Source organism: Elephas maximus, chromosome X, assembly GCF_024166365.1.
Source record: "Elephas maximus indicus isolate mEleMax1 chromosome X, mEleMax1 primary haplotype, whole genome shotgun sequence".
Classification (NCBI taxonomy): domain Eukaryota; kingdom Metazoa; phylum Chordata; class Mammalia; order Proboscidea; family Elephantidae; genus Elephas; species Elephas maximus.
In genome coordinates this window covers 36,918,641-37,044,934 of record NC_064846.1, presented here as the reverse complement: position 1 = coordinate 37,044,934, position 126,294 = coordinate 36,918,641, and the positions used below count along the sequence as shown (strand labels likewise).

General features: G+C 41.1%; 4 protein-coding genes and 1 long non-coding RNA gene across 12 annotated transcripts; 2 read left to right on the top strand and 3 right to left on the bottom strand.

Moving 5' to 3' along the window:
- Positions 1–21,751: 21,751 nt before the first annotated feature.
- Positions 21,752–25,658, bottom strand: RNF113A (ring finger protein 113A). Its single transcript, XM_049872511.1, has one exon. The coding sequence runs from the start codon at positions 25,520–25,522 to the stop codon at positions 24,494–24,496; it is 1,029 nt and encodes a 342-aa protein (XP_049728468.1). The 5' UTR covers positions 25,523–25,658; the 3' UTR covers positions 21,752–24,493.
- A 61-nt stretch (positions 25,659–25,719) lies between these two features.
- Positions 25,720–32,624, top strand: NDUFA1 (NADH:ubiquinone oxidoreductase subunit A1). Its single transcript, XM_049872532.1, has 3 exons — positions 25,720–25,912; positions 26,780–26,869; positions 32,476–32,624. The coding sequence occupies exons 1-3, from the start codon at positions 25,811–25,813 to the stop codon at positions 32,494–32,496; spliced, it is 213 nt and encodes a 70-aa protein (XP_049728489.1). The 5' UTR covers positions 25,720–25,810; the 3' UTR covers positions 32,497–32,624.
- Positions 32,625–39,955: 7,331 nt separating this feature from the next.
- Positions 39,956–41,968, bottom strand: LOC126069309 (uncharacterized). The gene is made up of 4 exons (XR_007515907.1): positions 41,857–41,968; positions 41,198–41,325; positions 40,415–40,516; positions 39,956–40,018 (listed from the first exon to the last, which is right to left on the bottom strand). It is a non-coding gene; the product is annotated as an uncharacterized LOC126069309 (long non-coding RNA).
- A 1,321-nt stretch (positions 41,969–43,289) lies between these two features.
- AKAP14 (A-kinase anchoring protein 14) lies at positions 43,290–79,764 on the top strand. 7 transcript variants are annotated; one of them, XM_049872528.1, is made up of 7 exons: positions 43,290–43,503; positions 47,976–48,061; positions 61,127–61,290; positions 61,380–61,471; positions 68,039–68,218; positions 79,087–79,139; positions 79,672–79,764. In XM_049872528.1, exons 3-7 carry the CDS (start codon positions 61,137–61,139, stop codon positions 79,754–79,756), a joined length of 564 nt encoding a protein of 187 aa, XP_049728485.1. In that variant the 5' UTR covers positions 43,290–43,503; positions 47,976–48,061; positions 61,127–61,136; the 3' UTR covers positions 79,757–79,764. The 7 variants fall into 7 exon arrangements, with proteins under 7 accessions (XP_049728485.1, XP_049728486.1, XP_049728484.1 ...); XM_049872527.1 differs by lacking the exon at positions 43,290–43,503 and adding an exon at positions 43,530–44,369; XM_049872525.1 differs by lacking the exon at positions 43,290–43,503 and adding an exon at positions 45,767–45,957.
- Positions 79,765–79,836: 72 nt separating this feature from the next.
- NKAP (NFKB activating protein) lies at positions 79,837–121,374 on the bottom strand. Of its 2 annotated transcripts, none has more exons than XM_049872506.1 (9): positions 120,813–121,374; positions 118,209–118,337; positions 117,012–117,082; positions 116,690–116,830; positions 91,200–91,263; positions 89,250–89,359; positions 89,077–89,152; positions 87,582–87,731; positions 79,837–84,561 (listed from the first exon to the last, which is right to left on the bottom strand). In XM_049872506.1, exons 1-9 carry the CDS (start codon positions 121,175–121,177, stop codon positions 84,387–84,389), a joined length of 1,281 nt encoding a protein of 426 aa, XP_049728463.1. In that variant the 5' UTR covers positions 121,178–121,374; the 3' UTR covers positions 79,837–84,386. The 2 variants fall into 2 exon arrangements, with proteins under 2 accessions (XP_049728463.1, XP_049728464.1); XM_049872507.1 differs by having other exon boundaries at positions 118,209–118,289.
- Positions 121,375–126,294: the final 4,920 nt, after the last annotated feature.

Genomic DNA, 126,294 nt, shown 5'->3' with positions numbered 1-126,294 from the left:
CTTATTACCTGAATAATCATCTTGAAGGCATGTTTCCAAGTAAGATTAAATTTGACTGTGCTTTGTTCTTATTATAAACTATGGGGGTCCTCTTTATTGTGCTTCCCTGACATTCAATATAAGGATATGAGCACTCTTGTCATAATGTTTTACTTGAGTCTGCTTTACCTAGCCTGTGTTATGCATTGCATTAACTCCAATAGATTCTAAAACGTGTTTTGGAAAATTCCATGAAGTCATAAACGATTGTAGAAAGTAATGCTAGCTCACAAGTTGTACCTGTTATTAATCACTGAAGTCATGGTAGACTGTCAAGACACGAGTAAATAAAAGTAGTGCTAATACGATTTATTCACAATGCAAAGTCTTGTACTTCTGTATACTTTTCCTTACCCCATCCTTATTATTTAATTATATTTTTCATTAAATCATAATTCAGTGTTAACATTATTATGACTATGTAAATGTTCATAGCTGAGACATGTAACATATGATTATTATACTTCCTTTTTTGTACGACATTTTGTTTTTCCTGGAGTCCCCTGGTGGCGCAAATGGAAAAGTGCTAGGCTACTAACCAAAAAGTTGGCAGTTCAAATCCACCTGGAGGTGCCTTGGAAGAAAGGCCTGGCAATCTACTTCCAAAAGATCACAGCCATTGAAAACCCTATGGAGCACAGTTCTACTCTGATACACATGGGGTCACCTTGAGTCAGAATTGACTTGACAACAACAGGTTTTTAATAAATACCTTGGTTATTTAGTTTGATTGATTGATTTCCTTGTACCAGTACTATTTTTCCTCCAAACTCCTCCAGAGATATAAAACCTGCCTTCATATGGTCAAATGTGAGGCAGTGTATTAGTTTTATTTATTTTTGGAGACATTTCTCCTCATGTCCTCTACTTTCATCCTCCTGTAAGGATTGGTTGATGTTTAGGTCTGCTACAAGAGCTATGGCATGCTATGGCAGCTAACCAAAAAGGTCAGCAGTTCGAATCCACCAGCTGCTCCTTGGAAACCCTAGGGAGCAGTTCTACTCTGTCCTATAGGGTTGCTATGAGTCGGAATTGACTCGACGGCAATGGGTACACAGATGTTCTCCTGGGTCTTCTCTTTGCCTTTCTTCTATGTTGGATTGTTCTGTTTACTTGATGTTATTCTACAGTTTTTGATCAGTTAGGTTGTTTCCAATTTTTGGCCGTTACAATTAATGCTGCTACATACATTCTGGGAAACCCTGATGGCATAGTGGTTAAGAGGTACGGCTGCTAAACAAAAGGTCAGCAGTTTGAAATCCACCAGGTGCTCCTTGGAAGCCTATGGGGCAGTTCTCCTGTGTCCTATAGGGCCACTATGAGTCAGAATCGACTTCACAGCAACAGGTTTGGTTTTTATGTACATTCTTCTACACGATTCTTCATGTATTCATTTCTGTTAAGTATATATCTAAGAGTGGAATTGCTGGGTCATAGGCTGTGCATACTTGTCAACTTGAATGGAAAAAAAATTACATCTGTATTTTCAGTAACCGCTAACTGAAATTCAGCATTTCCTTCAATTATGAATGTAGGCAACAGCAATACTTGTGATTATAGCTGATAGAAATGCGAGACCATTTCCTACTACATTATAGTTATTGCAGATAATGTAAAATGTTTCTGCTGATGTGTTCAGTTTCTGAACTTTCCTAGGCTTCTGCGGGGCAAATTGTCTTGCTCATTGGCTTCCTCCTGAGCGTGTACTTAGGTTTCACATTTCTTCTGTTCAGCTAAACAAGCGTTGTGTCCTTGTGGGTCCTGATCTTTTCTAATTCTCTATTATCATCTTAGTGAAATTTCAGAGTGGTGTGGAGATGGAACATGTTCATTCTAGCATGTTCCCAAAGTCCTCTATGTGGCTTTAAATTTCTATTGAATCTGTAGTTATGTCTCTCTCTCTCTTTTTTTTGTCTTGATATTATTTACATGTACCTTCACTCTTTTTGAAGAAGCCCTGGTGGCACAGTGGTTAAGCACGTGGCTGTTAACCGAAAGGCCATCGTTTCAAACCCACCAGTCACTCCATCTCACATGGTTTTATATGTATTTTATTGTTGTTCAATTTTAATTTTTCCATAGTTTCCGTTATTATTTTCTCCAACTCTTTAGCTATTTAAGATTGTGTTTTTAGTTTTTAGAGGTATTTTTAAAACTATCTTTTTACTATTGATTTAAAATTTCAACATACATATTTGATTTTTAATGAGCTTAGAGTTAATAAGTAACTGCAGCATTCTCCCAAATAATACATGAAGTTTTCAATACTTTAGTTCCAGTCTTTCCCATCATACCATCTACTTTTCCATGTTACAGTCATAAGGTATTTGGGTTTCTTTTTTCTTTTTTTTAACCTTCCCTTTATATTAATATAAAAAAAAATTATTTATTTATTTATTTATATTAACAGTACCCGTGTAGGTTTTCCAATGTGATTAGCAGGGTCTTTGCTGACCATTGCTTTTTGCTTTCTCCTCCTTCCTTCTGGGTTCAGTTTACTTCTTGTTGAAATCTTTGTTTTAATAGTCATGTCTGTGAGGGTCTGTGAATAGTAAATACCCACAATCTTTGTATGTCTAAAAATGTTCTTTCTCACTGTTAAATGAAAAGTTAGCTGTGTACATTTAGCCAAATCCTTGGCTCCTTCAAATCTTTGCTCCAATTTAACCTTCTTAATGAGGTGATCCTGACAAGCCTTTAAAAACTTTCCCTCCACTTCCTGTCCCAGGCAATCTCAATCTTTTTCCCCCATAGCACCTACTATATAATTCACCTATTTTATTATGTTTATTGTTTATTTCCTGCCTCTCCCCCACTAGAATGTCAATTCCATGAGGACATGTATTTCTATTTCATTTATCTGTGTATCCCAAGGAATTAGAAAAATGCCTCACATACAGTGGGTACCGAGTTTTTTTTTTTTTAAGAATTTGTCATATTTGCTATATTTGTGGAATGAGTATAGAATTCTAGAGCGGTTTTTTAAAAAAAAATTATTTTATTGTTGTTATTGAGAATATACACAGCAGAGCATACACCAATTCAACAATTTCTATTCTTACAATTCAGTGACATGGATTACATTCTTCAAGTTGTAGACAACCATTCTCCCCCTCCATTTCCAAATTATTCCTCCCTTATTAGCATAAGCTCACAGCCCCCTAAGTTTCCTGTCTAATCTTTTGAGTTGCTGTTGTCAATTTGATCCCATATATATAGTTCTTAAAAGAGCACAACACTCAAGGCAGACTTTTTTTTTATTAGTTAAGCTAAATTATTGTTTGATTTTAAGAAAACTTCAAGGGATATTTCTGGTTTAAGGTTTAAAGATTATCTCAGGGCAGTAGTTTCAGGGGTTCATCCAACCCCCATGGTTCCAGAAAGTCTGGATTCCATAAGAATTTGACATTCTGTTCTGAATTTTCCCCCTTTTCAAGGAAGTTTTCTGCCAACAAATCTTAAACAATTCTCTGTGTATTTTCTGCTATCCCCCCTATTCTGGTACTTCAATTGCTAGTAGGTTATTTATCTTGATACAGTCTCACATAATTCTTAAGGTTTCTTCATTTTTTAAAATTCTTTCATCTGATTTTTCCTCAAGTGAATCGTTGTCAAGTGCTGTATCTTCAGTCTCACTAATTCTGACTTTCATTTCCTCAATTCTGCTCCTGGGGCTTTCTGTTGAGTTGTCTAATTCTGAAATTTTATTGTTAATCTTTTGGATTTCTATTTGCTATCTCTGTATGGATTCTTGTAGCCTGTTAAATTTGTCATTATGCCCTTGTATAACCTTCTTAAGTTCCTCTATTGCTTTGTCTGTGTGTTTCTTGGCTTGGTCCGCATTTTGCCTGATCTCCTTCCTGATCTCTTGAAGAGCTCTGTATATTAATCTTTTGAATTCTGTCTCTGTTAATTCCAAGACCTTCTCTTCCTTTGGGAGGTTTTTTGGTTCCTTGTTTTGGTCGCTTGCTGAAGTCATCATGGCCTGCCTCTTTATGTGATTTGATATTGACTGTTGTCTCTGAGCCATTGATAAGTTATTGTATTTATTTATTTTATGTTTGTTTACTGTGTCCTAGCTTCTTGGTTTGTTTTGTTTTGATATGCCCAAATAGGCTGGTCATGTGAGCTACTTTGATTATTGGAATCTTTGAAGCTCTCACGTCCTGTCACCACGTGGTTAGAGCTGCTACTAGGTATGTGAGCCCAGGAGTCCATTTACTTTTCTTGTATAGATTCAGCTCAGGTGTCCAGGTCATTGGTCACTGAGTGTATGGTGCAGGCTCTCACCTACAGTCCTAGATGGACGGGGCTACATAGGGGTGATTGGAGCAGGCAGAGGTATGTATCTGGCTGCAGGTGGGGGGTCATGTGCCGAGCAAGGTAGGGGGCTAACAGCTGCCACTGTGTGCCTGGGTGGAAGGCATGTCCCTGTTCCCTAGAGTGCATAGGAGGTGGGTTTTGCAACTGGATTTTGGGCACCCAATGCTGTTGGCTGTAATGACTGAGAGGCATCATTTATTCTCGGACCACTGTCTTAGGTGGCTAGGTGGAGTGAGTGGAGCCACCAGTCATGAGGCACCTGATGTGGGTAGGTGACGACCCAGCTTAATAGGTAGGGTGGTGTCAAATGTCACAAATCTGCCACTTCCTCTTAGCTGTTGCATTTGAAAATAGGCTTCAGATATATACCCTGTTGTACTATGCTAATGAGGGCCTACACTGTTGAAATGGGCCAACACAGGACTAGGCAGGGGTTAAAGGCATTCAAAGTCCATGGTCCCCTCATGCCTGTGCCTAGGCAAAGGGGCTGCACCTGCCCTGAGGTCCCAGCTTAGGGGAGCTGGCAGATTACTTTTTCCTGTTTGTTAATTTGTTCCCTCTCTAAAGCCGGGAAAATGGCTTGGGGCACATTACTGGTCCCACATCCAGCCCAGGGGGTGCAGCAATCACTGAAGCTGAACCAGACAAGAGCAGAGTGAGGAATGGGTTAGTGAATGGGAGAGAGGTGCTTTCCAGAGGGGGACGGGTTTTTTCGATCCTGTGCTCAGTTAGATGCTTGCACTTAACCTTAACAGATCCAGCACCGCTTTCCCCCGATTCCACAGGATTGTTCAGACTGTCTGCTGCTGGAATTCTCCCAGTGTGGAAAATGCATCCTGAACACTACTGCTTGCCTCAGCGGGCATGCACTGGCCAATCCAGCCTGCAGGGTGCTGCCCAGGTCAGGTCTGGCAAATCCTGGCTGCTTCTGAACTGTCTCTCCCTCCCCCGGCCCCTCAGTTCAACTCCTCAACTTTGTGTTTGATGTTCAGGGCTCCTAGATTGTCATATATAATTGATTCACTTGTTTTTTTGGTCTTTGTTGAAAGAGGGACTACAGGAAGCATCTGACTGCTCCACCATCTTGGCCTCACCTGCACTTACAAGCTTTTAAGACCCCAGACACTATGCAACAAAATAGGAGATAGAACAGATGCAATAAACATGATATTAGGCCAATTAACTGGGATGTCCCCTGAAGCTATGGCTTTAAACCTTCAAACCAAAGAACCAAATCCCATGAAGTGTTTGGTTGTACATAAGCAGCTACAGCAGCTACTCTTTTGTTGTTGTTGTAAATATATCTATCACACAACTTTTGCCAATTAAACTTTTTACAGGCATACAACGTACTGACAGCAATTACGTTAATTGGCTGTGGAACCCCTACCCATAATCATTGAGATTTTTTCCATCACCGTAAACCAAAACTGAGTGCTCTATAAGCAATAACTCCCCCTTCCCCTCCCTCCCACCCCTGATAGCCACTAAGAAACTGGTCTCTATGCATTTGCCCATTCCTGTCTTTTTACAGAAGTGAGCTCATACAATATTTGTCCTTTTGTGATTGACTTATTTCACTCAGCATAATGTCATCAAGCTCCATCCATGTTGTATCATATACCAAGACTTGATTTCTCTGTCTGGCTGAGTAGTATTCCATTGTATGTATGTGCCACATTTTTTTATTCATTCATCCATTGATGGGGATTTAGGTTGTTTCCATCTTTTGGCTATTGTGAATAGTGCTGCAGTGAAAATTGGTTTACATATGTCTGTTCATGTCACTGCTTTCAAGCCCATTAGGTATGTTCTTAACCATGGAATTGCTGGATCATATGGCAGTTCTATTTTTAGTTTTTTGAGTAACTGCTACCCTGTTTTCCACAATGGCTGTACCATTTTGCGTTCCCACCAGCAATAAATAAGGTCCCAGTTTCCCCACATCCTTGCCAACTTTTGTTATTTTCTTCTTTTTTTTTTTTTTAATCTCAGCCATCCTGGTAGAATCTTGATCGACTTATTTTTCTTTTGCATTTTGAAGGTATTATTCTATCTTCTTCTGGTATCTCTTGGGTTTTTTTTTTTTTAATTAGAAGTCCGCAGTCATTCTGTTGTTATTTCATAGATAATCTATCTTTTCTCTTTTAAGTATTTTCTCTGTTTTTGATGCTCTGCAGATTTACTTCAGTGTATCTAGGTATGGTTTTGGTTTTATTTATCCTGGTGAATACCTGGAGCTATTCCTTTAATTGTAACACTTTCTTCTAAAAAATTTTCAGTCATTATCTCTTCAATATTGTCTGTCACCCATTCTCTGTATTCTTTCTCGAATCCCTATTAGATGTGTGTTGGAACTTCTGTTCTCTCTTCCATATATTCAGGTTTTCTTTTGCTTTTTCTGTTTAATTAATGTACTGTGTTGGATGATTTCCTCAGGTATATCTTTCAATTCACTAATTCTCTCCTTGACTGTGTCTAGAGTACTGTTCATTCTGTCAATTGATTTTTCATTAAAAAAATTATATTTTTTAATTTCTAGAATTTCTATTCGGATTTCTTTAAATTCAACTTTTTTTGGTGCCTTTACATGCTTGTTTTATGGTTTTTATTCTTTGTTTTTTTACAAAAGCTCTCTTGGATTGCTCCATTATTTCTAGTTCCTCACATGTAAATTATCCCATTTTTTGCTTCTTCTGACTCTTCCTCAAGGTAGTTCATTTCCTGGCATGGTCTGTAATCTTTAACTGTGAGCTCATCTTCAGTGGGACTTCCTCTTCATAGGAGTCCCCCATGCCTGGGTATGAAAATGTTCTTACAGAACAATTTTGTGTTTCTCTCTACTGGGTCCCATGATTCCTATCCATTCAATTTTTTTTGAACATGTTATTATGCTTTGTGTGAAATTTTACAGCAAATTGCTTTCCCATTCAATAATTCATACACAAATTTTTCTGTGGCATTGGTTGCAATCCCTGCAATATGTCAGCACTCTCCGTTTCCACCTTTGGTTCCCTGTTCCCATTTGTCCAATTTCCCTACCCCTTCCTACCTTCTCATCTTTGCTTTTGAGCATGTGTTGCCCTTTTGGTCTCCTATAGTTGATAGTTCTAAGGGGAATGTTCCTCATGGGTGTTATTGTTTATTTTATAGGCCAGCCTGTTATTTGGCTAAAAGGTGATCTCCAGGAGTGGCTTCAGTTCCAGGTTAGAAGGATGTCTTAGGGCAGTAGTCCTGAGAATTCCTCCAGTCTGTATCGGACCAGTAAGTCTGGTCTTTTTTATGAATTTGAATTTTGTTCTACATTTTTCTCCCACTCTAACGGGGACCTTCTATTGTGTTCTGGTCAAAGCAGTCGGTGGTGGTGGCTAGGCACTGTCTAGTTCTTATGGTCTCAGGCTAGTGGAGGCTGTGGTTCATGTAGGCCATTAGTCCTTTGGACTAATTACTTCCTTGAGTCTTTGGTTTTCTTCATTCTTCCTTTGCTCCAGATGGAAAGAGACCAATAGTTATATCTTAGATGGCTGCTGGGAAGCTTTTAAGACACCAGACGCTACTCACCAAAGTAGGATGTAGAACATTATCTTTATGAACTATGTTGTGCCAGTTGACCTAGATGGCCACCGAGACTATGGTCCTTAGCCTTCTAGCCCAGTAACTCGGTTCCTTGAGATGCTCTATTATATCTAAGAAGTTACCATAACTGTGCCCCCATATGGCTTATTGCAAATATGAATATACATGCAGCACATACAAATATGTATAAATATCCACAGCCATACTTATATATATGACCTCTCACATCTATTTAGTGCACACATATACCTCTATATCCACTTGTATATTACTGTTTGTTATTACTATTGTTGCAGGGTTTTATATTTATATTTACTGAAATTGCTCTTTATTCTTGCATAGCACTCACTGTCTTCTTTTGCCTTGGTTATGTTGTGCTGACTTCCCCCATACTGCGTATTGCCTTTCGATTCACCAAAATTAACACATGTCTATTATCTAGTCAGTGATTCTCCCCACCTCCCCTTACCATCCCTGGTAACCATCAAGAGTGTTTTTTTCTGTGTGTAAACATTTCTTGACTTTTTGTAATAGTGGTATCATACAGTTTTTGTCCTTTCGTGATTGACTTATTTGACTCAGCATAGAGTCCTCAAGATTTATTGATGTTGTAAGATATTTCATGGATTCATTGTTATTTATCATTGTATAGTATTCCATTGCGTGTATGTACCAGTTTGTTTATCCATTAATCCACTGATGGGCACCTAGGTTGTTTCCATCTTTTTGCTATTGTGAACATTCCTGCAATGAACATGCATGTGCATATATCTATTTGTGTGATGGCACTTATTCCTCTAGGATATATTCCAAGGAGTGGGATTACTGGATCCTATGGTACTTCTATTTCTAGCTTTTTAAGGAAGTGCCAAATTGATTTCCAAAGTGGCTGTACCATTTTACATTTCCACCAGCAGTGTATAAGTGTTCCAGGCCCTCCACAACCTCTCCAGCATTTATTATTTTGTGTTTTTTGGATTAATGCCAGCCTTGTTGGGGTGAGAGGGTATCTCATTGTAGTTTTGATTTGCATTTCTCTAATGGCTAATGATCTTGAACCTTTCCTCATGTATCTGTTAGCCACCTGAATGTCTTCTTTGGTGAAGTGCCTGTTCATATCCTTTGCCTATTTTTTAGTGGGGTTATTTGTGGTTTTGTCGTTGAGTTTTTGCAGTCTCATGTAGATTTTAGAGATCAGATGCCAGTCAGATTTGCTGTAGCCAAAAACTTTTTCCCAGCCTGTAGGTTGTCTTTTTACTCGTTTGGTGACGTCTTTGGATGAGGATAAGTGTTTGATTTTTAGGAGCTCCCAGTTATCTAGTTTTTCTTCCAATGTTTCTGCATTGTTAGTAATGTTTTGTATTCGGTTTATGCCATGTATTAGGGCTCCTAGCATTGTCCCTATTTTTTCTTGCATGATCTATATTGTTTTAGATTTTATATTTAGGTCTTTGATCCATTTTGAGTTAGTTTTTGTGCATGGTGTGAGGTATGGGTCTTGTTTCACTTTTTTGTTGATGGATATCCAGTTATGCCAGCACCATTTGTTAAAGAGACTGTCTTTTCCCCAATTAATGGACTTTGGTCTATGTATCTGTTGTTGTACCAGTACATAGACTTTGGTCTATGTATCTGTTGTTGTACCAGTATCAGGCTGTTTTGACTACTGCAGCAGTATAATAGGTTCCAAAATCTGGTAGTGTGAGGCCTCCCACTTTGTTCTTTTTCTTCAGTAATGCTTTATTTATCCGGGGCCTCTTGCCCTTCCATATGAAGTTGGTGATTTTTCTCCATCTCATTAACAAATGTCGTTGGAATTTGGATCGGAATTGCATTGTATCTGTAGATCGCTTTGGGTAGAATAGACATTTTCACAATGTTGAGTGTTCCTATCCATGAGCAAGGTATGTTTTTCCACTTATGTAGGTCTCTTTTGGTTTCTTGCAGTAGTGTCTTGTTGTTTTCTTTGTATAGGTCTCTGGTTAGATTTATTCCTAAGTATTTTATCTTCTTGGGGTCTATCATAAATGGTATTGATTTGGTGATTTCCTTTTCGAAGTTCTGTTTGTTGGTGTAGAGGAATCCAACTGATTTCTGTATGTTTTTGTATCCTGATACTTTGCCGAAATCTTCTATTAGTTCCAGTAGTTTTCTTGTGGATTCTTTGATGTTTTCTGTGTATAAGATCATATCATCTGCGAATAGAGATACTTTTACTTCTTCCTTACCAATCTGGATGCCCTTTATTTCTTTATCTAGCCTAATTGCTCTGGCTAGGACCTCCAGCACAATGTTGACTAAGAATGGTGATAAAGGTCATCCTTGTCTGGTTCCCGATCTCAGTGGGAATGCTTTCAGGCTCTCTCCATTTAGGGTGATGTTGGCTGTTGGCTTGTATAAATGCCCTTTATTATATTGAGGAATTTTCCTTCTATTCCTATTTTGCTGAGAGTTTTTATCATGAATGGTTGTTGAAGTTTGTCAAATGCCTTTTCTGCATTAATTGATTAGAGCATGCGGTTCTTGTTTTTTGTTTCATTTATATTGTGGATTACATTAATTGTTTTTCTAATGTTGAACCATCCCTGCATACTTGATGTGAATCCCACTTGGTCATGGTGAATTATTTTTTTAATATGTTGTTGATCTGGGTGTTGAATTCTATTGGCTAGAATTTTGTTGAGGATTTTTTTCAGTGGTTTGGATTCTGTTAAGGGTTGCTTTATGGCCTAATATGTGGTCTCTTCTAGAGAATGTTCCATGTGTGTTGGAAAAGAAAGTATACCTGGCTACTGTTGGGTGGAGTGTTCTGTATATGTCTATGAGGTCAACTTGGTTGATTGTGGTATTTAGATTTTCCGTGTCTATATTGAGCTTCTTTCTGGATGTTCTGTCCTTCACTGCAAGTGGTGTGTTGAAGTCTCTTACTATTATTGTGGAGCTGTCTATCTCTCTTTTCAGTGCTGTTAGAGTTTGTTTTATGTATTTTGGATCCCTATCATTGGGTGCGTAAATAGTTTATTATGGTTATGTCCTCCTGGTGTATTGACACTTTATTTATTATATAGTGTTCTTCCTTATCCTTTGTGGTGGATTTTACATTAAAGTGTATTTTGTCAGAAATTAATATTGCCACCTCGGCTCTTTTTTGATTGTTGTTTGCGTGGTATTTTTTTTTTCCATCCTTTGAGTTTTTGTTCGTGACTTTAAGTCTAAGGTGTGTCTCTTGTAGGCAGCATATAGAAAGCTCGTATTTTTTTTATCAGCTCTGCCACCATCTGTCTCTTAAGAGGTGCATTTAGTCCATTTACATTCTACGTAAATATTGATAGGTATGAGTTTAGTGCTGTCATTTTGATGTCTTTTTTTTTGTGTGTAATGTTGACAGTTTCTTTGTTCCACTTAATTTTCTGTGCTGAGTTGTTCTGTATGTATTTTCTTTTCATCTTTTCATTGTTGTTGATTTTGGGTTTGCTGAGTCTTTGTTTTTCTTGTTTTTTATTTTGATGTGTTGGATTTTTAGTTTCCTTTGTGTTTACCTTAATATTTACCCGTTTTTCTAAGTTTAAACCCATCTTTTATGTCTTTATATCATCTTGACTTCCTCTCCATGTGAAAGATTTATGACTACATTTTTTTTAGTCCCTCTTTATTTTAATGTTGTCATCTTTTACATATTGACGGCAGACATGAGAAATTTTTACCATAATCCCAAGAACCTCTGGGCACAGTGCATCCTTGGTATTGCACCCAGCTTTTGCATTAGTTTACGCTTCTACAAACTACTTCATGAATTCTGGGCATCTGTTTTGCTATTCAGTCCAATCTCGTCTGCCTTCAGTCTTCTCAACTCAATCATTTAGGATTAAGTTTAACAGTGAGTGTTTTAAACAAGATAAAGTTCATGTTTTTCTCCTGTAAATGAAGCCAGAAGGCCTGAAGTACTTTTGATGGCCTCATGCTCATCAGGCACACAGTCTTGTTCTTTTTTCCTTTTTTAAATTTAATTTTGTTGTTGTTGTTGTTGAGAATATACATGGCAAAACATACAGCAATTCAGTTGTTTCTACGTGTACAATTCAGTGACACTGATTACAGTCTTTGAGTTGTGCAACCATTCTCACCCTCCTTTTCTAAGTTGTTCCTCCCTCCATTAACATAAACTCATTGCCCCCTATCTAAGCTTTCTAGTTGCTATTGTCACTTTGATCCTCTATAGGTAGGTCTTAAAAGAGCATAATGCTCAAAGCAGACTTTTTTTTACTAGTTAGACTAAACTATTGTTTGGTTTTGAGAAGGCTTCAGGGGATATATCTATTTATTTACTTTAGATGAAGCTTGTCTTACTCATTTAGTGCTGCTGTAACAGAAGTACCACAAGTGGATGGCTTTAACAAAGAGAAATTTATTTTCTCAGTTTAGTAGGCTACAAGTCCAAATTTAGGGCATCAGCTCCAGGGGAAGTCTTTCTCTTTCTGTTGGCTCTTGAGAAAGGTCCTTGTCATCAATCTTCCTCTGGACTAGGAGCTTCTCAGTGCAGGAATCTCCAGTCCAAAGGATGCACTCTGTTCCTGGCACTGCTTTCTTGGTGGTATGAGGTCCACTGTCTCTCTGTTCACTTCTCTTTTTTATATCCCAAAAGAAATTGTCTCAAGACACAATCCAGTCTTGTAGATTGAGTCCTGCCTCATTAACATAACTGCTGCCTATCCCCCCCCATTAATATCATAGAGGCAGGATTTACAACACATAGGAAAATTACATCAGATGACAAAATGGTGAACAATCACACAATAATGGGAATCATGGCCTAGCTAAATCGATACATGTATTTTTGGGGGACACAATTCAACCCATGACAAAGTTTTACAGAGCAAACTAGTTTCTCATTATATAATTAATATGCATATTGTTTTGTGGCATTGGTTGCCAACTCCATGACATGTCAACACTCTCACCTTCTCTACCTCTGGTTCTTCAGGAGATATAGATATATATATATACATATATATACATATATAGTACTTTGGATGAAGGTTTACAGAACAAACTAGTTTCTCATCAAACAGTACACACATTGTTGTATGACAGTGGTTAACAACCCCACGACACGTCAACACTCTCTTCTCAGCCCTGGGTTCCCTATTACCAGCTTTCCTGTTCCCTCCTGCCTTCCAGTCCCTGCCCCAGGGCTGGTGCGTCCCTTTAGCCTTGTTTTGTTCCATGGGCCTGTTGTATCTTTGGCTGAAGGGTGAACCTCAGGAGTGACCTCATTACTGAGCTGCAGGGGTGTTCGAGAGCCATACTCTCAGGGTTTCTCCAGTCTCTGTCAAGCCAGCAAGTCTGGTCTGTCTTTTTGAGTTAGAATTTTGTTCTACATTTTTCTCCAGTTCTGTCTGGGACCCTCTATTGTGATCCCTGTCAGAGCAGTCAGCCGTGGTAGCCGGGCACCATCTAGTTGTACTGGACTCTGTCTGGTGGAGGCCATGGTAGATGTGGTCCCTTAGTCCTTTGGACTAATCTTGCCCTTGTATCTTTAGTTTTCTTCATTCTTCCTTGCTCCTGAAGGGTTGAGACCAGTGTAGTATCCTAGATGGCTGATTACAGGCTTTTAAGATCCTTCAGGTGATCTTTTTGAATTAAGGTTTAAAGTTTATCTCAGGGCATAGTTTCAGGGGTTCATCCAATCACCATGGCTCCAGAAAGTCTGGAATCCATGAGAATTTGAAATTCTGTTCTGCATTTTCCTGCTTTTGATCAGTATTCTTCTTTGGAATCTTTGATCAAAATATTCAGTAATGGTAACCGGATACCATCCAGTTCTTCTGGTCTCATGGCAAAGGAGACAGTTGTTCATGGAAGCAATTAGCCACACATTCCAATCCTCATCCTATTCCCAACTCTCCTTCTTCCTCCATTGATCCAGGTGAATAGAGACCAATTGGTGTGCCTTGGATGGCTGCCTGGAAGCTTTTAAGACCCCAGGCACTACACAAAGAACTAGGAGGTAGAACAGAACCACTCAACATGTTATTAGGCCAATTAACTGGGATGTCCAATGAAACCATGACCCTAAACCTCCAAACTAAGGAACTAAATCCCATGAAGTTTTAGATTATACATAAGCACCCTCAGCAGCTACTCTTTTGTTGTTATATCTGTCACACAACTTTTGCCGGTTGAACTTTTTACAGGTGTTGAACTTATTGACAGCATTGCAATAATCAACTGTTCAGTCCTACCCTTAACCAATGTGATTCTTCCATCACTGGTGACCTGCCTTTTCCCCTTCACTCCCACCTCTGGTAACCACTAATAAACTTTGGTCTGTATATATTTGCCTTTTCTTGTCTTTTATGTAAGTGAGGTCATACAATATTTGTCCTTTAGTGATTGACTTATTTCACTCAGCATAATGCCTTCAAGCTCCAGCCATACTGCAGCATGCCTCAAGACTTCATTTCATCTATTGGCTGAGTAGGATTCCATTGTATGTATGTACCACGTTTTGTCTGACCATTCATCTGCTGCTGGGTGTTTAGGTTTTCCCACCTTTTGGCTATTGTGAATAGTGCTACAGTGAACTTTGGTGTACAAGTCTGTGTTTGCGTCTCTGCTTTCAAGTGTTTCGGGTATATACCTAGGAGTGGAATTGCTTGGTCATATGGTAGTTATATTTTCGGTTTTTTGAGGAACCACCACACTGTTTTCTACAATGGCTATACCATTTTGCATTCCCACCAGCAGTGGATAAGGGTTCCAGTTTCCCCACAACCTTGGCAATATTTGCTATCTTCTGATTTTTTTTAATCTTAGCCATCCTAAAAAAAAAAAAATTAGTGGGAGCAAAATTGTATCGCATTGTAGTTTTGATTTGCGTCTCTCCAATAGCTGATAACATTGAATACCTTTTTATGTGTTTGGTGGCCATTTGAATGTTCTTTTCGGTGAAATGTGTATTCAAATTTTTGCCCATTTAATGATTGGGTTATTTGTCTTTTTGTTAAATTTTTGAAGTTTTATATGTATTTTGGTTATTAGATTCTTATTGGATATATGGTTTCCAAAGATATCCTCCCAGATAGTCTCATCTTTTCACCTTTTTTGATAAAGCCTTTTTTTTTTTTAATTTAAAAACAGCTTTATTGAGATAGAATTGACATACCATGAAAAGCACATATATAAAATGTGCAATTTGGTAAGTCTGACATATGTATACACCTGTGAAACCATCACACGTTTTAGCTGAACTATAACAATAACAAGCCAGGTGGTGAGAACAGTTAAGCACCTGGCTATTAACCAAAAGATTGGCAGTTCAAACTCATCTAGTGGCTCTACAGAAGAAAGACCTGGCGATCTGCCTAGAAAACCCTATGGGGCAGTTCCACTCTGTCATATGGGGTCTCTATGAGGAGGAATCAATGTGATTGCACCCAACAACAACATGATATAATAATAAACCAAAAAAAAAAACCATTGCCGTTGATCGATTCCGACTCATTGTGACACTGTAGGACAGAGTAGAACTGCCCCATAGGGTTTCCAAGGCTGTAATCCTTATGGAAGCAGATTGCCCCATCTTCTTCCCATGGAGCAGCTGGTGGATTCGAACTGCCCCACCCTTCAGTCAGCAGCTGAGCACTTAACCACTGTGCCACCAGAGTTCCTCCAATATAACAATAGCCAAACTTATTTATTTAAAGCTTACTATATGTGGAACAGAGCCCTGTGGCACAGTGGTTAAGAACTATGTCTGCTAACTAAAATGTTGGCAGTTTGAACCCACCAGCTGCTCCTTCCCCTATGGGGCAGTTCTACTCTGTCCCACAGGGTTGCCATGAGTCGGAATCCGCTCGACAGTAACAGGTCTGGTTTTGGTTTATAGGCTGAACAGAGGTCCTTGGGTGGTGCAAAAGGTTTGCAGTCAGCTACTAACCTAAAGGTTGGTGGTTTGAATTCACCCAGAAGCAGTGCAGAAGAAAGGCCTGGCGATCTGCTTCTGTAAAGACTGTTGTTGTTAGGTGCCGTCAAGTCGGTTCCAAGTTTCATAAAGCCTTTTGATGAACAAATGTTTTTAATTTTTATGAGGTCCCATTTATTTATCTTTTACTGTTTGTGCTTTTGTTATTATATTAGATAATCTATTTTTTTTAAGTTTGTATTGTGATTTTGGAGAAAATCTAGTTAACAAATTGAGTTCTCCTATAACATTTTTCATATATATTATTTAGTAATATTGGTTACACTTTTCACAATGTGTCAGCATTCTCATTATTTCCATTCTGGAAATTCTGTTCCCATTAATGTAGCTTCCTTGTCCCCCCTTACCTTCTCATCTTTGGTTGTTACTTTGATCTCATATAGATAGTTCTTAAAAGAGCATAATGTTCAAGGCATTATGACTGTTGGGTCTCATTTAGATGATTCTTTAGAGGAATTCAGTATTCACGGGTGACATTACTTACTTTATGAGTCACTCTCTCTTTTGGTTGATAGGTGACCACCAGGAGTGGTTTGAGTTCCAAGTTTAAAGGGTATCCCAGGGCAATAGTCCCAGGGGTTCCTGTGGTCTCTACTGGTCCAGTAAGTCTGGCCTTTTTTTGGAATTTGGGTTGCATTCTATCCAGGACCATCTATTGTGTCCCTGGTTAGAACAATCAGTAGTGGTAGCTGGACACCATCTAGTTTTTCTGGTCTCAAGATAAGCGAGGCCATGGTTTATGTAGACTGTTAGTCCTGTAGACTAGTTTCTTCTCTGAGCCTAGATAATCCATTGTTGAAAGCTAGGCCTGACAGCATTGCCCTGCATTTTCTTCTAAGAATTTTATGGGTTTAGTTTGCACATTTAGGTCCTTAATCCGTTTTGAATTTGTTTTTGTATATGGTGTGAGGCATAAATTGTTTCAGTTTTCTGCGTGTGGAAATCCAGTTTTCCCAACACCATTTATTGAAGAGACTCTTCTTTCCCCATCTAATGAACTTAGCTCCCTTGTCAAAAATCGGTAGACCATATTTCTGGACTCTCAATTCTATTCCATTGGTCTTTGTGTGTATTGTTAACCAGTACCACGCTGTTTGTTTCCTGTAGCTGTATAATATCGTTTAAAATCAGGAAGTGTGAGTCCTCCTACTTTGTTCTTCCATTTCAACATTGCTTTAGCTATTAGGGGCCTCTTGCTATTCCACATAAAGTTGAGAACTGGTTTTTCTCTTTCTGTAAAGAAGGCTCTTGGAATTTTGATCAGGATTACATTGAGTCTATAGATCACTTTGGGTGGTATCGACATCTTAACAATCTTAAGTCTTCCAACCCAAGAACAAGGAACATCTTTCCATTTATTTAAGTCGTCTTTAATCTCTGGTTGGGTTTATTCCTAGGTATATTATTCTCTTAGATGCTTCTGTAAATGGGATTAACTCCTTAATTTCCCTTTCACATTTCTCATTGCCGATGTTTAGAAACCCAGCTGTTTTTTTTGTTGTTGTTGACCTCGTACCCTGCAACTTTGCTAAATTCCTCTGTTAGCTTTAGAAGTTTGTTCTTGTTATTTATTATTGTTCTGCCATCCTCAGCATGAGGCTTCAACCTCATAGTCTAAAATAGCTGCTTGGGCTCTAGCCATCCCATCTCATTCCAGTGAAAGAAAGGAAAAATGCAAGAAGAGCATGCCTCTTCTCTTTAAGGAAACTCACCACTTCCACTTACATTACTTGTCTAGATCTCAGTCTGTAAGACAAAAAAGAGAATTAGCAGTCTCTATCACACTCACAGGAACCCTGGTGGTGTAGTGGTTAAGAGCTATGGCTGCTAACCAAAAGGTCGGCAGTTTGAATCCACCAGCTGCTCCTTGGAAATCCCATGGGGCAGTTCTACTCTGTCCTACAAGGTTGCTATGAGTGGGAATCAACTTGATGGCAATGGGTTTGGGTTTTTTTTTTTTTGTGGGTGGGGGAGGGAATCACACCCACTAAATTGTAAACCTCCCTAGAGTAGGATCCTACTTTATACCCTTTATAAAGCACAGTGCTCACAAGGAGCTCAATTAAAAGTTGCAGGGTATGAGGTCAACAACAACAACAACAAAAACCAGCTGGGTTTCTAAACATCGGCAATGAGAAATGTGAAAGGGAAATTAAGGAGTTAATCCCATTTACAGAAGCATCTAAGAGAATAATATACCTAGGAATAAACCCAACCAGAGATTAAAGACGACTTAAATAAATGGAAAGATGTTCCTTGTTCTTGGGTTGGAAGACTTAAGATTGTTAAGATGTCGATACCACCCAAAGTGATCTATAGACTCAATGTAATCCTGATCAAAATTCCAAGAGCCTTCTTTACAGAAGAGAAAAACCAGTTCTCAACTTTATGTGGAATAGCAAGAGGCCCCTAATAGCTAAAGCAATGTTGAAATGGAAGAACAAAGTAGGAGGACTCACACTTCCTGATTTTAAACGATATTATACAGCTACAGGAAACAAACAGCGTGGTACTGGTTAACAATACACACAAAGACCAATGGAATAGAATTGAGAGTCCAGAAATATGGTCTACCGATTTTTGACAAGGGAGCTAAGTTCATTAGATGGGGAAAGAAGAGTCTCTTCAATAAATGGTGTTGGGAAAACTGGATTTCCACACGCAGAAAACTGAAACAATCTATGCCTCACACCATATACAAAAACAAATTCAAAACGGATTAAGGACCTAAATGTGCAAACTAAACCCATAAAATTCTTAGAAGAAAATGCAGGGCAATGCTGTCAGGCCTAGCTTTCAACAATGGATTATCTAGGCTCAGAGAAGAAACTAGTCTACAGGACTAACAGTCTACATAAACCATGGCCTCGCTTATCTTGAGACCAGAAAAACTAGATGGTGTCCAGCTACCACTACTGATTGTTCTAACCAGGGACACAATAGATGGTCCTGGATAGAATGCAACCCAAATTCCAAAAAAAGGCCAGACTTACTGGACCAGTAGAGACCACAGGAACCCCTGGGACTATTGCCCTGGGATACCCTTTAAACTTGGAACTCAAACCACTCCTGGTGGTCACCTATCAACCAAAAGAGAGAGTGACTCATAAAGTAAGTAATGTCACCCGTGAATACTGCAAGCATTTATTTAGCACCTATTTTATGCTAGGGACTGTGTTGCTAGACAAACACAGGAAACGGAGTCTTCACCCACAAAATGTTGCTTTATGCAGGTATTTAACCATTAACAAAAGCTGCAGGCAGAGGAGGGAGGGGTAGACATTCCAGGAAGAGAAACATTTCTGCAAATTATCAGAGGCATAAAATAGCATGACGTGTTAGGGTCTGTGGGGTGTCCAGGATACCTTGAACAGTGGTTCTCAACTGGGGATGGGGGAAATTCTGCTTTTGGTGTCATGTCTAAGAAATCACTGCTTAATCCAAGGTCATGAAGATTTACCCCTATGTTTCTTCTAAGAGTTTTTAATCATTTTAGCTTTTTACATTTAGTTCTTTTATCTGTATTGAGTTAATCTCTGTGTATGGTATTAGGTTAGGGTACAAATTCATTGTTTTGCTTTTAAGTATCTACTTGTCTCAGCAGCGCTTTAAATAAAAAACTATGCTTTTTTTATTGGGGTAACTATATATGTAACAAAACATTTGCCATTTCAACAATTTTCACATGCACAGTTCAGTGACATTATATTCATCGTGTTGCTTACCCATCACCCTTATCCATTCTCAAAGTATATCATTGCCTTTAACAGAAAGTCAGTGTCCCCTAAGCATTGCAACAGCACTTTTTGAAAAGACTATTCTTTCCCCCCATTGAACTGGGAAATAATTCTTTTATATATATACTTATCACACTGAAAAATTGTGTTTTATGCACTTTTCTTAGGGTGTGTTATGTGGCTGGAGTGGGGCCACTGTGGTCTGCGGGACAGGGGGGTGTCCTGAGCTGGTAGGGAAGGGCCTGGGGTTCAGGCTGGGGCCCCTCGGGGCTGCAGTGGGCAGCGAGGCGGGTTTAGAGCTTGCAGGAAGGGGCCTGGGGTTTGGGCTGGGTCCCCTGGGTGCCATGGCAGGCTGTGGGAAGGGTCCAGAGCTGACAGGAAGGGGCCTGAGGTACGGGCAGGGTCCCTTCAAGGTCACAGTGGGCGGCCGGAGGGGTTCCGGAGCCAGCAGGAAGGAGTCTGGGGTCTGGGTCCCCTTGGGGCCATGGCATGCAGCAGGAGGGGTCTGGAGCTGGCGGCAAGGGGCCTGGCCAAGTCCTTACAATGGCTTATAAGGCTGTACACAGCCCGCCCCCCTGCCTCCGTTTCTTCTCTTCTCTAATCTCATATTTCTTTCCGCTTCCTTCATTTCACTCCAATTACGGTCTTCTTCACAGTTCCTAGGACATATCAGGCACTCTGCTGCCTCAGAGCCTTCACACTTGGTGTTCTGTCTAGAATGTTCTTCGCCCACATAACTGCTTCATTTAGGTCTCTGCTCAAAGGTTACATCATCAGAGGTGCTCTCTGACCACCCTATATAGAACAGCATTCCCCCGTACCACTGTACACTTATCTCCTTCCCTTTATTGTTCTTCATAGCACTTATCACAGCCTGATATTTTAGTAAACATTACTATGTTTAGAATATATATATTATGTGAGTATATTAAATATATATTATATATAAATTTGTTACTGTCTCTCATGTAAGTTCCATGAGAACATGGACTTGTGTTTTTGTCATGGCTGTACCTCCAGTGGTGGCGTACTGGTTAAGAGCTACAGCACCTAACCGAAAGGTTGGTAGTTCAATTTCACCAGGTGCTCCTTGGAAACTCTATGGGGCAGTTCTCCTCTGTCCTGTAGGGTCGCTATGAGTCGAAATCGACTTGATGGCAGTGGGTTTGGTTTTTGTTACCTTCAGTGCTTACAGCAATGCCTGGGGAATACTGAGTGCTCCAAAATATTTATTAAATGAGTGAATTTCCACATTCACCAGTCTAGTCCAGTATTCCATGATCTGTCACCTGGACTAGTGCAACAGCCTCCTTCCTCACCTCCCTGCCTCAAGCCTGGTTCCCTTTCAATCCATTTCCACACTGCAGAATTATCTTTTTAAAAATCAAATCTGATCATCTCACTTCCCTTCTTCAAACCCTTTGATATTGTCCCTTTGCCCTTCAAATAAAGTCTAAAGTCTTTAACATGACTTGCAAGGTGTCTGCTCTTTGGCCCTGACTACCTCGTCTCTTTCCTCCAGCCATCTTAGATCGCTTTCTTAGCAGAAGCCAATCTCTCACATTAGGTCCTTAGTATGTTTGTCCATTTGCCTGGGATCTTGTTCTCCTATTTACCTTTCAGGTCTTAGTTTGAGAGTTATTTTCCTAGGGGAGCCTCCCCTGACCTCTGAGACTAGGTTGGTTCCTTCAGCATACAGCTCCAAGCTCATCTGTGCTGTGATGCTTTTCTTTTTTGCTCATCATTTCACACCAGTACCTAGCACAATACCTGACATGTAGAAGTTCGACAAATTTTTGTAAAATGAAGGAAGCTGTTGTTAGTTGCCATCAAGTTGGCCCCCAACTCATGCACACCTGAACAAAATGCTGCCTGGTCCAGTGTCATCCCCATGATCAGTAGTGGATTGGACCATTGCAAGCCGGAGGGTTTTTTGGTGTTTTTTTTAGTGATAGATTGAGTGAGCTTAAAGCAAGGATAATGTGAGCTTGCAGATACCAGAGGACACAGCATACTGTCCTGGAATAAAGCCAACACTGGAAAAAGAGCTGAATGATGGAGAAAAGTCTTTTTTTTTTTTTTTGCTTTTCCTTATTTTTTTATTTAGTTGTTGTTGTTGAAAATATACACAGCAAAACATACACCAATTCAGCAGTTTCTACATGTACAATTCAGTGACATTGATTATATTCTTTGAGTTGTGCAACCATTCTCACCCTCCTTTTCTAAGTTGTTCCTCCACCATTAACATAAACTCACTGCCCCCTAAGGTCCCTATCTGATCTTTCGAGTTGCTTGTTATCCATTGATCCCGTATAGATCTTAAAAGAACATAATGCTCAAAGCTGACATTCCTTACTAGTTAAGCTAAACTACTGTTTGGTTTTAAGAAGACTTCAGGGGATATTTTTGGCTTTAGGTTTAAAGATCATCTCAGGGCAATAGTTTCAGGGGTTCATCCAGGCTCCATGGCTCCAGAAAGCCGGGAGTCCATGAGAAATCGAAATTCTATTCTGCATTTCCCCCTCTCTTTGATCAGAATTCTTCTGTAGAATCTTTGATCAAAGTGTTCAGTAGTGGTAGCCAAGCACCATCCAGTTCTGCTCTCATGGCAAAGGAGGCAGTTGTTCATGGAGGCGGTTAACCTCACATTCCATATCCTCCTCCTATTTCTGACTCTCCTTCCTCTGTTGCTGCAGGTGAATAGAGACCAATTGTTGTGCCTTGGATGGCTGCTTGCAAGCTTTTAAGACCGCAGGCACTATACAATGAACTAGGAGGTAGAACAGAAGCACTAATCATGTTATTAGGCCAATTAACTGGGATGTCCCATGAAACCATGACCCTACACCAAGGAACCAAATCCCATGAAGTTTTTGGTTGTACATGAACAGTCTCACAGCTACTCTTTTTTTGTCATTGTAAATATGACACAGCTTTTCACAATTCAACTTTTTACAGGTATACAGCTTATTGACAGCAATTACAATAATCAGCTCTGGATCCATAGGGTTTTCATTGGCTGGTTTTCAGTAGATTGCCAGGCCTTTCTTCCTAGTCTCTCTTAAGTCTAGAAGCTCCGCTGACACCTGTTCAGCATCATAGCAACACACAAGCCTTCACTGACAGACAGGTGGTAGCCGTACATGAGGTGCATTGGCTGGGAATCGAACACAGGTCTCCCACGTGGAAGGCAAGAATTCTGCCATTGAACTACCACTGCCGCCTATGAGGCTTTCTTAAACACTTTTCCCAGTAGGCAATTTCTCAGGTATTCCCATCTTACTTTGTATATTCTTATAGAATGTGTCACACTGTCTCAAGTGAGTTTGTTTCTGAAGTCCTCTAAAATAGGGATTGGGTTAATCCTGGGACATCAGCCCAGTGCACTCTTTTGTGATACTCATCACACTTGTCATTGTTTAATGTCCAGCTTCATGAGGGCAGAAGCTGCTAATATCCCCTATGCCAAGCACAGTTCTTGGCACAGCAGCTGCTCAAAGAATATCTTTAAATGGATTAATGAATGTGAATAAAAGACACTCTACCCCACAACGTATTCTTGCATGTTTCCTGGGATACCCAAGTTCTAGTTAGATCGATAACCATGTGCTAATGATTTGGCCTAACTGGCCTTCTTGCTTGTCTTCCATCTTCCTGCAATCCATCCTATAGCTTGCAGCCACCCATACTCATTGCCATCAAGTCGATTTCGACTCATAGCTACCCAATAGGACAGAGTAGAACTGCTCCATAGGGTTTTCAAGGAGCAGCTGGTAGATTCGAACTGCTGACCTTTTTGGTTAGCATCTGAGCTTTTAACCACTGCACCACCAGGGCTCTGCTTGCAACCACAATAAATATTTTTAAAAAGTCTGTATTCCCGTCCCCAATCCTCTGTTTCCCCATTATCTACAGAAATACAGTCGAAGCTCTTTACCTTGGCATTCAAGGCTTTGTTCCCAGTCTCCCTTTTCAAACCTCTCTGAGCTTATTTTAATAAGCACTGGGCTAGTCACTGAAGGAGTTCACAAAGTAGTTGTGAAGAGTACATAGACTAACTATATTGGGACGTGACCAGCTCTGTTATAGTCTCTGAGAACATGGATAATTTCAGATAATGAGTTATAAAATATTAGGTTTTTGCCTTCTGCAGGTTCACAAGTTCAATCTAGAACTGTGATATCCAGTACTTGGCCATGAGCCACATTTCAAGTGCTCAAGAGCCACATGTGGCTAGTGGCTATCATATTGGACAGCACAGCATAGACTATTTCTATCATCTGTGAAAGAGTGGGGGAGTTACCTATAGATGCTTCAGAAAGAACAAGGACCACTTACCATACATGCACCCTGTGGTGCTAGCTACCAGTCCCCCAACCCCATTCTTCCTGCCACCCCCCAATCACATATGTTGGCTCTGGTGCATTTTGAAGTCAGTATGAGTACAGGCCCTCAGGGCTCCCAACAAAGGTATGTGAACATACTTAGCAAACTATTAAGTGATACAGAAATATGATACAATAAATAGGTCCAGTTCTTGCTCCCATCACAGCCTTGGTTACTTCAAACAAGTTCTAGCTCTTTTCTCAAACTTCAAAATCCCATCCCCATAATTTATGCCAAAGAGTTCTGAAAAGTATATGCTACACACAAGTAAAGTGTTTATCCCAGGACTAAAAATCCAGGTTGTACCTACCTTGACGCTTTAAGTCATTTAGGACCCTACTTCACTACCTGCCTTTTCCTCTCAGTCACCTTCCCTAGAAAGTCAGGACACAAGATTTCCAAAACAACAAAACATTTATTCTGAGATCTGAGAATTATGAGACACTTAAATAATGGGAATTGGATCCTCATTGGGGTCTTCTGGGAAATCGGAAGCACCACCCTCTCCAGCAGCTCGATTCCTCTCCAGTTTGGCAATCACTTCTTTCGCTGGATTGAAGACGCCATTGGTCTGCTGGTCACAGACATAGCAACGTGGGGTGGTGCGGAAGTGCTGCAGTGCACAGCTCTCGCAGAAATAATGCCTGCACTTGGTGACGACTGGGTTTTGGAAGGTCTGGCGACAGATGAAACACTTGAATGGTATTTCCTCGTCATCGCTTCCCACTTCATAGTTTTCATCCTCATAGACACCATAGCGACCCTCATCGAGCTCACGTTCGATCTGCCACCCATGCTTGTAATCTGAACGATCATGGAGGAACTTGCAGCTATCTCCGAAGCCGCAGAAGCCAGTCTCTTTGTAGTCCTTACAAATGTCGGGCTGGTAATCCCAGCGCACCGTGGCACGTAGATGCTCGGGAGCTCGGATGGGGCCCTTCCTGACCATCCCCGAGGAGGCATTGCCCATAGACGTATCCTTGGGCTTCATGTATTTCTGATAATTGTTGATTCCCCGATAGATCTTGTCATCTTCCTTGCCCCTCAGCTCCTCCTGGATCTTCTGGCTGCGCTCAAAGATGGCTTGTGCGTCACGCTCTTTCTCTGTGTCTAGCTCATAGACAGCGGTTGCACCCATATCCTCTGGCCCCACGGGTTTCGCTGAGCGGGTGGACTTGTAGACCACGCCAACACTCTCGGGCTCATTCTCCTCCTCGCTACTCAAGTCGCCGTAAGCCACCTTTTGTTTACCGCTGCTACGCGTCTTCTGTACCATCGGATTGTGGATCGTTCTCTTCTTTTCCGGGCGAACCACAGTGCTGCCTTCTTCACTGCTGCTGCTGCTGCTTTCTCCGGGATCTCGGTTGCAGACAGGGCGCTTTCTGCGGCCTGTAGCACCTTTTCGTCCCGGCTTTTTGAAGAGGAAGGTGCACACCTGGTCTCCCGTCTTTCCTGGAGAAAGTTGCTCTGCCATTTTGGAGTACTGAGCTCCCAAACGGCTCCGGCGTGTGGGAAAGCGCGGGCCCCGTCAAGTCACCGCACGACCTGCGCTCTCCTGTGGGCCGGAGGAAGACGCCACAGAAAACACTGCTAAAACCCTTGAGCGCGAGGGCGTGATCGCGCACTCTTGAGCCCTACCGGACCCCGTCGCTTCCTCCGGAGAAGGCGTGACGCACCGCACTCGTGGAGCGCCGCGGAGCTTACCGGGAAGGAAGCCGAAGCCGGGTCACCTTTAAGTGATCTAGAAGGAGGTTCTGCCAAGATGTGGTTCGAGATTCTCCCTGGCATCGCTGTCATGGCGGCGTGTTTGTTAATCCCCGGAGTGACCACTGCGTACATCCACAGGTTCAGTGCCAGGAAAAAGGTAAGACAGCTCCCCCAGTCTTGGGGTCGACACTGCACTGGCGGGTCAGGGAGGCCCTTAGGCTCCGGTGCTTCTCTCTCAGGTGGGGGATACCAAGGTCCGCCCACCTCTTTTTTTAGTGATGACTGAAAATGGATGCTTGCGGAATGAAGTCCGACGGAAACCGCATCCTATTCTAGCAAGAAACAGCTAGTTGCTGTTCTGAGGAGAGTGGGCAAAAAGGCAGAGTAGGGATTAGGAGATGAGAAGAGGTGGGTCCAAAGCAAGAGAAAGATTAGTCTTGTCTCTACTCCCCTCGACCTCTAATCAGTATTTTTTCTTGCTCGGGTTTGATTTTAATTTCTCGTATCCACGTTTCTCTGCTCTTAATTAGGTTATTCCGTTGACATTTTCTTAATTCCCTATTTTCTCTTGCAAGCCTTTAGGAATTTACCCCAAGACCCTATTTTTCTCATCAGGTTTTAATTTTTCCCTCTTCCTAGCCGTTCACATCATCCCTAGAATACAGTAATGGTATAAAATTATGTTCTGGGTTTTGATTGCCCTTCACGTGTTACCCACCACTATTGTTTTTGTTCTCTGGTGTCCTAAAAGATAACAAGTAAACTATCCTCCAAAAAAAGGGGGACAGAAATAAAGAAAGTGAGGCTGGTTAAAATAGAAAGGTGTAAGAAGTCATGTTGACCATTTTAATTGTAAAGTTTAGTGGTCTGATTTTTATTTAGGAGATTCTGGTCTTGTTAATTTGGTTTCTATTTCAGTGATTGTTCCTTTTTTTCTACAATGATGCTTTTTTAAAGTTCTGATATTCAGCAATTGGGTCATCCATCTTTATACAGTGCAATAATAATTGTTTTTTATTTGTAGGAGAAAAGGGTTGCCCATTTTCCATATCAGTGGCATTTGATGCAAAGAGATAGGCGGGTCTCTGGGGTGGATTCTTCCTACGTATCAAAGGTAAGATGACCATGATGCCAACCACATGTCAGGGTTGAGGTGGGTTCTGGTAATACCTCCCCCTGGGTCATAAGCTGGTAAGGAAATGGTGGGAGCTGAGATTTGAGCCACAGCCCATGTCCTTAGTCCCTACACTGTACTACTTGTCCAGTTTGTAGTTAGTTTTTTCATTGCCTCATTTGTCAGAATAAAAAACTGGTAATGCTGTTGTCAGTTCCCAAATTGTTTTTGAGATTTTACTGGCTTATGTAATCCAGGAGACGGGGAGCAATTGACCAACAGAGTGGTTAGTCAATATTTTTAAAAAAAGATTTGTGGGTGAGTTTTTGATGACTGTTCTTTTGTATAAATCTGTACATTTTTAAACATTGTAAATTTGATTTTAAAAATATAATTCAAGTGACCGTGGTATATATTAGTGAAAGAAAAGAGGATCAATTAAGAGGACTAGTTTGTGTATCCAAGTGGGAAATACTCCAGCTTTAGAGTTGGACAAACTTGGATTTGAATTTCTGCCCTACTTAGGTCTTTTTGGTCTCTCTAACCCTCTGTTGCCTCAGTTGTATGACAAAACTGTTAAACACTACCTGATAGAGTTTTTGTGGTATGACAGTATTTGTTCCCTGTGTGAGGAACTCAGCATTATAAGCTTAATAAATGTTTCCTTCTCTTCTGGTTAACTTCTGAGTTGTCTTTTTTTTTTTTTTAAGGTTTATTTGGCTTAGGGGCATTGGAAATTATGGACTCGAATTCATTGATACTTAGATAATGTAATGTAGGTCTTAAAATCTGTAAATACTGTACTCTGAAATTCCTTGAAACAGTACGTTTACCGTCATTTTACTGTTACAAGTTGACAGCAGTTTCTTTCCATTTGAATATCTAGAGTACAAAACTGTTGGCACCCCCAAAATCCAACCATAGTATCTTTTATGGAAATATAAAAGTCTGATTAGAAGCCATAATCTGGGGGAAATGCAGATTGATATCTGGGCAAATGTGTTTTACACTAGATCAAAGGGTATGTGTATAAAAACCAAGCCAAAACACAAAGTTGCAATAGGCTTAAGATGGAAGTGAAGGAAATAAGCCCTAAGATACTGTGGGGAATAAAAGTGAAGATGTAGTGCTGATAGAGAGGGGAGAAGATGGAATTTGGTGAGTTGTTTCAGTCTGGAGTTTTGGACTTGATGGTCAAGTCACTTTAATTTTACATTAGCTGAGCCTCGCGTTGCTTCTTGAGATTTTTGAATAGAAATAAAGACTAATTGATAAAAAAATTGATAGTACTTTCTAAATTACAGTGGAAGAAGTACCTTATCCTAAAGAATCACCTAACATTGTATTTAACATAGAAAATTATTTATTTTTTTGTAGTTGATCGTAAGGAGAAATGATAGTGTTGCTTTAATCCCTAACAGAATTCATGCATCATAGGTGCTTGTCTGTGGATGAAATCATGAGCCAAGTACAATCAAGCACCTGTCTAAATCTCTTTAGTCAACTGATATGAGAGCTTAGATTTGTTTAGTGCCCTACTGTCTACAGAGTACTTGTCCGAGTTCATTTAACTTCTTTTTGTAAAATTACGTAAGTAATTTATGAATGCATTGTATAAAAATTTTGAGAATACAAACAGTAAAAAACAAAGGCCCCTTTTCTCCCCCACCCCAACATGCATAGCTACCCATGCAATCCTTCTCCTTTCTCCTGAGGTAGCATTATTTTCATTTTGTTGTGTATTATTCTAGGCTTTTTTTCCCTGTGTATTCCTGTACCTATGCATGTTATCTATACATACAGTTTTTTAAAAATGGGATCATCCTGTGCATATTATTCTTTTAGTATTATCTAATAGGACATCTTGGAGATGAGATCTTCCCTCATTGGTACATATAGGTCTATATCAGTGGTTCTCAACCAGCGGCGATTTTGCCTGCAAGGTGACATTTGGCAATGTCTGGAGATGTTTTTCATACAACTTGGGGGGGGTGCTACTGGCATCTAATGGGTGGAGACCAGAGATGCTGTGAAACATCCCTATAATGCGTAGGCTAGGCACCCACAACAGAGAACCATTTGGTCTAAAATGTCAGTAGTGCCAAGGTTGAGAAATGGCTAGTCTATGTTCTTTTTACTGTGGTGTAAAACACCGTATCCTAAAGAATCATCTCAAATGATATTTAACATCGACTGTAGCTGATCACGAAGAGAAATGATGGTGCCTTTTTGTCCCTGACAGAAGTTGTGCCTCCTAGGTATCTGATGCAGAAGTCCCACAGGTAATCAGCTTATTCTTCCACTGGTGGAAGAATACTCGGGGTAGTTCCTTTTTTATTTTATTTTTTGATCAAATAATGTTGCAGCAAAAATTCTAGCACATGCCTTCTTTAGGCACATTCTTTTTTTTTTTAATGACAGTGAGTTAATTGGGAAAAGAGCAGCTTGGAATACAACTGCACTTGTCAATTCATAGATGGATTGCAATCATGAGTTAGCAACAGATAGAAAAGTTTGGCAAAAACCAAGGAAAGCATTCTGTGAAAATCAGTTAGCTACATGGGACTTAAAATGGAGAATATTATCTCTTAGTATTTGTATGCTGTATCCTATACATCCTTTATTTCAGTAACATTTATAACAAATACACACACGTAGGCACATTTTTTTTCCCCGGGAGAGCCAGTTGTTAAGCGTTTACCCACCATCACTGCCTTCCTCACTTGTTTGGTCCTCCGTGGAACTGAAGAACATCTGCAGCCATGCTGCTCTGGAGTTCTTCCTTAGCCTTCTCTTCTCTAGGCGGAATAATCTGTGATTCATTGATATTTGCCTATAGGTTTTATTTTCTGATTTTCCTCTGAGCAGTCTGGTATCAGGCAGGAACCTTTCTTTACCTGAGGAGTACAGAGCTGGGCATGTGACAGTATCCAGAAAGGAGACGACCCTTGCGGAGTGGGAGGCCTGCCTGACTGGGGACCCAGGGCAGTGCGTGGAATAAGTGTATGGGTATTTTTGTAGGACTGATTCCTAGGAGTGGAATGGTTGGACAAAATGAAGTGCCTTTTGAATGCTGATGATACTGCCAACTTGCCGTTCAGAAGGATTGTATCAAATTCTACTTCCAGCAACCAAATATGAGAATACCTGCTTCCTCACATCCTCACCAACATTAGATATTATCCATCTTAATTTTTGCGTAATTAAGTGAAGAAAACCTAAAACAAAAACACTGGTTGCTGTGGAGTTGATTCTGACTCGTAGCGACCCCACGTGTGTCAGAGTAGAGCTGCATTCCATAGCGTTTTCACTGGCTGATTTTTTACAAGCAGATCACCAGGCCGTTCTTCTGAGGCACCTCCGGGTGGACTCAAAGCTCCGGCCTTTCAGTTAGCGGCCCAGCTCAATACCAGCGTGCACCGCTCGCTGAGAGACTGCGATCAAACGCTAGTGCTGATTCAGTTTGCGTTTTGTCTACTAGTGAAGCCGGGCAGTTTTTCGTGTATTTAATGATCGTGTTTCTTAAATTTGCAGATTGCTTGCCTATATCCTTTCCCTGTTCATTTTGATTTGTCTTTTTCTTTTTGATTCATAGGAGTTCTTTATATATTCTGGATATTAATCTTTTGTATGTTTTATATATGGCAAATATTTTTCCCAATCTGCTGCTTGTTTTTTTCACTTCATGATGTCTTTCATTGTATAACCAAACCAAAAACCAAACCTGTTGCCGTTGAGTCGATTCCAACTCATAGCAACCCTACAGGACAGAGTAGAACTACCCCCTAGGGTTTCCAAGGAGTGCCTGGTGGATTTGAACTGCCAACCTATTGGCTTAGCAGCTGAGCTCTTAACCACTGTGCCACCAGGGCTCCGATGGTAGTGTTTAATTTCAACATTCCATTTATCAAGTTTTGTCATTCTGGATTCTGGGTTTCTACCCAAGATTATAAAAGTATATTCCTGTAATTTCTCCAACTACTGATACAGTTTTTTTTCCCCCATTTAGTTCTTTGATCCATCTACAATTTATTTTGGGGTATAATATATAATGTAAAGTGAGGATTTAACTTTTTTCCCCAAGAGGTAGCCAGTTGTCACAATCATCTATTTATAGAATAGTCCATTTTCTATTTGACGTACCATCCTAGTAAATAAAATGTTCACACATTCATGGGCATGTTTCACAGATGTGCTCTTCTATGCTCTGTTGGTCGACGGATTCCTGCACCAATACCACATGTAAAAAAAAAAAATTTTTTTTACATGTAAAGAATCACTATAATTTTATATTCGATCGGATCATATGAAATTGCTGTTTTTGTAGGTCAGAAATGGTCAAGAAGCACCATTTTCATGTGGTTTTACCTAATAGTATGTTCTTACATCTTGTAAGGGTAATTCCGCCTCATTGTTCTTTTAAAAATTTTTATCTCCTTTTTTAATATCTTCTTCTTGCTCATTCATTCTTCAGATACAACCTGAGGTAAATGTTATTTTCATCTTATAGTTGAGAAAACAGGATTAGAGTGATTAAATGATATTATAAGGACTCACCCTAGGTCATCTGCATCTCAATATAGTGCTGATATTCGAGACAGGCTGGTCTAATAAACGTGATCGTAAATATCCGCTCATCTAGAGCAGTGTTTCTCATAGGGTGCTCCAAGAACCACCTGCATCAGAATCACCTGGCCTGTGAGATAAAATACAGATTCCTAGGCTCCTGGCCAGACCACATGAGCTAGGATTTCTCATAGGTAGGTTCTAGGACTATGCGATTCTAACTTGTCTCTAGGTGATTCTTCCAGCAATAATAAACAAGATACCTAGACTCTGTTACTTTAGCACCTGATGGAAATGTCAGCATTGATTAATCTTTTATAGCTTTTGAAGCGCCTGGTTATAACTGACTGAGAGATAATGGACTATTGGTTGTGGGTATTTAAATAGTGTAGTGATAATGAGTTAAGGGTTCTGGAGTTGGGGTACCTGGGCTTGAATTCTGACTTTGCTACTTCCTTGCTGACTTGAACAAGTGACTTTTACCTCTCTAAGCTTCCATTTCTTCATCTGTATAAAAGCAGAATGCAGATAATAGTTATCTACCTCATTTAACTGTTATTTTATAAAATGGATTTTACCTTGTTTTTCTCTGACTCGCTGAGGGTGCTTTATATAAGGGTCCAGATGTTGAGTTGTTGCTTGACTGTAATTTCGATGGGGGAGGAGGGGAGGCTTTTCAGATAAAGTGATGTTTGCTGCTATCAGAAACGAAAACTGGAATTAATGGTAGGTTATTCTTTTTACTTTTAGTCAATATAAAATTGAATCCAATTTATTGTTGCACTTAGAGAAATCTGGGATATGAAAGAACTGTCTTCTCTTTTAGATTGATTTGGCTTTTTATACTTAAATGTCTTGCATTTTTCCCTGTGTGAACTTGTAAATCCTCAAGCCCACCTTCAAGTCCTTTATTGACATACAAATCTTAACTATCATAGCAGATAGAGAATGCTCTTGGGTGAGTGCAAATAAGAGATCTTGTTGTACATCTTTGGAGAGAACAGAATTCTCACAATGTCTTTTTAAAAACTGTTTTTCAGGGCTTGGAGAACATTGACTAAGGAAGCATTGTTCTGATTGGCGAAAAAACAACTCAGTCACGCTCACCTACCCCTGCTATAGAAGCTTATGCAATGTATTCTGTAGTGGGTTATGTAGTGCTCAATAAAAATAAAATGACAAAGGAAAATCAGAAATTTTCTTTACTTTTTCTTAATAGAACTACACAAGATCAAGCAATCTACTCAATAGCCTTTATCACTTTAAAAAACTAGAAGGCAACTGAGGCTTGTAAAATTATAGACATAAGGAAACCGAGCACCTAAATCTTCACAGATGGTAGTTGCTACTCTTATTACAGATATCAGTATGTTAAACATTGTTTCACTAAAAGAATACAGGAAAAGTAGTAGTTTTTTTTTTTTTGTAGGTCCTTTTCTGGGTGAAAACAGTGTTTAAAATTTTCAGACACTTTTAAAACAGATCGCACCTTCAACTTTCATGCATTCTGTATGGTATCCAAGACATAGCCTGTGCTTAAACATTGATTTTTCTTTCAGTGTAGAGCAAACACAGCTACCATTTGGAGGGGGGAAGAGGAGGTCATCTACTAAGTGTATGTCCTTAGATGAATTTCAGGTCTGTATGGTGAGGGGTTATAAAATGACAGGTAAGAATCAGTTGGTCTGGTTCAGCATTCAGGTTCAAATTCTACACCTCCCTTTCTGTGGCATTTGCTATGGAAAATACTACATGACTTATAAATTGACCTTAATTTTTAAAAAATTTTATTTTGTTGTTCAGGATGTACACAGCAAAACATACACCAGTTCAACAGTTTCTACAATTCAGTGACATTGATTACATTTTGCAAGTTGTGCAACCATTCTCACTCTCCTTTTCTGAGCTGTTCCTCCTCCATTAATGTAAACACACTGCCCCTAAGGTTTCTATCTAATCTTTCAGGTTGCTGTTGTCAGTGTGATCCCGTATAGACATTTCTTAAAAGAGCATAAAGCTCAAGGTAAACTTTTTTTTTTTTAACTAGTTAAGCTAAACAATTGTTTGGTTTTAAGAAGATTTCAGGGAGTATTTTTAGTTTAAGGTTTAAAGATTATCTCAGGGCAATAGTTGCAGGGGTTCTTCCAGCCTTCATGGTTCCAGAAAGTCTAGAGTCTGTGAGAATCTGACATTCTGCCCTGTATTCCCCACCCCCTCTTTGATCAGCACTTTTGATCAGAGTGTTCAGTAATGGAAGCCAGCCTTACTTTGTGCTGTCAGGGAGTGAACCAGATTATAACACTTTGAAGCTAGAATATAGTGGTGCTACATGGCCTGGATCTCAGTTTTTGGCAAGAAGATGACCCCACCTTTTGTTTGGAAACACATTTTTAATTGAATATTTACCAGAAAAAAAAACTTTAGAATTACAGCAATTCAAACTTAGAAGGGCCCTTAGACCAAACCCTTGGGCCCTTAGTCCAAACTCTGATTTCTCAGACAAGGAAGCAGTTTCAGAGATGGGAAGCGATCACTTAGTAGCAAAACTAGGAGAACCCAGGTGTTTTGAGTCCCAATCTAATGTACTTTACCTGAACTTTTTGGTTGACTTCAGTAAACACCGGCTGAGTAAATGCTACCTGCCAGGCACTGTGCTACAGGTTGGACTAAGACACACCCCTGCCCTCCAGGAGCTCAGTCCACTGGAAGTGACAGATAATAGCTGGATGAGATATCAGAGTGCTATGACAGAAGTTTGCAGGAGGTGCTGTGGGAGCCCAGGGGAAAGGGCAGGGGGGGTTCACCCAGCCTTACAGGTTGGGGTAAAAAGGAAGACATGCCAAGCTGAGGGAAAAGCATGAGTGTAGGCATGAAACTGGCTGTGTGGGAAAGATCTACAAGCAGTTCTGCGCTTGGCCAACCGGTTGGAAGAGATCCATATTTGTGCCCATTCCCCAAAAAGGTGATCCAACCAAATGTGGAAATTATAGAATAATATCAATATCACATGCAAGCAAAATTCTGCTGAAGACCATTCAAAAACGGCTGCAGCAGTATATTGACAGGGAACTGCCAGAAATTCAGGCTGGTTTCAGAAGAGGATGGGGAACCAGGGATATCATTGCTGATGTCAGATGGATCCTGGCTGAAAGCAGAGAATACCAGAAAGATGTTTACCTGTGTTTTATTGACTATGCAGGAGCCCTGGTGGCACAGTGGTTAAGAGCTCGGCTGGTAACTAAAAGATCAGCAGTTCAAATCCACTAGCTGCTCCTTGGAAATGCTATGGGGCAGTTCTACTCCTATATCCTATAGGGTTGCTGTGAGTCGGAATCAACTCGATGGCAATGAGTTATTGACTATACAAAGGCATTTGATTGTGTGGATCATAACAAATTACGGATTACATTGCAAAGAATGAGAATTCCAGAACACTTAATTGTGCTCATGAGGAACCTTTACATAGATCAAGAGGCAGTTGTCTGGACAGAACAAGGGGATACTGATTGGTTTAGTCAGGAAAGGTGTGTGTCAGGGTTGTATCCTTTCACCATACCTATTCAATCTGTATGCTGAGCAAATAATATGAGAAGCTGGATTATATGAAGAAGAACGGGGCATCAGGATTGGAGGAAGGCTCATTAACAACCTGCGTTATGCAGATGACACCACGTTGCTTGCTGAAGAGGACCTGAAGTGCTTACTGATGGAAGATCAAAGACCAAAGCCTTCAGTATGAACTACACCTCAACATAAAGAACACAAAAATTCTCAGAACTGGACCAATAAGCATCATCATGATAAACAGAGAAAATAATGAAGTTGTCAAAGATTTCATTTTACTTTGATCCACAATCAATGCTTATGGAAGCAGCAGTCAAGAAATTAAACTACATATTGCATTGGGCAAATCTGCTGCAAAAGACCTTTTTAAAGTGTTAAAAAGCAAAGATGTCACCTTGGGGACTAAGGTGCACCCGACCCAAGCCATTGTGTTTCCAATCTCCTCATATACATGTGAAAGCTGGACAAGGAATAAGGAAGACCAAAGAAGAACTGATACCTTTGAATTATGGTGTTGGTGAAGAATATTGAATATACCATGGACTGCCAAAAGAACGAACAAATCTGTCTTGGAAGAAATACAGCCAGAATGCTCCTTGGAAGTGAGGATGGCAAGACTTTGTCTCACATACTTTGGACATGTTATCAGGAGGGACCAGTCCCTGGAGAAGGATGTCATACTTGGTAAAGCAGAGGGTCATCGACAAAGAGGAAGACCCTCAAGGAGATGGATGAACACAGTAGCTGTAACAATGGGCCCAAACATAGCAACGATTGTGAGGATGGTGCAGGACTGGACAGTGTTTTGTTCTGTTATATACAAGGTCACTATGAGGCAGAAGTGTAAAAATGACTTGGGGGTAGAATCTGACCTCCCCCAACCTCACCAGGGGGAAGGAGAACCAAGATCAACAGTGCAAGGCTGACTCCCATGAGGCGGAGGCCAGACAAGCCTCTTCTCTCGGCCATCCTGACCAGCTCTGACACTAACCATCCCTCACGCAGCACTCTCTACTTTGCTGAGTTCGATGATTCATTGCAAGGGCCACACAGAACGTAAAGACCATACTCATGATTATGGGGTTTATTATAAGGGAAGTTTAACTGTTACAATTCAGGCTCAGGAACACTCATGATACAGGTTTTTTCATCAGGACAGCCTCTCCCTGGCCCTAGGCCTCTGCCTAAAGGCACTGAGCTTTCTCTCTCTGTGGGCCAGGAAGCCCACCACACAGCCTCCTGCTGCCAGTGCTCTGCTGTTGGATCTCTCCCACCAGTCTCTCCTTCCTTAGTGGTGGTGGGCTCTTCCTCTCTGCTCTGGAATTGGCTCTCTTTTAAGGCAAAACTGACCAATCCCCTTGGTAGGTCACAATTACCCTATCACAATCACCTGGGTGGGAGTTACAAGCCCATAACTAGAAAGGCCACACACAAAGTAATTAATCACAGCGCAAGAACCAACTCAAAGGCACCTAACAACAACAAGAAAGAGAGCAAAAAGTGTGGGGCAAGAAATGAAGAAAGGACTAGAGAGATTGGCAGGGCCCAGAACATGTCTCACTCAGGAGCTGGGGATGCCTTGTGAGAGTAATCGGGAGCTAATGCGGGCAGGAAGCAGAAGAGTGGTCTGGTGATTTGGGTATATCTCCCTGGCTGCTCTGCATAAAAACCAAAAAACCCAGTGCCGTGGAGTCGATTCTGACTCATAGGATGTGCTTAAAGCAGAGGTTCTCAGCGACAGTAAGTTTGTCCTGCAGGACACAGTTGCCAATGTGTTACTGACATCTAGTGGGCAGAGGCCAGCGATGCTTCTAAACATCTTAACAACCCAGATGGCAGGCCTCCACGATAAAGATTTAGCCAACCCAAGATGTCAATAGTGCCGAGGTGGGGAGTCCCTGATTTAAAGTGTATTGTGGGAGTGTTCCAGGAAGAAACTAGAAATAGGACAGCCAGCTAGGAGGCTATTGCATTAGTCTAGGCTCAAGATAATGATGGCCTAAGCTGTGGCAGTGATAGTAAGGAATAGGAGGATAGGAAGAATTTGGTACACATTTGGAGGTAAAATGTGCAGATGCCATGGTGTTTAGTTGGCCAGGAGGGAGAAGAAAAAAAGGCTAGGGTGACTACCAGCTTTCTGAGTAGGGTTGTGATGAGCACACTGGTAACCTTAAAAAACAAACAAAAAAACGGTTGCTGCCGAGTGGATTCCAACTCATAGCGATCCTATAGGACAGGGTAGAACTGCCCCATACGGTTTCCAAGGAGTGGCTGGTGGATTCCAGCTGCCAGCCTTTTGGTTAGCAGCCAAGCTCTTAACCACTGCGTCACCAGGGCTCCTTGGTAACCTTAGCAGAAGAATTTTAGTGGAACGGCGAGGGCATATGCCAGACAGCAATGGGTTGAAAAATAAATGGGAGGTGGGAAAGTGGAGGTTGGAAATACAAAAAATCTTAAGAAGTCTTACAATACTAACATAGAACAGTAGCCAAGAATATCCAGAATAGTGTTTATTATGCTACCACCTACATAATAAAACAGGAAAGAGGAATAGAAATGTTTGTACGGTCATTGTATATTCATAGAATATCTCTGGAAGAATACAGAAGAAAGTAATAGCAACGATTGCCTCTGGGCAGGGGAAACTGGATGGCTGGGAGACAAAGGTGGGAGGGAGACTTTTTCTTTAATCAAGTTTTTTGAGGTATAACTCATAAAACTTTATATACTCTTAAAAATTTATACTCTTTTGTACTCTCTGAGTTGAGCCACATGACTAGATTACTGATGTAACAAAAGAGGACCAAAACACAACAAAAACCCTTAAGACATCCTCCTTCAGTTCTGAGCATTACCTAGCTTCAGCCACATTTGCAATAACAAGCATTTCTTTTGGATTTGAGAGTAATTACTGATATTTGCATAAAGCGGACATTACTTGTTTCTCTGCCACCTGTCCCTTGTCTGGGGACAAAGACACCACACTCCTTTCTTATTCCTCTGCACATCCCACTGGCAAAACAAAATAAAACCCCTTAAGAACAGACATACCTTTCGGAAGAGGGTTACCTGTCCATTGGCCCTGTCCAGCAAAAAGGTCCTTAATTAGTGCAGTGCTCTATTTGACCCAGGGAGCAGGGTTCCTAGCCTGACATTCCTCATCCCTCACCCGACAGAGACTGCTCACATAGCAAGCATCATTACACACATCATTTTTCTTTCTTTCTGGGAGGATCGATCCGAGTTTACTGATGTGACATTGTGACATGGTTACAACCTTTTCATAATGGAGGGAAGAAGAAGGTAACATCAACAACAGCTTCTTCATGTGACAATCAAGCCAGAGGACCAATGAAGCCAGTTGTTCAAAGGGGAAACTTACAATTTTCCCTCTAGTGTCTGAAATTATTAAAAAGCACAAAGGAAAACAGTATCAGGGTCTCCATCAAGGAACATACCAGAAAGTGTTTTTTAAGAATTCCTACCTCCTCCAGGAGAATCCTAGAGCAATTCCCCTTCCTCCTCCTCAGATGTCAGTTTCTCGCTTGGCTCAGCTGTAAACCTAAGCCTTATCACTTTCTGGGGGCATTTGCTTTTCCCAAGGGTGTATCCCAACTCACTCATGTGATAAACCTCAGGCGAGGATCCAACATCTGGAGATGCCGAAGCCTGTCGGGTATGGGACCTTGGGCAAGTCACTTCATTGCTCTGAGCTTCGGTTCACTCAAGTTTCAAATGAGGATAGTACAGGCTCTGTGTACATGCCCAGATGCTGAGGCTATGAGCACATGAAATGATGTACCTCCAGGAGATTGGAAGTGTGCAGCCCTGTGCATGTAGAAGGGCTAACTGAAGCCCCTTTGTGTTAGGAGTGCTCCTTTAACAGCTCTCAGGCTGCCCAGTGCATAACCAAGTGTCACTGGCGGTGGCAGTTTTTGGCTCCCTGTTAAAATGAGTGACTGCAGTCTAGGGATTCCCAGAGCACTGAAAATAAATACAATCAACAGTACTAAGTTCATTGAAGACATTAATTGTTCCAAAAGCAGAGAGAAAAGTGTAGTTTAATGCCACTGTGAGAACCCAGTGCCTGGTTACCCCTGTCAGTTCTTGCTGCTTGCTCTATTCTATAGGAGAGTGGCAAGTGGCTGGAGCTGAAACCCACCATCCTTATCAGGAAACTTCTGGTTGAGGGCAGAGGGTAAGGGGAGCACATTTAAAAATCCTGGGTTTTCAAGATTCCACATCACCCTGATAATTTCGTGACCTGAGAACTCCAGTTCTTCTACTGCACTTTGGTGATAAACAGGACACATGGAACAACTGTAGTGTTTTGTCTTTCCCAAGTATGTAGATGCTGATTCTAGATATCTAAAGAAATTGACATTTAGTTTATTGGTTCAAGTCTGGGTGTGCTTGTATAATGGCCTCTGCTACCCACCCCTACACACACACACACACACACACACACACACACACACACACACACACACACACACACACACACACACACACACACACACACCCCTCATCCCTTCCCCCAACCAACAACTTAATCTCTGAAGTGTGCAAACACTGCTGCATGTACTTCCTTTCAGAGGAGACAGGAACAGAAGTTTGTGGCCTACAGCACCCTGAGCCCAGGGTTGAGAATTTTCTTGATGCATTTTTGGAAAAAGACAAAGAGAAGGAAATAAACAGAATAAACCCAAAGCTGTGTGTGCATAACCCTTATTTTGAAAGGGGTTCTCTGGCATATTTGTGTGCTTTCTGTGTCTTTTGCTGGTTCCCCACCCCCCAAAAGGCTCTTTTGCAGTGAAACACCAAAAATAATTGCTTCTGGGATTTCCACAAGTCTTGATTCAGGATTATAGATCTAATTGTTCTTTTAAGAACATCCCTGAGAAAATGGCTAGTCAGATCTTACTTGTGAATTCAGCGGTGGAAACCCAAACTACCTGTTATTACATTAGCTGGAACATATTTTGTGTGTCATCCGTTGTTTTGCTTGTCGGCAGGTTCCTGAAAACATAGATCATTTATTACATTTGGGCTAGAGAGTACTCAGATAATAAAACTTAAATACAAATACGCAATTTTGATTATGACCCCAAAGAGCTGTAATCTTAAAGGCAGTAGAAAGAAGGTAGGGAAGATAATGGGAACACTGAACATTACTGCCCCAAGAGAACAACATGATTTTCCAGGTGTTGAAGAATATCTTTGGTATACCACTGCAAGTTCCCTTGTGTACTACCTACCACCTGTCTGACTGGGAGTGTCTGTTTCACTCACCAGATAACAGTGTCCTTCTAGGACTCCTAACCCAACATCCAGTGCCGTCGAGTCAATTGCGACTAATATATATATTTCTAGAAGCCAGAAAACAGCCCCCAGAAACCTACTCTCCTCTCTTACCTCTAAGAACTTGACGTTTGGGCCAGGTCTCTAGAGCAATGCTGGAGTATTCAGCCAGTGGCTGTAAGAGGAGCCCACTGTAGTTTTGACCATGGACCTGAACTGGAAGAAGAAAACACCACGGCATCATTGTCAAGAATTTGGCCATCACCCATGAAACAAAACTAGATTAAAGGGGCACACCAGCCCTGGGGCAGGGACTGGAAGGTAGGAGAGAACAGGAAAGCTGGTAATAGCGATCCCAAGGTTGAGAAGGGAGAGTGTTGACATGTCGTGGGATTGTTCATCAATGTCATAAAACAATGTGTGTACTAACTGTTTAGAAACTAGTTTGTTCTGTAAACCTTCATCTAAAGTACAATAAAAAGAGATTAAAAAAGAATTTGGCCATCAGAGGAACAGCTTTACACAGTATTTTTTTTCTTCTGTGCAAAGCACTATTCAATGAAGCACTCAACTCTGTGGCAGACCCCGCCTGCTCAAGGATGACTGAAATTGTCTGAGGGGGCTTTGTGACACCACGACTCAAGGACCCACCCACCTGCGGCTGACCAGCACAGTACTCAGGGTCTATGGCCTTTAGTGTTGGAGGATGGACCTCAGCTTGGGAAAGGCCCTGGGCTTCAAACACCTCCTACCCCTTCCCAGGGCAGTCTAGCTGTCTTTTAACCTTGAAGTGACCTTACTCGGCCACATTTGATTAGATCCTGCCCGAATCTAGCTTTGCCCCAAGTTTTGAGTCAGGGAGTGTTTTGCTGTCACCTGCTTTGACTTGCTTCTTACCTTCTCAACTATACTGTAAGTTCATTGAGGGTGGGTCTCTAGTCTTCTTCAGATTTTCTTCTCTACAATGCCAGGACCTGGGCACTTCACTGGTACTCAAAAGGTATGTGTTGGCTGACTGGGCTCACCTGACAAGAAGAGAATGTCAGCATTTAGCCTGGGCTCTATCACTGAGAGCCATCAGCCTTGCTAGGCAGAGGCAGGGAGGAGGAAAGAGAAGACTGGGAAGAAGGGAAGGGGTGATAGGGTGAGCATGAGGTTATCAGGGAAGGAGAAGAGATGGGTGGGAAAGAATCTAATTTAAGGCCCAGGGTGTGGAGACCAGAAGAGATGGCACCCAACTTTAGCTCCATCCTCTCTCTTATGCCCTGAGGTGGACCACCCCTGCCTAGGGTCTTCACCAATTTTCCTCAGTTCAGGAAGAAGCTAACAGAGTGGAGACCTGCCAGAGCACTTCTCTCTAGTAAGTACTATATTCTTGACACAAAGTCACCCCTCCCCCCACTTCTCACAGGCCGGGTGAGTGGGGCGCCTGCCCTCTCTTCCCTGGAGTCTGTCCAGCTTGCATCAGCCTCGGGAAGAACAGGGAGCTGGGCAAGGCCTGCCCTCCAGCTGGTCCCTAGCAGCGATTGGGGCACACTCCCGGTGGCAGGGCACACCATTTGGAAGGCGGCCTATGGATCCGGGACGATGCTTTGCCACGTGCTCTGTGCTCTCATCCAAGTGAAGCCAGGGGAATTGCTTGCTGGCCCTGGGCGGCAGCGAGTTCAGGCGCCAGGGCACCCAAAAGCCAGGAAAGGCCCATGTGGGTGCGGGCTTGGGCTGGAGGCTTCCCGCCAGCCAGCTCATCTTCCTATTGCGAAGGAGGGGCTGGGCTTGGCCAGCCTTCTGCCCGCCTCATACTCCCCGCCCTACCTGCTCCTGCTCCCTGCCCAGCCTGCTCCCCTCCCCACCTGCTCCACTCACTGCTCCACCTCCTCCCTCACCCCGTCTCCTCCTTTTGCTGCCCCTCCTCCTCTCCGCCCCGCCTCCCCCTCCCCGCCCCGCCTGCTCCCCTCGCTGGTCCGCCTTCTACCCCGCCCTACCACTTCCCCTCGCTGCCCCGAATCCACACCCCCACCCCGCCTGCTTCCCTTGCTGCCCCGCCTCCCACCCCGCCTCCTCCTCCCCGCCCCAACTACTCCCCTCGCTGCTCCGCCTTCCACCTCCCCGCCCTGCCCTCTCCCCTTGCTGTCCCACCTCCTCCTCCCCCAGCCCGCCTCCTCCTCCCCGCCCCGCCTGGTCCTCTCGCTGCCCCGCCTCCTCCTCCCCGCCCCGCCTGGTCCTCTCGCTGCCCCGGCTCCTCCTCCCTGCCCCGCCTGCTCCCCTCGCTACCCCGCCTGCTCCCCTCGCTGCCCCGCCTGCTCCCCTCGCTGCCCCGCGTCTTCCTCCCCGCCCCGCCTGCTCCCCTCGCTATTCCACCTCCTCCTCCCCCAGCCCGCTTCCTCCTCCCCGCCCCGCCTGCTCGCCTCGCTGCCCCGGTTCCTCCTCCCCGCCCCGCCTCCTCCTCCCCGCCCCACCTGCTCCCTCGCTGCCCCTCCTCCTCCTCCCCGCCCCACCTGCTCTCTCGCTGCCCCGCTTCCTCCTCCCCGCCCCACCTGCTCCCTCGCTGCCCCGCCTCCTCCTCCCCTCCCCGCCTGCTCCCCTCCCCGCCCCGCCTGCTCCCCTCCCCACCCCGCCTCCTCCTCCCCGCCCCGCCTGCTCCCCTCGCTGCCCCGCCTCCTCCTCCCCGCCCCGCCTGCTCCCCTCGCTATTCCACCTCCTCCTCCCCCAGCCCGCTTCCTCCTCCCCGCCCCGCCTGCTCCCCTCGCTATCCCCCCTCCTCCTCCCCCAGCCCACTTCCTCCTCCCCCACCCGCCTGCTGCCCTTGCTGCCTCGCCTCCTCCTCCCCGCCCCACCTGCTCCCTCGCTGCCCCGCCTCCTCCTCCCCGCCCCGCCTGCTCCCTCACTGCCCCGCCTCCTCCCCGCCCCACCTCCTTCCCTTGCTGCCCCGCCTTCCACCCCGCCTCCTCCTCCCCGCCCCGCCTGCTCTCTCTCTGCCCCGCCTGCTCCTCCCCGCCCCGCCTGCTCTCTTGCTGGTCGCAGCGCCCGGCCTTCAGCCCTCTCCACATCCGTAGTCTCGGAGCGCTGAGTGGAACGACTTGTCCTCAGCGGCTGCCTGGGAGTTCAAAGGGCCACTCAGCTTTGAGAGCCCGGGAGACCTACATTTGTCCGCTTGAGTGAGGGGTTTGGCTTGGTCAGGAGGCGAAGTTCCGGCCCGCAGAGTTGTAAGTTCCAGCTTCAAAGAAGCAGCCTTTCTAATCTGCTGGGAAATCTCTGCCCGCCGTCACCGCAAGTATTTTGTCTGCAAAGAGTTTTTCATCGCTGGCTTGTCTGTCTGGCCAGTTACGAATCCCATCGCCCCTCCCTTCGAGGTTCCCCGGGTGCCTCTCGCCAGTGGCCCCAGGGCTTCCTAGGAGAGGCCCTGTTGCCCTCCACGCCAAAAGCTTGACAAAGAATTCCGAGCGCTGTCCCTCTGGAATGCAGCGACCCCTGGACCTGGTATTACCCAGCTCTCATCCCAGGAAAAACACAGCCCCCCAGACGCACTCACAGGGACACCACAAAGGAGGGCAGGGTGGTGGTTCAGGGCTGGCTGTGGAACTACGAGGTGCTGAGCAGTGTGGTCTGATGGGTTTTATGGGAGCCAGGCCAGGGGACAGCATGAGGCGAATCATCATGGATAGTATACACCAACGTGGGTGTCCACACCAGTCCTCCTACCTTGGCTACTGACTAATGGGCCTAACTAGTGAGAACTCAAGACACACCTGCCTCTGGAGTGCCAGGCTATTTCTCCCAGCCTCAGGGAGGTGGAGAGCTCTTTCTGATTTCCCTACTTTTGATATTGTCCATTGTGGTTAGTCTCAGTCATCATCACGGTGGTCACTAATGTTCATTGAGCACTTACAGCCTGCCAGGCCATCCTCTGAGTGCACCACATGAATCACCTTTTACCTTCTTGTCAGCCCTATGAAGTGACTACTGTTAAGAACCTGAATGTACAGATGAGGTGAAACAACCTACCTAAAGTCACAAAGCCAGTAAGCGGTAAAGCTGGGATTTGAACGCCTCTGTCCTTCAAGGAGCCCAGGTAGTGCAGTGGTTAAGTGTTCGGCTGCTCCATATACAAAGCATAGTGGTTAAGAGCAGGGATTCCGACTTGGGGATTTCATGGACCAATACAATTAATAAAACTGGGGACTGATATAAGGAACCCTGGCAGTGCAGCAGAAACCCCGGTGCCATAGTGGCTAAGTGTTACAGCTGCTAACCAAAGGGTTGGCAGTTCGAATCTGCCAGCAGCTCCTTGAAAACTCTATGGGGGCAGTTCTACTGTGTCCTGTAGGGTCACTCTGAGTCGGAATCGACTTGACAGCAACAGGTTTGGGTTTATTTTGGTGGTGCAGTGGTTTAAGTGATGAACTGCTAAACAAAAGTTCAGTGGTTTGAAACCACCAGCCACTTTGTGGGAGAGAGATGGGGCAGTCAGCTTCCATAGAGATTTACAGCCTTGGAAACCCTATGGGGTCACTATGAGTTGGAATTGACTCAACGGCAGTGAGTGTTTTTTTTTTTTTTGAGGGGGGTTTGGGGGCTGACATAAGATTGACAGCTTTTTATTTCACCAGTTAAGTCCATTTAAAAGAACACCATTTATGACAACAACATAAGAATAGGAATAAGAGCTAATCCTTAAAGGGAGAGTTTATGATGTACCAGGTACTGTTCTCAGTGTTTACATGAATTATCTGATTTAATCCTCATAAAACCCCCATTCAGCAATCATTATTAAATTATTATAGACAAGGAAACGGAGAAACCAAAGTGCTAATTGCTCCTGCGCTTGTGCTTATAACCACTGTACTATCCTCTCTCGCTCTTGTTTCATAAAAGACATCTTTGAAAACAATTAAGCACACAAGGGGGGCCCTAACTTCAGAATTTGGGAAGAACCAATTAAAAAGCTCAGTCAATGAAGTCAGACAGCTCTGGATTTGAGTTTGGGGCAAATTAACATTTCTTTACCTTGGCTTGTTCAACTGTAATATGAAACTACTAATACCTACTGCTTCGGGTTGTTAGGAGGAATAAATGACTTAACATAAACAAACCAAAACCAAACTTATTGCCATCGAGTTGATTCCAACTCATAGAGACCCTATAGGACAGAGTAGAACTGCCCCATAGGGTTTCCAAGGAGCTGCTGGTGGATTCAAACAGCTGACCTTTTGGTTAGCAGCCGAGCTCTTAACCACCGTGCTACCAGGGCCCCTAACAAACAGAATATTTAATAAAATGACTGGTACATAATAAGGGGGACCAATACATTCCAGCTGTGAGTCTTATCATTACTGTTCCTCCTGGCACAGCCTTACAAGCTCATGCCCTGCTTGGAAGAAACAGTGTGGACACTACGGGCTGGTCCTGCTACTGAGGTCAGGTAGACACTGTGACTATCCCCCTCTTTCCCTCTCTCCCTCCCATTTTGCCTCCTTGACTGAACAGAAGCAGCCAGAAAGAGTTGGAATTTGCCTCCCATTGGTTGAAACTGGTGTTGCCCTGGTAGCACTCATAAACATTCCTTCTGAGAACTCTGGAGGAAAAACTTCTGAGAGATTCTTTCTGAGGCCATTCCATCTGCTGCTGCTACTGCTTCAAACAAGGATTTGACCACTCAGGTATCAGGGTTTGTTGCGGGGGGAGGGCTCCACCAAAAGCAGTAGATGTCCCCATTCATCACTCAGATCCCAAACTTGACCACATCCTTGTCTCTTCCTGCCTGTTTGGCCCGTCTGGCCTCTTATTAGGAAGGGAAGGGGAGAAAAAGAACCAGGAGAGGCCAGCAGGAGGGAGGCTCAAGAGTGATGTGTGAGGATAAAATTTGAACCTTGTCCTGGGCCCTGCTTCCCCAAGCCCCCTTCCCTTTCCTGTTGGAACACAGGGTTCATGGGGAAGGTCTTAAGGGGGTCCTTTTCTGGATAAAGTCCTCACCTCATTTACAAGGTGTTGGAGGTCATAGAAGGAGCCCTGGTGGCACACAGTGGTTAAGCACTTGGGTGCTAACCAAAAGGTCGGCGGTTTGAACCTACCAGCAGCTCCATGGGAGAAAGATGCAGTAGTCTGCTTCCATAAAGATTACAGCCTTGAAAACCCTCTGGGGCAGTTCTACTCGGACCTGTAGGGTCGCTATGAATCGGAACCGACTTGATGTAAACGGGTTTGTTTTTTTTTGGAGGTCATAGATTTGGCTCCCAGTCTATTCAGCAGTTTGAAAGCCAAGCCACTGAATGAGCAAATTCCCCAACTGAGCCATTTTCTGAAGGATCAAGTTGCTGTATGGCTAATTCACCAAAGGCTATTAAATTTATTAATTTGCCAAAAAATGTTGTTATTGTATAATAACAGACTTTACAGCAATCGTCTTTGGCCAAATTAGCATTTTTTTTTAAGGGCTGGGGAGAAGCACTTCTCTAGAGTTGAGGCTACTTCAGACATCCCCTCCCTACCGCCACCTTCAGTCTGTCTCTACTCTGGGGATTGGCAGCTCAGGCAGACTCAGTTTCCTCCTAGCAGGTGACCCTGTCCACTTCCTCCCCAGCTGCCAGCTGCAGCAAAAAGAACCTGAGGCAGAGGCAAACTGCAGTTAAAATAATAATATGAAGACTCAAATTAACACTGGTCAACATAATTACAGGAATGTTCAAAGGCTACTCAAACCATACTTGGACTGATGGCCATGGGAACCAGTTTGCCAGGTGTAGCATCTGCCATACCCTGGGAACAACAATAATGTTGAGAAAGGGAACAAAGGGCTGCCCTTCTTGAAAAGAGGCTCAGAGAGACAGGAGCCACATTCTGGACTCCAGATGAAAAATTAACAACAGTGCCCTACCCTCTGTGAATTTCAGAGGAAAAAAAGCATTGTAGTTAGGAGGACAGGTTGTGGAGCTAGATACTCGGGGTGTGTGGCTTTGTTTCCTCATTCTAACATGGTAATAATAGTCTCTATGTACCAGTCAGGGTGCCAACAGGAAATAGTTGGCATACTAAAATCAAGATAGTTAGAGAATACTTAAGTAAAAGGAATGTTTACATAGGTGTGGGCACCGGTAAAACCAGTTGCTGGTCCAACTCATGAAGACCCTGTGTATCTCATAGTAGAACTATACTCCATAGTGTTTTCAATGGCTGATTTTTCAAAAGCCAGGTCTTTCTTCTGAGGCACCTTTTAAAAAATTTTTTCATGCTTTAGGTGAAAGTTTACAGAGCAAATTCATTTCTCATTAAGCAGTTAACGTACAAATTGTTTTGTGACATTGGTTACCAAACCCATGATGTGTCAACACTCTTCCCTTCTCCACCCCAGGTTTCCTCTTTCCATTTGTACAGTTTTCCTGTCCCTTCCTGCCTTCTCGTCTTTGCTTTTGGGCTGGTGTGCGTGCCCATTAGTCTTGTATACATGACTGAACTACGAAGCACGTTCCTTACGTGTGTTATTGTTGGCCGTATAAAGCGAAAAACCAAACCTGTTGCCGTCGAGTTGATTCTGACACATAGCAACCCTATAGGACAGAATAGAATTGCCCCCATAGGTTTTCCAAGGAGCAGGCTGGTGGATTCAAATTGCCGACCTTTTGGTTGGCAGCCGAGCTCTTAACCACTGCACCATATAGACCTGTTTAATCTTTGGCTGAAGGGTAAACCTCAGGAGTGACTTCAGGACTGAGTTCAAAGGGCGTCCGGGGACCGTATCTCAGGGTTTCTCCAGTCTCTGTCAGACAGGTAAGTCTGGTCTTTTTTTTTTTATATATATACTTTTTATTGTGCTTTAAGTGAAAGTTTACAAATCAAGTCAGTCTCTCACACAAAAACTTACATACACCTTGCTACATACTCCCAATTACTCTCCCCCTAATGAGACAGCCCACTCTCTCCCTCCACTCTCTCTTTTCGTGTCTACCTCGCCAGCTTCTAACCCCCTCTACCCTCTCATCTCCCTTCCAGGCAGGAGATGCCAACATAGTCTCAAGTGTCCACCTAATCCAAGAAGCTCACTCCTCACCAGCATCCCTCTCCAGCCCATTGTCCAGTCCAATCCATGTCTGAAGAGTTGGCTTTGGAAATGGTTCCTGTCCTGGGCCAACAGAAGGTCTGGGGGCCATGACCACCGGGGTCCTTCCAGTCTCAGTCAGACCATTAAGTCTGGCCTTATGAGGATTTGGGGTCTGCATCTCACTGCTCTCCTGCTCCCTCAGGGGCTCTCTGTTGTGTTCCCTGTCAGGGCAGTCATCGGTTGTAGCCGGGCACTATCTAGTTCTTCTGGTCTCAGGCTGATGTAGTCTCTGGTTCATGTGGCCCTTTCTGTCTCTTGGGCTCGTAATTGCCTCGTGTCCTTGGTGTTCTTCATTCTCCTTTGATCCAGGTGGGTTGAGACCAATTGATGCATCTTAGATGGCTGCTTGCTAGCATTTAAGACCCCAGACGCCACTCTTCAAAGTGGGAAGCAGAATGTTTTCTTAATAGATTTTATAATGCCAATTGACTTAGATGTCCCCTGAAACCATGGTCCCCAAACCTCTGCCCCTGCTACGCTGGCCTTTGAAGAGTTTGATTTATTCAGGGAACTTCTTTGCTTTTGGTTTAGTCCAGTTGTGCTGACCTCCCCTGTATTGTGTGTTGTATTTCCCTTCACCTAAAGTAGTTCTTATCTACCAACTAATTAGCGAATACCCCTCTCCCACCCTCCCAACCTCCCTCCTCTCGTAACCACAAAAGAATGTTTTCTTCTCAGTTTAAAGTATTTCTCAAATTCTTATAATAGTGGTCTTATACACTATTTGTCCTTTTGCAACTGACTAATTTCACTCAGCATAATGCCTTCCAGGTTCCTCCATGTTATGAAAATTTTCACAGATTCCTCACTGTTCTTTATGGATGAGTAGTATTCCATTGTGTGAATATACCATAATTTATTTATCCATTCATCCGTTGATGGGCACCTTGGTTGCTTCCAACTTTTTGCTATTGTAAACAGTGCTGCAGTGAACATGGGTGTGCATATATCTGTTCATGTAAAGGCTCTTATTTCTTTAGGATGTATTCCGAGGAGTGGGATTGCTGGATCATATGGTAGTTCTATTTATAGCTTTTTAAGGAAGTGCCAAATCGATTTCCAAAGTGGTTGTACCATTTGACATTCCCACCAGCAGTGTAGAAGTGTTCCAGTCTCTCTAACATTTATTATTTTGTGTTTTTTGTATTAATGCCAGCCTTGTTGGAGATGGAATCTCATTGTAGTTGTGATCTGCATTTCTCTAGTGGCTAATGATCGTGAACATTTCCTCTTGTATCTGTTAGCTACCTGAATGTCTTCTTTAGTGAAGTGTCTATTCATATCTTTTGCCCATTTTTTAATTGGGTTGTCTTTTCACAGTTGAGTTTTTGCAGTATCATGTAGATTTTAGAGATCAGATGCTGATCGGAAATGTCATAGCTAAAAACTTTTTCACAGTCTGTAGGTAGTCTTTTTACTCTTCTGGTGAAGTCTGTGGATGAGCATAGGTGTTTGATTTTTAGGAGCTCCCAGTTATCTAGTGTTTCTTCTGCATTCTTAATAGTGTTTTGTATACAGTTTATGCCATGTATTAGGGCTCCTAACATTCTCCCTATTTTTTCTTCCATGATCTTTATCATTTTAGATTTTATATTTAGGTCTTTGATCTATTTTGAGCACATTTTTGTGCATGGAGTGAGGTATGGGTCTTGTTCCATTTTTTTTTGCAGATGGATATCCAGTTATGCCAGCACCATTTGTTAAAAAGACTGTCTTTTCCCCATTTAACTGTTTTGGGGCCTTTGTCAAATATCAACTGCTCATATGTGGATAGATTTATGTCTGGATTCTCAATTCTGTTGTATCAGTACCAGGCTGTTTTGACTACTGTGGCGGTATAATAGGTTCTAATGTCAGGTAACGTAAGGCCTCCCACTGTGTTCTTCTTTTTCAGTAATGCCTCATTTTTCTGGGGCCTCTTTCCCTTCCATATGAAGTTGGTGATTTGTTTCTCCATCTCATTAAAGAATGTCGTTGGGATTTGGATCGGAACTGCATTAAATGTATAGATCACTTTTGGTAGAGTAGACATTTTTATAATGTTAAGTCTTCCTATCCACGAGCAAAGTACGTTTTTCCATTTGGGTTAAGTCTCTTTTGGTTTCTTGCAGAAGTGTACTGTAGTTTTCTTTGTATAAGTCTTTTACATCTCTGGTAAGATTTATTCCTAAGTATTTTATCTTCTTGGGGGCTACTGTAAATGGCATTGATTTGGTGATTTCCTCTTCGGCGTTCTTTTTGTTGGCGTAAAGGAATCCAACTGATTTTTGTATGTTTATCTTGTATCCCGATACTCTGCAGAACTCTTCTATTAGTTTCAGTAGTTTTCTGGAGGATTCCTTAGGGTTTTCTGTGTATAAGATCATGTCGTCTGCAAATAGAGACACTTTTACTTCTTCCGTGCCAATCTGGATGCCCTTTATTTCTTTATCTAGCCTAATTGCTCTGTCTAGGAACTCCAACACAATGTTGAATAAGAGCAGTGATAAAGGGCATCCTTGTCTGGTTCCCGATCTCAGTGGGAATGCTTTCAGGCTCTCTCCATTTAGGGTGATGGTGGCTGTTGGCTTTGTATAAAAGCCCTTTATTATGTTGAGGAATTTTCCTTCTATTCCTATTTTGCTGAGACTTTTTATCATGAATGAGTGTTGAACTTTGTCAAATGCCTTTTCTGCATCAATTGATAAAATCATGTGATTCTTACCTTTGTTTTATTTATGTGATGGATTACATTAATTGTTTTTCTAACGTTGAACCATCCCTGCATACCTGGTATGAATCCCACTTGGTCATGGTGAATTATTTTTTTGATATGTTGTTGAATTCTATTGGCTAGAATTTTGTTGAGGATTTTTGCATCTACATTCATGAGGGATATAGGTCTATAATTTTCTTTTCTTGTTAAGTCTTTACCTGGTTTTGGTATCAGGGATATGGTGGCTTCATAGAATGAGTTTGGGAGTATTTCATCCTTTTCTACCCTCTGAAATTCCTTTAATAGTAGTGGTGTTAACTCTTCTCTGAAAGTTTGGTAGAACTCTACAGCAAAGCCGTCCGGACCAGGGCTTTTATTTTGTTGGGAGTTTTTTGATTACCTTTTCAATCCCTTCTTTTGTTATGGGTCTATTTAGTTGTTCTGCCTCTGTTTGTGTTAATTTAGGTAGGTAGTGAGTTTCTAGGAATTCATCCATTTCTTCTAGGTTTTCAAATTTGTTAGAGTACAATTTTTCATAGTAATCTGATATGATTCTTTTAATTTCAGTTGGGCCTGTTGTAATATTGCCCATCTCATTTCTTATTCTGGTTATTTGCTTCCTCTCCTGTTTTTCTTTTGTCACTTTGGCCAGTGGTTTATTAATTTTGTTGATTTTTTCAAAAAACTAGCTTTTGGTCTTGTTAATTCTTTCAACTGTTTTTCTGTTTTCTATTTCATTTAGTTCAGCTCTAATTTTTATTATTTGTTTTCTTCTTTTTTTTTCTGGTGCCTGTGGGTTTCTTTTGTTGCTCTCTTTCTATTTGTTCAAGTTGTAGGGATAGTTCTTTGATTTGGGCCCTTTCTTCTTTTTGGATGTATGCATTTATTGTTATAAATTTGCCTCTGAGCACCGCTTTTGCTGTGTCCCAAAGGTTCTGATAGAAAGTTTTCATTCTCATTGGATTCTATGAATTTCTTTATTCCATCCTTAATGTCTTCTATAATCCAGTCTTTTTTGAGCAGGGTATTGTTCAGTTTCCAAGTGTTTGATTTCTTTTCCCTGTTTTTCCTGTTATTGATTTCTACTTTTATGGCCTTATGGTCAGAGAAGATGCTATGTAATATTGCAGTGTTTTGGATTCTGCTAAGGCTTGCTTTATGACCTAACATGTGGTCTATTCTGGAGAATGTTCCATGTGCACTAGAAAAGAAAGTATACTTGGTTGCTGTTGGGTGGAGTGTTCTGTATATGTCTATGAGGTCAAGCTGGTTGATTGTGGCATTTAGATCTTCCGTGTCTTTATTGAGCTCCTTTCTGGATGTCCTGTCCTTCACCAAAAGTGGTGTGTTGAAGTCTCCTGCTATAATTGTGGAGCTGTCTGTCTCACTTTTCAATGCTGATAGAGTTTGTTTTATGTATCTTGCAGCCCTGTCATTGGGTGCATAAATATTTAATATGGTTGTATCTTCTTGGTGTATTGTCCCTTTAATCATTATATAGTGTCCTTCCTTATCCTTTCTAATGGATTTAACTTTAAAGTCTATTTTGTCAGAAATTAATATTGCCACTCCTGCTCTTTTTTGATTGTTGTTTGCTTGATATATTTTTTTCCATCCTTTGAGTTTTAGTTTGTTTGTGTCTCTAAGTGTAAGGTGTGACTCTTGTAGGCAGCATACAGACGGATCTTGTTTTTTAATCCATTGTGCCACTCTCTGTCTCTTTATTGGTGCATTTAGTCCATTTACATTCAGGGTAATTATGGATAGGTATGAATTTAGTGCTATTGTTTTGATGTCTTTTTTTGTGTGTGTTGTTGACAGCTTCTTTTTCCAACTTAATTTTATGTGCTGAATAGATTATATATTGTCCTTTCCTCATATTTGTTGTTGTTGATTTTATTTCTGCTGAGTCTCTATTTTTTTCTTGTATTTTATTTCGATGAGTAGGATAGTTTGTTTCCTTTGTGGTTACCTTATTATTTACTCCTATTTTTCTAAATTTAAACCTAAGTTTTATTTCTTTGTATTGCTGTATCTTCCTCTCCATATGGAAGGTGTATGATTACATTTCTTAGTCCCTCTTTATTATTCTAATATTGTCTTTTATATAATAACATCGCTCTTACCCTGTTTTGAGCTTTTTTTTTTTTATATAATCCTGCGTTGTTTTTTTGGATTTCCCTGTCTGGGTTGACTTCTGGTTGCTCTGCCCAGTATTCTAGTCTTGGGTTGATACCCGATATTATTGATTTTCTAACCAAAGAACTCCCTTTAGTATTTCTTGTAGTTTTGGTTTGGTTTTTACGAATTCCCTAAACTTGTGTTTATCTCGAAATGTCTTAATTTCACCTTCATATTTAAGAGATAGATTTGCTGGATATATGATTCTTGGCAGGCAATTTTTAAAATATGTCATCTTATTGCCTTCTTGCCTGTGTGGTTTCTACCGAGTACTCCGAGCTTATTCTTATTGGCTCTCCTTTGTAGGTGACTTTTCATTTATCCCTCACTACTCTTATAATTCCCTTTATTTTTGGTTTTGGCAAGTTTGATTATAATATGTCGTGGTGACTTTCTTTTCAGATCTACCTTATGTAGAGTTCAATGAGCATCTTGGATAGATATCTTCTCATGTTTCACGATATCAGGGAAGTATTCTGCCAACAAATTTTCAACATTTCTCTCTGTATTTTCTGTTATCCCTCCCTGTTCTGGTACTCCAGTCCCTCGTAGGTTATTTTTCTTGATAGAGTCCCACATGATTCTTAAGGTTTCTTCTTCTTTTTTAATTCTTTTATCTGATTTTTCTTCAAATATATTAGTGCCAAGTGATTTATCTTCGAGTTTAGAAATTTTGGCTTCTACTTGCTCAATTCTGCTCCTCTGACTTTCTGTGGAGTTGTCTACTTCTGTAATTTTATTGTTAATCTTCTGAATTTCTGATTGCTGCCTGTGTATGGATTTTTCCAGTTTATTAAACTTTTCATTATGTTCCTGAATAATCTTTCTAATTTCTTCAATTGCTTTATCTGTGTGTTCCTTGGCTTGTCTGTGTATTGTCTCATTTCCTTCCTGATGTCTTGAAGAGTTCTGTATATTAAACTTTTGTATTCTGCATCTGGTAATTCCAGGAATGCACTTTCATCTAGAAGATTCCTGGATTCTTTCTTTTGAGAGCCTGTCGAGGTGATCATGGTCTGTTTCTTTATGTGACTTGATATTGACTGTTGTCTCCAAGCCATCTATAAGTTATTGTATTAGTTTATGCTTGCTTACTGTGTTGTAGCTGCTTGCTTTGTTTTGTTTTGGTATACCCCTATGGGTTGCTTGAATGAGCTAGCTTGATTATTTTCACCTTTGGAGCTGTGACGTCCGGTCCCCAGATGGCTAGAGCTATTATCAGGTATATCAGTCTAAGAGTCCATTCAGTTTTCTTGTATGAGTTCAGCTCAGGTTTCCAGGTAGCTGATCATCAAGTGTGTGGTACAGGCTCTGTCCTACGGTCTTAGAGGGGCAGGGGTGATTGGCGTATATACTGGTATCTGATTGCAGCAGGGGGTCACGCTCTGAACAAGGCAGGGGGCTGAGAACTGACCCCCAGGTGACTCTGAGGAAAGCACATCCCTGTTCCCTAGAGCGTGCAGGTGGGTGGGTTCTGCAGATGGACCATGGGCACCCAAGGTTTTTGGTTGTAAGGACTGGGAGGTACCAGTTATCTTTGGGTCCCTGTCACAGGTGGCTGGGTGACCTGAGTGGAGCTACCAGTCCTTAGGTCCCTGATGTGGGCAGGTGGGGACCTTGTTTAACAGGCAAAGCAATGTCAAACATCAAACACCCACCTCTCTACCGCACAGCTGCAATGGTTGGAGTCTGCCAACAAGGGCCTATTCTCCCAATATAGGCCCACACAGGTCCGTGCAGAAGGGAAAGTTCCTCAAAGTCCACGGACAGTTTATGCCTGGACAGGGGGTGCTTCTTTCCTGAGCTCCCCCGGTTAGTGGAGCTAGCAAATTATCTTTTCCCCCAAATGCAATTTTTTTTCCTTCCCCAAGGCCGGGAGGATGGCTCTAGGTGCTCAACAGGGCCTATCTCAGGCCCAGGGAATTCAGCCGCTGAAGCCAGTTTGTGGGTTGGGGGGGGATGTGTTAAAATATACGGAAGTACTTAGCTTTTGCAGAGAGTGCCGTTCTCCTCAGGTTCCAGAGGTGTGAGTGGGCTGTGTGGCTGGCTGCTTCTTCCTGAGGAAACTGTGGCCAAATGCTAGTACCAGCCTGCCGCCACCGCCGCCACTGCTCCGGGAATGATGCCTGAGGGCTCCCCGCGATTCAGGTCCTGTAAATCCTCTCCAGTTCTGAAGGGCCTCTTCCTTCCCCTGCCCCTCAGTTAGTTGTCTAAGCTTGCTTTTGAAGCTCAGGGCTCCCAGCTTGTCACAAATATACTTGTTTTACTTGTTTTTTTGGGTCTTTGTTGTAAAGAGGGCTCACTGGAAGCATCTGTCTATTCTACCATCTTGGCTCTGCCCTCAGGTCTTTTTTTGTGAGTTTGAATTCTGTTCTACATTTTTCTCCAGCTCTGTCCAAGACCCTCTAATTTTGATCCCTGTCAGAGTGGGCGGTGGTGATAGCTCGGCATTATCTAGTTGTGCTGGACTCAGCCTGGTGTAGGGTGTGGTAGCTGTGGCCCATCAGTCTGTTGGACTTATCTTTCCGTTGTGTCTTTGGTCTTTTTAATCCTTCTCTCCTCCAGCCGGGATGGGATCAGTAGATGTATCTTAGATGACTGCTCACAGGCTTTAAGACCCCAGATGCTACTCACCACAGTCAGATGTAGAACATTTTCTTTAATGTTGTTGTTAGGTGCCATCAAATCAGTTCCGACTCATAGTGACCCTGTGTTCAACAGAACGAAACACTGCCCACTCCTGTGCCATCCTCACAATCGTTGTTAGGCTTGAGCCCATTGGCCTTCCTCTTTTTCACTGACCCTCTACCAACCAAGCATGATGTCCTTTTCCAGGGACTGATACCTCCAGATAACATGTCCAAAGTACGTGAGACATTCTCTTGCCATCTTTGCTTTTGAGGAGCATTCTGGCTTAATTTCTTCCAACACAGATTTGTTTGTTCTTCTGGCAATCCATGGAATATTCAATATTCTTTGCCAACACGACGATTCAAAGGCGTCAGTTCTTCTTTGGTCTTCCTTATTCATTGTCCAGCTTTTACATTTATATGAGGCGATTGAAAACACCATGGCTTGGGTCAGGTGCACCTTAGTCCTTAAAGGGACATCTTCACTTTTTAACACTTTAAAGAGGTCTTTTGCAGCAGATTTGCCCATTGTAATATGTCTACTCATTTCTTGACTGCTGCTTCCGTGGGGCTTGATTGTGGATTCAAGTAAAATGAAATCCTTGACAACTTCAATCTTTTCTCTGTTCATCATGATGTTGCTTATTGGTCCGGTTGTGAGGATTTTTGTTTTCTTTATGTTGAGGTGTAATCCATACTGAAGGCTGTGGTCTTTGATCTTCATTAGTAAGTGCTTCAAGTTCTTTTCACTTTCAGCAAGCAAGGTTGTGTCATCTGCATAACACAGGTTGTTAATGAATCTTCCTCCAATCCTGATGCCTCATTCTTCTTCATATAATCCAGCTTCTCAGATTATTTGCTCAGCATGTAGACTGAATAAGCATAGTGAAAGAGTATAACCCCATCCTTGCCTCTAAGGAGCATTCTGGCCGCACTTCTTCCAAGAAAGATTTGTTCCTTCTTTTGGCAGTCCATGGTGTATTCAATATTCTTTGCCAACACCACAATTCAAAGGCGTCAACTCTTCTTTGGTCTTCCTTATTCATTGTCCAGCTTTCACATGCATATGATGTGATTGAAAATACCATGGCTTGGGTCAGGCGCACCTTAGTCTTCAGGGTAACATATTTTGCTCTTCAACACTTTGAAGAGGTCCTTTGCAGCAGATTTACCCAATGCAATGCGTCTTTTGATTTCTTGATTGCTGCTTCCATGGCTGTTGATTGTGGATCCGAGTAAAATGAAATCTTTGACAACTTCAATCTTTTCTCCATTTATCATGATGTTGCTCATAGGTCCAGTTGTGAGGATTTTTGTTTTCTTTATGTTGAGGTGTAATCCATACTGAAGGCTGTGGTCTTTGATCTTCATTCGTAAGTGCTTCAAGTCCTCTTCACTTTTAGCAAGCAAGGTTGTGTCATCTGCATAACACAGGTTGTTAATGAGTCTTCCTCCAATCCTGATGCCCCGTTCTTCTTCATATAGTCCAGCTTCTCGGATTATTTGTTCAGCATATAGATTGAATAGGTATGGTGAAAGAATACAAGCCTGACGCACACCTTTCCTGACTTTAAACCAATCAGTATCCCCTTGTTCTGTCCAGACAGCTGCCTCTTGATCTATGTAAAGGTTCCTCAGGAGCACAATTAAGTGTTCTGGAATTCCCGTTCTTCGCAGTGTTATCCATAGTTTGTTATGATCCACACAGTCGAATGCCTTTGCATAGTCAATAAAACACAGGTAGACATCCTTCTGATATTCTCTGCTTTCAGCCAGGATCCATCTGACATCAGAAATGATATCCCTGGTTCCAAGTCATCTTATGAATCCAGCCTGAATTTCTGGCAGTTCCCTGTCGATATACTGCTGCAGCTGTTTTTGAATGATCTTCAGCAAAATTTTGCTTGCATGTGATATTAATGATATTGTTCTATAATTTCCACATTCATTTGGATCACCTTTCTTGGGAATAGGCATAAATATGGATCTCTCCCAGTCAGTTGGCCAGGAAGCTCTCTTCCATATTTCTTGGCATAGACGAGTGAGCACCTCCAGCACTGCATCTGTTTGTTGAAACATCTCAATTGATATTCCATCAATTCCTGGAGCCTTGTTTTTCACCAGTGCCTTCAGAGCAGCTTGGACTTCTTCCTTCTGTACCATCGGTTCCTGATCATATGCCACCTCTTGAAATGGTTGAATATCGACTAATTCTTTTTGGTATAATGACTCTGTGCATTCTTTCTATCTTCTTTTGATGCTTCCTGCGTCATTTAATATTTTCCTCATGGAATCTTTCACTATTGCAACTCGAGGCTTGAATTTTTTCTTCAGTTCTTTCAGCTTGAGGAACACCGAGTGTGTTCTTCCCTTTTGGTTTTCCATCTCCAGCTCGTTGCACATGTCATTATAATACTTTACTTTGTCTTCTTGAGAAGCCCTTTGAAATCTTCTGTTCAGTTCTTTTACTTCATCAATTCTTCCTTTTGCTTTAGCTGCTCGACGCTCAAGAGCACATTTCAGAGTCTCCTCTGACATCCATCTTGGTCTTTTCTTTCTTTCCTGTCTTTTCAGTGACCTCTTGCTTTCTTCATGGATGATGTCCTTGATGTCATTCCACACCTCATCTGGTCTTCGGTCACTAGTGTTCAATGCGTCAAATCTATTCTTGAGATGGTCTCTAAATTCAGGTGGGATATACTCAAGGTCATATTTTGGCTGTCATGGACTTGCTCTGATTTTCTTCAGTTTCAGCTTGAACTTGCATATGAGGAATTGATGGTCTGTTCCACAGTTGGCCCCTGGCCTTGTTCTGACTGATGATATTGAGCTTTTCCATCGTCTCTTTCCATAGGTGTAGTCAGTTTGATTTCTGTGTGTTCCATCTGGCGAGGTCCATGTATATAGTCACTGTTTATGTTGGTGAAAGAAGGTATTTGCAATGAAGAAGTCGTTGGTCTTGCAAAATTCTATAATTCGATCTCCAGCATTTTTTCTATCACCAAGGCCATATTTTCCAACTACTGGTCCTTCTTCTTTGTTTCCAACTTTTGCATTCCAATCGCCAGTAATTATCAATGCATCTTGATTGCATGTTCCATCAATTTCAGACTGTAGCAGCTGATAAAAATCTTCTATTTCTTCATCTTTGGCCCTAGTGGTTGGTGCATAAATTTGAATAATAGTTGTATTAACTGGTCTTCCTTGTAGGCGTATGGATATTATCCTATCACTGACAGCGTTGTACTTCAGGATAGATCTTGAAATGTTCTTTTTGACGATGAATACCACACCATTCCTCTTCGAGTTGTCATTCCCAGCATAGTAGACTATATGATTGTCCAATTCAAAATGGCCAATACCAGTCCACTTCAGCTCACTAATGCCTCGGATATCGATGTTTATGTCTTCCATTTCCTTTTTGACGATTTCCAATTTTCCTGGATTCATACTTCGTACATTCCAGGTTCCGATTATTAATGGATATTTGCAGCTGTTTCTTCTCAATTTGAGTCGTGCCACGTCAGCAAATGAAGGTCCCGAAAGCTTGACTCCATCCATGTCATTAAGGTCTACTCTACTTTGAGGAGGCAGCTCTTCCCCAGTCATCTTTTGAGTGCCTTCCAACCTGGGGGGCTCATCTTCCAGCACTATATCAGACAGTGTTCCGCAGCTATTCATAAGGTTTTCACTGGCTAATGCTTTTCAGAAGTAGACTGCCAGGTCCTTCTTCCTAGTCTGTCTTAGTCTGGAAGCTCAGCTGAAACCTGTCCTCCATGGGTGACCCTGCTGGTATCTGAATACCAGTGGTATAGCTTCCAGCATCACAGCAACACACAAGCCCCCACAGTACGACAAACTGACAGACACGTGGGGGCTGGAAATGTTAGCTAATGCCAATATTTACTATATATATATATATTTTTTTTTTTCAGGAAGAAAGATGGTAAAAATGATAGTTTCCAGGACATGATATAATTATATACCTGTGTCTTAGTCATCTAGTGCTGCTGTAACAGAAATACCCACAAGTGGATGGCTTTAACAAAGAGAAATTTATTCTCTCACAGTCTACTAGGCTACAAGTCCAAACTCAGGGCATCAGCTCCAGAGGAAGGCTTTCTCTTTCTGTCTGCTCTGGAGGAAGGTCCTTGTCTCCAGTCTTCCATTGGTCTGGGAGCATCTCAGCACAGAAACCTCAGGTCCAAGGGATACACTCTGCTCCCGGTGCTGCTTTCTTGGTGGTATGAGTTCCCCATTCTCTGCTTGCTTCCCTTTCCTTTTATCCCTTGAGAGATAAAAGGTGGTGCAGGCCACACCCCAGGGAAACTCCCTTTACATTGGATCAGGGATGTGACCTGAGTAAGGGTGGCTTTATATATATATATATAAATTTTATTTATTTTGTTGTTGAGAATAGACACAGCAAAAATCCAAAAAAACAAACCCACTGCTGTCGACTCACAGCAAAACATACATCAATTGAACAGTTTTTACATGTACAATTCAATGACATTGACTTGTGCAGCCATTCTCACCTTCCTTTTCCAAGTTGTTCTTCCCCCATTAACATCAACTCATAAACTAAAGTTCCTATCTAATCTTTCAAGTAGCTGTTATCAATTTGATCCCATATAGATAGTCCTTAAAAGAGCACAATGCTCAAGGCAGACATTTTTTACTAATTAAGATAAACTATTATTTTGTTTTAAGAAGACTTCAGGGGATATTTTTGGCTTAAGGTTTAAAGATTGTCTCAGGGCAATAGTTTCAGGGGTTCATCCAGCCTCCATAGCTCCAGAAACTCTGGATTCTTTGAAAATTTGAAATTCTTTTCTTCATTTTGTCCTTTTGATCAGGATTCCTTTATAGAATACTTGATCATAATGTTCAGTAACAGTAGCCAGGCACCATCCAGCTCTTCTGGTCTCATAGCAAAGTGGCTGTTGTTCCTGTAGGCAACATTCTATTACACCATGATTTATGGTATTATGGTTTTGAGAACCTGAAAAGTAGATCTCAGCAGCCAGGCACAAAGGGTAGACAGTGAAGTCTCACTCCTACCCTTAACCCCCATTTCTCTTCCTGGAGGCAACCACTGTTACCTATTAATTGCGATTCTTCAAGAAATAGTCTGTACTTCTGTGTGTTTGTGTGTGTGTGTGTGTCTATGCACACCACATGCGTGCGCAAGCACAGAGTAACTTCTCAAATTTATTTTTTTTCAGACAAAAGAAAATGGAGGTGGACAAACCTGTAAAAACTAAGAAGAGAGTGAGGCTGTTGTCCAAACCTGAGGTGATAATAGAAAGAGATGACATTATCAGGATGACTGAAATGGCTCAATCTGTATCTGAAGAGGTCATCTTGGCTGCTGTTCAGACTGTGGAAGGTAATAATCCTGATTGGGTACCTAAGGAATTGTATCATTGTGTAACTCCATACTACCATCCAACTAACCAATTTGCACCTTGTTTGCAGACATTGAACATCCCGTCAAAAACATCAGGTGGATCACACATGGTGAATTCACAGTGGAAGGGGGACGACTGCACATTGAGAAGTTCATTTCAGTAAGTTAGTTGACCACTCCAGCTTGGTACAGAAAGGCAAAGAACAACAAAATGGCTCTTGTTTGATCAAAAGTTGGAAGTCCAGAAGACCTAGGAGATGATATCAAAGGTGACTAGTACACATTGTCCTCATTTGGTGTGATAGTCTTTGAAGATGAAAAGCACACTGGTATTTCCCAGTGTTTATATCATCGTAACCTTTTTTCTAGGGAAGCATGATATTCCCAGTTAAGCAATTCTCCCATGCTGGTGCATTCAATAGGGGCCTAGTGGCCTAAGGAAGGAGATGTTCCTCCAAAAAGGGAGTTCTCTACAACCAATTTTAGAATGCTCATAGCAACAGAGAGGATGTGAATGGACATAGAATCATTTTGATTTAGCTTTGCAATATACTCACCTCACAGTCAGATGTACATGCTCATGATTCCTTTTTTTCTCCTGAGCCTGGCTCTGACCCATGACTGTGGCTTCTCCTGGCAGTTTTGGGAAAAAGGCCCTACATTACTTTATATAACTGGTGGGGTGGATAAAGAAGAATGGCTTGAAATTTCTTTTTACTGTACTTTCTCAGAACAGAAATCTTCCCAACCTCTGGGAGAAGTTTCCAGCTGTCTCTGTTCTTCTGGACAGCCCATCAAAGCCTATATCCCTCAGGGCAGTTTCCTAGGCCCTAGGAAGGCCTGGTCAAGCCAGGGTTTTCTGGCTTCACACCCTCTATTCGTGCTCCAGAAGGCACAACTCATCCTTCCTATTAGAAGTAGTCTGTAAAGCAGAGAGAAGATAAATGGTGCAAAGTCTTAGTTACTCTTGAGCTTTCCTGCTGTAGAGTACATCTTCATGTTAGAGTTGGGCAAAGATCCCTGCCTGTTGCACCCAGGGTTCCTGAATCTGACAGGACTAGGACAGAAAGCAAGCAGGAAATTTTGGCCCTGGAGAGCTCGCTCATCACTCCGAGTAAAAGCCAAAAGTAAGTTCTGACAATGGCCTACGAGGCCCAATGTGATTTGAAGCCCATCCTCCACCACTTACTTCTCTGACCCGGTCACCTTTTCACCTTTCAGCCACACTTGCCTCCTTGCAGTTCCTCAACTTTCAGCCATGTTCCAACCTCAGAGCCTTTGCATTTGCTGTTTCCTCTGCCTGGAAGATGATCCTGAGATATTCTCATGGGTCACCTTTTTTTTTTTTTAATCTCCATCCAGATATAGTTGCTAAAATGCCACCTGCACATTGAGGCTTGTTCTGGTCACCTCATCTAAAACTGTAATCCTCTCACCTTCCCTGCTTTATTTTTCCCCTTAGCACTTATTACTACCTAAGATACTAGATTTTACTTCATCCTATTGCCTTTCTCCCACCACCAGGATATATGGTTCATGAAGGCAGAGACTTTTGTTCACTGCTTTGTCCCAGACCCTAGAAATGGCAGGTACGCCGTATATGTACCATAAATACTTGTTGAATACATGAATGGATTTATTCTCTCCATACCATTATCTCTTCACTGATGAAAAGACAGGTCAAAGTATTTATTTGTCTTACCTACACCACATCATGCTGTTGTGAGAAGAGAGGCGATTAGAAAGTAGAAGATGACTGAAAAGCTAAAAGCTCTATACAGCTCATGACAGAAAATCACCATGTTCCCAGCACCCCTCATATAGTGACCCACAGAAGTTAGGTCTACCATCTAAGCAACAGGCATTTCTGATGGAAAGCCTTCTTGAGCATTGTGCAGATTTCCTAGAGGCTATTGTGTGTTTTGTTCTGTTATACATGGGGTCGCTATGAGTAGGAACCAACTCGACGGCACCTAACAACAACAGTTGTGTAGCAAGGGATGGTAAATTAGGAGTTGCCATTTACTGAACTCTTGCTATGTGCCAAGCACTGCTGAGAACTTTCCGTGAATTATTTCATTTAATCCTCCCAACAAACCTACATAATAGGCATATCATTGTACCCATTTTACAGATGAGGATACTGAGGCTCAGAGAGATTAGACAATTTGTCCAAAGTGTCTCCAATTAAGAAGCACAGTGAATTTTTTTTTAATATGCTCTTTCTACCATAGTAGGAAATGTACTTGGATGATAAAAATAAAACATCATTATGGACAAGGAAGTGATGCAATAAGATTACTACCCAGAATCCCCTTACTAATTCATTTTTTAAAATGAGTGAATAATGTATGCAAGAGGAAACAATGCACAGTCTTATTATCAATAAAAAATGCAAATTTAAACCATTTTAAGGTATTGCAATGTGCCTAGGTAAGAAATTGGCAAAAAAAAAAAAATAAGAATGATTAAACCTGGTGTCAGAAGGCTTGTGTATTGTGGGGGAGGGTAGGTACATTTTTACATTGCTAGTGGGCACAATAATTGGTGCTTTCTCTTTAGGAGTGCAATCTGGCAACAAGAATACACAAATGAGTTCTTTATAAAAGTTGGAAACCCCTACGATGGTTAAGGTTGTGTGTCTACTTGTCTGGGCCATGGTTCTCAGTGGTTTGGCAGTTATGATATAGTTTGGCAGTTATGTGATGATGTAATCATCTCCATGATGAGATCTGGTATAATGTAATCACCTCCATGATAAGATCTGCTTTGAGTAGGCAGTCAGTTGAAAGGGAATTTCCCTGGGGGCATGGCCTGCATCCAATATATATGGACTTTCTGGCAAAGCTGGCTGGCTTTTGCTCACTCTGGATCCTGCATGTGGCTCATCATCATCTGACCTCCAGTTTTTGGGACTTGAGCCAGCAGCTTGCCATATTGCCTGCCGATCCTGGGATTCATCAGCCTCCACAGCCTGTGAGCAAGCATCCTGCCATCTGACCTGCGAGTATTGGGTTCGTCAGCCCCTGCAGCTACCTGAGTCAGGAGAAGCCTCCAGCCTGGTGCCTGACCCATGGACTTGGGACTTGCCAGCCTCTACAACCGCGTGAGCCATTTCCTTGATATAAATCTTTCTCTCTCTCTCTCTATATATATGTACATACATGCTTCACTGGTTTTACTTCTCTAGAGAACCCAGCCTAAGACATGCCCCAATGCCTAACATACAGTTAAAATTATTTTTATGAAAAAAATAAAATATATCAGTATAAAAAAATCTAATGAGCAGAAAGACACAAAGTACAAAATGAAAGTTCTCCCTCCACGCCTACAAAAGTCACTTACCGTTGAGAACAGTTTTGTGCATATCCTTCTCGGTGCTTGTTGATTTTGAGGGTCCGATAATATGTAATTAGCTAAGCCATCCCAGGTATAGTAGCACAGTGAGATACTATTTCTTGGAAGTGAGTATATGAAGTAAAACAGTGTTATGTAAAAATTACAAAGCACGAGGAGAGAACCCACTAACTGGAGCTCCATAAAGTTCGTTGCCTGTACATTGATAAAAATGGGAAGCTTAGTCTTATGGAAATAGTTGAATTCAATGTTGTATCTAATCAAAAGGGAGTAAAAAAAACATTAAGAACCAAATTGAGAGGAAGACAATCTCAGAATTCAGGCATCTGGTGGAGTGGAGAGAGCACTGAGCTGGTTGCTCAGCAGCTCTGGGTTCCAGTCTCTCTGCCTTTTTTGTTGACTGTCCCTACCCATTTCTAGGCCCCAGTATCCTCAGCAGCAAGGTGAGGGGCTTTGATGATCCCTAGGAAACATTTCAGCTCTACGAAGTCTGTGATTGTGTGATAGAAGAAAACATTAGAACTGAATAAGTATATTGAGTAATGTCAAAAGGTTAAAAGAAAACAGACATGCTCTAACAGGCCTCAAGGAGTTGACTGTTGAGTTCCTTCATTAATAGGAATAATGATGATCAAGTAAGAAAACACACTCCCTGATCTCAAGAAATTTAGAGTCTAGGGCTCCTCTCTGGCTACCTGAAACAGCCAACTGGGCACAAATTCAAAATAAAAGGAACTGAGGCAAAAGGCCAGCCTGCCTTCTTCTTTTTTTTTTTTTTTAAAGGAGAGGACCTTTCTGTCATCTCCTCCCACACTCCTACCTTATGACCCTGGGATTGTTAGACTACCTCACTTCCTTCCTTCTGTGAACTTTCATCTTAATTCAGGCTCTTCTTTAATTCTGAAGCTTCCTATGCCCCAATAGCCAGCCCAATGGGATTGAATTCAATGGAATTTATCGAACACCTATTACATTCAAGGCCTTGTGATAGCAATCAGGACAGCATTATGATTTCTGGAGGCTCTAGGCACTTTTGCTTTGTCAGCCCCCATTCCTCAAAAATATTAAAAGTTTTATTTTAAGGCTGCATTGGCATAAAGATGAATATAATCTTTGATCCTAAAAGTTCATTTTTTTCTTCTAATTTTAAAAGAAACAAAAACATTTTCATGGTCCCTTCAATGTATTATGGGCCCTAGGCACTGTGCCTACTATGCGTTATGGGTAAGTCAGCCCTGCTCAGAATGTATTAATATGGAGAATAAGATGAAGACAGCTCCATAAGGCTGTAACACAGGGTGGTGTGGCACTTGTGCCAAGTGCCATAAGAGAGGCAGAAAACAAGCACCACAAGTGTTCAAAGAGGGACGATGAGAAATCCCATCTGGTTGGAAGAGAGATCAAGGAAGAATTCTTGGAAGTGATGGCTTTAGGAAAAAGGATTTTACCATGCAGGGATGAGAGGGAAGACTTCCCAAGAAGTGACAACAGCCTGATCAAAAGCATGGTGCAAATATGGGGAATAGTGACTGGTTCTAGTTTGAAAGGAGTATGAGCTTTTTTGTGGGGGTGGGTGGGGGAAACATGACATAAGAGTAGGAAGATGTATTACTAGATCCAGACTGTGGAAGTTCTTAAGTGACACAGTGAAAAATTTTCACGTGGTTTGGCAGGCAGTGGGGAGTTACTGAAGGTTTTTGACCTAGGCTGGTATGATTGAAGCTGTGCTTAAGGAAAATAACTCTGGCTTCAGTGTGGGTGATAGTTTGGAGAAGTGAGGCTGAGGACAATGGAGTCTAGATAGATAAAAGGTTATTGCCTGAGTCCAGGTAAGAAACAATAAGACCTAAAGTACAGTAGTGGCAGCGGGAATGGAGAAGGCTGGATAGATGTGAGACATATTTGGGGTAGAATAGGCATGACCGAAGGTTAATAAATATATATTGAATTAATGAAGGAAGGAATAAATGCTGATACTTTTAATAATGCCTCTTAGTTGTGTATTCCCATCTCAACTCCAAGAATTGTTGTTGTGTGCCATTGAGTCAATTCTGACCCATAGCGACCCTATAGGACAGAGTAGAATTGCCTCACAGGGTTTCCAAGAGGTGAAATCTTTACAGGAATAGATGGCTCAGCCTTTTTCCCGCAGAGCTGCTGGTGGGTTTGAACCACCAACCTTTAGGTTAGCAGCTGAGCACTTAATCATTGCACCACTAGGGCTCCTTACTCCAAGAATAGGCCCAGACAAAGGAGATAGTCCAACGAAGGTTTTCTATCTCTAGACTCTCTTCATTAGCAAGATTTGTGCTATGGAAAGGATACAAGGATACAAACAGGAAAGTTTCTTTCTGAGGAATCTGGGTATCCTACTGCCTGACTCATTCCTCTCCTTACCTTATTCTATGTACCATCTATGGCCACAATGAAGCGAGTCTAATTTTCACAACAGGCTCATGAAATCAGCCTCATTACTTTCTAGTCACACCTTTCGGTCTCCCAAAGAGCAGTGAGAAAAACACATGTTCTAATCACTTTCTAATTAACCAAATTTGGCTCCCAAGTAAGGATCTGGCACAAGGTTTGTGTCCATGTGTGCATGGTGTGTATGTGTGCCCCTCCATTCCAAAGCCAAATCTCAAGTGATGTTTGCATTATTCACTTGTTTCATTTCAGCTCCACTTTTTCTCCTCTCCATCGATGGAGAAAATTGGGAGTTGACTCTAGTTTGTATCCCAATCAAAAATGTTAGGAACGCACAACTAGATGGTGCCCAGCTACCACCACTGGCTGTTCTGACAGGGATCACAATAGAGGGTCCTGGACAGAGCGAGAGAAAAATGTAGAACAAAATACAAACTCACAAAAGACCAGACTTACTGGTCTGACAGAGACTGGAGAGACCCCGAGAGTATGGCCCCTGGACACCCTTTTAACTCAGTACTGAATTCACTCCTGAGGTTTACCCTTCTGCCAAAGATTAGACGGGCCTATAAAACAATAACACAAGCAGTCCAGCCGTGTATACGAGACTAAATGGGCACACCAGCCCAGGGGCAAGGACGGTAAGGCAGGAGGGGACAAGAAAGCTGGATAAATGGAAATGGGGAACCCAAGGTTGAGAAGGGGAGAGTGTTTACACATTGCAGGGTTGGCAACCAATGTCACGAAGCAATAGGTTTATTGTTTAAAGAGAAACTAATTTGCTCTGTAAAATTTCACCTAAAGCACAATAAACAACAACAAAAAAGTTAAGAAGAGACTCCAGAAGCAGGACTGTAACCCCTACTGTTATGCGCTACCTTTATCTAGGGGACTTGAGCAGAAGACTGCTTTTCTTTGTGTGCTTTTTCTTTTTTCTATGAAACAGACGTGGGAGTTTGAGGACCAGTGGGTGCACTACACAGAGTTTATAGAGAGAAAAGACTTACATCACACCTTCCTCTACAACTATTGTGTACGCTGGAGTGTTCCAACGGCTCGGAGGCCCATCCCACACATCTTTGCTGGGGTCGACTTCACCATCAAGTTCAGTAAAGGCAAACCTCCGGTAAGCTCTTGCTTTTCTTCCCTGTACCCTTAGTGAGGCTTTAATGAGAATGGAAGCTTCTCTTGTCAAGGTCATCAATGACTCCCTCTGCTAAACTAACATGGTCATATTTCTGACCTCATCTTACTTGGCCCATCTGCAGCACTTGCCATAGCTGATCACTTCCTCCTCCATGAAAATTTTTCCTTTTGGCTTCTAGAACAAAACTCTCCTGGTTTTCCTCCTGCCTCACTGACCACTCCTTCTCAGTCTCTTCTGGTTTCTCCTCCTCTCAACAACCTCTTCATGTTGGAATGCCCCAAGACTCAGGACTTGGACCTCTTCTCTATAGTCACTTCCTTGGTGAGCTTATATCCAATCTCATGGCTTTAAATATCACCTATAGCTTATGATTCCCAAATTTATATCTCCAGCCCAGACCTCTACAACTTGGATGTTTAATAAACATCTCAAACTTCTTATTTCCAAAACTGTTTTTTTTAATTTATTGTGCATTAAGTGATAGTTTACAAATCAAGTCAGTCTCTCATACAAAAACTTAAACACACCTTGCTATGTTCTCCTAGGTGCTCTCCCCCTAATAAGACAGCACACTCCTTCTCTCCACCCTGTATTCTCCATGTCCATTCAACCAGCTCTGTCCCGCTCTGCCTTCTCATCTTCCCTCCAGACAGGAGATGCCCACATAGTCTCATGTGTCTACTTGATCCAAGAAGCTCACTCCTCTCCAGTATCATTTTCTATCCCATAGTCCAGTCCAATCCCTGTCTGAAGAGTTGGCTTTGGGAATAGTTCCTGTCTTGGGCTAACAGAAGGTCTGGGGGCCATGACCTCCGGGGTCCTTCTAGTCTCAGTCAGACCATTAAGTCTGGTCTTTTTATGAGAATTTGGGGTCTGCATCCCACTGCTCACCTGCTCCTTCAGGGGTTCTCTGTTGTGTTCCCTGTCAGGGCAGTCATTGGTGGTAGCCGGGCACCATCTAGTTCTTCTGGTCTCAGGCCGATGTAGTCTCTGGTTTACACGGCCCTTTCTGTCTCTTGGGCTCATATTTTCCTTGTGTCCTTGGTGTTCTTCATTCTCCTTTGCTCCAGGTGGGTTGAGACTAATTGATGCATCTTAGATGGTCACTTGCTAGTATTGAAGACCCCAGATGCCACTCACCAAAGTGGGATGCAGAACATTTCCTTATGCCAGTTGACCTAGATGTCCCTTGAAACCATGGTCCCCAGACCTCCATCCCTACTACTCTGCCCTTTGAAGCGTTCTGTTATATTCAGGAAACTTCTTTGCTTTTGGTTTAGTTCAGTTATGCTAACCTCTCCTATATTGTGTGTTGTCTTTCCCTTCAGCTAAAATAGTTCTTATCTACTAATTACTGAATACCCCTCTCCTTCCCTCACCACCGTTGTAACCATCAAAGAATATTTTCTTCTGTGCCAAAACTGAACTTTTGATTTTCCCTTTCAAGCCTGACCTACCTGCAGTCTTCCTCATCTCAGTTGATGGCCAAAATCCTTGGTGTCATCCTTGACTCTTCTTTTTCTCTCATATCCTTCATCCAATCCATTAGGAAATACTGTTGGGCCTACCTTCAAAATATATCCAGAATTCAACCATATCTTACCACTCCACTTCTATCACCCTCATCCAAGACACCATCATCTCTCACCAAGGTTATTTTTTTTATTAACTTTTATTAAGCTTCAAGTGAACGTTTACAAATCCAATCAGTCTGTCACATATAAGTTTACATACATCCTACCCCGTACTCCCACTTGCTCTCCCCCTATTGAATCAGCCCTTTCAGTCTCTCCTTTCGTGACAATTTTGCCAGCTTCCCTCTCTCTCTATCCTCCCATCCCCCCTCCAGACAAGAGTTGCCAATACAATCTCAAGTGTCCACCTGATATAATTAGCTCACTCTTCATCAGCATCTCTCCCCCACCCGCTGACTAGTCCCTTTCATGTCTGATGAGTTGTCTTCGGGGATGGCTCCCGTCCTGTGCCAACAGAAGGTCTGGGGACCATGGCCGCCGGGATTCCTCTAGTCTCAGTCAGACCATTAAGTATGGTCTTTTTATGAGAATTTGGGGTCTGCATCCCACTGATCTCCTGTTCCCTCAGGAGTTCTCTGTTGTGCTCCCTGTCGGGGCAGTCATCGATTGTGGCCGGGCACGAGCTAGTTCTTCTGGTCTCAGGATGATGTAGGTCTCTGGTTCATGTGGCCCTTTCTGTCTCTTGGGCTCTTAGTTGTCGTGTGACCTTGGTGTTCTTCATTTTCCTTTGATCCAGGTGGGTTGAGACCAATTGATGCATCTTAGATGGCCGCTTGTTAGCATTTAAGACCCCAGACGCCACATTTCAAAGTGGGATGCAGAATGTTTTCATAATAGAATTATTTTGCCAATTGACTTAGAGGTCCCCTCAAACCATGTTCCCCAGACCCCCGTCCTTGCTCCGCTGACCTTTGAAGCATTCATTTTATCCCGGAAACTTTGCTTTTGGTCCAGTCCAATTGAGCTGACCTTCCATGTATTGAGTGTTGTCTTTCCCTTCACCTAAAGCAGTTCTTATCTACTGATTAATCAATAAAGAACCCTCTCCCTCCCTCCCACCCTCCCCGCTTCGTAACCACAAAAGTATGTGTTCTTCTCAGTTTTTATTATTTCTCAAGATCTTATAATAGTGGTTTTATACAATATTTGTCCTTTTGCCTCTGACTAATTTCGCTCAGCATAATGCCTTCCAGGTTCCTCCATGTTATGAAATGTTTCACAGATTCGTCACTGTTCTTTATCGATGCGTAGTATTCCATTGTGTGAATATACCACAATTTATTTACCCATTCATCCGTTGATGGACACCTTGGTTGCTTCCAGCTTTTTGCTATTGTAAACAGAGCTGCAATAAACATGGGTGTGCATATATCTGTTTGTGTGAAGGCTCTTGTATCTCTAGGGTATATTCCTAGGAGTGGGATTTCTGGGTTGTATGGTAGTTCTATTTCTAACTGTTTAAGATAACGCCAGATAGATTTCCAAAGTGGTTGTACCATTTTACATTCCCACCAGCAGTGTATAAAAGTTCCAATCTCTCCGCAGCCTCTCCAACATTTATTATTTTGTGTTTTTGGGATTAATGCCAGCCTTGTTGGTGTGAGATGGAATCTCATCATAGTTTTAATTTGCATTTCTCTAATGGCTAATGATCGAGAGCATTTTCTCATGTATCTGTTGGCTGCCTGAATATCTTCTTTAGTGAAATGTGTGTTCATATCCTTTGCCCACTTCTTGATTGGGTTGTTTGTCTTTTTGTGGTTGAGTTTTGACAGAATCATGTAGATTTTAGAGATCAGGCGCTGGTCTGAGATGTCATAGCTGAAAATTCTTTCCCAATCCGTAGGTGGTCTTTTTACTCTTTTGGTGAAGTCTTTAGATGAGCATAGGTGTTTGATTTTTAGGAGCTCCCAGTTATCTGGTTTCTCTTCGTCATTTTTGGTAATGTTTTGTATTCTGTTTATGCCTTGTATTAGGGCTCCTGGGGTTGTCCCTATTTTTTCTCCCATGATCTTTATCGTTTTAGTCTTTATGTTTAGGTCTTTGATCACTTGGAGTTAGTTTTTGTGCATGGTGTGAGGTATGGGTCCTGTTTCATTCTTTTGCAAATGGATATCCAGTTATGCCAGCACCATTTGTTAAAAAGACTATCTTTTCCCCAATTAACTGACACTGGTCCTTTGTCCAATATCAGCTGCTCATACGTGGATGGATTTATATCTGGGTTCTCAATTCTGTTCCATTGGTCTATGTGCCTGTTGTTGTACCAGTACCAGGCTGTTTTGACTACTGTGGCTGTATAATAGCTTCTGAAATCAGGTAGAGTGAGGCCTCCCACTTTCTTCTTCTTTTTCAGTAATGCTTTGCTTATTCGGGGCTTCTTTCCCTTCCATATGAAATTGGTGATTTGTTTCTCTATCCCCTTAAAATATGACATTGGAATTTGGATCGGAAGTGCGTTATATGTATAGATGGCTTTTGGTAGAATAGACATTTTTACTATGTTAAGTCTTCCTATCCATGAGCAAGGTATGTTTTTCCACTTAAGTATGTCCTTTTGAATTTCCTGTAGTAGAGCTTTGTAGTTTTCTTTGTATAGGTCTTTTACATCCTTGGTAAGATTTATTCCTAAGTATTTTATCTTCTTGGGGGCTACTGTGAATGGTATTGATTTGGTTATTTCCTCTTCGGTGTTCTTTTTGTTGATGTAGAGGAATCCAAGTGATTTTTGTATGTTTATTTTATAACCTGAGACTCTGCCAAACTCTTCTATTAGTTTCAGTAGTTTTCTGGAGGATTCCTTAGGGTTTTCTGTGTATTAGATCATGTCATCTGCAAATAGTGATAACTTTACTTCCTCCTTGCCTATCCGGATACCTTTTATTTCTTTGTCTAGCCTAATTGCCCTGGCTAGGACTTCAAGCACGATGTTGAGTAAGAGCGGTGATAAAGGGCATCCTTGTCCGGTTCCCGTTCTCAAGGGAAATGCTTTCAGGTTCTCTCCATTTAGAGTGATATTGGCTGTTGGCTTTGCATAGATGCCCTTTATTATGTTGAGGAATTTTCCTTCAATTCCTATTTTGGTAAGAGTTTTTATCATAAATGGGTGTTGGACTTTGTCAAATGCCTTTTCTGCATCAATTGATAAGATCATGTGGTTTTTGTCTTCTGTTTTATTTATGTGATGGATTACATTAATGGTTTTTCTGATATTAAACCAGCCTTTTTTTTGCATAACTGGTATAAATCCCACTTGATCATAGTGAATTATTTTTTTGATGTGTTGTTGGATTCTATTGGCTAGAATTTTGTTGAGGATTTTTGCATCTATGTTCATGAGGGATATAGGTCTATAATTTTCTTTTTTTGTTATGTCTTTACCTGGTTTTGGTATCAGGGAGATGGTGGCTTCATAGAATGAGTTGGGTAGTATTCCGTCATTTTCTATGCTTTGAAATACCTTCCGTAGTAGTGGTGTTAACTCTTCTCTGAAAGTTTGGTAGAACTCTGCAGTGAAGCCGTCCGGGCCAGGGCCTTTTTTTGTTGGGAGTTTTTTGATTACCGTTTCAATCTCTTTTTTTGTTATGGGTCTATTTAGTTGTTCTACTTCTGAATGTGTTAGTTTAGGTAGGTAGTGTTTTTCCAAGAATTCATCCATTTCTTCTAGGTTTTCAAATTTGTTAGAGTACAATTTTTCGTAGTAATCTGAAATGATTCTTTTAATTTCATTTGGTTCTGTTGTGATGTGGTCCTTCTCGTTTCTTATTCGGGTTATTTGTTTCCTTTCCTGTATTTCTTTAGTCAGTCTAGCCAATGGTTTATCAATTTTGTTAATTTTTTCAAAGAACCAGCTTTTGGCTTTGTTAATTCTTTCGATTGTTTTTCTGTTCCCTAGTTCATTTAGTTCAGCTCTAATTTTTATTATTTGTTTTCTTCTGGTGCCTGATGGATTCTTTTGTTGCTCACTTTCTATTTGTTCAAGTTGTAGGGACAGTTCTCTGATTTTGGCTCTTTCTTCTTTTTGTATGTGTGCATTTATCGATATAAATTGGCCTCTGAGCACTACTTTTGCTGTGTCCCAGAGGTTTTGATAGGAAGTATTTTCATTCTCGTTGCATTCTATGAATTTCCTTATTCCCTCCTTGATGTCTTCTATAACCCAGTCTTTTTTCAGGAGGGTATTGTTCAGTTTCCAAGTATTTGAGTTCTTTTCCCTAGTTTTTCTGTTATTGATTTCTAGTTTTATTGCATTGTGGTCTGAGAAGATGCTTTGCAATATTTCGATGTTTTGGACTCTGGAAAGGTTTGTTTTATGACCCAATATGTGGTCTATTCTAGAGAATGTTCCATGTGCGCTAGAAAAAAAAGTATACTTTGCAGCAGTTGGGTGGAGAGTTCTGTATAAGTCAATGAGGTCAAGTTGGTTGATTGTTGTAAGTAGGTCTTCCGTGTCTCTATTGAGCTTCTTACTGGATGTCCTGTCCTTCTCCGAAAGTGGTGTGTTGAAGTCTCCTACTATAAATGTGGAGGTGTCTATCTCACTTTTCAATTCTGTTAAAATTTGATTTATGTATCTTGCAGCCCTGTCTTTGGGTGCATAAATATTTAATATGGTTATGTCTTCCTGATCAATTGTCCCTTTTTTATATAGTGTCCTTCTTTATCCTTTGTGGTGGATTTAAGTCTAAAGTCTATTTTGTCAGAAATTAATATTGCTACTCCTTTTTTGCTTATTGTTTGCTTGATATATTTTTTTCCATCCTTTGAGTTTTAGTTTGTTTGTGTCTCTAAGTCTAAGGTGTGTCTCTTGTAGGCAGCACATAGATGGATCGTGTTTCTTTATCCAGTCCGTGACTCTCTGTCTCTTTATTGGTGCATTTAGTCCATTTACATTCAGCGTAATTATAGATAAATAAGTTTTTAGTGCTGTCATTGTGATGCCTTTTCATGTGTGTTGTTGGCCATTTCATTTTTCCACATACTTTTTTGTGCTGAGACGATTTTCTTAGTAAATTGTGAGATCCTCACTTTCATAGTGTTTGACTTTATGTTACTTGAGTCGTTACGTTTTTCTTGGCTTTTGTCTTGAGTTATGGGGTTGTTATACCTTTTTGTGGTTACCTTATTATTTACCCCTATTTTTCTAAGTAAAAACCTAACTTGTATCATTCTATATCGCCTTGTATCACTCTCCATATGGCAGTTCAATGCCTCCTGTACTTAGTCCCTCTTTTTGGTTATTGTGATCTTTTACCTATTGACTTCCATGATTCCCTGTTATGTGTATTTTTTTTAATTAATCTTAATTTGTTTGTTTTTGTGATTTCCCTATTTGAGTTGATATCAGGATGTTCTGTTTTGTGACCTTGTGTTGTGCTGGTATCTGATATTATTGGTTTTCTGACCAAACAATATCCTTTAGTATTTCTTGTAGCTTTGGTTTGGTTTTTGCAAATTCTCTAAACTTGTGTTTATCTGTAAATATCTTAATTTCGCCTTCATATTTCAGAGAGAGTTTTGCTGGATATATGATCCTTTACTGGCAGTTTTTCTCCTTCAGTGCTCTGTATATGTCGTCCCATTCCCTTCTTGCCTGCATGGTTTCTGCTGAGTAGTCTCAACTTATTCTTATTGATTCTCCCTTGAAGGAAACCTTTCTTTTCTCCCTGGCTGCTTTTAAAATTTTCTGTTTATCTTTGGTTTTGGCGAGTTTGATGATAATATGTCTTGGTGTTTTTCTTTTTGGATCAATCTTAAATGGGGTTCGATGAGCATCTTGGATAGATATCCTTTCGTCTTTCATGATGTCAGGGAAGTTTTGTGTCAGGAGTTCTTCAACTATTTTCTCTGTGTTTTCTGTCCCCCCTCCCTGTTCTGGGACTCCAATCACCTGCAGGTTATCCTTCTTGATATAGTCCCACATGATTCTTAGGGTTTCTTCATTTTTTTTAATTCTTTTATCTGATTTTTTTTCAGCTATGTTGGTGTTGATTCCCTGGTCCTCCAGATGTCCCAGTCTGCATTCTAATTGCTCAAGTCAGATCCTCTGACGTCCTATTGCGTTGTCTAATTCTGTAATTTTATTGTTAATCTTTTGGATTTCTACATGCTGTCTCTCTATGGATTCTTGCAACTTATTAATTTTTCCACTATGTTCTTGAATAATCTTTTTGAGTTCTTCAACAGTTTTATCAGTGTGTTCCTTGGCTTTTTCTGCAGTTTGCCTTATTTCGTTTGTGATGTCTTGAAGCATTCTGTAAATTAGTTTTTTATATTCTGTATCTGATAATTCCAGGACTGTATCTTCATTTGGGAAAGATTTTGATTCTTTTGTTTGGGGGGTTGGAGAAGCTGTCATGGTCTGCTTCTTTATGTGGTTTGATGTGGACTGCTGTCTCCGAGCCATCACTGGGAAACTAGTTTTTCCAGAAAATCCACTAAAAAAATGCAGTCAGATCCCTATCAGAGTTCTCCCTCTGGCTCAGGCTATTCGGATGTTAATGAAGCCGCCTGGGGAGGGTGGGGGAGGGATCAGAGAGATAGGAGAGTAGCACCTCAGAATATAGCCAGAGTTGCTTGTCTTGTTTGGAATGACTATTATATCTGAGATTCCTGCGGGGCGCGTCGCCTATGTGTGCTGGCTGTGTGGAGATTGCCCCCGGGGGGTCTGGACCGCTGAAGTCACGGTCAGATCCTCTGCTGCCAGCCCCATGCCCAATGTTAAGGTTCCCCTGCTGGGATGGTGCACTCTCGATTCCAAAATCAGTCGCTGCCTCCCGGGGACTTCTCGTCCCCCCAGCCGCGTCGCCATGCTGCCTCCGCGAACCGGCTGGGCCCCCTCCCGGGTTAGTTCAGTCGAGTGGAGCAGCTCCCCGTGCTTGTGCCGTGACCGCGTGTCCCGGCTGGGACGCTGCTCTCCCCGCTCCAAGACCAGTCGCTGCCTCTTGGGGTCTTCTCCCACCGGCTGCGTTGCCACACCGCCTGCGCGAATCGGCTGGGCCCCCTCCTGGGGTTAGTTCAGGGGAGTGGAGCAGCTCTCCGTGCTTATGCCGTGCCTGCGCCCAGGCAGGATGGTTCCCTGGCTGGGACGCTGCTCTCCCCGCTCCAAGACCAGTCACTTTCTCCAGGGGACTTCTCCCACCAGCTGCGTCGCCACGCCGCCCACGCGAATGGGCTGGGCCCCCTCCCGGGGTTAGTTCAGGGGAGTGGAGCAGCTCCCCGTGCTTATGCCGTGCCTGCGGCCAGCCAAAATCCCAGCAGGACGGTTCCCCGGCTGGGAAGCTGCTCTCCCCACTCCAAGATCAGTCTCTGCCTCCTGGGGACTTCTCCCACTGGCTGCGTCACCACGCCGCCCGCGTGAACAGGCTGGGCCCCCTCCCGGAGTGAGTTCGGGGGCTAGGGCTGGGCCCCTTGTTTGTGCCGTCTGCTCCCCTGGGCTCTGCCCCAAGTCGGGCGCCGAAGGTTACCTGACTGGTACGCTGGCTCCAGGCTCTGAAAACAATCGCTGCTTCCCCGTATTAGTTTGTTCTCCGTCTCTAAATCTGTGTTTGTTGTTCAGGGTTCATAGATTGTTATGTATGTGATCGATTCACTTGTTTTTCCAAGTCTTTGTTGCAAGAGGGATCCGAGGTAGCGTCTACCTAGTCTGCCATCTTGGCCCCCCAGAAAATCACCAAGGTTATTTTAATAGCCTTCTAACCAGTTTCTCTGCTTCCACTCTTGTCCTCATCATGTCTCTTTTTAGAACAGCAACCACAGTGAGCCTTGTAACACTAATTTATGTCACTTCTCGTTTTAAAACTTTCTGACAGTGTATCTCAAACTTAAAGCGCATACAAATTCCTTGGATATCTTGTTAAAATGAAGATTCTGATTCGCAGGTCTGGGGCAGAGCCTCAGATTCTGCATTTCTCACAAGTTCCCAGGTGATGCTGATGTTGCAGGTCCATAGACACAATTTGAGTAGCAAGGGCCTGCAAGGCCTTGTGCAGTCTGGCCTCTTGTTATTTCTGCTTTCCCACTACTCTTTCCTCCCCACTTGCTCTGCTCCAGACACTCTCATCTCCTTGCTACTCCCCATATAAGTCAGGTATAGTCCTGCCTCAGGGTTCTTGCAGTTGCTGTTCCTTCTGCCGGTAACACTCTCCCCATATGTATCCGCGTGGCTCACTTCTTCACTTCCTCCCCCCCGTACTTCCTGTTCCCTAACATGCTTTTCCTCCATAACACTTTATCACCTTCTAATACTCTATATAATTTATTATCTTATTGTCTGGTCCCTCACCCCCACACCTCCATCCTCACTCCCCACCCAGTATTTAAGTTCTATGAAGGCTGGGATTTTTGTCTTGCTCTAAAACAAGGCCTGGCAAATTGTAGGCACTCAATAAGAAATACGTTGACTTGATGGGGGGGTATGAAAAGAGTCACATTAATGAATCCAGGGAAAGGATCCTCAGAGGAGAAGGGCCGGTACCCAGTGTAATGCCTGGAACATGTCCGACGTAATTATTTTCCATTTGCCTTCCTATCATTTCACAAAAATTATTTGAGGCTCAGCCTGACTTGAAGGCTTTATACATGACCACAAGGTGATGCATAGTCAGTGAGCCAACTATGTCCTATATTTATCCTGTTACAGTACAAACTTATCTATTCAGTCTGAAATCTGGAGTAATCAAAAGGTAAAAAACGTGGAGGTCTCACTTTCCCTGGTCATATATTTCCTCTTTCAGCTGGTCTGCTAACTGGCAAGTTGAGAGATCAGGAAGTCAGGCTGGTAGAGGGGAATAAGACCATCACCAAGGCCATCCAGAGAGAGGGTTTGGTAGAATGGCTATTGCTCAAAATTCCAAGTAAAAATTTTGGAGGGGAGACTGAGTGGGTATCATTAAGACAATATTAAAGACAATGTTATGCTGCTTTAAAAATGTTTTCAAACCTTGTTTATCCATATTATTTCATTCTCAGGCCATCCCTAAGAGGTAAAGTAAATATTGTCTGTTGAGTAAAGTGGAGCATGTAAAGAGGGTAAATGACTTACTCAAGCTCCTATTCATGAGGAGCACATCTCTACAAGCCTCTCCCCAGCCTTGTCTCTAATTTTGTGGAGATTCCTAAGGTATTTGTTGCCAAGAAGATCTTTCAAGAGACAGAGGTTTAATGTGACAAAGAATTACCACCTATAGACTTCCAATTCATAAGGAAGATGCATTATAGAAATCAAAGAATATAGGTATGAACAAGTATAGGGATGGAGGAATTGAGTTGGTAGGATTGGTTTAGGCTAACTACCGTCCTTTTCTCTCTTAGGATGCACCCGTTGAAGTCTTTTATATTTTTGAGGACCATAAATTAGTTCACAGGTAATGAACACCTGAAGACTTGCTTAAAAGAGTGATGGAGTGGGGGTGGTCATCACACTCCAGGAATCCAGCAGGCCCACAACCATAACTCATATAATGTCACTTTCGTTCTCCTTTGGACCACTATCCTATTAGAATAGGCTGAAAGCAGGATTCTGCCATTGTTCTACAAAATTGTTTTTCTTAGTGTCTGGTTTTTCAGTGATTAGAAACTTGAAGATTAGTTGCTGGAGTAGGGAGGGAGGGAGGGAAAGTCGGTGTCTATTGTTTCTATGGGAAGCTTCAAAAATCACACATAATTAACTCATATGTAATACTCCCTTTTATTTGTATAGCAGTTCTCTTAAAGTATCTTTACATATATGCTCATTAGTCCTTTCACTGATTGGCCTAAGGAACAGTAAAGGATAGAGAGAACTCTCCATCCAAAGAGCATTTTTGCTCACTAGGAATATAATAAACAGGGAATCCCTGACTCAATGTTTTCTTTGATTTAAAAGCTTTCAGTATTTTTGTTTTTATTCTTCTGCAGACCAGGAACATATCGCTTTCGAGAACAATGGCTGAGAGACATTATTGAGTGCAAACACAGTTTATTGGCGTCAATCCCCGTCTAATTCAATTGTGTCCAACTCTTAATGGAATGCTTTGAGATTGGATTTGTAGTCAGAATGTGTTAAAAATACAACACTGCACATCAAACCACAAAAGGTTTATTGAGTAATAAACTTGTGGCACACAATCCAGCATATTTTGTTTGTCTGTTTGCATCCATTCAGTTTTCATTCTGCAACTCCCATCACATTGGCAGAGTAAGTTGTTTCCTATTTTCTAAAAGGGGTTTCCCATCACTTATCACTTCAGAGTCTCACAGGTACAGAAGCTAAGTTTAGAGAGTTCCTAAAATTCAACCATCAAACCAAACTAAGACAGTTACTTAGCTGCTGTTCCCGCATCAGCCTAAGACTCCAGCCCAGACATACCTCTTTATATGCACAACTGGAAAACAGCAAAATGGCACCAGTTCTACTGCTTATAATATAATTAGTCAAAAGGTTTCCCTACACACAGGCCCCTTCATTTACTGTGAGTTAAGCCTCACTGCTAAACAAACCTGGCATGCTGCCCTCCACAAGACATCGTCACAATCATGATGGCAGCAGAGTGGTTGAGGATTGGGGGCAATGAAACAGGGACGGGTTCAGTCTTGTGTCTTCTTCTTATCCTCACAAAAGATCATCACTTGTTCCTACCATCCCTATGAGGCTGTGTGGCCTGGGTGCAAAATTTTAAAACACCAAAGACAAAATTACATTACACTATGCATGATTACTTACAAGTATGTCAGAATACATATTTACATAGACAAACACTGGAAAGGAACATAAAATCCTGAAAATAATTGATGTTAGGCAGGTAGGGCTGTGAGTAATTTTTCTATTTTCTTAAACTTACATTTATGCAATAAATATAAAACAGGAGGGAAAATCCAATCAAAGCAACATAGAGAGACAAGAAGGTGGGAAATCAGCTAACTCTCCTTGGAGAACAAAAAATGTATTTAAAATACAATAGTCCTACTATTTGATTTATGGCTCTGGGGACTAAACACAGGTTACTAAGCAGTAACTCTCATGAGCCGAAAATAAAATACTTTAAGTGCTTTTACTCTTCCCTCTTCTTCCCCAAAGAATATGCTACTGAAGCCTGTTCTTCAGCAGATCTTTCCCTAACAAGCTCTGATGAAAGAAATGGTAAAGTTTTGAAATAAATTCAATCTTTTTCTTTCATTTACTCAATAAGCATTTGTCGAGTATCTACTCTGTGGAGGAGAGAGTTGGGGCAATCAAATGAAAATTCACAATGTTCATATACCACAAAATTGTTACATTTAAACTACCTTGCCTACTGAACAGAAGAGAAATTTGCTAACTCAGTCTTTAGGAATCAGTGACAAAAATATTTGTAGAGAAGAAAAATTTTAAATAGGGATTACAAAATTTAGATTATACAGGGAAGTAGATGGCTTCAGACTCATGAGTTTGGGACCTAGTTTCTGCTTAACTTTTGGAAACTATAGATTTATTAGCCTAGGCAGTAACTATCGTTAGGTATGTTGTTGTCAGTGCTGTTGAGTTGGTTCTGACTCATAGCGACTCGATGAACAACAAAACGAAACACTGCCCAGTCCTCCACCATCCTCACAATTCTAGCTTCTCAGGAACGTTCTGGCTGTACTTCTTAGAACGTTCTGGCAGGTTGTGGTCCATTCAATATTCTTTGCCAACACTGTAATTCAAAGGTGTCAATTCTTCTTCAGTCTTCCTTATTCACTGTCCAGCTTTTGCATGCATATGAGGTGATCGAAAATACCATAGCTTGGGTCAAGCACACCATAGACCTCAGAGTGACATCCTTGCTTTTCAGCACTTTAAAGAAGTCTTCAGCAGCAGATTTCCCCAATATAATACTTCATTTGATTTCCTGACTGCTGCTTCCGTGGGTGTTGACTATGGATCCAAGTACAATGAAATCCTTGACGACTTCAATCTTTTCTCCATTTATCACGATGTTGCTTATTGGTCCAGTTGTGAGGATTGTCTTCTTTATGCTGAGGTGCAATCCATACTGAAGGCTACATATAGTCTTTGATCTTCATCAGTAAGTGCTTCAAGTCCTCTTTACTTCCAGCAAGCAAGGTTGTGTCATCTGCATATTGCAGGTTGTTAATGAGTCTTCCTCCAATCCTGATACCACATTCTTCTTCATATAGTCCAGCTTCTCTGATTATCTGCTCAGCATACAGATTGCATAAGTATGGTAAAAGGATACAACCTTGACACACACCTTTTCTGATTTTAAACCACAGAGTATCCCCTTCTTCTGTTCAAACGACTGCCTCTTGGTCTATGTACAGGTTCCACATGAGCACAATTAAATGCTCTGGAATTCCCATTCTTTGCAATGTTATCCATAATTTTTATGGTCCATGCAGTTGAATGCCTTTGCACAATTAATAAAACACAGGCAAACATCTTTCTGGTATTCTCTGCTTTCAGCCAGGATCCATCTGATATCAGCAATAATATCCCTCATTTCATGTCCTCTTCTGAATTTGGCTTGCATTTCTGGCAGTTCCCTGTTGAGGTATTGCTGCAACCATTTTTGAATGATCTTCAGCAAAATTTTACTTGCATGATATTAATGGTATTGTTTGATAATTTCCACATTCTGTTGGATCATCTTTCTTTGGAATGGGCACAAATATGGATCTCTTCCAGTGGATTGGCCAGGTAGCTGTCTTCCAAATTTCTTGGCATAGATGAGCAAGCACTTCCAGCGTTGCATCCATTTGTTGAAACATCTCAATTGGTATTCTGTCAATTCCCCAAGCCTTGTTTTTCCCCAATGTCTTCAGTGCAGCGTGGACTTCTTCCTTCAGTACCATCAGCTGTTGATCATATGCTGCCTCCTGAAATGGCTGAACGTTGACCAACTGTTTCTGTACAGTGACTTTGTATATTCCTTCCATCTTCTTTTGATGCTTCCTGCATTGTTCAATATTTTGCCCATACCCAACCCAGTGCCGTCGAGTGGATTCTGACACATAGCGACCCTATAGGACAGAGTAGAACTGCACCATAGAGTTTCCAAGGAGCGCCTGGTGGATTTGAACTGCCGGCCCTTTGGTTAGCAGCCGTAGCACTTAATCACTGTGCCACGAGGGCTTCCGTTTTGCCCACAGAATCCTTCTATTTTGCGACTTGAGGCTTGAATTTTAGGTAGAGATAATATAAATCACTTCACATTCAGAGGTCACAAATGTTGCTACACGTTTACTGGTTGTTTAGTTCATTAGCTGTGGATTAAAGGTAGACATTTTCCTGGAACATATGCTAAAGAGTAAAACTTTTGATCTATACTTTGAAATATGACTGCCTTATTTAAAAACTCTGAAAAAAAACCACTTTAAATTCTTATAAGGAGAAAGGGCATTTTATAACAGCATAGTCAGAACTTCCCCATCACCCATGTAATTTAAATTTGTCCTAGGCTTGTAACAATAGTGTAACTCAAAACAACCTTAACAAAAACAGGCAAAACTTCTACCGCCTCCTCTCCCTCTACTCTTTGACCTAGCTAAAATTGAACAAAACAGGAAAGAAAAAAGATGGTGGTTTCATAACCTGTATTTTCTATTTCTCCCAAACTTAAGTCAATCATAGCCATAAAAAAGTGATAAAGGGGATTCTATACAACATTAAAGATTAAACTAAATGACAGTTATAAAAAATAAACTGAATGGTTTAACAATTTTTAAAATAAAATCTGTTTATTACATAAAGGACAGACTTAAAAACGTCTTAATATCATTTTAGTTTCAACCTTATGAAACAACTAAGTAAAAATACTGATCCATTATATTTTCCCGTATCAAACTCCTGACCATAGTTGACTCCCATTCTTCTGAGATTTTACCCTATCATCAAAGCACAGCTTATATCGAAATAATGTACTTAACATTGGCACAAATGTAGACTTCCCAAGATTTTATATTTGAAAGAACTGTTTTTAAGTAACTTATTAAAAATACTGTTTTTAAGTAACTTATAATTTTTTTAAATGTTCACATTTTCAATTCAACAAGTCTGTGGGTTAGTTTGCTTTTTTGGTTTATTGGTCTTGTGGCAGAGGTAGGGACTAAAAGCAAAATACATTACTTTTATAGAAGACTATATATATATTATAAAAGTCAATTTTCAAATTCCAGATTTGCCTTTTTCAGCAATGCCTTCATTTTGTTAACAAAAGTGGTCTCCTGTATGTTTCTGTCAAGTCCATTTATAACGCATTCAAAACAGAGGAATAATAATTTCTCACAAGTTCAGTTGAGGGGGTAAGGCAGGTGTCATGGAGAGTTAATAGTAGCACTGTCCCATAATATAAGATTTAAGTTTCTCATCTCATTGACACTTTCTCCCCATGGCACCTCCTCCAGTACAGTAGGATCTCATCCATAATTTGGATTTTCAAATCAGAAAGTTATGGTCAATTCGAAATAACCCAAAGAACTTGTTAAAGTTATACTAATAAGCAGCTTTTTACTGAAGGACTGAAAGAATTAAATAGAAGGCACAGTATAACTGTAAAGCTCTTTCAGAATATAATAACCTTTTTGTGTATGTGTGGAAACCAAACTTTTGTTTTTTTGTTGTTAAAAATGTCTGCTGAATAATTAGAAAATCCTTATTTGTCATCCTTCCCTTTGGTCTTTCTGTATACCATCTCTCGAAAGCTGGCCAGAATCTTGTTTTCTCTTTTTCGTCTCTCTTCTTGGTTAAAGGATGCAAGGGCTCTCTTCTCATCAGCACTATAAATCTGGTTCTCTTTTCGCAGTCGTACAGCCTCCATTCGGCGATGCCTGGAGATAATTTTATTTTTGGCTTAATTTCTCAAAAATTATTCTCACAGCACTTCTTCACTAATCCTTTCTTAATATAGAGTGGTCTATTTAAAAAGTTGACAGATACAAACTGTGTTTTTGAAATGGGTTAAATTTTTGAAAGATCCTATGTTCTATCTGCTGATGTCATATGTCCTTTGATTCATTTCTAGTATTCAGATAATGATCTCTGATACTCTGTCAGCACAGTGAATATTAACATTAGTTTTAAATACTAAGAGCATATGTCTAGTTTGGTTATTTCCAGTAAAACCACGAGAAATGGGCAAATTATAAAACTTCTTGGGTAATATATTTATTTCCTACTAGCAGTTATAGAATTGACAGTAGAAAGATTTAACCTGTCATCAATTAGGTGGAACTTCTTACCATACAACTCAAACAGCCAAGTTTAAATCTATAATTGAAGAGGAGTTTTGGGGGCTGGATTTAACTTCCTTAGAATCTGGCAATGGCTCAAAGAAAAGAAAGGAGGGATTTAGCACAATGGCCAACTCAGGAAAGTATAGGGCCAGAGGCAGAGGGAAACTATTATATCATTTTCAAAAGGTCTGTTCGCTTAGTGCGAAAACTTCGTGAAGAACTGCCTCTTTTGTGTATGTGTCCCCAATCCTACACAATCAGTTAAAGATGGGGCTTGAGCTAAGTCTAGAAAAATGAGTAGGGAGAAGAGGGGAGAAGTATTTCAGGTTGGTATGGAGGTAGGGGAGTGGTAGGAAGGAAAATCAAGGCGATGAGAACATACTTAGGTTGCTCAGGGTACAGTGAGTAGAGCAATCAATCAGGGACAGAAAGTGCTATGTGCGTAGTGCTGTAAGAAACATCCTAGTACATAGGAAAGACTTGCTCTTGGGTATCTAGGTGGGTAGTTGTTGGATCATAAAGCATATGAATGCTCAGCTTTACAAGAAAATGCCAACTGTTTTCCAAAGTGGGTGTACCAATTTACACCACCACTAGCAATTTTTATAGACCCACATCCTCTCAAAATACTTAGCACTGTTGGAATTTTGAACTTTTGTCTATCAAATGGGTGTAAAATGGTATTTCACTGTGGTTTTGATTTCCATTTTCAAAGATAATGGACACATTTTTATGTATGTATTGGCCACATGTATTTTTTCCTCTGACAATGCCTGTTTGTGTCATTTTCCCATTTTTCTTTTGGGCTGCTTATAGGTATCCTTTAAATATTCTCAGTACTAACTCTATCAGTTATGTGATTGCAGAATCTTATTCCAGTTTGTATCTTGCCCTTTTCACTTTCTTTACGGTGTCTTTTGATGAACAGAGTGTTCTTACTTTAATCTAGGCAAATTTATCAATATTTTATTTTAAGGTTAGCACATTTTATGTCTTCTTTAAGAAACACTTCCCCACTCCAAGGTATACTGGCAAAGACATCTGCCCATATTTTACACTAATAGAGTGTTGAGGTTATTTTTAACAATTAAGTCCTTAATTTAGCTTCGCTGATTTTTATATATGGTGTGATATAGGGTTCTACTTTCGTCTTTTTCCATACGGGTAACCATTTTTTCCACTCCATTTATTGAACAGTTCCTTCTTTCCCCACTGATCTGACATGCCATCTCTTTCCTATACCAAAGTTCCATACATGCATAGCTCTATTCCTGGGCTCTCTATTTTATTCCATTGAACAATTCCCTTGTTGCCCCTCAAACTTTTTAAAGCACTATAAGCTTCATAATAAGTCCTTATATCTGGTGAGGCAAATCTCACCTTCCTGTTCTTCTTCATGAGTGCTCTCAATTTTTGGCTCTTTAGTCTAATATACAAATTTGAGAACCAGCTTATTAAGTTCCATGAGAAACTCTGTTGTGCTTTTGGCTGAAACTACACTGACTCTACAAATCAATTTGGGAACAACTGACAACTTTATAATATCCTATCCATGAACCTGGTATGTCTCCATTGGCTTAGGTCCTCTTTAATGTCTCTTAATAATGTTTTATAATTTTCCCTGAAGAAGTCTTAGGAATCTTTTGTTAAGATTTATTTCTAAGTACTTAATATTCTCTGATACTATTATAAATGTTGTTTTCTTTTTATTAAGTTATGTTTTCTAGTTGTTTGTTGCTGGCATATAGAAATGAATTGGTTTTTGTGTATTAACCTTATATCTAATCATTTGTTAAACCCTCCAATTATTTATAATCCATCAGAAGACTGTTTAGGGTTTTAAATGTTAACAATCATATCATTCACAAAGAATGAGTCTTATTCCCTCCTTCCCAGTCCCTATGCCTCTAATTTCTTTTTCGTGTCTTATTGTACTGGTCCTCCAATATAATATTTGCAAATGCTAGTTCTCAGAATTCCAAGATTCTAGAGGAGCTTTAGTAGTTCTGTAAATATTTGCTTCCAATTTCACTTAAAAACATTTACCTACTTTAAAAAATGTATAAAGTTTTTAAAAATCCAAAATTCAATTTGATCTTAGTACTGATGCCCTATAAGCTCACTCTCCTGGTTCTCTGTGGTACCTTGCTTCCTCTTCCCTAATTTTAGATTCATTCCCCCATGCTGAATCTGATGTCTGTCATAATCCTTTTCTGCCATTCACTCTCAGAAACCCTGAGTCCACAGAGAACTGGAGTCAAACTCAGAAACCAAGAAACATCGTCTTAAGAAAATGCTTTCCTAACTACCAAAATGCCACATTCCTCATGGGGCAGTGATAAATAGCTGAATTTAACTATAGCCTCCAGTGGATAAGATATCTGTACCAAAAGGACACTGGAAAGGTAGATTCTGTTAAGTTGGAATATAGCTGAGTTTGAGACTGAGTTATATATTTACTTGGAATTTTAGATAACCATATTTATACCAATATTTATGCTGTACTTTTCATTAGAAATGGTTACTTCATGAAAATCCATCACTAAAATATAATTCTGATAGTAAGAAAGGAAAAGATCTAATCATGGAAACTGACAGCGATGCCAAGAACATACCTGCTACCACTCATTACATAACCTGAGCATTCAAATGATGCAATCTCTTCACTTGTCAAGCCAATTTCACCTCTTCGTGGGATACGTTTTCCAGCTTTCACATATTCAGCCATAGCTGCACCTTCACCAGGTAACAGAGCATGGCCATAACTACAAAGTAATTCAGAATTCAGGAAAAGTCCGTTAAATCATTTCAATATAAAAAGATCCTCTAAAGAGAGCACAAAAAACCATTTTCTCTAAGAAAACAGTAGGGATAGCAGTGCTGAGCAGTAGTATGCTAGGAGGGCCAATGTGAATTACTTTTTAAAATTAGTGAACACTGAACTATGATCTACGTAACTAAGCAAGAAAAGCAGAGATACTTTGGAAGAACAAAAGAACTGATGGTAGTGAATGCAGATTCATGGTTTACAATTGTGAATTAATTTATCCCTACAGGTATCACTTTTACTGCTTCTCCCTCCAGCTAATTCCCTTTTCCTTTTTTCCCTTAAAAGAAGTTAAATAATGCATCTCAAATTAACATACTTTTTAGATTTACAATCAATAATAATGCTATAAGTAACAATTATCTATTAACTTTCATTCAAGAGGACTTTAAAAGTTACCATCCTTTCATTCAATTTAGTGTTTCTTATACCTGTTGGAAACCCTGGTGGCGTAGTAGTTAAGAGCTATGGCTGCTGTAACCAAAAGGTCGGCAGTTCGGTCTACCAGGTGCTCTTGGAAACCGTATGGGGCAGTTCTACTCTGTCCTATAGGGTCGCTGTAAGTCGGAATCGACTCGACGGAAATGGGTTTGTTGTTTTGTTTTGTTTTTTTTTTTTGAGTACCTATTAAACTCAAAGCTTGCCCTTGTGGAGTTTATAGGTTAATAAGGATATAACTGCAACACAAGGTAGAATATATGATACAGTTCATAAATAAATAGGAAATACTGTGAGAATTAAAGTGGGATAAAAATCACATCTAACTGTGGGGTGGGGAGAGGTAATTGGGAATCATGTATGTACCCTCTTTTTTAAAAAGGGCTTTGAGGGATGGCAAGGATTTTGACAAGAAGAAAATGAGGGTAGGGAAGGAAAAAGAGGGCAGGGAAGAGAAGGGAAGGCTGTTGGGGGAAGACACAAGCTGTATAAGGCACAAAAGTGGGAAAATGCAGAATAAATACAAGGAACTTTTAGTAGTCTAGCTCAGTTGGAGCCTAGAGCATAAATGAGTAGAGGGAGATAAACCTGGCAAGGTTAGTTGGGGCCATACTCTTTGGAAGGTACTTAAAACAAAACAAAACAAAAACAAAACCTGTTGCTGTCAAGTCGATTCCAACTCATAGTGACCCTACAGGACGGGGTAGAACTGCCCCATAAGGTTTCCAAGGAGCAGCTGGTGGATTCAAACTGCCGATCTTCTGGTTAGCTGCCAAGCTCTTAACAACTGCACCACCAGGGCTCCTGGAAGGTACTTTAGATATTGTAGATACATTGCTACTTACTTCAAAGGTTTATCATCTTGAGAGGCAAGTGTTTTTGGAGCCTCTGGTCCAATTAAATCTGAAGGTTCTTCAGGCTCTGTACAAAAGATGTTCAGAAACGTATTCACATTTTGACTAATTGGTTAATTTAATGTTTCAGCTGTTCTGAGTCAAAGTCTATCAAAACAACCTACTTGATCGATCCTTCCAGGGATTCTCCAGAAACTCTTCTTGGGAATCTTTAGAGCTTGAATCACTGCTCTCTTTTCTATTCTTTTTAGACTTCTTTTTCTTGTATTTCTTCCTGTAGTGATTATAATTTGATGCAAATTTACTCAACAGTCCCATGTTAAAGGGCATCTTATTTTTTAAGACAATGCAGGGTAAGACTGATTAAAATTATTTAAATTCCCAGCTTATTGAAACTTGTTAGAGAAGAATTTTAATTTAAAAATCCACTAACTTACTTAATCAAATCATGTTTCACTATATAAAAAAGATTACTAAAGCGAACAATTAATACAGTTTTAATGTTGTACAGAGACAAGAGAAATAAAGTAGTTTAAAAACAGTCTTATCGATTTGAGCATTAATAATAGTTTTAAGCATAATGGATTAAAATACATCAAATATGTTTAAATCCTTGGGTTCACAATGATACTAAAAAAAAAAAAATACCCCATCAGTCACCTTTGGGGGATGTTAGGAAACCAACTCACTATTTTGAAAACTCATAAAACAAACAAACCAAAAAGAAATAAAGCAATCATATAGCCCTTTCTATATGAACTATACACTTCAGGGTAACCAAATAGTTGATGGTGTTAAGTTTCTCTTATTGAATTATTCTACCTAATAAATGAAGACAGAAAGACAGAATTAGACTATCACTATTTTGCAATCCCTAATGAAATAATGAATCTAGGCAATGATCATTAATGGTTGTTAATATGACGAAAAGATACAACCAGGCATTACATTATCTGCCTCCTGATGAATGTATACAATACCACCTATGAAGTATTCCTTGAATATTTATTTCAAACTTGAATCTGAACCTCACCAAGCCTCTAGACCTATCAATCTACAGGAAATACAGAGGACTAAGAACATGTTAAAGAACACCGGAAGAATGCAATCACTGCCTCCATGAACAACTGCCTCCTTTGTCATGAGACCAGAAGAACTGGATAGTGCCCAGCTACCATTACTAAATGTTTTGATCAAAGATTCTATAGAAGAATCCTGATCAAAAGAGAGAAAATGCAGAATGGAATTTCAAATTCTCATGGAGTCCAGACTTTTTGGAGTCATGGAGGCTGGATGAACCTCTGAAACTACTGCCCTGAGAAAATCTTTAAACCTTAAACCAAAAATATCTTCAGAAGTCTTCTTTAAACCAAACAAAAGTTTAGCTTAACCAGTAAAGGATGTCTGCCATAAGCATTGTGCTCTTTTAAGAACTATCTATATAGCATCAAATTGACAACAGCAACCTGAAAGATTAGATGGGAAACTTAGGGGGCACAATTCAGAAAAGGAGGGTCAGAATGATTATACAACTTGAAGAATGTAATGAATGTCACTGAATTGTACACGTAGAAATTGTTGAATTGGTGAATGTTCTGCTGTGTATATTGTCAACAAAACAAAATAAATTAAAAAAATGCAATCGGCAAAATCTATACTACAGGAAACTCTACGGGACAAGTGATTTGTAGAGTGATAAACAGCAAGAACAAAAAGGGAAGGGGAACCTATTTATTTAAAGAGATCTAAGAGACATTTAAGAGACATATCAACCAATTGTAACTTATGGACATTATTTGGATCTTGATTTCAACACACTATAAAAAAATTGATGATAATTCAGGAACTACTGTTAAGTTTTTTAGGTATGATAATGTTATTGTGGTTATGATTTTTTTTTTTAAAAAAAAGAGTGTCTATCTTTTAGAGAAATGTGCTGAAGTGTTTATGGATGAAATAATATCTGGGATTGGTTTCAAAATGATTGGGGGTAGTGGAGACTGCCTACAAGTTGACAGTTGTTCAAGGTGGGTGATGGGTACATGGAGGATCATTATAATACTTTTTGTAATTTTATAAACATTTCCTTAATAAATATTAAGAAAAAAACTGACGATCTGTGCTTCTTCTTCTTTTCCTTTTTCTTGTTTTTCTTTGCCCTCCTTTTTGTATCTTCATCTGCAAATTAAAACACATTATAATTGAAAAAAATGTTAAACTCTAAAACCCCAATACCTTTGAATATATAGGTATCCGATTGCTGTCCCATTAGTTGTTACAGAGAAATGAATTCATTCAAACATTTATTCCTATTTTCCAGAAACTGTGCTAGGCATTGGAGACATAGAAATTAAAGTTATATCTTGTATTAGACGATACAGGGTATTATTATTACTTTTACCGTGTGAGATAACGATATTATCGTTAAATAGGAACATGTCCTTATTTTTTAGAGATGTGTACAAAAATATTTAGGTTTGAAATATGATATTTAAAATTTACTTTGAATACATCAGCAAAAAAGAAAAACACATCTGAAGCAAATATATTGAAATGCTAACAATTGTTAAATCTAGGTAATAAGTATATGGTGTAAGGTCATTATGATTTGGAATCTACTCCATGGCAACTGGGTTTAGTGGAACCTGGTGGCGCAGTGGTTAAGCGCTTGGCTGCTAACCAAAAGGTCGGCAGTTTGAACCCACCAGCTGCTCCGCAGGAGAAAGATGTGGCAGTCTGTTTCCATAAAGATTACAGCCTCGCAAACAAAAATCAGTTGGGTTTCTATACAACAGCAATGAGAAATCTGAAATGGAAATTAGGGAAACAATTCCATTTACAATAGCATCTAAAGAATAAAATACCTAGGAATAACTATAACCAGGGATGTGAAGAACTTATATAATGAAAACTATAAACCACTGCTGAAAGAGATTAAGGAAAACTTAAATAAATGGAAAGATGTTCCATGTCCACGGACTGGAAGATTTAATATTGTTAAGATGTCAGTACTAGCCAAAGCAATCTATAGATTCAATGCACTCCTGATCAAAATTCCAACAGCCTTCTTTACAAAAACAAACCAATCCTCAACTTTACATGGAATGACAAGAGGCCCCAAATAGATAAAGCAATGTTGAAAGAGAAAAATAAAGTAGGAGGACTCACACTTCTTGATTTTAAAACACACTATACAGCTACAGTCATCAAAACAGCCTGGTACTAGCTCAACAATAGAGACACAGACCAATGGAATAGAATTGAAAGTTCAGAAATAAACCCACACATCTATGCTCAACTGATTTTTGACAAGGGTGCTAAGTCCATTCGATGGGGAAAGAAGAGTCTCTTTAATAAATGATGCTGTGAAAACTGGGTTTTCACATGCAGAAAAATGAAACAGGATCCATGCCTCACACCATACACAAAAACAAATTCAAAATGAATTAAGGACTTAACGTGTAAACTAAAACTATAAAATTTTTAAAAGAATGAGGAGCAACGCTGTCATGGCTAGCTTTCAAAAATGGATTATCTAACATAATAACAAAAGCACAAACAGCAAAAGACAAAATAAATAAATGGGACCTTATAAAAATGAAAAACATTTGTTCTTCAAAAGACTACAAAAGAAGTGAGAAGACAAGCTACAGACTGGGAGAATATCTTTGGAAACCATATGTCTGACAAGAGCTTAATAACCAAAACATACAAAACTTTGACGACAAAAACATGAATAGACATTTCATCAAAGAGGACATTTAAATGGCCACCAAACACATAAAAACATGCTCAGTGTCATTAGTCATCAGAGAGATACAAACCAAAACCACAATGTGGTATCATTTCATTCCCACTAGGATGGCTAAGATTAAAAAAAACAAAATAAATGTTGGTTATGATGTGGGGAAATTGTAACCCTTGTCCATTGCTGGTAGGAATGCAAAATGGTATAGCCATTGTGGAAAACACTGTGGCAGTTCCTAAAAAAAAATAAAAATGGAACTATTATATGATCTAGCAATTCCACTCTTAGGTATATACCCAAAAGACTTGAAAGCAGAGATTTAAAAAGAGAATTGTATACTAATGCTCACTGCAGCACTATTCACAGTAGCCAAAATGTGGAAATACCCTAAGTACCCATCAACAAATGAATAAACAAAACGTGGTACATACAATGGAATACTACTCAGCCAGTAGAAGAAATGAAGTCTTGATACATGCTACAGTATGGATGGAGCTTGAAGACATTATGCTGAGCAAAAAAAAGCCACTCACGAAAGGACAAATACTGAATGAACTCACTTATATAAAAAGACAAGAAAAGGTAAATATACAGAGACCAAAGTGTATTAGTGGTTACCAGGAGTGGGAGGAACAGGGGAAAAGAGGGGTTACCAGTGAAGGAACAATCACATTGATTAAGGGTAGGGTTGCACAGCTGATTATCATAATTGCTGTCAATAAGTTGTACACCTACCTGTAAAAAGCTGAATTGGCGAAAGTTGTGTGGTAGATAAATTTACAGTAAAAACAACAAAATGAATAGCTGCTGAGGCTGCTTATGTACACCAAACACCTCATGGGATTTGGTTCCTTGGTTTGGAGGTTTAGGGTCATGGCTTCATGGGACATCCCAGTTAATTGGTCTAATAACATGTTAGGTGCTTCTGTTCTACCTCCTAGTTCACTATGTAATGCCTGGGGTCTTAAAAGCTTGCAAGCAGCCATCCAAGGCACAACAATTTATATCTATTTACCTGGAACAACAGAGGAAGAAGAAGAGTCAGGAAGAGGAGGAGGATATGGAATGTGTGGCTAATTGCCTCCATGAACATGTGCCTCCTTTTCCATGAGACCAGAAGAAATGGATGGTGCCTGGCTACCACTACTGATCATTTTGATCAAAGATTCCATATAAGAATCCTGATCAAAAGCGGGAAAATGTGGACCAGAATTGAAAATTCTCATGGACTCTAGAATTTCTGGAGCCACGGAGAATGGATGAACCCTTAAAAATAGTACCCTGAGGAGGCAGGGCCAAGATGGCAGAATAGACAGATGCTTCTGGCAAGCCCTCTTACAACAACGACCCGAAAAAACAAGTGAAATGAGTATATTTATGACAAGCTAGGAGCCCTGAACATCAAAGGCAGAGTTAGAAAATAAACTAAGTGGCAGGGGGAGGAAGTGACGGTTCAAAGGTGGAGAGGAGTCACCGGACCTGAATCGCTGGGAGCCTTCAGGTACCATTCCCAGGAGCGGCTGCAGTGGGCTGATACTAGCGTTCGGCCACAGTTTCCTCAGGGAGAAGCAACAAGTCACACAGCCTACTCACACCTCCAGAACCAGAGAAGAATGGTGCTCTCCGCAAAAGCTAAGTACTTGCGTATATTTTACTGCACCCGCTGCCCCCAAGCCGGCTTCAGCGGCTGTTGATTTCCCTGGGCCTGACATGGGCCCTGTTGAGTGCCTAGAGCCATCCTTCTGGCCTTGGAGAAGGAATAAATTCGCAATTGGGGGAAAAGATAATTTGCCAGCTCCACTAAACAGGGGAGCTCAGGACAGAAGCGGTTCCTGTCCAGGTATAAACGGTCCGTGAACTTTGAGTACCTTTCCCCCCTGCATGGACCCGTGTGGGCCTATTTCAGAAGAACAGGCCTTTGTTGGCAGACTACAACTGTTTGTCAGCTGTGCGGTGGAGAGGTGGGTGTTTGATATTTGACACCCCTTTGCCTATTAAACAGAGTCCTCACCTACCCATATCTCGGGGCATAAGGACTGGTGGCTCCACACAGGTCACCCAGCCACCTGTGACAGGGGTCCAAGAATAACTGGTACCTCCCAGTCCTTATGACCAAAACCTTTGGGTGCCCATGGTCCATCTGCAGAACCCACCCACCTGCACGCTCTAGGGAATAGGGATGCACTTTCCTCAGGGACACTTGGGGGGCGGTTCTCAGCCCCCTGCTTTGTTCAGAGCATGACCCCCTGCTGCAACCAGATACCGGTACCCACACCAATCACCACTGCCCCTCTAAGACTCTAGGACAGAGCCTGTACCACACACTTGATGATCAGCTACCTGGACACCTAAGCTGAATTCATACAAGAAAAGTGAATGCACTGCTAGACTGATATACCTGATAACAGCTCTAGCCATCTGGGGACAGGATGTCAGAGCTCCAAGGGCAAAAATAATCAAGCTAGATCACTCAAGCAACCCATTTGGGCATATCAAAATAAAATGAAGCAAGAAGCTACGATACAGTAAGTAAACATAAAATAAACTAATACAACAACTTTTAGATGGCTTGGAGACAACAGTCAATATCAAGTCACATAAAGCAACAGACTATGATTGCCTCAACAAGCTCTCAAAACAGAGAATCAAGGGATCTTCTGAATGAAAGTGCCTTCCTGGAATTACCAGAGGCAGAATACAAAAGGTTAATATACAGAACCCTTCAAGACATCGGGAAGGAAATCAGGCAATATGCAGAGCAAGCCAAGAAACACAAAGATAAAGCAGTTGAAGAAATATTAAAAAGGTTATTCAGGAACATAATGAAAAATTTAATAAGCTGGAAAAATCCATAGACAGACACCAATCAGAAATTCAGAAGATTAACAATAAAATTACAGAATTAGACAACTCAACAGAAAGTCAGATGAGCAGAATTGAGCAAGTGGAAGGCCGAATTTGTGAACTTGAAGAAAAATCAGATAAAAGAACTTAAAATAAAAATGAAGAAACCTTAAGAATCATGTGGAACTCTATCAAGAGAAATAACCTACGAGTGATTGGAGCACCAGAACAGGGAGGGATAACAGAAAATACAGAGAGAATTACTGAAGATTTGTTGGCAAGAAACTTCCCTGATGTTGTGAAAGATGAGAAGATATCTATACAAGATGCTCACTGAACTCCACATGAGGTAGATTTTAAAAGGAAGTCACCAAGATATACTATAATCAAACTTGGCAAAACCAAAGATAAAGAGAGAATTATAAGAGCAGCGAGGGATAAATGAAAAGTCACCTACAAAGGAAAGTCAAGAAGAATAAGCTTGGACTACTCGGCAGAAACCATGCAAGCAAGAAGGCAATGGGTACACTTACATAAAGCATTGATGGAAAAAGCTGCCACCCAAGAATAATATATCCAGCAGAACTGTCTCTCAAATACGAAGGTGAAATTAGGACATTTCCAGATAAATAGAAGTTTAGGGAATTCGTAAAAACCAAACCAAAACTACAAGAAATACTAAAGGGAGTTCTTTGGTTACAAAATCAATAATATTGGGTATCAATCCAAGACTAGAACACTGGATAGAGCAATCAAATGTCAACCCAGACACGGAAATCACAAAAATAAATCAAGATAAAAAAATGTTCAAAACAGGGAAACAGTGATGTTATTATGTAAAAGAAGACAACATTAAAACAATAAAGAGGGACTAAGAAACACAATCACAGATCTTTCATATGGAGAGGAAGACAAGGTGATACAAAGAAATAAAAGGTAGGTTTAAATTTAGAAAAATGGGGTAAATAACGAGGTAACCACAAAGGAGACAAACTATCCTGCACATCAAAATAAAACACAAGAAAAAATAGAGACTCAGCAGAAACAAAATCAACAAAAACGAATATGAGGAAAAGACAATATATGAACTACTCAGCACAAAAAATTAAGTGGGAAAAAGAAACTATCAACAACACACAAAAAAAGACATCAAAATCATAGCACTAATAAAAATACCTATCCATAATTACGCTGAATGTAAATGAACTAAACGCACTAATAAAGAGACAGAAAGTGGCAGAATGGATTAAAAAACATAATCTGTCTATATGCTGCCTACAAGAGATACACATTAGACTTAGAAACACAAGCTAAAACTCAAAGGATGGAAAAAATATATATCAAGCAAACAACAATCAAAAAAGAGCAGGAGTGGCAACATTAATTTCTGACAAAATGGACTTTAAAGTTAAAGCAACCATAAACAATAAGGAAGGACACTATATAATGATTAAAGGGACAATATACCAGGAGGATATAACCATATCAAATATTTATGCACCCAATGACAGGGCTGCAAGATACATAAAACAAACTCTATCAGCATTGAAAAGTGAGATAGACAGCTCCACAATTATAGTAGGAGACTTCAACACACCACTTTTGGTGAAGGATAGGACATCCAGAAAGAAGCTCAATAAAGACATGAAGATCTAAATGCCACAATCAACTAACTTGACCTTATAGACAGATACAGAACACTCCACCCAACAGCAGCCAAATATACTTTCTTTTCTAGTGTACTTGGAACATTCTCTAGAATAGACCACATATTAGGTCATAAAGCAAGCCTTAGCAGAATACAAAACATCAAATTTTACAAAGCATCTTCTCTGACCATAAGGCCATAGAAGTAGAAATCAATAACAGAAAAAGCAGGGAAAAGAAATCAAATGCGTGGAAACTGAACAATACCCTGCTCAAAAAAGAGCAGGTTATAGAAGACATAAAGGATAGAAATAAGAAATTCATAGAATCCAATGAAAAGGAAAACACTTCCTATCAGAACCTTTGGGACACAATGAGAGCAGTGCTCAGAGTTCCATTTATATCAATAAATGCATGCATACAAAAAGAAGAAAGGGCCAAAATTAGAGAATTATCCCTACCACCTGAACATATACATATAGAGAGAAACAAAAGAAACCCTCAGGCACTAGAAGAAAGGAAATAATAAAAATTAGAGCAGAATTAACTGAAATAGAGAACAGAAAAACAATTGAAAGAGTTAACAAGACCAAAAGCTGATTCTTTGAAAAAACAAACAAAATTGATAAACCACTGGCCAAACTGACAAAAGAAAAACAGGAGAGGAAGCAAATAACCAGAATAAGAAATGAGATGGGCGATATTACAACAGGCCCAACTGAAATTAAAAGAATCATACCAGATTACCATAAAAAATTATACTCTAAAGATTTGAAAACCTAGAAGAAATGGATGAATTCCTAGAAACACACTACCTACCTAAACTAACACAAACAGAGGCAGAACAATTATATAGACCCATAACAAAAGAAGAGATTGAAAAGGTAATCAAAAAACTCCCAACAAAAAAAACCCCTGGTCCGGACGGCTTCACTAAAGAGTTCTACCAAACTTTCAGAGAAGAGTTAACACCACTACTAATAAAGGTATTTGAGCATACCAAAGGACGGAATACTCCCAAACTCATTCTATGAAGCCAGCATTTCCCTGATACCAAAAACTAGGAAAGACACCACACACAAAAAAAAAAATTACAGACTTATATTCCTCATAAACTTAGATGTAAAAATCCTCAACAAAATCTAGCCAAAAGAGAGAGGCAGGGCCAATATGGCTGACTAGGTAGATGCTACCTCAGATCCCTCTTGCAACAAAGACTTGGAAAAACAAGTGAATCGATCACATACATGACAATCTACGAACCCTGACCATCAAACACAGATCTAAAGAGTTGACCTGAGTGACAGAGACTAAGAACGAACAACCACGGGGAAGAGCCTGGAGCCAGTGTCCCAGTCAGAAAACCTTGATGCCGGGCTTTGGACTGGGCGCAGGGTAGCTGAGCGCGGCATCCTGAGATGGTGCAAACACGGGACGCAGCCCTAGACCCCAGAAGTGACCTCGGGGGAAGCCCAGCCAGTGCACGCAGGCAGCGCAGCGACACGGGTGACAGGAGGAGAAGTCACTGGGAGGCAGTGACTGGTTTTGGAGCCTGGAGTGTGGAGTCCCAGCCAGGGAACCTTGGCGCTGGGCTTTGGACTGGGAACGGAGGAACTGACCATGGCTTCTGAGACAGCACAAGAAAAGGACGCGGGCCTGACCCTCGGGGACAATCTCGACCCAGCCAACGCACACAGGCTACACACCCCTCAGGAATCGCAGATAAAACAGTCATCACCAAGCAAGATAAGTAACTTTGTCTATATTCCTGGGTGCTACTCTCTCCCATCTATCTGATCCCTCCCTTCCCCTTACCAGGTGGCTTCATTAATATTGGAATTTCCTGAGCCAGAGAGTGAAGTGCTCTGCAGTTTTTTTGTTTGCTTTTTTTTTTTGGTCTTTTCCTAACCCATTCTCCTGGCCTGAGAGAAGCAGCTACAAAAAACCCAGGGACCAAAAATCCTTCCCTGACTTCCCGAAATTGGACTAAGAATACAGAAACACCTCCAGCCAAGCATATGAGATCCATGGTCTTGGGCTTTCATCCCTACAGGAAACAAGGTGGCTATTATAATGCAAAGGCAATTCTGATAGGGATTTGACTGTAATTGTTTTAGTGGATTACTGGAAAGACAAGTTTCCCAGGTCTGATATCTCTGCATATTAAACAGAGCCCTAACTGACCCACAACGGGGAACTGAGGGCTGAAGCTCCCCCCAGACCACCTAGCCTCCTGCCTTAGGGGTCTGAGGATGGTGACACCTACCAATTTGTAGAGGTACATGCATTGGGTGCCTAAGGTACAGCTGCAGAGCCCACCCACCAAAGTGCTTTAGGAATAGAGACACACCTACCTCACTGGCACTTGGGGGAAGCCTGTCAGCATCCAGCGCCCCCCCCGGAGTATGACCCCCTGCTGCTACTAGAATCTGGGGCACACAACTAGCACCACTACTCCTCTAGGTGGATAGGTGACAGTCTGCACCACACACTTAGTGTCCCAAAATCACATTCTACTCAAGAATAGTGAATGGACTCAGGCTTATATATCTGGCAACAGCCCAAACCAGCTGGTAATAGGACATAAGTGATTCAAGGGCTACAACAATCAAGACAGCACAATCTAGTAGTCCATCTACGTATACTGAAAGAAAACAAAACAAAATAAGACTCAGTGAGCAAATATAAAATAAATCATTACAATATCTTATACATGGCCCAGAGACAGCAGTCAATATCAAACCACATAAAGAAGCAGACCATGACTGCTTCTACAAATCCCCAAATTAAAGAATCAAAATCTTTCCCACATGAAGATACAATCCTGGAATTGCCAGATGCAGAATATAAAAAACTAATTTACAGAATGCTTCAAGACATCTGGGATGACCTCATAACTGAAATAAGGCAATGTACAGAAAAAGCCAAGGAACACACTGATAAAGCAGTTGAAGAACTCAAAAAGATTATTCAAGAGCATAGTGGAAAAATTAATAAGTTGTAAGAATCCACAGAGAGACAGCATTCAGAAATCCAAAAGATTAACAATAAAATTACAGAATTAGACAACGCAATAGGAAGTCACAAGAGCAGAGTGGAGCAATTGGAATGCAGAGTGGGGGATCTGGAGGATAAGGGAATTGACACCAATATAGCTGGAAAAAAAATCAGATAAAAGAATTAAAAAAAATGAAGAAACCCTAAGAATCCTGTGGGACTCTATCAAGAAGAATAACTTGTGTGTGACTTGAGTTCCAGAACAGGGAGGGATAACAGAAAATACAGAGAGAATAGTTGAAGATCTGTTGGCAGAGAACTTCCCTGACATCATGAAAGACGAAAGGATATCTACCTAGGATGCTCATCGAAGCCCATGTAAGAGTGATCCAAAAAGAAAATCACCAAGACATATTATCATCAAACTTGCCAAAACCAAAGATAAAGAGAAAATTTTAAAAGCAGCCAAGGATAAAAGAAAGGTCCCCTACAAAGGAGAATCAATAAGTTCAGACTACTCAGCAGAAACCATGCAGTCAAGAAGGCAATGGGATGACATATATAGAGCACTGAAGGAGAAAAACATCCTGTCAAGGATCATATATCCAGCAAAACTCTCTCTCAAATATGAAGGTGAAATTAAAACATTTACAGATGAACAGAAGCTTAGAAATTTGCAAAAACCAAACCAAAGCTACAAGAAATACTAAAGGAAATTATTTGGTCAGAAAATCAATAATATCGGATACCAGCACAACACAAGGTCACAGAACAGAACATCCTGATATCAACTCAAATAGGGAAATCACAAAAACAAATTAAGATTAATTTTTAAAAAGAAAAAAAGGCTCAAAACAGGGAATCATTGAAGTCATTATGTAAAAGATCACAATAATCAAAAAGAGGGACGAAATACAGGAGGCATAGAACTGCCATATGGAGAGGGAAACAAGGTGATATAGGACAATACAAGTTAGGTTTTTACTTAGAAAAATAGGGGTAAATATTAAGGTAACTACAAAGAGGTATAACAACTCCATAACTCAAAATAAAAACCAAGAAAAACATAACGACTCAGCAAACATAAATTCGACTACTATGAAAATGAGGAACACACAATTTACAAAGAAAAACGTCTCAGCACAAAAAAGCAAGTAGAAAAATGAAATTATCAACAACACACACAAAAATGCATCAAAATGACAGCACTAAACACATACTTATCTATAATTACGCTGAATGTAAATGGATTAAATGCACCAAAAAAGAGACAGAGAGTCTCAGACTGGATAAAGAAACACGATCCGTCTATATGCTGCCTACAAGAGACACACCTTAGACTTAGAAACACAAACAAACTAAAACTCAAAGGATGGAAAAAAATATATCAAGCAAGCAACAAGCAAAAAAAAGCAGGAGTAGTAATATTAATTTCTGACAAAACAGGCTTTAAAGTTAAATCCACCAAAAGGATAAAGAAGGTCACTACATAATGATTAAAGGGACAATTGACCAGGAAGATATAACCATATTAAATATTTATGCACCCAATGACAGGGCTGCAAGATACATAAAACAAACTTTAACAGAACTGAAAAGTGAGATAGACACCTGCACAATTATAGTAGGAGACTTCAACGCACCACTTTCGGAGAAGGACAGGACATCCAGTAAAAAGCTCAATAGAGACACGGAAGACATAATAGCTACAATCAACCAATTTGACCTCATAGATTTATACAGAACATTCCACCCAACAGCTACAAAGTATACATTTTTTTTCTAGAAGACATGGAACATTCTCTAGAATAGACCACATATTAGGTCATAAAACACACCTTTGCAGAATCCAAAACATCGAAATATTACAAAGCATCTTCTCAGACCACAAGGCCATAAAAGTGGAAATCAATAACAGAAAAATCAGGGAAAAGAAATCAAATACTTGGAAACTGAACAATACCCTGCTCAAAAAACACTGGGTTATAGAAGACATTAAGGAGGGAATAAAGAAATTCATAGACTGTAACGAGAATGAAAACACTTCCTATCAAAACCTCTGGCACACAACAAAAGCAGTGCTCAGAGGTCAATTTATATCGATAAATGCACACATACATAAAGAAGAGTGAGCCAAAATCAGAGAACTGTCCCTACAACTTGAACGAATAGAAAGCGAGCAACAAAAGAATCCATCAGGTACCAGAAGAAAACACACAATTAAAATTAGAATTGAACTAAATGAATTAGAGAACAGAAAAATAATTGAGAGAATTAACAAAGCCAAAAGCTGGTTCTTTGAAAAAATTAACAAAATTGATAAACCATTGGCCAGACTGACTAAAGAAATACAGGAAAGGAAAGAAAGGACCCGAATAAGAAACGAGACGGGCCATATCACAACAGGCCCAACTGAAATTAAAAGAATCATATCAGATTATTATGCAAAATTGTACTCTAACAAATTTGCAAACCTACAAGAAATGGATGAACTCCTAGAAAAACACTACCTACCTAAACTAACACAATCAGAAGTAGAACAACTAAATAGACCCATAACAAAAAAAGAGATTGAAAAGGAAATCGAAAAGCTCCCAACAAAAAAAAAGCCCTGGCCCGGATGGCTTCACTGCAGAGTTACACCAAACGTTCAGAGAAGAGTTAATACCACTACTACTAAAGGTATTTCAAAGCATAGAAAATGATGGAATACTACCTAACTCATTCTACGAAGCCACCATATCCCTGATACCAAAACCAGGTAAAGACACCACAAAAAAAGAAAATTACAGACCTATATCCCTTATGAACAGAGATGTAAAAATCCTCAACAAAATTCTAGCCAATAGAATTCAACAACATATCAAAAAAATAATCCACCACGACCAAGTGGGATTTATACCAGGTATGCAAGTCTGGTTTAATATTAGAAAAACCATTAATGTAATCCACCACATAAATAAAACAAAACACAAAAACCACATGATCTTATCAATTGATGCAGAAAAGGCATTTGACAAAGTCCAACACCCATTCATGATAAAAACTCTCACCAAAATAGGAACTGAAGGAAAATTCCTCAACATAATAAAGGGCATCTATACAAAGCCGACAGCCAACATTACTCTAAACGGAGAGAGCCTGAAAGCATTTCCCTTGACAACAGGAACCAGACAATGATGCCCTTTATCACCGCTCTTATTCGACATTGTGCTACAGGTGCTAGCCAGAGCAATTAGGCTAGACAATGAAATAAAGAGCATCCGGATTGGCAAGGAAGAAGTAAAATTATCTCTATTTGCAGATCACATGATATTATATACAGAAAACCCTAAGGAATCATCTAGAAACGTACTGAAACTAATAGAAGAGTTTGGCAGAATCTCAGGTTATAAGATAAACATACAAAAATCACTTGGATTCCTCTACATCAACAAAAAGAACATCGAAGAGGAAATCACCAAATCAATACCATTCACAGTAGCCCCCAAGAAGATAAAATACTTAGGAATAAATCTTACCAAAGATGTAAAAGACCTGTACAAAGAAAACTACAAAGTACTAGTGCAAGAAACTAATAGGGACCTACATAAGTGGAAAAACATACCTTGCTCATGGATAGGAAGACTTAACATAGTAAAAATGTCTATTCTACCAAAAGCCATCTATACATACAATGCACTTCCGATCCAAATTCCAATGACATTTTTTAATGTGATGGAGAAAAAATCACCAACTTCATATGGAAAAGAAAGAAGCCCCGGAAAAGTAAAGCATTACTGAAAAAGAAGAAGAAAGTGGGAGGCCTCACTCTACCTGATTTTAGAACATATTACACAGCCACAGTAGTCAAAACAACCTGGTACTGGTACAACAACAGGCACATAGACCAATGGAACAGAATCCATCCACATATGAGCAGCTGATATTTGACAAAGGCCCAGTGTCAGTTAATTGGGGAAAAGATAGTCTTTTTAACAAATGATGCTGGCATAACTGGATAGCTGTTTGCAAAAATATGAAACAGGACCCATACCTCACACCATGCACAAAAACTAACTCTAAGTGGATCAAAGACCTAAACATAAAGACTAAAACGATAAAGATCATGGAAGAAAAAATAGGGACAACGTCAGGAGCCCTAATACAAGGCATAAACAGAATACAAAACATTACCAAAAATGACGAAGAGAAACCAGATAACTGGGAGCTCCTAAAAATCAAACACCTATGCTCATCTAAAGACTTCACCAAAAGAGTAAAAAGACCACCTACAGACTGGGAAAAAATTTTCAGCTATGACATCTCCTACCAGCGCCTGATCTCTGAAATCTATATGATTCTATTAAAACTCGACCACAAAAAGACAAACAACCCAATCAAGAAGTGGGCAAAGGATATGAACACGCACTTCACTAAAGAAGATATTCAGGCAGCTAACAGATACATGAGAAAATGCTCTCTATCATTAGCCATTAGAGAAATGCAAATCAAAACTACGATGAGATTCCATCTCACTCCAACAAGGCTGGCATTAATCCAAAAAACACAACATAATAAATGATGGAGAGGCTTCGGAGAGATTGGAACTCTCATACACTGCTGGTGGGAATGTCAAATGGTACAGCCACTTTGGAAATCTATCTGGCGTTTTCTTAAAAAGTTAGAAATAGAACTACCATACAACCCAGAAATCCCACTCCTTGGAATATACCCTAGAGAAATAAGAGCCTTTACACAAAGAGATATATGCACACCCATGTTTATTAGCAAAAAGCTGGAAGCAACCAAGGTGTCCATCAACGGATGAATGGGTAAATAAATTATGGTATATTTACACAATGGAATACTATGCATCGATAAAGAACAGTGACGAATCTGTGAACCATTTCATAACATGGAGGAACCTGGAAGGCATTATGCTGAGCGAAATTAGTCAGAGGCAAAAGGACAAATATTGTATAAGACCACTATTATAAGTTCTTGAGAAACAGTATAAACTGAGAACACATACTTTTGTGGTTACGAGGGGGGGACGGAGGGAGGGTGGGAGAGGGTTATTTACTGATTAGTTAGTAGATAAGAACTACTTTTTTAGGTGAAGGGAAGGACAATACCCAATAAGGGGAAGGTCAGCTCAACTGGACTGGACCAAAAGCAAAGAAGTTTCCGGGATAAACTGAATGCTTCAAAGGTCAGCGGAGCAAGGGCGGGGGTTTGGGGACTATGGCTTAAGGGGACTTCTAAGTCAATTGGCAAAATAATTCTTTTATGAAAACATTCTGCATCCCACTTTGAAATGTGGCGTCTGGGGTCTTAAATGCTAACAAGCAGCCATCTGAGATGCATCAATTGGTCTCAGCCCATCTGGATCAAAGGAGAATGAAGAGCACCAAGGTCACAAGATAACTATGAGCCCAAGAGACAGAAAGGGCCACATGAACCAGAGACTTACCTCATCCTGAGACCAGAAGAACTAGATGGTGCCCGGCCACAACCGATGACTGCCCTGACAGGGAGCACAACAGAGAACCCCTGAGGGAGCAGGAGAACAGTGGGATGCAGACCCCAAATTCTCATAAAAAGACCAGACTTAATGGTCTGACTGAGACTAGAAGAATCCCAGCGGTCATGGTCCTCAAACCTTCTGTTGGCCCAGGACAGGAACCATTCCCGAAGACAACTCATCAGACATGGAAGGGACTGGACAATGGGTTGGAGCGAGATGTTCATGAAAAGTGAGCTACTTGTATAAAGAGGACAATTGAGACTGTGTTGGCATCTCCTGTCTGGAGGGGAGATGGGAGAATAGAGAGGGTTAGAAACTGGCAAAACTGTCACGAAAGGAGAGACTGGAAGGAGGGAGCGGGCTGACTCATTAGGGGGAGAGTAAGTGGGAGTATGGAGTAAGGTGTATATAAGCTTATTTGTGACAGACTGATTTGATTTGTAAACTTGCACTTAAAGCACAATAAAAAGTATTTAAAAAAAATTAAAAAAATCTAGCCAATAGAATTCAACAACATATCAAAAAAATAATCCACCACGACCAAGTGGGATTTATACCAGGTATGCAAGTCTGGTTTAATATTAGAAAAACCATTAATGTAATCCACCACATAAATAAAACAAAACACAAAAACCACATGATCTTATCAATTGATGCAGAAAAGGCATTTGACAAAGTCCAACACCCATTCATGATAAAAACTCTCACCAAAATAGGAACTGAAGGAAAATTCCTCAACATAATAAAGGGCATCTATACAAAGCCGACAGCCAACATTACTCTAAACGGAGAGAGCCTGAAAGCATTTCCCTTGACAACAGGAACCAGACAATGATGCCCTTTATCACCGCTCTTATTCGACATTGTGCTACAGGTGCTAGCCAGAGCAATTAGGCTAGACAATGAAATAAAGAGCATCCGGATTGGCAAGGAAGAAGTAAAATTATCTCTATTTGCAGATCACATGATATTATATACAGAAAACCCTAAGGAATCATCTAGAAACGTACTGAAACTAATAGAAGAGTTTGGCAGAATCTCAGGTTATAAGATAAACATACAAAAATCACTTGGATTCCTCTACATCAACAAAAAGAACATCGAAGAGGAAATCACCAAATCAATACCATTCACAGTAGCCCCCAAGAAGATAAAATACTTAGGAATAAATCTTACCAAAGATGTAAAAGACCTGTACAAAGAAAACTACAAAGTACTAGTGCAAGAAACTAATAGGGACCTACATAAGTGGAAAAACATACCTTGCTCATGGATAGGAAGACTTAACATAGTAAAAATGTCTATTCTACCAAAAGCCATCTATACATACAATGCACTTCCGATCCAAATTCCAATGACATTTTTTAATGTGATGGAGAAAAAATCACCAACTTCATATGGAAAAGAAAGAAGCCCCGGAAAAGTAAAGCATTACTGAAAAAGAAGAAGAAAGTGGGAGGCCTCACTCTACCTGATTTTAGAACATATTACACAGCCACAGTAGTCAAAACAACCTGGTACTGGTACAACAACAGGCACATAGACCAATGGAACAGAATCCATCCACATATGAGCAGCTGATATTTGACAAAGGCCCAGTGTCAGTTAATTGGGGAAAAGATAGTCTTTTTAACAAATGATGCTGGCATAACTGGATAGCTGTTTGCAAAAATATGAAACAGGACCCATACCTCACACCATGCACAAAAACTAACTCTAAGTGGATCAAAGACCTAAACATAAAGACTAAAACGATAAAGATCATGGAAGAAAAAATAGGGACAACGTCAGGAGCCCTAATACAAGGCATAAACAGAATACAAAACATTACCAAAAATGACGAAGAGAAACCAGATAACTGGGAGCTCCTAAAAATCAAACACCTATGCTCATCTAAAGACTTCACCAAAAGAGTAAAAAGACCACCTACAGACTGGGAAAAAATTTTCAGCTATGACATCTCCTACCAGCGCCTGATCTCTGAAATCTATATGATTCTATTAAAACTCGACCACAAAAAGACAAACAACCCAATCAAGAAGTGGGCAAAGGATATGAACACGCACTTCACTAAAGAAGATATTCAGGCAGCTAACAGATACATGAGAAAATGCTCTCTATCATTAGCCATTAGAGAAATGCAAATCAAAACTACGATGAGATTCCATCTCACTCCAACAAGGCTGGCATTAATCCAAAAAACACAACATAATAAATGATGGAGAGGCTTCGGAGAGATTGGAACTCTCATACACTGCTGGTGGGAATGTCAAATGGTACAGCCACTTTGGAAATCTATCTGGCGTTTTCTTAAAAAGTTAGAAATAGAACTACCATACAACCCAGAAATCCCACTCCTTGGAATATACCCTAGAGAAATAAGAGCCTTTACACAAAGAGATATATGCACACCCATGTTTATTAGCAAAAAGCTGGAAGCAACCAAGGTGTCCATCAACGGATGAATGGGTAAATAAATTATGGTATATTTACACAATGGAATACTATGCATCGATAAAGAACAGTGACGAATCTGTGAACCATTTCATAACATGGAGGAACCTGGAAGGCATTATGCTGAGCGAAATTAGTCAGAGGCAAAAGGACAAATATTGTATAAGACCACTATTATAAGTTCTTGAGAAACAGTATAAACTGAGAACACATACTTTTGTGGTTACGAGGGGGGGACGGAGGGAGGGTGGGAGAGGGTTATTTACTGATTAGTTAGTAGATAAGAACTACTTTTTTAGGTGAAGGGAAGGACAATACCCAATAAGGGGAAGGTCAGCTCAACTGGACTGGACCAAAAGCAAAGAAGTTTCCGGGATAAACTGAATGCTTCAAAGGTCAGCGGAGCAAGGGCGGGGGTTTGGGGACTATGGCTTAAGGGGACTTCTAAGTCAATTGGCAAAATAATTCTTTTATGAAAACATTCTGCATCCCACTTTGAAATGTGGCGTCTGGGGTCTTAAATGCTAACAAGCAGCCATCTGAGATGCATCAATTGGTCTCAGCCCATCTGGATCAAAGGAGAATGAAGAGCACCAAGGTCACAAGATAACTATGAGCCCAAGAGACAGAAAGGGCCACATGAACCAGAGACTTACCTCATCCTGAGACCAGAAGAACTAGATGGTGCCCAGCCACAACCGATGACTGCCCTGACAGGGAGCACAACAGAGAACCCCTGAGGGAGCAGGAGAACAGTGGGATGCAGACCCCAAATTCTCATAAAAAGACCAGACTTAATGGTCTGACTGAGACTAGAAGAATCCCAGCGGTCATGGTCCTCAAACCTTCTGTTGGCCCAGGACAGGAACCATTCCCGAAGACAACTCATCAGACATGGAAGGGACTGGACAATGGGTTGGAGCGAGATGTTCATGAAAAGTGAGCTACTTGTATAAAGAGGACAATTGAGACTGTGTTGGCATCTCCTGTCTGGAGGGGAGATGGGAGAATAGAGAGGGTTAGAAACTGGCAAAACTGTCACGAAAGGAGAGACTGGAAGGAGGGAGCGGGCTGACTCATTAGGGGGAGAGTAAGTGGGAGTATGGAGTAAGGTGTATATAAGCTTATTTGTGACAGACTGATTTGATTTGTAAACTTGCACTTAAAGCACAATAAAAAGTATTTAAAAAAAATTAAAAAAATCTAGCCAATAGAATTCAACAAGACATTAAAAAAAAATTCACCATGACCAAGTGGGATTTGGAAACCCTGGTGGCGTAGTGGCTAAGTGCTACGGTGACTAACTAGAGGGCAGATCAAATCCGCCAGGTGCTCCTTGGAAACTCTATGGGGGAGTTCTACTCGGTCCTATAGGGTTGCTATGAGTCAGAATCGACTCGACGGCACTGTGATTGGCTTTTTTTTTAAGTGGGATTTATACCAGTTACGCTAGGATGGTTTAACATTAGAAAAACAATTAATGTAATCCATTATATAAATAAAACAAAAAGAAGAATCACGTGATCTTATCAACTGATGCAGAAAAGGCATTTGACAAAGTTCAACACCCATTCATGATAAAAACTCTCAACAAAATAGGAATAGAAGGAAAATTCCTCAACATAATACAGGGTATTTATACAAAGCCAATAGCCAACATCATCCTAAATGGAGAGAGTCTGAAAGCATTCCCCTTGACAGTAACCCAAAAACCCAGTGCCATGGAGTCGATTCCGACTCAAAGTGACCCTATAGGACAGAGTAGAACTGCCCCATAGAGTTTTGAGAGTAGGAACCAGAAAAGGATGCCCTTTATCACCACTCTTATTCAACATTGTGCTGGAGGTGCTAGCCAGAGAAATTAGGCTAGATAAAGAAATAACGGGCATCCAGATTGGCAAGGAAGAAGTAAAAGTATCTCTATTTGCAGATGACACGATCTTATACACAGAAAACCCTAAAAAATCCTCAAGAAAACTACTGAAACTAAAAGAAGAGTTCAGCAGATTATCAAGATACAAGATAAATATACAAAAATCAGTTGGATTCCTCTACACAAAAAAAGAACATCGAAGAGGAAATCACCAAATCAGTAGCCTTTACAGTAGCCCCCAAGAAGATAAAATACTTAGGGATAAATCTTACCAGAGATTTAAAAGACTTATACAAAGAAAACTACAAAACACTTCTGCAGGAAACCGAAAGAGACCTACATAAGTGGAAAAACATACCTTGCTCATGGATAGAAGACTTAACATTGTAAAAATGTCTATTCTACCAAAAGCATTCCATAGATTTAATGCAATTCTGATCCAAATTCCAAGGACATTCTTTAACGAGATGGAAACAAATCACCAACTTCATATGGAAGGGAAAGAGGCCCTGGACAAGTAAGGCATTACTGAAAAAGAAGAACAAAGTAGAAGGCCTCACTCTACCTGATTTTAGAGCCTACTGTACCACCAGAGTAGTCGAAACTGCCTGGTACTGGTACAAAAACAGATACATAGACCAATGGAACAGAATTGAGAATGCAGACATAAATCCATCCACGTATGAGCAGCTGATATTTGACAAAGGCCAAAGTCAGTTAAATAGGGAAAAGACAGTCTCCTTAAAAAATGGTACTGCGTAACTAGATATTCATCTGCAAAAAAATGAAAACAAGACCCATACCTCACACCAGGCACAAAAACTAACTCAAAATCAAAGGCCTAGATATAAAATCTAAAACGATAAAGATCATGGAAGAAAAAATACGGATAATGTTAGCAGCCCTAATACATGGCATAAACAGTATATAAAATATTGCTAACAATGCAGAAGAAAAACTAGATAACTGGAAGCTCCTAAAAACCAAACATCTATGCTCATCCAAAGACTTCACCAAAAGAGTAAAAAGATTATCTACAGACTGGGAAAAAGTTTTTAGCTATGACATTTCTGATTAGCACCTGATCTCTAAAATCTACATGATACTGCAAAAACTCAACTACAAAAAGACAAATAACCCAATTAGAAAATGGGCAAAAGATATGAACAGACACTTCACTAAAGACGACATTCAGGTAGCTAACAGATACATGAGGAAATGCTCATGATCATTAGCCATTAGGGAAATGCAAATCAAAACTACAATGAGATTCCATCTCACTCTTACAAGGCTGGCATTAATCCAAAAAACACAAAATAATAAATGTTGGACAGACTGGAACACTTATACACTGCTGGTGGGAATGTAAAATGGTACAAACACTTTGGAAATCGATTTGGCGCTTCCTTAAAATGCTAGAAATAGAACTACCATATGATCCAGCAATTCCACTCCTCAGAATATATCCTAGAGAAATAAGAGTCTTTACACGAACAGGTATATGCACACCATTGTTCACTGCAGCACTGTTTACAATAGCAAAAAGATGGAAGCAACCAAGGTACCCATCAACAGATGAATGGATAAATAAATTATGGTATATTCACACAATGGAACACTACACATTGATAAAGAACAGTGAGGAATCTGTGAAACATTTCATAACATGGAGCAATCTGGAAGGCATTATGCTGAGTGAAATTAGTCAGTTGCAAAAGGACAAATATTGTATAAGACCACTATTATAAGAACTTGAGAAATAGTTCAAACAGAGAAGAAAATATTCTTTGATGATTACGAGAAGGGGGAGGGACAGAGGGTAGGAGAGGGGTATTCACTAATTAGACAGTAGATAAGAACTACTTCAGGTGAAGGGAAAGACAACATCCAATACAGGAGAGGTCAGCACAACTGGACTAAACCAAAAGAAAGAAGTTTCCTGAATAAACTAAATGCTTTGAAGGCCAGCATAGCAGGGGCGGGGGTTTGGGGACCATGGTTTCAGGGGACATCTAAGTCAACTGGCATAATAAAATCTATTAAGAAAACATTCTGCATCCCACTTTGGAGAGTGGCGTCTGGGGTCTTAAACGCTAGCAAGTGGCCATCTAATATGCATCAATTGGTCTCAACCCACCTGAATCAAAGGAGAATGAAGAACACCAAGGACACAAGGTAATTATGAGCCCAAGAGGCAGAAAGGGCCACATAAACCAGAGACTACATCATCCTGAGACCAGAATAGCTAGATGGTGCCCGGCTACAACCAATGACTGCCCTTACAGGGAACACAACAGTGAGCACGAGGCAGCAGGAGAACAGTGGGATGCAGACCCCAAATTCTCATAAAAAGACCAGACTTAATGGTCTGACTGAGACTAGAAGGACCCTGGTGGTCATGGCCCCCATACCTTCTGCTGGACCAGGAAAGGAACCATTCCCAGGGCCGACTCCTCGGACAGGGACTAGACTGGACAATGGGTTGGAGAGGGATGCTGTTGAGGAGTCAGCTTCTTGGATCGGGTGGCCACTTGAGACTATGTTGGCATCTCCTCCCTGGAGGGGAGATGAGAGGGTGGAGGGGGTTAGAAGTTGGCGAAATGGACACAAAGAGGGAGAGTGGAGGTAGGGACTGGGCTGTCTCACTAGGGGGAGTGCAATTGGGAGTATGTAGCAGGGTATATATAGGTTTTTGTGTGAGATACTGACTTGATTTGTAAACTTTCACTTAAAGCACAATAAAAATAATAAAAAAAAGGGACAATGTTAGGAGCCCTAATACATGGCATAAACAGTATACAAAATATTGCCAACAATGCAGAAGAGAAACTAGATTACTGGGAAAAACCCAAAAAAACAAACCCAGTGCCATCGAGTTGATTCCAACTCATAGCGACCCTATAGGACAGAGTAGAACTGCCCCATACAGTTTCCAAGGAGTGCCTGGCAGATTTGAACTGCTGACCCTTTGGTTAGCAACCGTAGCACTTAACCACTATGCAAGCAGGGTTTCCAGATAACTGGGAGCTCCTAAAAATCAAACACTTATGCTCATCCAAAGACTTCACCAAAAGAGTAACAAGATTACCTACAGACTAGGAAAAAGTTTTTAGCTATGACATTTCTGATCAGTGCCTGATCTCTAAAATCTACAAGATACTGCAAAAACTCAACTACAAAAAGACAAATAACCCAATTAGAAAATGGGCAAAAGATATGAACAGACACTTCACTGAAGACGACATTCAGGTAGCTAACAGATACATGAGGAAATGCTCATGATCATTAGCCATTAGGGAAATGCAAATCAACATTACAATGAGATTCCATCTCACTTCAACAAGGCTGGCATTAATCCAAAAATCACAAAATAATAAATGTTGGAGAGGTTGTGGAGAGACTGGAACACTTGTACGCTGTTGGTGCGAATGTAAAATGGTACAACCACTTTGGAAATCGATTTGGTGCTTCCTTAAAAAGCTAGAAATAGAACTACTTTATGATCCAGCAATTCCACTCCTTGGAATATATCTTAGAGAAATAAGAGCCTTTGCATGAACAGATATATGCACACCCATGTTCACTGCAGCACTGTTTACGATAGCAAAAAGATGGAAGCAACCAAGGTGCCTGTCAACGGATGAATGGATAAATTATGGTATATTCACACAATGGAATACTACACATTGATAAAGAACAGTGAGGAATCTGTGAAACATTTCATAACATGGAGCAATCTGGAAGGCATTATGCTGAGTGAAATTAGTCAGTTGCAAAAGGACAAATACAGTATGAGACCACTATTACAAGAACTTGAGAAATAGTTTAAACAGAGAAGAAAATATTCTTTGATGGTTACGAGAAGGGAGGGTGGGAGAGGGGCATTCATTAATTAGATAGTAGATAAGAACTACTTTAGGTGAAGGGAAAGACAACATACAATACAGAAGAGATCCGTACAACTGGACCAAACCAAAAGCAAAGAAGCTTCCTGAATAAACTGAATGCTTCGAAGGCCAGCATAGCAGGGGTGGGGGTTTGGGGACCATGGTTTCAGGGGACATCTAAGTCAACTGGCATAATAAAATCTATTAAGAAAACATTCTGCATCCCACTTTGGAGAGTGGCATCTGGGATCTTAAATGCTAGCAAGTGGCCATCTAAGATGCATCAATTGGTCTCAACCCACCTGGATCAAAGGAGAATGAAGAACACCAAGGATACAAGGTAATTATAAGCCCAAGAGACAGAAAGGGCCACATAAACCAGAGACTACATCGGCCTGAGATGACAAGAACTACATGGTGCCCTGCTACAACCGATGACTGCCCTGACAGGGAATACAGCAGAGAACCCCTGAGGGAGCAGGAGAGCAGTGGGATGTAGACCTCAACTTCGTGTAAAAAGACCAGACTTAATGGTCTGACTGAGACTAGAAGGATCCCAGCGTCCTTGGCCCCCAGACCTTCTGTTGGCCCAGGACAGGAACCATTACCAAAGCCAACTTTTCAGACAGGGATTGGACCGGATAATGGAATAGAAAAAGATGCTGGTGAAGAATGAGCTTCTTGGATCAAGTCGACACTTGAGACTATGTTGGCATCTCCTATCTGGAGGGGAGAGGAAAGGGCAGAGGGGGTCAGAAGCTGGTGGAATGGATATGAAAAGAGAGAGTGGAGGGAAGTAGTGGGCTGTCTCATTAGGCGGAGAGGAATTAAGATTATATAGCAAGGTGTATATAAATTTTTGTATGAGAGACTGACTTGATTTGTAAACTTTCACATAAAGCACAGTAAAAATTTAAAAGAAAAAGTTCAGAGAAGGAAAAAAAAAGCAGTTCCCTGAGATAATCTTTAAACCTTAAATCAAAAATATCTCTGAAGTCATCTTAAAACTGAACAATAGTTTAGCTTAACTAGTAAAAATGGTCTGCCTTCAGCATTATGCTCTTTTAAGAACTATCTATATGAGATCAAATTGACAGCAGCAACTGGGAAGAAAGATTAGATAGGAACCTTAGGGGGCAGTGAGTTTATGTTAATGAGGGAGGAACAACTCAGGAAATGAGGGTGAGAATGGTTGTATAACTTGAAGAATATAATCAATGTCACTAAATTGTACCTGTAGAAACTGTTGAACTAGTCTAGGTTTTGCTCTGTATATTCTTAACAATAACAAAATAAATAAAATTTAGGAGAAAAAAAAGATTACAGACTTGGAATTCCTATGGATAGTTCTACTCTGTCTTACAGGATTGTTATGAGTCAGAACTGACTCGAGGGCAACAGGTTTGGTTTCTGATAAACTCTACTACTTACTTTTATGAATGTTTGATGGTTTTCATAACGGAAAAAACAAAACAAAACTTTGTGAGTCTGGGAGGGGAGGGAAGCTGTGCAGGAGCTCCATCTAAGGGAGATGAGAGATAAGAGATAAATACAATCCGGAGGGACAGAGGGAAGCATGGAGTATTCTAGGTGCACAGAGGCGTCTCACACGCACACTGATTTGGGGAGGGTGGGTGAAAAATGGCTGACCAGGAAAAGGTGATTGTAAAGCTAGTACTTTTTAAAATCAGACTTATTACAAAAGTAATGCATGCCCATTGTTGAAATGAATAAGCCAAGACAGATGGAAGGAGAGACTGTAGGCAGAGGGACTCTGTACCAAGTAAGAGAGTCAAGGGAAAGAACATGGTAAACTGAGGAAACAGAAAGTAGTTCTCAGGCTAGAGAGGGTGGTGCAAGAGAGTGACGGAATATATGCGTTAGAGAGGGGTCAATCAGCATGTGATCCTTACCCTGGGGGCTATGGAAAGCCATTGAAGGAGTAGAAGTTGGGGACTGACATGCTCAGATTTGTGCTTTAAGAAAGTTTAGTCTTCCAGCAGTAAGGAGGAAGAGAAGTGACAATGGTGGCCAGGATACCGGACGGCATCAGGGGAAGGGACACCTTTGTGTCAACCTCAGGGGAGGCACTCTCTTTTCAATGGTCAGCCAGAAGAGGACACAGAAAGGTGAGTTTTTGTGATGTGACTCTCCAGGAGTGCCTCCTGTAAATTGGCAGACAGCCTGAAGGGGGCGCTTGATAGCATGCCTTTTTGGAAATTGTACAAAGGTGCCCTTTGGGTATGAGAATTACACAAAAGAGCCCTTCCACTGGGCCGATTTGGTGTCACAAGCCTTGCAGCCCAATCCCTGACTTGGCTGGGTGCCACAGGCCTTGTACAATCTATGCACAACTGTTCTGGGGTCAGACTGCTGAGATTTGAATCCCATTTGTGTGACCTTGGGTGTGGTACTTATAACCTGCTCTGCGCCTCCATGTCCTCATCTGTAAGATGTATATCCACTGCATGGATTAAATAGTAACAAAGAATAGAATGCACTTAGCACAGTGCCTGGCATGGTCAGCGGGTATTTTAAAAATCTTGGCTATTACTACTGATTTTAAGAGCTTTCTTCTAAAATAAGACCTAAGATGTAAAACTAGTTTTAAAACAAGGCTTGCAGAATCATGTTGGCTTTCTTACCACTAGAATCTGTCTCAGAATCAGAGTCACTGTCACTGTCATCAGAATACTTCTTGTGTTTTCTTTTGGATGATTTTTTCTTCCTCCTTTTCTTCAACCTTTCTTTAGAACGACCAGACTTCTTCTTTTTCTTTTTTTCTTCTATATAAAATACAAATAAAAAGTATCTTCTAAAGAAGTATTACTGTGCATCGATTTTACTGTAATTAAAATACTAAAAAGGACTAGATGGACAACTTGAGTAAAAACAAAGTGTAACGCTCAACTATTAATAAGCCCATTTTTAACTTCCTAATAAAAAAGGTCTGTATTTAAAGAATACCTTCTGAAGTAGAAGCTGAAGAAGTGCTTTTCTTTGGCTCGTCATCCTCTACTGGTGTATGTTCATCAGAACTGAATTTAAAGAAAATGGTTATAAGAATTAGAAAAGTGACAAAATATGAACCATGAAGTATAAAAATATGGATTTAAAATTTTTCAGTAATGACACAGAATGTCCAAGAACCATTATAAGCAAGTGCTGGGATGCCTTTGTAAGGGTACAGTTCCAGGCTGTACAACCTTCATAAAAATAAAACAATCACTTACATTTACGTTTAGAGTTCAGAAAGCACTAGTCATGCTGAAAGCAGCGTGGAGGACTTATATTTTCAGAAGAAACCACAATGGCTAAAATAGGGGAACAGGAACCAAAAGGAAAGATGAAAGAAACAGGAGATAAGAAGGCTGAGGGAAGACTTCACGATTTTCTCCTAAGTAAGTTAAGGACATATAGTAGAACAGCAACTGTTCTGTCTCCCCAGAGCAAGACAAGCCTAAGAAACTATGGTATAAAGAGTCTTCATTCTGTTATAGAGAATTCTGAAAATGAGTATTATTAAAATTCTACAATAGTTTAGAAAGGGAGTTTCTACATTAATCTCTGATGACATCGGGAATAATTTCGGTATTGGCTAGAAAGTTATTTTTAGAGCTCCTGCCAATTCTAATCTTAAGGGTTCAGGTTCCTAGAGCATTTTCCAAAGGTGTCAATTACAACAAGCTGGAGATAATAATGGTTTATCACCCTGTTACAAATTACATGTTTCCTGTCAAGCACTTTGTCTCAAGTGAATCTAAAGTAGACATAGAAACAGAGGAGAGAGAAGAGGAAACTGTGAATAGCAAAAAAGAGAAAATACGGAAAAAGCATTCAGCCTTCAGATCGTATTGGGTATAGGAAGACTAAATGTACTATTTGTTTTAATTTTGACATTGTACCCTTCTATGGATAGGAAATACCCCATGAATTACAATTTAAAGGGAACAATTTGCATGCTAAAATTCACTAGCGACATGTTTCAATCCTTAGCTATTACGTTCCATGTTTTTCAAAATTAAAGAGTAGAATAGCAGAAATCACAAGGAAAAAAAATGAGGTATACTTAAAGTTCTTTACTTAGTTAACAAAAATTCTGAGAACAGATTCCAGATTTAAACAAATGGTATAACGTATTTAAAAATACTTTTAACCACTTACTCGGGTTCAGGGTTCTTTGGAGAAAGTCCCCATACTTCAGGAGCTCCCAATTCTCCAATCCTCTCTCTCTCACTTAATCTTCTGGAAGATATGGGCATGCAAATTAAGTCAATAGGTGTATTCTGTTTCCTAAACATAAAATCGATTCAACAGGAATCTAGTTGAGTCCTACTTTAACTTTACATTTTAAACTTTAATAAAAATTTTGTGGGAATATAAACCCAACACTTAGGACCTGAGAAGACAATAGCACTATCGAATGGCATAGACAACAGACAGCCTGAGAAGCCAGGCCAGAAACACAGCATGGGAGACTGAGAAGTGCATCCCTTCTGTCCCATGCAAGGCATAGCTCCTAACTGCCCATTTCATCTACTGCAACCCAAAAAAAAACCCCACAAAAAACCAAACCCACTGCCGTCGAGTCAATTCCAACTCATAGCGACCTCTAGGACAGAGTAGAACTGCCCCATAGAGTTTCCAAGGAGCGCCTGGTGGATTTGAACTGCCGATCCTTGGGTTACCAGCCGTAGCACTTAACCACTACACCACTAGGGTTTCCCGTATTTATGAAAGCAGAGAAAAATTTCTTTCAATTTAGTCAAACATTCAATTTTCAGAAACCCAAGAATTAATGAAAACAATAAAGATGAAGCATTAGAAGTAGAAAATGAAGGTAGCGCTGAAAATATAAGAAGTTTCATGTGTGAAAAGCTGTAGTCAATGAGGTACAGGGTTTGTTCCCTCTCTGTTTCCCGCTAGTCCTTTTCTGGAAAAGAAGTACATTCTCTACCTACTTTTTGGAGGACACTAAAAAATATTGTTTTGTTTTATAATGTTTGTGGTTTCTTCTGTTTAATTTTTGCTGTTATCCATAAACTGGAAAACAAAAAACTAAGGTTCAATTCCTCAAAGTTTAGCTGCTGTGGCTCCATTTGTTTTAGAACATCCTTACAAAAGAAATATAATTGGTTTGATTGTTTGAATAAATTACTTTTTACTTGTTTATTCAGTGGAAAAGCTATTATAACAATGCAGAGTCAGATTCAGAGGATTTTCCACCTGAAGAAACAATCTAAAAAGACTCATAACCATACTAGGAATATATGTACATTGAGGGAAGGATGCCTGCTGGACTATAAAGAGCATGCAGTCCTGTTCTCATCCCTGCTACTACCTGGCTTCATCTGTCCTCTTAAGAGAAATTACTTATCTTCTACACGCACAAAGAGAAATTTCATCCAAGCAGTTCTTTTATGTTTTGGTAAAGATTATCCAATATGAATCCATTTGCATTTTGAATGACACACACTGGGGGGACCTTTCTGAAAAACTTAACTTGAAAATGTATGTTTCCAACCTAACTTGGGAATGTTTTTACTGTTTCTGCTCCAAGGAATGAAACACTAATAGCTAACAGTTATGGAATGTTTATTATGTTCCAGACACCAAATCATTACAACAAACCTAAAAGTCTTGGCACTATTTTTATTCCCTTTTTAAAGGTGAAGAAATGAAGCTAAGATAGGTTAAGTGATTTGGCCAAGGTCACTCAGCTATTAAGTGGCAAAGCAGGGCTTCAGTCTCAGGCCGTCTGACTCTGGAGCCTGTCCTCTTCATCACTCTGCTTTATTACCTCTCACTGCTAGAAGAAATAGAATTATGAAGACATCTCCCAACTCTCAGAGATGTTATCAGACATCTCGAGCCTGCCCCTCAATGATTTTAATGCTTTTAAATCTCTCTCTCTCTTTTTTTTAACACACAGTGCAGGTAACGCAGTACAGTGCCTGACACATAATTTAACTCAATAAACCTCAGATATCCCCGCAATAATTATAACCCTTTTTCTTCTCCTTAAAATATTTTCCCCCTCCAGTAGTCACTCTCAATAGAGGACACCTGATCTCACCCTCGCCTCATTCTTCACCACTCACTGAGCTCTTTTAACAGACCTGTCTCAAGGTAGCCTCACCTACAGCTTAGCAGGTCACTTCTCCCATATTCATCCAATCCCCTTGTCTCAGAGGAAGGTTTTTCTCCTCTCCAATTTCCACCCTTAAGTTAAACCCTTCATCTCAACCCTTCCCAAGGCCCTACAAAGAATTTCCACTTACAAAGCCTGTTATTATCTCCAACCTAACACGTCTGTCCATTCGTGCAATAAACAAAGGTTGAGCGCCTACTAAGTGCCAGGCACTGCGAACTCTGATGAACGAAATCGGGCACCTCCTTTCCATGAGCTCAGTGTAGTGGGGAATAAAAACAAGCTCAGGAAAGATAATGACAGAAAGCCAGTAAATGCTACCTAATTCCGGTAGGTCCTTGCGGATTGGCCGTGTCCGCTACAAGCTAGGAGGGAGAAGAGGGTGGAGGGAGATCAGGACACTGTATGAAGAAGCTGGAGGATGAGTGACAATACACAGGAGGAAAAGGGCGAAGAGGGGGTTGCCATGGGTGCCTTGAAGAAAGGGCGGAAAATGGGCGCGAGGCAGGCCAAAACCAAAAAACCAAACCCAGTGCCGTCGCGTGGCAGAGGGAGCTAAATGCGAAGGGTCCGGAGCGAGATGACAGATGAAGCGGGTTCGCGCCCGTCTCACTCACTTCTGCCGCAGGCTCTCCTCCCTCTCCTTGTCCAGGAGGCTGGGCCACGGCTTGTCGCTCCCATAGGGGCGCGAGTAGCCGCCGTAATAGCCGGACGAAGTGGCAGACGCGAAGGGAGTGCCACGGGGCCCAGAAGGCCGCTCTCGAGAGCGAGACCGCGAGCGGGAGCGGTAGGGCTGGTTTCGGGAGCTTTGGCTGAGGCCATTCCGGTCGCCGGACCGAGAGCTAGAGTGTGAGCGAGAGTGGTGGCTCCGCGGGGAGCGGGCGGCTCTGGTGGGCTTGGGGCTCCTCGACAGACTGCGACGCTTTCCCCCGGAGCCCGAGGCCTCCCGCTCCGGGGTACGTGAGCCAGACACCGGAGCCATTGCTGCCGCCGGATTCCCGAAGCCGCGGGACAAGGGGGCGCCCTTGCCAGCCTGGGAAGATCTCGGTTGCCTTAGCTCCTAGAAGCGACCTCCGCGCAACCGCCCCAATCCGCGGAAACCTTGGAAACAGTTCTGGGTACCTCGGCAAACCCTTCCGCTAACCTAGGGAGCCTCCGGCCACAGGACAGCGTATGCGTACCAGTGTAAATAAACCGGTAGGACAACCAGTTCCGTGCATCCTTTCGGTTCCGCATCAAAGCCAGACACGAGATCAAATCGTTTCTCAGCCTCGAAATTGAAATAATTGAAAGCAAGGGCGATGGGCCCAGGGCCACAGAATACATTTCACAGAATGGCGGTATTAACAACACAGCCAATTCTGCTTATGTTTCTGGTGAAAAATATATATATATATATATATATATATATATATATATATATATATATATATATATATATATATATATATATATATATATATATATATATATATATATATATATTTCTTTCCAAGCAAACTAAGGAAGGTTATTTGTCGGTGAGCTATCATGCCTATCACCCAGTTAGCGTAGAGGGCACAAGTTCTGTTTTAATGACTTGAACGTGATACACTCCAACTAAGTTTGCAGCCTAGAGAAAAACTGTACATTTATCCAAAGCCACACATACCACAAGTTTGTTGTCTCCAGCAGTGCGCTCCAGGGAAATGAAATTGTTACTTCTCCTTGCCCAGCCCCTTAAATTAGTCCCATCATATGCTAGCCCAAGGAGCCCTGGTGGCCCACTGATTGAGAGTTTCGCTACTAACCTGTGTCAGCTGTTGAAGGGGCTCCGCGGGAGAAAAGACCTGGCGATCTGCTCTGATAAAAATCACAGCTTATGAAACCCTACGGGGCAGGTCCACTCTGTTACCTAGGGTCACTATTAGTTGAAATGGACTCAAGGGCACACAAACAATAACATGCTAGCCCAGGAATATATAGTTAATGGTCAATATTTCTATTCAGTTTATACTATTTTTTAAGTGAGAGCACTCTAACGCTAATTCTACTGAGTTTAGTTGTTGAAGGCATGATAGGTTTGCTGTGGAAATTCCAAATCCAGTCTGCCAGAAGCTAGATAGCTTCTGGGCCTTTCCTCCTAAGAAATAACTTATCAGAAATGTGAAAACTAATGCCAATTGATTATGGAAAATCTCCTTTATGACATAAAGTTAAATGGAAAAAGTGAGACACACTATTAGATATCTTCTATTAAAAAACAATAGGTCACAGGTCAAGGTTCAAGTGCTGAGCTGAGCTGGAGAAGTTCTGTGATTTGGGATGAGTTTAGAGGGAAATTTCTAACAAGAAAATTTTCAATGGAAAACTACTGCCTGACTTTTGTGGCGCCAGGCTGTATATTTTTTGCATCAATTTTCTGTAATAGCCAACTTTGCAACAGTGGTTGGTCTGCCTACCCCATGGCTGGTAAACATGCCCTTTAGTTCCTGAGAGAAAACCCCTATCCTCGCACCTCTGATTGTCATGATGCTCCTCTTGCCCAGTTTCCTGGCAGCTGTCTGTTCTTGAATTGGAACTGAGGGGACGGCACAGCAAGCAGGCATGTGCAGGCAGCCAGTGCAGTCTGGCTTGCCAGAGGGAGGCTCCTCTGGAAGCCAAGCCCAGCCCAGACAAGGAACCATTTTCTCTTACATTGATCCTTCCTTTACAGGTATAAACTGTATGTTATGGGTTTGGGGCTTTTGGCTTCCATTCACGACTCCTCTTCACAATCTGAGACCTTGCAATGGCCTGGGAAGGTGCATGACTGTCACAAAGATCACCGTGGCAGAGATCTGGGTAGGTGAAACGGAGGGTGAGGGAGTGGGAGATGGGGCGGGGGGAGGAGCTCTCTTATAATCTGTACACATTTGAATTTGTAGCTGCTTTCCAATTATACCAATAATTGTTTAAGAAACTGCAAGACTAATACAAAGTTTTAAATCATCGATCTGCCATCTAAAATACTTCACTGGTCTCACCTCACCTGGAGGAAGGGAGAATGAAGAAAACCAAAGACACAAGGGAAAGATTAGTCCAAAGGACTAATGGACCACAAGTACAACAGCCTCCACCAGACTGAGTCCAGCACAACTAGATGGTGACCGGCTACCACCACCGACTGCTCTGACAGGGATCACAACAGAGGGTCCCAGACAGAGCTGCAGAAAAATGTAGAACAAAATTCTAACTCACAAAAAAAGACCAGAAGTACTGGTCTGAAAGAGACCAGAGAAACCTCAAGAGTATGGCCCCTGGACACTCTTATTGCTCAGTAATGGAGTCACTCCTGAGGTTCACCCTTCAGCCAAAGATTAGACAGGCCCATAAAACAAAATAAGAATAAATGGGCACACCAGCCCAGGGGCAAGGACAAGAAGGCAGGAGGGGACAGAAAAGCTGATAATGGGGAACCGAAGATTGAGAAGGGGAGAGTGTTGACATGTTGTGGGGTTGGCAACCAATGTCACAAAACAATATGTGTATTAATTGTTTATTGAGAAACTAGTTTGCTCCCTAAACCTTCATCTAAAGTACAATAAAAAATAAAAATAAATAAAAAGAACCTCATCATGTAAACAAAAAAAAAGGAAAATGTTGTTGTCTGCCGTCCAGTAGATTCCGACTCATAGTGACCCTAGAGGGCAGAGTAGAACTGCCCCATAGGGCTTCCTAGGCTGTAATCTTTATGAGAGCAGGTCACCAACGATATCTTTTCTTCCACAGAGCTGCTGGGTGGGCTTGAACTGCCAACTTTTTAGTTAGCAGCTGAGCTCTTAACCTGTTGCAACGCCAGGGCTCCTGAACGTTAAAATAGTACATCCATATGTGTGCTCAGAGCATGGCCAATTGTAGGCATAAAAACAAACAAAAAAACCCACTGCTGTTGATTCGATTTCGACTCATAGTGACCCCATAGGACAGAGTAGAACTGCCCGATAGAGTTTCCAAGGAGCGCCTGGCAGACTCGAACTACCAACCTCTGGGTTAGCAGCCATAGCACTTAACCACTACACCACCAGGGTTTCCAATTGTAGTCATAGCACCCCGTAATTTAGGTAAATGTCTACTTAGTCTTTGAAAACAACGAAGAATAAACTCTGTTCCTCTATTTTGTAATAATTTACGGTAACTCTTCTCTCTTTTTTTTTTGTACTTTTCTGTATCATTTATTTTTTTACTGTACTTTAGATGAAGGCTTACAGAACTAGCTTCTCATTAAACTATTAGTACACATATTGTTTTGTGACATTGGTTGCCACCCCACAACATGCCAACACTCTCCTCTTCTTGACCCTGGGTCCCCCATTACCAGCTTTTCTGTCCTCTCCTCCTGTCTCGTCCTTGCCCCTGGGCTGGTGTGCCCCTTTAGTGTTGTTTTGTTTTACGGACCTGTCTAATCTTTGGCTGAAGGGTGAACCTCAGGAGTGAATTCAGTACTGAGTTAAAAGGGAGTTCAGGGGCCATTCTTCTCTTTATTTAAAAGTTACTCTTCAGGAGGCAGGGCCAAGATGGCTGATTAGGTAGAAGCTACCTCGGATCCCTCTTGCAACAAAGACTCAGAAAAACAAGTGAATCAATCACATACACGACAATCTACGAACCCTGACCATCAAACACAGATCTAAAGAGTTGACCTGAGTGACAGAGACTCAGCCAGCGCAGGCAGGCTGCACACTGATGCGGCTAATGAAAGAAGGAGCAACCACAGGGAAGCAGTGACTGTTTTCGGAGCCTGGAGCCAGCGTCCCAGTCAGAAAACCTTGGCACCGGGCTTTGGACTGGGTGCCCGGGAGCTGAGCACGGCATCCTGAGACCGTGCAAGCATGGGACGCAGCCCTAGGCCCCACAAGTGACCTCGAGGGAAGCCCAGCCACTGCATGCAGGAAGTGCAGCAACGCGGCTGACAGGAGGAGAAGTCATCGGAAGGCAGCGACTGGTTTTGGAGCCTGGAGTGTGGCGTCTCAGCCAGGGAATCTTGGCGCTGGGCTTTGGACTGGGAGCGGAGGAACTGACCACAGCTTCTGAGACAGCACAAGCACAGGACGCGGGCCTGGCCCTCGGGGGCAATCTCGACCCAGCCAACGCACACACGCTACATGCCCCTCGGGAATCGCAGATAAAACAGTCATCACCAAGCAAGATAAGTAACTTTGTCTATATTCCTGGGTGCTACTCTCTCCCATCTATCTGATCCCTCCCCTCCCCTGCCCAGGCAGCTTCATTAACACTGGAATTTCCTGGGCCAGAGAGTGAAGTGCTCTGCGTTTCTTTCTTTTTTTTTTTTTGGTCTTTTCCTAACCCATTCTCCTGGCCTGAGAGAAACAGCTACAAAAAACCCAGGGACCAAAAATCCTTCCCTGACTTCCCAAAATTGGGCTAAAAATACAGAACCAGCTCCAGCCAAGCATATGAGATCTATGGTCTTGGGCTTTCATCCCTACAGGGAACAAGGTGGCTGTTTTAATGCAAAGGCAATTTTGATGGTGATCTGACTGTAATTGTTTTAACGGATTACTGGAAAGACAAGTTTCCCAGGTCTGATATCTCTGCGTATTAAACAGAGACCTCACTAACCCACAACGGGGGAACTGAGGGCTGAAGCTCCAACCAAACCACCTAGCCTCCTGCCATAGGGGTCTAAGGATAGTGACACCAACCAATCTCTAGAGGTACATGCATTGGGGGCCTAAGGTACAGCTGCAGAGCCCACCCACCAAAGTGCTTTAGGAATAGAGACACACCTACCTCACTGGCACTTGGGGGAAGCCTGTCAGCATCCTGCCCCCCCTGGAGTGTGACTCCCTGGTGCTACTAGAATCTGGGGCACACAACTAGCACCACTATTCCTCTAAGTGAATAGGTGACAGTCTATACCACAACTTGGTAACCCAAAATCAAATTCTACTCAAGAAGAGTGAATGGACTCTTAGTCTTATATATCTGGCAACAGCCCAAACCAGCTGGTAATAGGACATAAGTGATTCAAAGGCTACAACAATCAAGACAGTGCAATCTAGTAGCCCATCTACGTATATTGAAAGAAAACAAAACAAGATAAGACTCAGTGAGCAA

Excerpts from the sequence above, each read along its gene's own strand:
- AKAP14 (XM_049872529.1), top strand. The coding sequence starts at position 61,137 with ATGGAGGTGGACAAACCTGTAAAAACTAAGAAGAGAGTGAGGCTGTTG. Across the intron at positions 61,291-61,379 it reads TGCTGTTCAGACTGTGGAAG|ACATTGAACATCCCGTCAAA; the intron begins GTAATAATCCTG and ends CCTTGTTTGCAG. Across the intron at positions 61,472-68,038 it reads ACATTGAGAAGTTCATTTCA|ACGTGGGAGTTTGAGGACCA; the intron begins GTAAGTTAGTTG and ends TCTATGAAACAG.
- NDUFA1 (XM_049872532.1), top strand. The coding sequence starts at position 25,811 with ATGTGGTTCGAGATTCTCCCTGGCATCGCTGTCATGGCGGCGTGTTTG. Across the intron at positions 25,913-26,779 it reads GGTTCAGTGCCAGGAAAAAG|GAGAAAAGGGTTGCCCATTT; the intron begins GTAAGACAGCTC and ends TTTTATTTGTAG. Across the intron at positions 26,870-32,475 it reads ATTCTTCCTACGTATCAAAG|GGCTTGGAGAACATTGACTA; the intron begins GTAAGATGACCA and ends ACTGTTTTTCAG.
- NKAP (XM_049872506.1), bottom strand. The coding sequence starts at position 121,177 with ATGGCTCCGGTGTCTGGCTCACGTACCCCGGAGCGGGAGGCCTCGGGC. Across the intron at positions 118,338-120,812 it reads GAGGAGAGCCTGCGGCAGAA|GAAACAGAATACACCTATTG; the intron begins GTGAGTGAGACG and ends TTTTATGTTTAG. Across the intron at positions 117,083-118,208 it reads CCAAAGAACCCTGAACCCGA|TTCTGATGAACATACACCAG; the intron begins GTAAGTGGTTAA and ends CTTTAAATTCAG.
- RNF113A (XM_049872511.1), bottom strand. The coding sequence starts at position 25,522 with ATGGCAGAGCAACTTTCTCCAGGAAAGACGGGAGACCAGGTGTGCACC.